At 39.6% G+C, this 144,179-nt stretch overlaps 2 protein-coding genes across 3 annotated transcripts in view; both read left to right on the top strand.

Moving 5' to 3' along the window:
• Positions 1-63,257: 63,257 nt before the first annotated feature.
• Positions 63,258-112,702, top strand: LOC113082497 (growth/differentiation factor 11-like). 2 transcript variants are annotated; one of them, XM_026254124.1, is made up of 3 exons: positions 63,258-63,988; positions 111,543-111,916; positions 112,099-112,702. In XM_026254124.1, exons 1-3 carry the CDS (start codon positions 63,571-63,573, stop codon positions 112,474-112,476), a joined length of 1,170 nt encoding a protein of 389 aa, XP_026109909.1. In that variant the 5' UTR covers positions 63,258-63,570; the 3' UTR covers positions 112,477-112,702. The 2 variants fall into 2 exon arrangements, with proteins under 2 accessions (XP_026109909.1, XP_026109908.1); XM_026254123.1 differs by having other exon boundaries at positions 112,096-112,702.
• Positions 112,703-137,337: 24,635 nt separating this feature from the next.
• Positions 137,338-144,179, top strand: part of LOC113082498 (protein timeless homolog) — a 19,935-nt gene continuing 13,093 nt past the window's right edge. Inside the window, exons 1-4 of the mRNA XM_026254126.1 lie at positions 137,338-137,534; positions 138,880-139,012; positions 139,161-139,314; positions 139,456-139,570. Of these exons, the coding sequence (XP_026109911.1) occupies positions 138,916-139,012; positions 139,161-139,314; positions 139,456-139,570 (366 nt within the window). The 5' untranslated portion in view covers positions 137,338-137,534; positions 138,880-138,915. The remainder of the gene's footprint in view (positions 137,535-138,879; positions 139,013-139,160; positions 139,315-139,455; positions 139,571-144,179) is intronic.

Here is a 144,179-nt window from a genome sequence, read left to right as displayed (position 1 = left end):
GTTTCAATTTGTGGTTTCATACACTCTGACCATCCTGCCATATCACTTACAAAAGGTTCCGCATAAAACCCTTGATTATTTCTGAACATAAAATCAATTGGTGTCTCTCCTGGTAATGATCTTGACTTTGAACCTCCCATCTTCCACTTAATAGCAGCGCAAATTGTAGTGTTTAGGCAGTGATAAGCAAGCAAATTTGCAATTCAAAATTCTTCTATACTCTTTTGCCCAACCTTAACTGTGATTCCATGTATCGTATTGTAACCTTGGGTGATTTTTCTAGGTTTTGACTTACACAAAGCTTTCGCCCTGATCGTCACTAGATCACCTTCTTTTGTTTGGGTGTTTCCTAGTTTTGGGCTCTCGCCAAACCAAGTTCGGGTCGCCCCTAAAACACCTTTCTTTTGGGTCACAATATTTCAACATGTAATAACAATTGTTAATTGATTTCCACAATATGGATTTTAATTTAATTTCAATCCCCAAATTAAATAAATTTCCGCGATGGTTAAAATACAGCAAAAGTGTAGAATTCGCCGTACGCAATACGCAACCGTGATCAAAAGTACAGTATGGCCAGTACTGCACATCCAATCACTCTACGCTAATAGTCAATTGACTACTGTTGCCAGCCTTAATTCCACTAGCAATTAGTGATTACAACTCCTTCCCGTGTCTTTACGGGGAACGCGGGATAATTTTTACATTAATCCCCTACTAGGATCCTACAGAGGGTAAGCGCTATATTTCTTTCAAGAAATATACGAAAACACTTACCCCCTTTTTTATGTAGGTCCGCCTGATTCACCGGTGCGTCTTTTTCTCTTGATCTCCTGATCTCGGGATGTTTCACTCCCTGGTTCTTAGGAGATTCCCCCCTTTCGCGGACGAGCCCCCAGCTGTAAGAATAAATTGTATATTCTTGCCTTCGAGATCGTAAATATTATTTTGATTCAGGTTGGGTTATCTCAGCAGAGAAGAGCAGGTACCCGGGAACAAAGAATGAGTCACACAAGTGGTGCAGTCCATTCTAAGCTCAACTTTATTGTACAAGGGGTGTTACTTTTATAGGGAAATGAAACAACTTAATGTCTGGCAGATATTTAGATGATCAAGCATAACACACTGCATTGAGCATCATCATGAATATAGAGTAAGGTTCAAAGGAATACATCATACTGTTATCACACCACAATGTCCTGTATCACAAGATGTGTTCACGTGTACGAGCAGAATCTCACACTGACAATCTTGAGCATTGAAGCTCTAACATTTGTTTTTGTGCATATAACTTCTAACACATTAAAAACTGTCTTAGAGCTTTGCAGAAAACATTTTATTTCATAAGACATAAGCATTTTTCCGTTTGGCAAGATTTGCACTGAACATTGAATGAAGCAGCTCTAACTCACAGAGAAACAAGCTTTTGAGCAGATTTGGGCTAGATTTCACTTCATTTGAACAGAAGCACTATTTCAGCATTACTGGACTCAGAAACCTGTAAACTGACAATATTGAGCATTGAAGCTCTAACATTAGTGTCAGGGATACGCAGGACTCAGATGCAGGTAACAGAGTTTATTAGCCCTCACTGGGCAAACAGGAAAAACAAAAGAATGGCTACTCCTCAGAGCAGAGCAAAAGAAACCTCTCAGCGGGGACCAGTCCAAGCGTCTTCTGTGACGCAACGTCAAATCACATCCACCAGAGCGTCGTTGGGGACGCAACATCAAGTCACACCAAAATCCCTGAAGGAAAGGACAGAGTGCAGAGAGGAGCTGGGGGTCAGGTCTCAGAAGATCCAACAGAAAGGTGAGGCAGGGACCGGAGGCAGAACCAGTCTAGACTGACAGGAACTGTACCAGAGGGAAAAAACACAAATCCAAAAACACGACAAGGCAGGACTAGGCAGACAGGTTGAAACAATCACACTCGAAGCACAAAACAATCACAACGGTCTGACAAAAGACAGGAGCACGAGAGGAACTAAAATAGAGGAGAGCTAATGAGGAAGGAGTGGCTACAGGTGTGACGGAACACTGGGAATTGAGGGTTATGAGTGGGAGGGGGAAGAAACACTGACAGCAAAACACATGAGCTGTCAAAACAAAACCCATGTGTTCTGAGACTAGACACACAGACAACAAGACAAAAATGTAGCAACACAGACCTAAGTCATGACAGTACCCCCCCCCCCCTCCAGCAGCGTCACCAGGCGCAACCAGGAGGGTCACAGCTCGTCGCCGGCGGAAGTCCTCAATCAGAGTCTGGTCCAGAATATCCCGAGCCAGAATCCAACTCCTCTCCTCAGGACCGTAGCCCTCCCAGTCCACTAGATACTGGAAACCCCGACCACGGCGTCTAGCATCCAAAAGCTTTCTCACAGTGTAAACAGGAGTACCATCCACTAGACGAAGGGGTGGGGGGGGGTATGGAGGAAGAGACAATGGGATTAAGGGGGGACCTAAACACAGGCTTAACCCTGGACACGTGAAAGACAGGGTGAACCCGACCAAGCGTGGGAGGAAGCTTGAGCCGCACTGCCACCGGACTCAGGACCTTGGTGATGCGACATGGCCCAATAAACCTGGGTGCCAGCTTACGAGAAGGCACCCGGAGAGGCAGGTCTTTGGTGGAAAGCCATACCTTCTGTCCGCAAACGTACTGGGGAGCCGGAGTCCGGTGACGGTCAGCCGCCAATTTGATCCGTCTGGAAGCCCGGGCCAAGGCCTCCTCAGCCCTCCTCCAGGTGCGCCGACACCTACGGACAAAGGCCAAGGCAGACGGGACCGCAGCTTCGGGTTCCTGTGCAGGGAAAAGGGGTGGTTGATAGCCAACAGAACATTGAAAAGGAGACATACCCGTAGACGCCACCGGGAGGGAATTGTGGGCATATTCAACCCACGACAACTGCTGACTCCAGGAGCTCGGACTCTGTGATGCTGGGCAGCGGAGAGCACGCTCAAGATCCTGGTTGGCTCGCTCGGCCTGCCCATTGGTCTGGGGGTGGAAACCTGAAGACAGACTCGTAGAGGCCCCGATCTGTCTACAGAACTCTCTCCAAAACCGGGAGACGAATTGTGGTCCTCTGTCGGAGACCACATCAACCGGAAGACCATGGATCCGGAAGACGTGGTCCACGACCACCTGAGCTGTCTCATTGGCGGAGGGGAGTTTGGATAAGGGGATAAAATGGGCCGCCTTGGAGAAGCGGTCCACCACCGTCAGAATAACAGTGTTACCTCTCGACGGGGGAAGGCCAGTGACGAAATCAAGGGCCAGATGTGACCATGGATGAGAGGGAATGGGTAGAGGATGTAACAGACCAACAGGAGACTGGTTAGAAGTCTTATTCTGAGCACAAACTGAGTAAGCCAACACAAACTGCCTGACATCTTGGACCATGGATGGCCACCAAAATCGCTGACGGATGGCAGCCTGCGATCTCCGAACCCCTGGATGACAGGCAACTCTGGACTCATGACCCCACCGAAGGACCTCAGGACGCAGCGCAGCTGGTACAAACAACCGACCCCCCGGACACCCCCTTGGGACCTCCCCCTCCCGCACGGCCTCCCTTACCCGTCGTTCGACATCCCAAGAAAGGGACCCCACCACCACCTCTCTGGAGAGAATGGTACTGGGGCTCACCTCCTCACCGGGATTCTCGAACAAACGAGAAAGGGCATCAGGTTTAACATTCTTTGATCCTGGCCGATACGAGAGGGAGAAATTAAACCGCCCAAAAAAAAGTGCCCAGCGGGCCTGGCGGGCATTCAACCTCTTGGCCGAACGGATATACTCCAAATTCTTGTGATCCGTCCAGACCAAGAAGGGCAACGCCGCGCCCTCCAACCAGTGGCGCCACTCCCCCAAGGCCAGCCTGACTGCCAGCAGCTCCCTGTTACCTATGTCATAGTTTCGCTCGGCTGGGCTCAGACGGTGAGAAAAGAAGTCCCCTTGGGGGACCGCTGCACTGACATTAAAAAATGTCTTACAGCATTGCAAAAACATTGTATTTCATAACGCATAAGCATCTCTCAATTTGGCAAGATTTCCACTGAATATTGAATGAAGCAGCTCTAACTCACAGAGAAACAAGCTTTTGAGCAGATTTGGGCTAGATTTCACTTCATTTGAACAGAAGCACTATTTCAACATTACTGGACTCAGAAACCTGTAAACTGACAATCTTGAGCATTTGAAGTCCTAACATAAGTTTTTGTGCATATAACTTCTAACACATTAAAAACTGTCTTACACCATTGCAGAAAACATTCTATTTCATAAGACATAAGCATCTTTCAGTTTGGCAAGATTTGCACTGAATATTCAATGAAGAAGCTTTCTCTCATAAGAAAGACGAGCTTTTGAGCAGATTTGGGCTAGATTTCACTTCATTTGAACAGAAGCACTATTTCAACATTACTGGACTCAGAAACCTGTAAACTGACAATCTTGAGCATTGAAGCTCTAACATTAGCTTTTGTGCATATAACTTCTAACACATTAAAAACTGTCTTACAGCATTGCAAAAACATTGTATTTCATAAGGCATAAGCATCTCTCAGTTCGGCAAGATTTGCACTGAATATTGAATGAAGCAGCTCTAACTTTTGTGTAATAAGTTACAGACACTATTTAATGCATCACTTTCAATCAATCAATCACCTTTATTTATATAGTGCTTTAAACAAAATAGATTGCGTCAAAGCACTGAACAACATTCATTTGGAAAACAGTGTCTCAATAATGCAAAATGATAGTTAAAGGCAGTTCATCATTGAATTCAGTTATGTCATCTCTGTTCAGTTGAAATAGTATCTGTTTTTATTTGCAATCAAGTCAATGATATCGCTGTAGATGAAGTGACCCCAACTAAGCAAGCCAGAGGCGACAGTGGCAAGGAACCGAAACTCCATCGGTGAGAGAATGGAGAAAAAAACCTTGGGAGAAACCAGGCTCAGTTGGGGGGTCAGTTCTCCTCTGACCAGACGAAAACCAATAGTTCAATTCCAGACTGCAGCAAAGTCAGATTGTGCAGAAAAATCATCTGTTTCCTGTGGTCTTGTCCTGGTGCTCCTCTGAGACAAGGTCTTTACAGGGGATCTGTATCTGGGGCTCTAGTTGTCCTGGTCTCCGCTGTCTTTCAGGGCAGTAGAGGTACTTTCTAGGTGCTGATCCACCATCTGGTCTGGATACGTACTGGATCCAGGTGACTGCAGTTACCCTCTGATCTGGACACAGACTGGATCTGGTGGCCACGGTGACCTCGGAACAAGAGAGAAACAGACAAATATTAGCGTAGATGCCATTCTTCTAATGATGTAGAAAGTAATGTGTTATGTGAAGTGTTTCCGGTTCCGGTTTACCTAATTAGTGCAGCCTAAAAATCCTTTAACGGATTTGGATATTAAAAGCATATTAGTATGTTATGTGTATGCCAGGTTAAAGAGATGGGCCAACGTTAGGTAGGTTATTCCAGAGTTTAGGCGCCAAATAGGAAAAGGATCTGCCGCCCGCAGTTGATTTTGATATTCTAGGTATTATCAAATTGCCTTCTTCTTCTTCTTTCGTGTGTCGTCATCAAATGTCCAGCTCAGTAGAACTCAGCCACATTCTCATCTCAGGTCCCACGTCGAAGAGGCCGGCCTCCGAAGGTGGTTTATACAGTGGACAGGTGGTGATTATGTGCTCAGCGGTCTGCTCTGGCTCCCCACACTCACACACTGCTCTGTCCTCCAGGCCCCACTTCCTCATCGATGCTTTGTAACGTCCCACCCCAGTTCGCAGGCGGTTTAGCAGAGTCCATTGCCGACATGGCGGATCCTCTCCTTCAAGACCGCCTCCAGGGTCAAAGATGTAACGGTGGATTCGTGAGGGTCCTGCTGACTCCCACTCCTGCTTCCAAGCTGCCGCGAGCCATGCCTCTGTAGACAGGTCCTCAGGGATGGACCTGAGCAGGTCTTGTGCCGCCTTGTTGTACGGGTGGCGGGACTTCAGTCTATGAGGAGGCAGTGCTATTGTGGTGGTATTGTGCAGGATATGCCAGTTGCATCTTTGGGCTTTCCTTGCAAGAGCGAGGGTAGCAGCCTCTCGTCCGAGGCCGGCCGGGGCAATTCCTGCTAGTGTTGGCAGATGGTAGACAGGGGTAGAATTCAGGCAGCCAGTTATAGTCCGAAGGGCGGTGTTTATGGCAGTGTCGACTTTCCTGGCATGTGGGCTTCTGCACCAGGCTGGGGCACAGTATTCAGCTGTGGAGAAGACGAGAGCTACTGTTGATATTCGAAGCACCTTGGCAGTTGCACCCCAGCTAGTACCAGCGAGACGTCGAATTATTGCCACCCTTGATGACACTTTGGCCGTCACTTCTTCAAGGTGTTGTTTGAATGTTAGAGATCTATCCAGGCGTACGCCAAGGTACCGTGGGGCTTGCTGGAACTCAAGACGCTTGTTATTAACGAATATGTCCAGTTCCCGTCTGGCCTCACTGTTGTTCAGGTGGTAAGCTGCTACAACTGTCTTGCCGATGCTGAGCTGTAAACGCCACTCACGCAGGTAGGCTGCCAAGGTGTCCATGTCCTGGTTTAGGCTGGCCTGTATCTGCTCCCATGTTTGTTGTCTCATCATAATGGCCAGGTCGTCAGCGTAACCATATTTCCGGGATGTTGTTTCCGGTAAGTCATGGATGTAGATATTGAATAACATCGGTGCAAGGACAGATCCCTGCGGAACACCATTCCTCAGCCTTCTAAGCCTGCTGTATTGACTGTCACTTGTCTTTAAGGTGAAGCTGCGGTTCGTCACCATCTCAATGATGAACTTCACCATGTGCCGGTCGGGAATGATCTTTAGTAGCTTTAGGTGGAGTCCGCGGTGCCAAACGGTATCGTAAGCGGCTGTAAGATCAAGCAGCACTACTCCAGCCTTCTGTTTTTCCTGAAAGCTGTCCTCAATGTCTTGGGTGAGCAGTGTCACCTGGTCAACCGTTGACCGACCGCGCCGGAAGCCAGCTTGTTCCCGTGGGAGTTGAGGGTCCACTATTGGCTCGATACGATTATAGATCAGCCTCTCCAGGGTTTTGAATGGAACACAGAGCAGTGAGATGGGTCGGTAGGATTTGGGGTCTTCCGCAGGCTTGTTTGGTTTTGGAAGGGCTATAACAGCAGCGCGGCACCATATCTTCGGGAGCTTGGACCTCCGAAGGCATGTCGAGTAGAATGAGCAGAGCCATACAGATGTTCTTACACTCTGGTGAGTCACAAACTCAGGGTGGATGTAATCATGGCCTGGTGCTTTCCCTTGTTTGGTCTTACTCAAGGCAGTCTGGAGTTCAGCTGTTGTAAATTCCCCTGACAAGTTGGCGTCCACACTAGCTGCTCTATACAGGGAAGTCACCTGGTGTGATATTGTGCGAGCAAAGTTCTTATCAGCATCAGGGAAACAGCTGTTCTTAAGGAGCTGGGATGCGATGGCATTTGCTGTTATTGGGCACCGGGAGGTCGATGGTGTTCTACCTGTCAGCTGGTTTATTGTCCGCCACGCCTTACGGCTGGAGTGGGTGAAGTCAATTGACTGAACTACTTCTATCCACCTTGACCTATGGGTGGCATCTAGCTTCTGCAGAAGTACCATTGCAGATTCTTCAACTTCCTCCCTGGAGCTTGCCTGCTGGTGGACATGCAGGAGGTGGCTGCATTCTCCATCCCAGCCCGGGATGTAATTTGTGTTAAAGCCACGGGGGATGGTTTTCCTTGCTGCCCCAAGGAGTACTCTGCAGTAAGCTGCATACCCAGCATCCACATCAGCGTTGTCTGGATCTGGGAGACAGAATGATGCTTTTTCTGTCTCCTCAGTGAATGACCGCCAATTTGCCTTAAGAAAGTTCCATCTCCTGACGGGTTTCCCTACAACTGGCTGCACCAGGGATGGGACCTTTATGATGGACGGTCGGTGGTGTGAGCGGGGGAATCTATCCAGGACACGTCTCTCTGGCTTTTGAGCCGTGTGCCACACAACGAAAGCCAGGTCCGGGTTGGTGTGGGTATTCCAGCGTGCTGAAAAGAAGCTTGGAGGTTCTTTGGGGTCGAACAGCAGCAACGCATTGGCACTGGAGGCCCATTGGCTTAATATCTCTCCTTTTGGTGTAGTATGGCTGTAACCCCAATCTATGTGTTGGCAGTTAAAGTCCCCTGCATAGATGGCGGGTGCAGGTGCCGGTGGAAGTGATGCCATGGTCAGCATTGATGGTGGGGGCTTGTAGACATTGACAACCGTTGTGGTCTGCACCTTAGTGGAGAGCCATTCGATACTCGAGCCTGGTGGAGATTGGCCAGTGGCTGTCCAACTAAGGTTGTTCCTCACAAAGGTTGCAAGTCCGTGCTGTTTGCTGTGGGTAGACCCAGCAAGCTGGAAACCGGGCAGCTTGAGGATGTTATCACTGTCACGGTGTGTCTCCTGGAGGAGGACGGCTGCTACTTTGTGGGAGTCAGCGAGGTGGTAGATGACTTCCATTTTGGCGGTGGTAAGGCCCTCTACATTAAGTTGGAACACCGACAGACCTTGGTACTCGATGGTCGGGATGGTCACTCGTCCTGACATGGACGCACCATGTCCCTTCGGTCTCTTGCACCTCGGTCTGCCAGCTAGATGATGACTGGTTGGCGACATTAGTTTCGCAAGCTGCTCTTGCACCATTTCTTGCTACTCACGGAGGGGGCCACGTGAAGGCTGTCGTCATCTCCTCCATCAAATTGCCTGAGTTTTGAGAACGTAGCGGACGTAGAGGAGTATAATGTAAAAGGAGCTCATTCAAATACTGAGGTGCTAAACCATTCAGGGCTTTATAAGTAATAAGCAATATTTTAAAATCTATACGATGTTTGATAGGGAGCCAGTGCAGTGTGGACAGGACCGGGCTAATATGGTCATACTTCCTGGTTCTAGTAAGAACTCTTGCTGCTGCATTTTGGACTAGCTGTAGTTTGTTTACCAAGCGTGCAGAACAACCACCCAATAAAGCATTACAATAGTCTAACCTTGAAGTCATAAATGCATGGATTAACATTTCTGCATTTGACATTGAGAGCATAGGCCGTAATTTAGATATATTTTTGAGATGGAAAAATGCAGTTTTACAAATGCTAGAAATGTGGCTTTCTAAGGAAAGATTGCGATCAAGTAGCACACCTAGGTTCCTAACTGATGACGAAGAATTGACAGAGCAACCATCAAGTCTTAGACAGTGTTCTAAGTTATTACAAGCAGAGTTTTTAGGCCCTATGATTAACACCTCTGTTTTTTCTGAATTTAGCAGAAAGAAATTACTCGTCATCCAATTTTTTATATCGACTATGCATTCCATTAGTTTTTCAAATTGGTGTGTTTCACCAGGCTGCGAGGAAATATAGAGCTGCGTTTCATCAGCATAACAGTGAAAGCTAACACCATGTTTCCTGATGATATCTCCCAAGGGTAACATATAAAGCGTGAAGAGTAGCGGCCCTAGTACTGAGCCTTGAGGTACTCCATACTGCACTTGTGATCGATATGATACATCTTCATTCACTGCTACGAACTGATGCCGGTCATATAAGTACGATTTAAACCATGCTAATGCACTTCCACTGATGCCAACAAAGTGTTCAAGTCTATGCAAAAGAATGTTGCGGTCAATTGTGTCAAACGCAGCACTAAGATCCAATAAAACTAATAGAGAGATACACCCACGATCAGATGATAAGAGCAGATAATTTGTAACTCTAAGGAGAGCAGTCTCAGTACTATGATACGGTCTAAATCCTGACTGGAAATCCTCACATATACCATTATTCTCTAAGAAGGAATATAATTGTGAGGATACCACCTTTTCTAGTATCTTGGACAGAAAAGGGAGATTCGAGATTGGTCTATAATTAACAAGTTCTCTGGGGTCAAGTTGTGGCTTTTTTATGAAAGGCTTAATAAAAGCCAGTTTGAAGGTTTTGGGGACATATCCTAATGACAATGAGGAATTAATAATAGTCAGAAGAGGACCTCTTTTTAAGCACCTCTTTTAAGCGCTTAGATGGTATAGGGTCTAACATACATGTTGTTGGTTTAGATGATTTAACAAGTTTATACAATTCTTCCTCTCCTATAGTAGAGTATGAGTGGAACTGTTCCTCAGGGGGTCTATAGTGCACTGTCTGATGTGATACTGTAGCTGACGGCTGAATGGTTGCAATTTTATCTCTAATAGTATCGATTTTAGAAGTAAAGTAGTTCATAAAGTCATTACTGTTGTGGTGTTGGGAATTGTCAACACTTGTTGAGGCTTTATTTTTCGTTTATTTAGCCACTGTATTGAATAAATACCTGGGGTTATGTTAGTTTTCTTCTAAAAGAGAAGAAAAGTAATCAGATCTAGCAGTTTTTAATGCTTTTCTATAGGATATGCTACTTTCCCGCCAAGCAATACGAAATACCTCTAGTTTTGTTTTCCTCCAGCTGCGCTCCATTTTTCGGGCTGCTCTCTTTAGAGAAAAAGAGAGCAACTGTATTTAAAGTGCTAGAAAAGAGAGAGTCCATAGTTTCTGTTACATCATCAAGTTGTTCTGAGGTTTTGGATATGCTAAGGAATTCGGATACATCAGGAAGATAACTTAAAAAGCAGTCTTTTGTGGTAGAAGTGATGGTTCTTCGATACTTGTAACAAGAAGTAGAATTAACAAATTTTGCCTATATGAAGTTTACACAGAACTAAATAATGATCTGAGATATCATCACTTGGCTGAATAATTTCAACACTATCAACATCAATTCCATGTGACAGTATTAAATCTAGAGTATGATTTCGACAATGAGTAGGTCCTGAAACATGTTGTCTAACACCAATAGAGTTCAGAATGTCTATAAATGCTGATCCCAATGCATCTTTTTCATTATCGACATGGATATTAAAATCACCAACTATTAAGACTCTATCTGCAGCCAGAACTAACTCGGATGTAAAATCACCAAACTCTTTAATAAAGTCTGTATGGTGCCATGGTGGCCTGTATACAGTAGCCAGTACAAACATAACAGGGGATTTATCATTTACATTGGTTTCTCTGGATAATGTTATATGAAGCACCATTACTTCAAACGAGTTATACTTGAAGCCTGCCCTCTGAGAAATCCTGAAAACGTTGTTATAAATTGAAGCAACTCCTCCCCCTTTGCCTTTTAGATGCGGCTCGTGTTTATAACAATAATCTTGGGGGGTGGACTCATTTAAAATAATGTAATCATCAGGTTTTAGCCAAGTTTCTGTCAAACAGAGCACATCTATATTATGATCAGTTATCATATTATGTACAAAAAGTGTTTTCGTAGAAATGGATCTGATATTCAATAAGCCATTCTTTATCATTTGTTTATCCATATTGCATTTGTTTTTTATTTGTTGAACCTCAATTAAATTGTTAACCTTAACTTGGTTTGGACGTTTTTTGTATTTTCTAGTTAAATAATAAAATACACTTACCGGTTGTGGTCCATAAACAACACATTTTCCAGACAAAGAGGTAACTGCTCCATCTTTCAAGAATAATCTTTGTGCGAATCCGGCATTAAACTGATTGAGATTGAGGAAGCTGTCCTCAGCAAAATGTGCTGCACATAGTTTTACATGTGGATTATATTTTTTAGGAACCATTAAACATAAATTGTAACCATTGATCTCTAAGTACAGCATCCCTGGGAAGGCCAAACAAAGGTGATTGGACTCCGAGATGAAAATAACAGCGTTTCGACGCCATGGCGACAAACACAAACGCAACTCTTCCTCTTCTCCGTTGGAGCTCAACAAGACCACGCCCCTTTTTTGTGTATTCCTGTGGGCGGAGGTTAGTCAAAAAACGGTTTTAGTGACATCATTACTGCAGGAAGTAGAGGGATGTAGTCCAAAAGTCTGCTTCACATGAGAAAGAGAGACAATAATTTGTTGTTTCCTTAACTGTCCTCTATGTTGTGTCACGATCATTAGCTGGAGTGCCCATGAACTTCAGTAGAGGGCACTCCACTCAGGACCATTCCACCCATCAACCACCAGAGATCACCATATCATTACTTGGACACTAGCACCTCTTATACTGTCGCACCACACCTGAACTATATCTCCCATGAGTCACTGCATCACAATCACCTTGCCACACCTGCACCTCATTCATCAGCCAATTTTCTTGCCACACCTGCACCTCATTTACACACACATATAAGCACCACAATCACTCTCACTCATTGCAAAGTCTTGTTTAGCCTTTCTGACATTTCCGAGCGTTTTTGCCCTATGTTTGTTATTCCCGTGTTTGATCTTTGGACTGTGTATTCGACTCTGATTTGACTGTTGCCTGCCCTGATCTCCACTTGTTTATGGTTTCTATTCTGGTTATCCCTGACACACCTGACGCCATTCCTGATTTCTGCCTGTCTGACTATTCTATAAATAAATACTGCATTTGGAACGCCTCTGACTTTCTTCATAACATGTTGTCTGAGGATGCGCTACGATTGTCATGGTAACTCTACTCTCTCAGATTTCAGAAAATGCAGCTGAACTACTCAGTGCAAACTCATCATATATTTAAGTAATTAAAGGAACCTGTAAAAATAAAAATTTAATATGTATAAATTATTTAATTTGTGACCCAAACTATATATAGGGTCGTCACACTCTTCCCAAGAAATAAGCTAATGCCTCCCAAATATTATTTGCATAAACATATTAACTTGTTGGTTCCTTATATCTCTCAATAAACATATACAGGGTTTGGGAGTAGCAGAATACATGTAACAGCATTACGTAATAAGGATACAAAAATCCAGTTACTGTAATCCATTACAGTTACGTAAAATAACATAGTGATCAGATTTTAGTTACATTTTGGAAAAAGGGGGAATACTTTCAGGATTACAATGGATTCATTTAAAACTAAATAAATCAGTATTTTGGCATAATAACACTATATTAAGCGTAGCATGATTAATGACTCATGTGAGTCTACAATCTCCTCAGCTGCAGATTGAATCACTGTTTCTAAACGATATGCTGCCCGCGATTACAATGGATTCATTTAAAACTAAATAAATCAGTATTTTGGCATAATAACACTATATTAAGCGTAGCATGATTAATGACTCATGTGAGTCTACAATCTCCTCAGCTGCAGATTGAATCACTGTTTCTAAACAATATGCTGTCCGCGGGCAAAAACACATTCATATCATTGAAATTCCACTACTATTTTATTTTCAGAAGAAAATGCAAACAACATGGTTGTACAGTGCACACTGTGCATTCCAGCAACGAAAACTTTCTTCATCAAAGGATTCAACATCCAACCCAAAGAAGAGTTTGCAGGTAAGACTAGCATAAATCATGTTAGCTAAAATGTAGTGTGTATTACTGTTGTAAAATTCAGTGGTTTGCATGATCGCATTTGTAGCGATGATGGAAATCTGTAGAAATTAGGAGATTAAACAATTAGCTTTTTTAGTAATTTACCTAAAATGTCCTTTCACTGTCTAGGTAATGTAGGTAAACTCCCACTGCCAATGGCCTAGTTCAGTCAGGCAAAATAAAAATAAAAATCACGGCTTTAGTCAACATGTAGAAAACTAATATATAGATTGTCTAGAATTTTTAAATGTTATGTTTTTATTTTTTTATTTTATATTTTTTATGTTTTTACTATTTTCCTGTTGAAGAAACATTTCCAGTGTCTAAAAATTCAGTTCTTACTATATTTGCTTGGGAAAAAAATTAATTTGTATTCTCTATTTTTCTGTCGAAGAAACATTTCCATTGTCTTAAAATTCTTTCTTATTATATTTTCTTGAAAATAAAACAAAATAATCTGTAGTACCAATACCATGCACTAGATGTTTGCATTGTCCTTAACATATATATTAATTCAGGGCTGTGAAATTCTTAATAAATAAAATTTTAAATTTTAATGTTACATCATTTTCATATTGTGGTACTTGGATTACATTACTGAATACTTTTATGAAGTAATTAGAAACTGTAACGGAATACATTTTTAAAGTAACCCTCCCAAGCCGGGACATATAATGGTGTAATTGTCTGGTATGGTATGAAAGGAGCAGATATGTAGAATAATGGTATGTATGTTGGTGTTGGAGAAGTGTAGTATTGGGAATAACTGCTTGCTGGCATGGCTGGTGTCCCATAAAATCCTAAAGTGTTAAATGCTGTGTGTATTTGTAATGATGGCTGACCTATATGTGAGTAGGTGAGTCTCTTTCCTGGTCTTTGATGTCTTGTAGATCTTCTGGGTTGTATTGAAGGGGGATTTTGTGTCGTTGTATGTGAGTTAGTTTAAACAAAAGGAGTGCCTCAATTTCCATGGATTCTCTCTGGAATGAGTACATCCTCATCTACAGGCAAGTATTCTTCATCCACTTGTGTTTCTACAGGTAGATAGATGTTCCTCATCTTTTTGTGTTTCTGTAAGTTGCTATTTTTGTTTGCTTTGTCTCTTTCCACTTATAGGTCCTCTGGGACTGGGAAGTGTAAGTCCTTCAGACGATCGTTGATAAGTTGGCTCACTCTCCTGACAACATACTGTAGGTTGTAAATTTTTATCTCTTTTCTGTGTACTCTCTGTTATCCTGTTATCTCTGTTAAACTGTCATTTTGCATTATTGACACACTGTTTTCCTAATGAATGTTGTTCAGTTGTTTAAAGCACTATATAAATAAAGGTGACTTGACTTGAATGGAGAAAAACAACCTTGGGAGAAACCAGGCTCAGTTGGGGGGCCAGATCTCCTCTGACCAGACAAAACCAGCAGTTCAATTCCAGGCTGCAGCAAAGTCATATTTTGCAGAAGGATCATCTGTTTCCTGTGGTCTTGTCCTGGTGGTCATCTGAGACAAGATCTTTATAGGGGATCTGTATCAGTATCTGTTCCCAATTCCAGTTTTACTAATTAATGCAGCCTAAAAATGCTTTAACGGATTTGGATATTAAAAGCATATTAGTATGATATGTGTAAGCCAGGTTAAAGAGATGGATCTTTAATCTAAATTTAAACTGCAAGAGTGTGTCTGCCTCCCGAACAATGTTAGGCCGGATATTCCAGAGTTTAGGCGGCAAATAGGAAAAGGATCTGCCACCCACAGTTGATTTTGATATTCTAGGTATTATCAAATTGCCTGAGAACACAGTTATGAGAACACAGTTTTGAGAACACAAGGGACGTGGAGGATTATAATGTAACAGGAGCTCATTCAAATACTGAGGTGCTAAACTGTTCAGGGCTTTATAAGTAATAAGCATATTTTAAAATCTATATGATAGATAGATATAGGGTGGATCATCTTGTTAATGTTGCTAATGTATGTACACAACCAGGCAAAAATCTGGAATCTTTTCTTAATGGTTTTTAAGAAAAGTCTCTTCTGCTCACCAAGGCTAAACTAATTTGATAAAAAAAAATAAAAGTAATATTGTAAAAAAAAAAAAAAATGAATAACAGTTTTATACTCTTTTTCGAATATACTTAAAAATTTATTTATTGAAATAATTATGAGGCAAAGCTGAATTTTTCAGTAACTTTACTCCAGTCTTGAGTGTCACATGACCTTTTTCATATACTGATTTGCTGTTCGGGAAACATTGCTGATTATCATCAATCAGTGCATTTACACGCACCTAATCACATTATTGCCGCTCTGACTAAGGTGTGCATCTGCTAATGATGTACATGAATGATGTGAATCAAACCTGCAGTTAGCTTACTACACTCAAAAAAAAATATTTTTGTATTGTAACAATGTGTTTCAAAAGTGTAGTTAGTAGCTATCAACCCTCACATTTTTTCTGGGGTTCTCACGTATTTGAGCTCTTTTCCCGCTGTCTTCCCATTTTAGTATTTTCCTGTAAAATATCCCATTAGCCCTTCTATCGGATCTGTCAAGTCTCTGTGTTGTTGTCCTGTTGCTACTCCTTGCCCTTCTAGCGAAACAGATGCTTTCAAAGCATCATTTGCTTACTTGAAAGCAACCTTAGCATGATGTTGGGCTTTTTAAGATAGCATGGTTGTTGTGAGAGCACGATTTCATGCCAATCTGTAACTAAAGTCACGTTAGACCTAGCTTCACAAATCGCTTAACGTTAGTTAATTCGTAAATGTTAACTTAGCTATCAGCGTGTAAGCACATCAAGTTACCAACATGCGATGTTGTCATCAAACTGCACGACATAAAGTGGAACTTAGTCATTTTCCAAAACTGCTAAGCAAATATATACAGTTTCAATACATACTAGGGCTGTGCAAAAAATCGAATGCAATTTTCATGCACCTCTCATGAGTAAAGACGCTCCTGTAATTAGAAGTATATCTCCCGCATGTGCATTCAGATCAGGGTTGCCAGGTTTTCACAACAAATCCTGCCCAGTTGCTTCTTAAAACTAGTCCAAAACTAGCCCAATTGCGTTTCCGGGAGGTTCCCCGATAAAAATTGCTTCCCGGGGTTAAAATATAAATTTTTGGGAGGGGTTTCCCTGGTAAAATTAGCATTTTAGGGGCTAAATATCACGTTATTGGGATTGCTTCCAACCGCGGACATTAAAAACAACCGCAGACTTGGCAACACTGGTTCAGGTGGAGCGGCAGTTACTACACAGAGCCGTAGTCTAACGACAACTAACACAAAATCGCTTTCAAAATCGACAAAGAATCGCCTGTGATTTTAACATCGATTTTGTGTAGATTGTCAGTGAATTACGGCTCTGTGTAGTAAATGCCAACCAGTGTTGCCAAGTCTGTGGTGGTTGTTTTTCATGTCCGCGGGTCACAGCGACCCCAATACAAATAACGTGATATTTAGCCCCTAAAATGCCAATTTTCCCAAGGCAACCCTGCTAAAAAACGTATATTTTAACCCCGGGAAGCAATGTTTTATCGGTGAACGTTCTGGAAGCGGGATTGGGCTAGTTTTGAGAAGCAACTGGGCAGGTTTTGTTGTGAAAACCTGGCAACCCTGATCTGAACACACATGCTGGAGATATATTTCTAATTACAGGAGCGTCTTTACTGATGAGATGTACATGATAATCGCATTCGATTTTTTGCACAGCCCTAAGTCATAGAGACGTCGTTGCTGATGCTGCTCTTGTTAAATTTCAGCCTCTGGATCTGATTCTGGATCATAAATAAATGCTGAATCTGAGTGTTAGCCATGGTTTGTTTTGGAAGATGTTCTTTTCCTCACGGTAATGTCAGAGCTTCCAAACGCTCTCAACGCAAAAGCCTACTGCCGCTCGTGATTCTTTAGCTCCGCCCACACGTCACGCCTCCAGGCGGTCGTGTTTTTCCAGGAAAAATTGGTACAAACTATCTTTCTCTTATAAAAATAATAAAACTAAAGACTTTTTGGAGTTATGAAGGATGCAGTACTACTCTATAGGTACTCAAGATTAACATGATATTGAGTGAAAACGAGCATTTCACCCCCCATTTAATATTCAGATGTTATGGTCTCCGTGGTCGCGCCTCCAAGCAGGAAAGAGGTGTAAAGTTAATCAATTCTCATTTTATTTTCCCCATGGCGATTATGTGTTGTGCTATTACACCCCACAATACAGCAACGGTTTCCCATGGTTGAAATAGATTTTTAATTAATCAAATTAAGACACACGGATGAGAGGGAGTATGTCTAAACACTGCGCAGTAGTCCGAGTAGCAGTAAAGGAGGCTATCAACATGGCGGCCATGCCAAGTAATGACGTCACGACGCCCAAGCCCTATAAATGTATAAAACCAGGGCCATAAGACACTAGATTAGAATTAGAAATGGCCAAATTGTCCCCTAGGATTTTAAATTCTTACTCTGCATTCAGCTGTTGTTAGGGTGACAAAAAAGTTTCAAGTGTATATTTTAGGTCTTCCTCATCTATATTTAATTTATGGCTAGACATTGTTAAAACGATTGAGATGCCAATCTAAGAGCACCGCAGCCAATCCAAGGCTTTAGATTAGTCACGCTTGTTAAGTTCACGTGCTCATGACTGAATTCACCGCGTTCACGGAGTCTTAAACAACAAATAGTGTTTTAGCAACGTAAGTACTACATTTCGCTGCTTCAGTAATTGTAAGTGGAGTTTTTGCATTTCTTTTGCTATGGTCATGGACTGACATTATGTCTGTGTAGGCAGCTAATAATGTTACCTTTCTCCAAGCGCTTGTATTTGTAAGTTAATGTTATTCTGTTTCTTGCGATTAATATATCAAGAGGAATAATCGACAATAATGATTTCTGTCATAAATAAATTGGAACCCTGACCCTGTACTAAATATTTTTTTTTTCTTTGTAGCATTTTAAACTTTTTTTTCTTTGCTGAATTGCCCATAAACAAGACCTCCGTAACTTATGTCTTCAGATAAATGCTGAATTTCATCGGATCACAACCCTTAATTTACAGTCCAAAATTCCTGTCCAAACTGGATCGGTTCTCTGATCTGCTAAAAGTGTTTAGAAAAAGAAGATTCAAGATGTGTTGGTGCCAATGTCTCAGGTTGTATTATTATTTTATTTCACTTTATATATATATATATATATATATATATATATATATATATATATATATATATATATATATATATATATATATTACTTTTTAATACAAGCTATTGATATAGTGCTCTGTAATGCATAATGGCCCAGAGATGTGTATTGGAGGGTGTCAAATGTATGAATATCAGAAACTTAAAAAAAAAAATTTTGTCTGTTTTCTTTCAGTGCCACCATGGAGACCAAGCAAGAGTGAATTCTTAAGGGACATATCATCTAGCTGAATCAAGATGAAGGTAATGGAGTATTTGTTGAGTATAGAGTTCTCTTTCTTTACAAACCGTTATCACAAGTAATACCACATTTGACCTTGCAAAAGACGTGACATGAACTGCGCCCAAAATTGTTTTTTCAATTTAATAGCAGAGACACTTTCTTATATATATATATATATATATATATATATACACGTTTGTATTTTTAAATATCAAAAGATATTCCCCATCAAGACTTTTTTATTTTAAAATATTGATTAAATTGCAAAGCTCAGATATGAATTAAATGACTGATGTTAACTTTACTTTAAACCTTTGTACTCCACACAGCCACTGGTTTAGGTTTATGTGGTATCATCCTGTTTAATAAGCACAGTTCTTAATAGTCAAGTCAATTCACCTTTATTTATATAGCACTTTACACAATACACATTGTCAAAGCAGCATAATTAAACAGGAAAATAGTTTGTCGATATTTTTTATTATTTTTTTATTAGCTAAAGTCAGTTCATTGATTATTCAGTGATGTCATCATCCAGTTCAACTCTCTTACAATAGTGTCTGTGCAATCAGTCAAGCATCCCCAACTAACCAAGGCAAAGGTGGCAGTGGCAAGGAACCAAAACTTAATTGATGACAGAAATGGAAAATAAACCTTGGGAGGAACTTTACTTAGCCTGGGCGCCAGTTCTCCTCTGGCCTGATGAAAACAGCAGTTTAATTCCAGGCTATACCTTTAACATACAAAGTAATTACATTCCGTTTGTTCAGTAATAAAGTAATTTATTTTATGCAAAGTGCTCGTTTAGGTGAATGGCATTGCATCCATGTATGTTGGTTTGAAAATAAAGTGACTAACGTATGTTCCGCACTATAAGGCGCACTTAAAAGCCTTTAATTTTCTCGACAGTGCGCCTTGTAATCCGGAGCTCCTTATATATGGATCAAGGCGCTCTGTCAAAATGTTGACATTCCCTTTAGCACAGCTCCATCTAGTGGATGCATAACGCAAACCCAGTCAAAAGTTTGACTGCAGTATTTTCTGTTCTATGCACCTTATAATCCGGTGCGCCCTATATATGAAAACAGTTCTAAAATAGGCCATTCATTGAAGGTGCGCCTTATAGTGCGGAAAATACAGTATAATGATTTTATAGATTTTATAGATTGGCTACAGCCATGCTACTTGGACTAATATACTTTTTAAACCTTACTTATCCACAGGAGTTCCATTAAACTTTTAAGGTATTCCAAAAAATTATTCTTGAGCTGGACTCGTAATTTATAATGCGTAAATTGTCTGCCAAAGCACAGGCGCAGAAAACAAACTCTTCACTTAGGTTTGCTGTGTTTGAGGATCCCTTTGTGAACGCTGTGTTTTATTTCCTTGTATGCTCATGTGTTTTTGTTGTATCTGAAATTTTGCACGATGAGCAGAGGTGATTAAGTCTCTCAATCTCATTTAATCTCATGTTTAAAAAATAAAATGTAGTTATATTCTTATATGCTCATGTTTTATTTGTATTGTCATCAGTAGTAGTTAACGTGGCATTGTTTTTTATAGTAGGCATATGAAAAAATTCAGAGTAGTTTACCTGACATAATTTTCTCTATTAGGCATGGCAAAACTTTATCTAGTAGGAATGACCAATTTTCTTTTTGCAGTCTTGAGTAAAAGAATTTAAGTTTATAAAACAAGATTACAAAAAATTGTTTCAAACTAATCCGATATTGTTTGGAAAATGTAATTAAAACTGTGGAAAAGTTTACTCAACTTAAATTCTGCTATGCCCCTTAAGTTCAACAACTTTTTTTTTTTTTTTCGAGTGTACAGTCGTTAGTTCCACTGAACTCTATTGGTAACGATGGAACTTGTGACCATAGTTGGTTTTGGGAAACGCACCCCATATTTGTCATCACTGTCACCCACTCACACATTCAGTCTGTACACCCGTTGCATCCATCACTCTGTACACCTGTGCACATACTCACTCACCGTGACAATATTAGAAATTATGGGGAAGAAAACTTTGCATTTCTGGAGAGACACATTTTTTTCTTCATGATTATTTTAGAAATACAAAGTTCAAAACATTGGAAGAAAAAAAAGGTAATCTTTTGTAAAATTACAAAAGTCTTTTCTACCACTGGTATTCAATTGTATGCATCCTTGCTATTAGTCTATCCCAAAAAAATTTAATAAAATTTGAACTGTAGTGTAGACAAAAATATTGGGCAGCACAACTGTTTTCAACACCGATAATAATCATAAAAATTTATTGATCAGTAAATCATCATATTAGAATGATTTCTGAAGATCATGTGACGCTGAAGACTGGAGTAATTAATGCTGAAAATATAGCTGTGTGTGGTAAGATGGTCGATGCAGTGGCTAACTGACAGTTAATGAAGTGGCAAAACTCCAGAAAAAGTCCATGGAAAGTCTTTTTTTTATTTTTGGGATCCACAAGTTTCAAATAAACATAGCAAAAACCAAGGCAACCTATGGAATAAATTGGCAAGTTTAACCCAGAAAAAGAAAAAAAAGAGAAACAAAACTTAAAGTTCAACTCAAGACATAACAGAAAACTAAAGAGAAGACTAAATGATTGGCTACTGTTCCAACAAACACCCGTCTCCCGTTCAAACACTTCAATCGCGCTTTTATACTCTTGGCCCCTACCTTAGTTTTCAAACGGACCAATCATAACACTCAATTGGTTAAACAGTACATTTCACCCTTTACATAGACTTTCAACCTCACAACTCACACCTAAGATGAAGTTCTCCTTTAACAAAAGGCTTCTCTCCTTAATAATTCAGCAAAGAATACATGTAAAAAACATTTTAATCCACACATGCTTAATTGTGTAACTCCTCCCCTTCAGGATGCCATAAAACTGGTTTCCTGTTCACGGGCCTCTCCTTTTTGGGCTTTCCAGGAACCGGTAAGACACAGAAACGAAGCACGTTATTATTCACACATTTTTTTTGATTCTATCTATATTGAATGCTTCACATTACCAGCAGTCACCATGGGATGTGCACCTTCCATGTTACTGCTTCTAAGTAAAACAAACAAAATAAAGATCTTGCCAAACAGATGTATGGTGTTTTCATTTGACCCATGTGTGCCACATCACATTTTCCCCCTTCTTCCCCCTCTGGATGGTCTAAATTTGGCAAATGGGACAAATAATCAGCAAGAAGATTTTTCTTACCTGGACAGTGCTCAATTGTAAATACATAGGGCTGCAGAGTCAGACACCAGCGCAGTATCCTTGAGTTACTATTCTGCATGGTTTGGATCCACTTCAGGGCACAATGATCAGCACGTAACGTGAATTCACGCCCCAGCAAGTAATACCACAGAGAGTCCACAGCCCACTTGATGGCAAGTCCTTCCTTCTCAATTGTTGAGTATTTCCGCTCTCTTTCAAAGAGTTTTCTGCTCAAATATAGAACTGGTCTCTCCTCATGAGCCTCTCCTTGGACCAGTACGGCTCCCAAGCCAACATCAGAAGCATCCACCTGTACAATAAATTTCTGAGTGAAATTAGGGCTCTGTAACAATGGTTCATTCCATAATAGATCTTTCAGGGCTTCTTCACACTCATTCGTCCAACAAAACTTAGCAGGACTCTTTTTAGTCAGATCAGTCAAAGGTGTAGCCAGTGATGCAAAGTGGGGAATAAATCAGCGGTACCAGCCGATTAAACCAAGAAAAGATCTCACTTGCTTTTTAGTTTGCGGCCGAGCAATATTTTGGATAGCCTTAAGCTTTTCCACCTGTGGTCTGATCTGACCATGTCCCAGTAAGTACCCCAAGTACCTCACTTCCGTCTGAGCCCATGAACATTAGGCGGTGTTGATGGTGAGCCCAGCTTCTTGCAGCCTCTTTAGAATGTCCACAAGATGCCGTAGATGTTATTCCCAGGATCCACTGTATATCACCACATCATCGAGGTATGCAGCTGTATACTGTTCACATCCCATAAGTACATGGTCCATCAACCTTTGGAACGTGGCTGGTGCTCCATGTAATACAAACGGCATAACAGTGTATTGATATAACCCTGAGGGAGATCGAAAGGCCGTGTAGGGCTTGCAAGAAGGATCAAGGGGCACTTGCCAATAACCTTTACACAGATCTAATGTAGTCATAAAGGATGCTTTACCCAGTCTCTCAATCAACTCGTCAATACGAGGCATCGGATTAGAATCAAAGCATGAGACATTGTTTAGTTTTCTCAAATGATTGCAAAATCTAACTCCTCCATCCTTTTTAGGGACCAGTAGTATGGGACTTGACCACTCACTTTTCGATGGTTCTATAATCCCCATTTCCAACATGGTCTCGATCTCAGTCTTTAACTGTTCCACCATCTTCTCTGGGACTCGATAGGGTTTCTGTCGTATAGAAGTAGGGCCTTTCAGGATGATGTTGTGTTTTAGGATCTCGGTCCGTCCAGGTCTTTTCTGGAAAAGAGAGGGAAAAGATTGAAGCACCTCAGTTAGTTGCTGTTGTTGTTGGTTATTCAAGCTAGAACAACATTCTGGGGCCTTCAGCAACGAACGGACTGGTTCCATATCGGGTTCATCCTCTTCCTCCATTATTGCCCTCACCAGCATCACTTGGTCTATGACATCCTCTGGACCTTTGGGATCAGACACCCTCTCCTTAAATTCTCTCAAGAGGACCTGTAGGACCTGCTTAGGCTGTTTTCTTTCGGGACACAAAATCTCATAAGTTACTGGACCCAGTTTTCAGGTCATGACCTACGGCCCTGCCATTTTGCCAACAGCTTGCTGGTACCTGTTGGTAATAATAGCAAAATTTTCTGTCCAGGTTTATAGTTCCTTCCCTGGCATGTGTATCGTACAAGTACAAGTTTTACAATAGCCTTGCACCTCTTGGTACATTTTTGGCCAATAAAATTGTTGGCTGACTCGCTCATACATTTTCTCTCTGCCCAAATGCCCTGACCAAGGGATGGTATGACCCAGAGGTAAAATCATTTGATGCAGTGCTTTAGGTACCACTAATCTAGGACTCTCTATATCAGCCAGATACAAAAGATTGTTCTTTAAAATATACAGATCCAGAAAAAGTCCATGGAAAGTTTTTATTTTTATTTTTGGGATCCACAAGTTTCAAATAAACATAGCAAAAAACCAAGGTAACCTATCCAATAAATTGGCAAGTTCAACCCAGGAAAAAAACAAAAAAACAAAAAAACAAAGAGAAACAAAACTTAAGGTACAACTCAAGCCATAACAGAAAACTAAAGAGAAGACTAAATTATTGGCTACTGTTCCAACAAACACCCGTCTCCCAGTCAAACAATCACACTTTTATACTCTTGGCCCCTCCCTTAGTTTTTAAATGGGCCAGTGATAACACTCCATTGGTTAGACAGTACATTTCACCCTTTACATAGACTTTCAACCTCACAAGTCACACCCAAGATGAAGTTATCCCTTAACAAAAGGCTTCTCTACTTAATAATTCAGCAAAGTATACATGTAAAAAACATTTTAATCCACACATCCTTAATCATGTAACTCCTCCCCTTCAGGATGCCATAAAACGTACTCGGTTACTAACGTAACCTCGGTTCCCTGAAATACGGGAACGAGTACTGCGTCGAAGACGCATATGGGAAAAACCCCTTTTTTCTCCTGCACTGAAGCCTTATTCAATCATGCAGTGAAACTGCACAGCCATTGGATCGTGCAGTGTTATTAAAACAAACCAATGGCTTGGCAGCGGTGCTGCACGAACCTATGACAGCGAAGCCTGCCAAAGCCCGCCGAAATGGGCGGGGAATCTGGCTATATATTGGCCGCTTCGCCACAGGAATTCAGGTTACTTCGACTGAAGCGACGACTGAGTTGTGCAGCCTTTTTAGCATGGCAAGGAACGCAGTACTCATTCCCGTATTTCAGGGAACCGAGGTTACGTTAGTAACCGAGTACGTTCCCTTTCAATACTTCACTCGTACTGCGTCGAAAACGCATATGGGAACCCAGTTCAATCACGCCATGCTAAGAAGGGAGGACGACCAACGCAATCACACTTGATTTGTTAAACCAAGATATGACAATAGCAACTAGGGGCAGAATAAGCTCAATGAGGTTACGTCTGGCCTAGCCTGATCATCCCGTGTTCGTATCGCCTCAGTACCCAAGGGACCGAGTGCATACGAGTAGAGTTTGAGCCTTGGGCAAGAATGGCCAAGAGCATGCAAATTAGGAACAAGAAGGTGACCTTCACACAGAAAGTACCCTAGCATGAAGTGCCGGGACGTCTAGATTGTAAAATCTAGCAAATGTGGACGGCAAGCTCCAGCCAGCCGCCTCACAAATTTCTGCGATAGTCACACCACTAGACCATGCCCAAGACGAAGACACTGCTCTCGTCGAATGGGCTCTTACTCCAATTGGGCTTTGCAGGCCCAGAGAAGAGTAGGCTAGATGGATTGCATCAACAATCCACCTTGAAAGTCTTTGCTTAGAGGCCAGTAACCCTCTGGTGCGGTTCCCAAAGCATATGCAACGCTCTATGTAGACTTTTAGAGCCCTCACTGGGCAAAGTAGATTCAGCCTTGGATCCTCCTCTGTGTTTTGTAACGCAGAGAGGGTGACCACTTGTGCTCTAAAGGGTGTGGAGGGCACCTTTGGCACATAGCTATGCCTCGGTTTCAGGACGACCCTCGAGTCGTTAGGCCCGAATTCTAGGCAATTAGGGCTTATCGGAAGTGCTTACAAATCACCCACACGCTTAAAAGACGCTAGTGCCAATAGCAGAGCGGTCTTTAGCGACAGGGCTTTAAGGCCTATGGACTGTATCGGTTCAAAGTTGTACCTTCAGGGCTCTCAGCACCGTGGGCAGGTCCCAAGAAGGGACGGTGGGAGGGCAAGGCGGATGAAGCCGTCTGGCACCTCTCATAAATCGGACGACTAAGTTGTTTCTGCCCACCAACTGGCCTGCTATAAGTGCGTGTGACGCCGCTATAGTTGCTACATAGACCTTAAGCATGGAGGGGGATCATTCCTTCTCCAAGAGCTCTTGCAAAAATGACAGTATCACTGATACGTCACAAGAGGTCGGGCTTTCACCATGGTCTGAGCACCATGTGGAGAACACAGACCATTTGGAGGCATAGAGGCGTCGTGTAGACGGAGCTCTAGCCTGTGAAATTGTGTCTAGCACACGCTCAGGGAGTCCCGCGGGCTCCCGTCGGGCGACCAAAGGTGCAGAGACCACTTCTCTGGGTGTGGATGCCAAATCGTCCCGTCTGCCTGAGAAAGGAGGTCCCGTCGCAGGGGAATGGGCCATGGGGCTGCAGTCAGCATCTGCGACAGGTCGGCTATCCAGTGCTGATTTTCCCAGAATGGGGCTACAAGCAGAACCCTGCATCTCTGGTCCCTGACCCGCCTGATTACTTGGGGAATCAGAGAGACCGGAGGAAAAGCATAAAGAAGACGGTTGGGCCAGTCCTGGGACAACGCGTCCTCGATCTTGGAAAAATATATTGGGCAATGAGAGTTGTCTTTTGAGGCAAAGAGGTCTATTTCCGCTCTGCCAAAGACCTCCCATATCTTCTGAACCATCTGTGGGTGGAGTCTCCACTCTTCTGAGGAGACTCCGCTTCTTGACAGCATATCCGCACCCTTGTTCAGCTTGCCCGGAAGATGCACTGCTCTCAGGGACCCCAAATTGCTTTGGGTCCATTCCAGCAGTTGCGACGTTAGTCTGAAGAGACGCGTCGATGACAGCCCACCTTGGTGATTTATGTAAGAGACCACCGTCATGCTGTCCGATCTGACCAGCACGTGGTGGCTCTTTAGGTCTGACAGGAAGCTCTGGCAGGCTCGTTGAACTGCAATCATCTCGAGGCAGTTGATGTGAAGCCTGCTCTCCTCTTTCGACCATTGGCCGAAAGAGGGTTTCCCTTCGCACAGCGCGCCCCAACCCTTGTTGGACGCGTCTGTGGAGATCACTTTCCTTCTGCAAACCATACCGTTCCATCCATTGCATGTTCCTCCAAGGGGTCAGGGCCGAAATACAGTCCTGACTCAACTTGATATTCAAGCGTCCGTGACGCCATGCATGAGGTGGAACACGCGGTTTCAGCCAATATTGGAGGGGGCGCATACGAAGCAGCCCAAGCTCCAGCACCAGTGATGCCGCCGCCATAAGACCCAGCAGCTTCTGGAATGTCTTTAGGGGTCGAGAAACACCTATTTTGAAAGAGGCCGCAAGTCGCTGTAGAGCCGCAGCGCGCTCCTTCACCATTGTTGCCCTCATCGTCACTGAGTCTAACACTGTTCCCAGAAACGATATCCATCTATTGGGGGACAGTGAGCTCTTGACAAAATTCACCCTGAGCCCCAGGCATTCCAGATGGCTGAGGAGCACAGTTCTGTAACCCAATGCCTCCCCCTCTGACTGAGCTAGAACTAGCCAGTCGTCGAGGTAATTGAGAATGCGGATGCCCTTCTGCCTGAGAGGGGAGAGAGCCGCATCCATGCACTTTGTGAACGTGCAAGGCGCCAGAGACAGCCCAAAGGGGAGGACCTTGTATTGGTAAGCCACGCCCTCGAAGGCAAATCTCAAGAACGGCCTGTGACGGGGGGCTATCTGGATGTGAAAGTAAGCGTCTTTCAGATCCAGCGAAAAGAACCAATCCCCTGAGCGTATTTGTGAGAGAATTTGTTTCAATGTGATCATTCTGAAGCGCCGTCTCATGAGGGCACTGTTCAAATTTCTTAAATCAAGGATGGGGCGCAGCCCGCCATCCTTCTTGGGAACTAGGAAGTAACGGCTGTAAAACCCTGAGTCGCGGTGTGCAGGGGGAACGATTTCTATAGCGTGAGCGTTCTCGTTGTGCACCGAAGTGGTGACCGCCCCACGAAAGCGTGGTGGCCGTCGGGCGAACTGAAGGGAATAGCCGTGTTTTATTACTCCCATGACCCAATCTGATACCCCGGGAATGGCTTGCCATTGTGAGGCCCGGATGGATAGAGGTTGTATTAAGTCGAGTGATTGACCGCCGTGGGGGGACATAGCACTCGTGAGTGTTGTGTGAGGAAAACTGCTCTTTTTGTGAAGGAGTGTGTTTTTTATTTTTTGCACTATAACAGCGCTTTGCTGTCTGGGTGCTAACAAGGGCCCATTGTTTGCAGCAGCAACTACTTCGTCGACATCTGGAGATGGACGGTAGAACACACGGGGCAGTTTGGAGGGTGGTCCGGCTGTGGCGAGACTTAGCCCCCTCCTCTTTCTTTCCTGTCGATCAGGATGACGGCGGCACTATCTTGGGCCGGGGTCCCATGCGCTTAGGAAACTGATACCGTCTTGTGGCCGAGCGAGAACGGTGTCGAGGCTCGGGTTTCACCGGCTGGGCTGTGGTGGTAGCAGCGGGCGCTTGCTTAGGAGGCTGACGAACAAAATAAAGACATTGCCAAACAGGTCTATGGTGTTTTAATTTGACCCATGTGTGCCACATCACACTGTGCATTATAGAAATAAATTATACTTTTAAAATATATTTGAAACTTTTGACCAGCTGTGTACATTGCTACATTTAAATGAAAACACAACTTGTAATAAACACACATTTACATTCTTTACAACTTACATTCTGGTGATTACTTCCTTCCCTCACTGCTGTCTTCTTAAGTCTTTCCTAGAACTCCTAGAACTGTTTTTAATCTTTCCCTCAAATCTACAGAAACAAACAAATCATTTTATAGACAATTTGGATAAGTCACGAATTGCAATAGTTATATAATCAAAATACTCAATTATATATATAATCGGGGGTGACGATGACCACAAATCCGATGACGTGCCAGTGGTGGTAAATTACAACTTAAAACATGTTTTCATAAAAATATGAATTGCTAATGAACTTTAGTAGTTGTATAAGGTGGCGTGAACACAGATTTTGGATAATATTTCTGTCATTGTTTGCAGACAGTAACACCATCCAAACAGTGAAACCACATAATAAATAACCGATCTACAAACATTTCTAAAGTCATGTAAAACACATTTTTTTAATTATTATTATTGGTAAGTTAATCTATTTTATATAGTCTATTGTTAATTCTACTATAGCCTATTGAAGAATGCATTCATTTAAATGAGTTGTTCATTTGCTACACATAGGCACTATATTTTTATTATTAAATATATCTCTCTTATCTCTTATTAAAATAATGCTTATGTGTCTGACTGTACACCTTAACCATAATAAACAAATCTCTAACGCTATAAAATAAGGTTCATTAGTTAACATTAACTAATGAACTGCACTTACAGTATACATCAATTGTTCATCTTTGTTCATGTTAATATCCACATTTAATAATACTTTATTAAAATGTTGTTAATATTATTAATGCACTGAACATGAACAAACAATGAAAAGCTTTATTTCTATTAACTAACATAGATTAATAAATACTGTAACAAATGTATTTCTTACTCATTGTTAGTTCATGTTAGTTAATACACTAATGTTTAATAAATTAACCTTATTGTAAAGTGTATGAATGTTGTTCTCCTGAGGCATGCTGTCGCACATCTGACAAGCCACCGTGCGCAACAGAGAACACTCGTCAACAAATTGTGCAATTGGCTTGATACTCATTTGCGCTGACACTTTTTGACTCCTCCCACTCTCGTCGGTACTTTTGCATCTGCTTACGTTTCAGTGCTGGATACGAGGGGGTGGGGTGGGGGGGCTATCTGAAGCAGCCTCAGCCATTCTTTCAAATCGACTCTCTGCCAAGAGACCCGCCCTTCTCTGACTCTGATTGGCCGTGAACCTGAAACAAACCAATCAGCGAGTATTACCCAATCAGTGACAGAATAGGACGAGTCAGAATGCCTGTGGGATGATCTGCATGAGATGCTGCATTGAAGACAACTCCGAAAATACGGGACAAACCCCGTCCCGTATTGATTCAAAACGGGACGCACTATTTTATTCTCAAATATGGGACGATTCCGTATTTTAAGGGATGGCTGGCAACCCTAATCCCAGCCCTAGTTACTATGGTCAAAACAATGACACTCTCTTCAAAAGCGCACAATAACTGAGATTTTGAGATTTAAAACCGTTTAAAGAAAAGGCTCAAAATATTGCACACATATAATACAAAACATCAATATCTCTTCCATTGTTTTTTTTTTTTACATTTCTATGAGTAATGCTACACGCTGTGACTCTGTGTTGCTGTAAGCGCATCATTCTGTGCACTGGTTGCGTTTAAGTGCTGCGCACTGTATAGGAACCATACCCTTTCGTATTATAATACATTAGTACAATGATATATTATTAAGTCTTTCTTGTTCTGTTCTTGTTCATCTACCTCATATATATATATATATATATATATATATATATATATATATATATATATATATATATATATATATATATATATATTGTGACACATGTCCCAAACTCTCGTCAGCATCGCCCTGGTAACGGAGCAGGCACACCTGCATCTGCTCGTCATGGGCTAATTGGCCACACACTAAAGTGAGCATCCGCCAGCAGCAGAGCACATGGTCTCCCGACAAGGGAAAACTGAACGCAAGCTCACCGCAATCTGCATTGCCGCTGCCCCGTGAACTGTGCTACCTGATCCCCGTGCCCAGGCTGCACAGCTCATCCCTAAGATGACGGCGCATGATGACATCGAAATATTACTCCAAATGTTCGAAACGATTGCAGCTTGGGAGGCATGACCCTGGGATGAGTGGGCGCGGATTGTGGTGCAGTTGTTGATGGGAAAGGCGCAACGGGCGTACTTTACGCTGCTGGCCGTCGGACAGCCCCAGGGATGGTCATCATAACCCTAATCTCTACTTTGATGTCTTCCAACGCATACGCGACCGTTTCCACTGGCCAGGCATGGAGGCCAAAGTCAAGTGCTTCTGTCAAGCCTGTCCCACCTGCCAATGTACGTCTCCATGCACCCCTCCCCCCAGCCCGCTGATACCACTGCCCATCTGGTGGGGTCGCTGCCGAAGTCCGCCCGGAGACATGAACACATCCTGGTCATCCTGGATTACGCCACCCGCTGCCCTGAGGCCATCCCCCTCCATAAGGCCACCACAAAAGCCATCGCCCAGGAGCTGTCCCTGCTGAGTAGTCGAGTTGGAATACCCACCAAGATACTGACTGACCAAGTCACCCCTTTATGTCCCGGATGATGGCTGACCTCTGCTAGCTCCTGAAGCTCAAACAGCTCCACACCACCGTGTACCACCCCCAAACGGATGGCTTGGTTGAAAGGTTTATACAAATGCTAAAGCAGATGTTATGTTGAGTGGCTGCCGAGGACAAGCGGGACTGGGACAAGATGTTGCCCTATGTACTCTTCAGAATCCGAGATGTACTCCAAGCATCCACCGGCTTTACCCCATTCAAGCTCCTCTTCGGCCGGCAGTCCAGTGGCCTGCTTGACGTTGCTAGAGAGGCCTGGGAACAACAGCCAGCCATCCACTGAACCATCAATCACCTTTATTTATATAGTGCTTTAAACAAAATACATTGCGCCAAAGCACTGAACAACATTCATTTGGAAAACAGTGTCTCAATAATGCAAAATGATAGTTAAAGGCAGTTCATCATTGAATTCAGTTATGTCATCTCTGTTCAGTTGAAATAGTGTCTGTTTTTATTTGCAATCAAGTCAATGATATCGCTGTAGATGAAGTGACCCCAACTAAGCAAGCCAGAGGCGACAGCGGCAAGGAACTGAAACTCCATCGGTGACAGAAAGGAGAAAAAAACCTTGGGAGAAACCAGGCTCAGTTGGGGGGCCGGTTCTCCTCTGACCAGACGAAACCAGTAGTTCAATTCCAGGCTGCAGCAAAGTCAGATTGTGCAGAAAAATCATCTGTTTCCTGTGGTCTTGTCCTGGTGCTCCTCTGAGACAAGGTCTTTACAGGGGATCTGTATCTGGGGCTCTAGTTGTCCTGGTCTCCGCTGTCTTTCAGGGCAGTAGAGGTCCTTTCTAGGTGCTGATCCACCATCTGGTCTGGATACGTACTGGATCCGGGTGACTGCAGTGACCCTCTGATCTGGACACAGACTGGATCTGGTGGCCACAGTGACCTCGGAACAAGAGAGAAACAGACAAATATTAGCGTAGATGCCATTCTTCTAATGATGTAGAAAGTACGGTGTTATGTGAAGTGTTTCCGGTTCCAGTTTGCCTAATTAATGCAGCCTAAAAATCCTTTAACGGATTTGGATATTAAAAGCATATTAGTATGTTATGTGTATGCCAGGTTAAAGAGATGGGTCTTTAATCTAGATTTAAACTGCAAGAGTGTGTCTGCCTCCCGAACAATGTTAGGTAGGTTATTCCAGAGTTTAGGCGCCAAATAGGAAAAGGATCTGCCGCCCGCAGTTGATTTTGATATTCTAGGTATTATCAAATTGCCTGAGTTTTGAGAACGTAGCGGACGTAGAGGAGTATAATGTAAAAGGAGCTCATTCAAATACTGAGGTGCTAAACCATTCAGGGCTTTATAAGTAATAAGCAATATTTTAAAATCTATACGATGTTTGATAGGGAGCCAGTGCAGTGTGGACAGGACCGGGCTAATATGGTCATACTTCCTGGTTCTAGTAAGAACTCTTGCTGCTGCATTTTGGACTAGCTGTAGTTTGTTTACCAAGCGTGCAGAACAACCACCCAATAAAGCATTACAATAGTCTAACCTTGAAGTCATAAATGCATGGATTAACATTTCTGCATTTGACATTGAGAGCATAGGCCGTAATTTAGATATATTTTTGAGATGGAAAAATGCAGTTTTACAAATGCTAGAAACGTGGCTTTCTAAGGAAAGATTGCGATCAAGTAGCACACCTAGGTTCCTAACTGATGACGAAGAATTGACAGAGCAACCATCAAGTCTTAGACAGTGTTCTAGGTTATTACAAGTAGAGTTTTTAGGCCCTATGATTAACACCTCTGTTTTTTCTGAATTTAGCAGTAAGAAATTACTCGTCATCCAATTTTTTATATCGACTATGCATTCCATTAGTTTTTCAAATTGGTGTGTTTCACCGGGCTGCGAGGAAATATAGATCTGCGTATCATCAGCATAACAGTGAAAGCTAACACCATGTTTCCTGATGATATCTCCCAAGGGTAACATATAAAGCGTGAAGAGTAGCGGCCCTAGAACTGAGCCTTGAGGTACTCCATACTGCACTTGTGATCGATATGATACATCTTCATTCACTGCTACGAACTGATGGCGGTCATATAAGTACGATTTAAACCATGCTAATGCACTTCCACTGATGCCAACAAAGTGTTCAAGTCTATGCAAAAGAATGTTGTGGTCAATTGTGTCAAACGCAGCACTAAGATCCAATAAAACTAATAGAGAGATACACCCACGATCAGATGATAAGAGCAGATCATTTGTAACTCTAAGGAGAGCAGTTTCAGTACTATGATACGGTCTAAATCCTGACTGGAAATCCTCACATATACCATTTTTCTCTAAGAAGGAATATAATTGTGAGGATACCACCTTTTCTAGTATCTTGGACAGAAAAGGGAGATTCGAGATTGGTCTATAATTAACTAGTTCTCTGGGGTCAAGTTGTGGCTTTTTTATGAGAGGCTTAATAACAGCCAGTTTGAAGGTTTTGGGGACATATCCTAATGACAATGAGGAATTAATAATAGTCAGAAGAGGACCTATGACTTCTGGAAGCACCTCTTTTAAGAGCTTAGATGGTATAGGGTCTAACATACATGTTGTAAGTTTAGATGATTTAACAAGTTTATACAATTCTTCCTCTCCTATAGTAGAGAATGAGTGGAACTGTTCCTCAGGGGGTCTATAGTGCACTGTATGATGTGATACTGTAGCTGACGGCTGAATGGTTGCAATTTTATCTCTAATAGTATCGATTTTAGAAGTAAAGTAGTTCATAAAGTCATTACTGTTGTGGTGTTGGGAAATTTCAACACTTGTTGAGGCTTTATTTTTCGTTAATTTAGCCACTGTATTGAATAAATACCTGGGGTTATGTTTGTTTTCTTCTAAAAGAGAAGAAAAGTAATCAGATCTAGCAGTTTTTAATGCTTTTCTGTAGGACATGCTACTTTCCCGCCAAGCAATACGAAATACCTCTAGTTTTGTTTTCCTCCAGCTGCGCTCCATTTTTCGGGCTGCTCCCTTTAGGGTGCGAGTATGCTCATTATACCATGGTGTCAAGTTTCTTAAGCGTAAAGGAGCAACTGTATTTAAAGTGCTAGAAAAGAGAGAGTCCATAGTTTCTGTTACATCATCAAGTTGTTCTGAGGTTTTGGATATGCTAAGGAATTCGGATACATCAGGAAGATAACTTAAAAAGCAGTCTTTTGTGGTAGAAGTGATGGTTCTTCGATACTTGTAACGAGAAGTAGAATTTAACATTTTGGCTATATGAAGTTTACACAGAACTAAATAATGATCTGAGATATCATCACTTGGCTGAATAATTTCAACACTATCAACATCAATTCCATGTGACAGTATTAAATCTAGAGTATGATTTCGACAATGAGTAGGTCCTGAAACGTGTTGTCTAACACCAATAGAGTTCAGAATGTCTATAAATGCTGATCCCAATGCATCTTTTTCATTATCGACATGGATATTAAAATCACCAACTATTAAGACTTTATCTGCAGCCAGAACTAACTCAGATGTTAAATCACCAAACTCTTTAATAAAGTCTGTATGGTGCCCTGGTGGCCTGTATACAGTAGCCAGTACAAACATAACAGGGGATTTATCATTAACATTGGTTTCTCTGGATAATGTTATATGAAGCACCATTACTTCAAACGAGTTATACTTGAAGCCTGCCCTCTGAGAAATCCTGAAAACGTTATTATAAATTGAAGCAACTCCTCCCCCTTTGCCTTTTAGACGCGGCACGTGTTTATAACAATAATCTTGGGGGGTGGACTCATTTAAAATAATGTATTCATCAGGTTTTAGCCAGGTTTCTGTCAAACAGAGCACATCTATATTATGATCAGTTATCATATTATTTACAAAAACCATGGTGGAACACATACCGGAGATGCCGGAATGGATCGACGGGGTCATGCCCATCGTTGAGAAACTGTTAAATCGCCTCGGAAGGGCCCATTTCATCTCGACCTCACCAAGGGCTACTGGCAGGTCCCCTTAACAGAGCAGGCTAGGACTGGGCGATATGGAGCAAAAAATATATCTCGATATATTTTGCTATATCTCCATACATGATATATATCTCTATCTTTACAGGGAAAATAACCCCCTAAAAACTACTGCAAAACAAATATGCCAAAATATTACATTTTTAGGGGTTTTATTTTTTCTTCATCATATCAATCAATCAATCAATCACCTTTATTTATATAGTGCTTTAAACAAAATACATTGCGTCAAAGCACTGAACAACATTCATTTGGAAAACAGTGTCTCAATAATGCAAAATGATAGTTAAAGGCAGTTCATCATTGAATTCAGTTATGTCATCTCTGTTCAGTTTAAATAGTGTCTGTTTTTATTTGCAATCAAGTCAATGATATCGCTGTAGATATGTTTTATTGTTACCTAATTCTGTATTTTAGCATGTGTGATTGTTTAATTGCATAAAACAACTCATTTAATTTATCTTTTAATTATTGAAAAATTAAGCAAACTTTACTTTTTGGTAAACAAAAGGGATTTACTATTAAAAATAAAACCTGGAGGAAATGTTGTGTGATTATTCCTTAAAAAAAATTATGTTTGTTTCATTTTAAAAGTAGTAGTAGGCTATGTACATTCTGCTGAGCAATAGTAATAGATTTCTGGCAAATACTTGTCTTTAAACTAAACCAGACTTTTATCTTGACGCGTTACCGTACCTTTACATGTGATACTACTGTCTATGATATGATTTATGGCGCTAGTTTTACTCAAATCAAACGGTCAAATGCTAATGAAGTGACTCTCAGTGAATTTCTGGAGATGTTCCTCGTGTTCACATCCTCATTTAGTGAGAAGACAGATTGTATTGGCAATCCTTATCCTATTTTACTATAGCTTTGCCATCATGCACACAGGTAGGGGTGAAGTTTGATACGCAGACACACAAAGAATTTCCAGAGATTATTGCAGTTGAGGTTTGTGGTTTATTGTAATAAGTTGTACAAACAGATGAACATACCTTTTGATTTCTTATCTTGTTTTCAGTTGTTTGCGTGTAGGCCTATGCTGTTTGATCTGTAATCCGTGCTCTGTAGCTTTGTTTGTGGCTCTGTTGTCTGTGGTCTGGTGAGAACTGTTTGTGCTCCCCCTACCTGTGGCTACCACTTCCTGTCACCTATGCACCCTTATATACAACCATGTGCATCTAATCACTGTCACCCGGTGTCTAAAATACTGCTATAAATATATCCAAACAAAAATACTGTATTATGCAAACATAAATGGCTCCAACACAGATGCTGAAATCACCACGAGCGTCACGCATGCTTCCGTGTGTTTAATGAATGAAGCCGCGCTTCTGAGCCATTCATTAACACAGACACGCAGAACATTCAGGATTCATCTCTACTTGTAATAGTTGTCTTGTTGCTGCTGCACAGACTGTCTTTTAAGCTGATGATAAATAATACATTACTGCCTGTTGGTGCCTGTTGGTGTCGCTGTTGGACAGTGTTTTCTCTACTTCCTGTTGGCCTTCTGTAGCTAATTGTAGCTCCGTGTAGCTGTTTTTATTTTAATTATTTTTTTCTCTATAATCTTTCTTACTGTCACTGTCTGTTTGTTTGTTTTTTGTTTTTTTAAGTTGTAAAATATAACTTAATTCACACCATATTTCTGATATTATCGATCAATCTTATCAGATTAACTTTGATCGTTCACTTTTCCATGAGTGCAGTACACCTGCAAAGCGGTAGCACTCGTTAGCTTGTCATTAGCGTTTTCTTTTCTCCTCTCCTCTCTCATGCTGCAGTTTTTCACAAGTTCATCATACAACCGCAGTAAGAATATTTCATCAAGCAAGGTGAGTAATGGCTTCGCCTGCTATCGTTATTTGCACCTCTTGCCACATGTACAGTTTATCTATCTCTGTCGCTGATGAAGGATTCACATGTGATAAATGCAGGGAAATAGTTAGGCTGACAGAGAAGATTTCAGAATTAGAGACACGCATCCAAACTTTAATTGAGGACAGTAAGAATGTTAGGGCTCTAGATACGGCTTTGGATGCGTCTAGCTCAGGGATTCCTGTACATTGTCCGGTTCCGGCAACAGCGACCCTGCAGCAGGGGCAACTGGGTGACGGTGAGGCAGCGTAGTCGTGGGTCAAAACACCGCTCTTCTGTTCCGATCAAAACATTAATCAGGTTCTCCCCACTCAGTGATGCACCCACTGAGAAACCTGATGAAAGTGCTGTAGTTATTGGTGATTCTATTGTACGGAACGTGAATATAGACACCAGCCACCATAGTCAAATGTTTACCGGGAGCCAGAGCGCATGAAATCTTGGCAAATTTAAAAGTGCTGGCTAATGCTAAACGTAAATACAGTAAGATTGTTATTCATGCCGGCGCTAATGATGTTCGACTTCGCCAGTCGGAGATCACTAAAAATAACTTTAAAGAGGTGTGTGAACTTGCAAGCACGATGTCAGACACTGTAATATGCTCTGGTCCCCTCCCTGCTTACCGTGGTGATGAGATGCATAGCAGATTGTCACCACTCAATGGCTGGATGTCTAAGTGGTGCCCACAGAATAACATGGGTTTCATAGACAATTGGACGAGCTTTTGGGGCAGACCTGACCTGTATAAAAGAGATGGTCTTCATCCCTCCTGGGGTGGCGCCACTCTTCTCTCTAGAAATATGGCAAATAGTCTTAGTGTTTATACTTGACTAACTGGGGCCCAGGTCAGGAAGCAGACAGACTGGCTAAACCGACCATCTGCTAGCTGCCTCCCGTCCCAGAGGTCAGTTAATTTTCAGCACATAGAGACTCTTTCACCTAGATATCACACTATAGAGACTGTGTCTGTTCCCCGAACTAGAAAATACAAAAAACGTCCAAACCAAGTTAAGGCTAACAATTTAATTGAGGTTCAACAAAAAAAAAACAAATGCAATATGGATAAACAAATGATAAAGCTTGGCTTATTGAATATCAGATCCATTTCTACGAAAACACTTTTTGTAAATAATATGATAACTGATCATAATATAGATGTGCTCTGTGTGACAGAAACTTGACTAAAACCTGATGATTACATTATTTTAAATGAGTCCATCCCCCCCCAAGATTACTGTTATAAACATGACCCATGTCTAAAAGGCAAAGAGGGAGGAGTTGCTTCAATTTATAACAACGTTTTCAGGATTTCTCAGAGGGCAGGCTTCAAGTATAACTCATTTGAAGTAATGGTGCTTCATATAACATTATCCAGAGAAACCAATATTAATGATAAATCCCCTGTTATGTTTGTACTGGCTACTGTATACAGGCCACCAGGGCACCATACAGACTTTATTAAAGAGTTTGGTGATTTTATATCCGAGTTAGTTCTGGCTGCAGATAAACTTTTAATAGTTGGTGATTTTAATATCCATGTCGATAATGAAAAAGATGCATTGGGATCAGCATTTATAGACCTTCTGTACTGTACTGTATTGGTGTTAGACAACATGTTTCAGGACCTACTCATTGTCGAAATCATACTCTAGATTTAATACTGTCACATGGAATTGATGTTGATAGTGTTGAAATTATTCAGCCAAGTGATGATATCTCAGATCATTATTTAGTTCTGTGCAAACTTCATATAGCCAAAATTGTAAATTCTACTTCTTGTTACAAGTATCGAAGAACCATCACTTCTACCACAAATGACTGCTTTTCAAGTTATCTTCCTGATGTATCCAAATTCCTTAGCATATCCAAAACCACAGAACAACTTGATGATGTAACGCTTAAGGAAGGTTAAGGAAAACAGTTTGACACCATGGTATAATGAGCATTCTCGCACCCTAAAGAGCGCAGCTGGAGGAAAACAAAACTAGAGGTATTTCGTATTGCTTGGCGGGAAAGTAGCATATCCTACAGAAAAGCATTAAAAACTGCTAGATCTGATTACTTTTCTTCTCTTTTAGAAGAAAACAAACATAACCCCAGGTATTTATTCAATACAGTGGCTAAATTAACGAAAAATAAAGCCTCAACAAGTGTTGACATTTCCCAACACCACAACAGTAATGACTTTATGAACTACTTTACTACTAAAATCGATACTATTATATAGAGATAAAATTGCAACCATTCAGCCGTCAGCTACAGTATCACATCAGACAGTGCACTATAGACCCCCTGAGGAACAGTTCCACTCATTCTCTACTATAGGAGAGGAAGAATTGTATAAACTTGTTAAATTATCTAAACCAACAACATGTATGTTAGACCCTATACCATCTAAGCTCCTAAAAGAGGTGCTTCCAGAAGTCATAGGTCCTCTTCTGACTATTATTAATTCCTCATTGTCATTAGGATATGTCCCCAAAACCTTCAAACTGGCTGTTATTAAGCCTCTCATAAAAAAAACCCACAACTTGACCCCAAAGAACTTGTTAATTATAGACCAATCTCGAATCTCCCTTTTCTGTCCAAGATACTAGAAAAGGTGGTATCCTCACAATTATATTCCTTCTTAGAGATAAATGGTATATGTGAGGATTTCCAGTCAGGATTTAGACCGTATCATAGTACTGAGGCTGCTCTCCTTAGAGTTACAAATGATCTGCTCTTATCATCTGATCGTGGGTGTATCTCTTTATTAGTTTTTTTTCTTTTTATCAAATTTTTATTTATTTTTTCCTTTAGGGAAAAACATACAGACATGCTTCACAGAAATAGAATATAAATGTATATATACATACATTTACATACACGTCTATACATAAGCATATATAATGAAGCATAATTAACATAAAAAAAAAAAATAATAATAATAAGAAAAAGAAACAAAATAAAAGAAAAATAAATAAAATCCCATGTGGAACCCACCCGCCCCTTGGATCCCGATCCTCATATCTCACTCGCAGATTAAATCTAAAGCCCACGGAGAGTGGTCTCTGACTCTTTGGCACCGTGGACTCTAGCTATTGACAACTCCAAGTAAACAATATCCAAATACATTAAAAGCCAAGCTCGAAAGCAGAGTGAGTGTGGAGGTTTCCAGCGTGTGGCAAGTAGTTTTTTAGCAGCTGTAAGTCCAGCCAACAATCCCCTTCTCTTGTCCAGTGTCAATCCCAACTTTGACAAATCATTCAAAATAAGTGTAGTAGGCGTACAAGGCAGTCTAATCTTAAACAACTTAGAGAGGTTAAAGGCAATCATCTTCCAAAATTCAGCCACTGGGGAACATTCCCAGAACATGTGAAAGTAACTGCCAATCACTTTAGCAGAACAGAAAGTACATGTAGGATCGTCAATAACCTTCATTAAATGAAGCTTTCTAGGGGTAAAATAAACCCTATGTACAAAATTATAATGAATTTGCTGGTGATCAGGGTTTCTGGATGATAAAACCATAGTGATCCACACTTTATCCCAATCAAATGTGGGTGACAAATCTGGAACATCTCTCCTCCACACTGTGTCCAACGCCAGAGGTCTATAAGCATATCGCAGCAAGAGCCAGTAGAGTCTTGATACAAAACCCCTTGTGCTCCCGACAGAGTAAAACAATTTTTGAATTGGATGTGATGTGAGCGGAGCTTGTAAGGGGGCACCGTTGCTTTTTAGAGTCGATCTCAACTGCAAATAAAAGAAAAAGGAGGTACGTGGTATACCATGCTTGATGCAAATATTTTGAAAAGTAAGTAACCCCGCCTCCCCATAAATATACCCAAGTGTACAAATGTTTTTTTTTTTCCCAATCAGGAAATCGAATATGAAAACCGCCAATCAGCAATCTCTCATTGTTAAATATTGGAAAGTGTGGGTCCCAGATAGAAAAACAACCAGCCAATTTCTCCACCCTCCTCCATACCAAAAGTAAATATGAAATCATAGGACCAAATTTCAAACGGCATTGATGAGGTGAGATTTTTGCATACAAAATATTAGTAAAAGAATATGGAGCTATCATCCGTTCCTCTAAAGTTCGCCAAGAGACTTGAGCATCAGGGTGAAACCAGGATAGGAGAGGTCTAAGTGTGAAGGCCCACTCATAGAACTTAAAATTTGGGAGAGACAGGCCACCGGCCTGCCTTTCTCGCTGCATGGTGGTGAGCTTAATACGAGGTCGTTTGCCATGCCACAGAAATTTACTTATTGCTGAGTGCAATTTGCCCCAATATTTAGGGGGTGGGGGAAGGGGGAGCATTGAGCTGACAAAATTGATTCTGGGCAGAATATTCATTTTAATTATGGCTACCCTGCCACGGAGCGAATTTGGAAGGTTAGACCACCTGTCCAGATCCGCCACCACTTTGTTAAGTGTTTTAGAAAAATTGTTTTTAATAATTGTCTGTATGGAGGAAGAGATGTCTATCCCCAGATAAGTGAAGTTATTAGTAACTGGAATAGATGCAGGGATGGGAGCATTGCTCATTGCCTGATTTAAAGGTAGTAAAGCTGATTTCTGCCAGTTAATTTTGAAGCCAGAAAGCTTGCCATAAAGATCGAAGGTAGACAAAATATGTGGGATACATTGCACTGGGTTATTTATATACAATAAAATATCATCAGCATAAAGTGAAACATGGTGGTGTGTACCTCTAATGGAAATTGGAGAGATTGTGGGAGAACTGCGGATAGCTTGTGCCAGTGGCTCAAGAGAAAGGGCGAATAACAGAGGGCTAAGAGGACTGCCTTGTCTTGATCCTCTCAAGACAGCAAATGGGGAGGAGCTAATTTTGCCCGTAAGTACTACAGCTGTTGGGTTTTTATACAGGACCTTAATCATATTAATAAACGGCAAACCAACCCCCATAACCTTTAGCACTGCCCACAGAAATGGCCACTCCAGGCGGTCAAAGGCCTTCATTGCATCTAGTGAAAGGACAGCAGCAGGGGAATTTAAATCTTGAGCATCATGTATAATGTGTAATAGTCTTCTAACATTATCTGTAGCAAGTCTAGACTTTATAAACCCAGTTTGATCACTATGTACCAGTTCTGTCATATGGCCTTGAAGCCGACGGGCCAGTAATTTTGCGTAAATCTTTAAATCTGCATTTAAAAGCGAAATAGGCCTGTAGCTGGCGCAATCAGCTGGATCCTTTCCTTTTTTAAGAAGCAGTGAAATTAATGCAGAATTAACATCCCTAGAAAATGATCCCTCTCTGACAGAATATAAAATCATATCCAGTAAAAGCGGGCCAATCTGGGGCCAAAAAGTAAGATAAAATTCGGGTGGTATTCCATCTGGACCTGGTGATCTACCTTTACGCATGTCCCTAGCAGCTGTCTCGCACTCCTGTAATGTGATTGGTTGATCTAATTTTATGGCGTCGTCATTACTGAGATGAGATAGTTTAACATCTTTCAGGAAATTATTGCAGACATTTTCCGAATTATATAACTCCTGATAGAAGGAGGCGAAAACAGCATTTACTTTCTTTGGGTCACATTGTATAGTGTTATTTTTGTCTTTAATGCAAAAGATATCAGCAAAGTGCTCATCCGTCCGAAGTTTCATTGCCAGTAAGCGACTGGGTTTTGAGGAGTTAAAATAATAAGTTTGTCTGGTTTTGTGCATGAGGAATTCTGAACGACGCCTCAGAAGAGAGTTAATCTCTTTTTTGATCAATTCCTTTTGTAGGGCTGTGTAATCATTAAAATGATGTTGCAGGGAAGCATCAAGGGACGTATATTTTAATTCTAAAGCTTCCAATTTAGCTGCACGAGCTTTGTTTTGTGTTGAGGCATATAAAGTGGTATTACTCCTTATAAAGCCTTTTACGGCCTCCCAAAGAATCCTTGGATCGAGAACAGAGCCAACATTAAAATCCAAAAATTCACTAAAATTTGTTTCAAACTGAGCTTTGAAAGACTCATCTCGCAGTAAAAAAGTATTAAGACGCCATCTGGGGGCTTTAGTGGAAAATGGGCGAACCGTGACTGAACAACATATGGGTTTGTGATCAGACCAGGTCACCGGAATGTAATGCGCATTTTGAATATTTTGAAATAAATCTTTTGAGGCAAAGATAAAATCTAGTCTCGAAAAGGATTTATGTCTCCCTGAGTAAAAAGAATAGTCTTTTAAAGAAGGGTTTAACAAACGCCAGATATCGACCATGCCCGTTTCGGATGCCCAGTGGCGCAACGCCTCAGATGCAAGATGTTGGTCTTTAGTCTCGCTGCCGCCTGTTCTGTCCATGGTGCTGTCCCACACCGCATTGAAATCAGCCCCAAGAACTAAGTGAAATCCTGTAAGATCAAGCAAGGATTTAGTTAATAGATGGAAAAAGGTACGATCAAATACATTAGGGGCATAAGCAGAAATAAGTGCAATGTTTTTCCCATCCATACAGATCTTTGCTATAGCTATCCGACCTGCATCATCTGCCCAAGAGTCAATCATATCAAATTTTAGTTTACGTTTACACAATACCATTACCCCTTTAGATTTTGTTGCTGCAGATGAAGTTGCAATAGAATGATAAAACTTATTGGCTAATCGACCCACATCTTTGCCCAATAAATGTGATTCCTGAATCATAGCAAAGTCTATATTTTTCTTACGAAAAAATTCTAGTACAGTGGTTCTTTTGTGCGGAACGTTCAGACCCCTGGCGTTGACTGAAATAAGGTTAAGAGCTGTCATATGCTAGAAGGCTTTGTGAAAAACAAAGAAAGAGAAAAAAAAGAAAGAGTTGTCCCAACAACAGCACGAGAGAGAACCGGATCCATAAAAGAGAAACACCCAAAAAAAAAAAAAAAAAAAAACGAAGAGGAAGGTGAGAAAGCTGAAACTGTCGATCCTTCCTGAAAATCCACAACTGGATAACTAACTCAGAGAACTTTCTGACCACTCAAGTGCGGCAGCGGCGCCACCCATCAGCAAACAACTGAACAGCAGTGGTGTGATTAAAAACATTACCCATATAACAGCGGTGCTATATCGTTAACGGACACGAAATCCACAGACCCCCCACCCAACATAACCTGCACACATGACTTATAACTCGGGCAGACAAAGAAAGAGAGAGAGAAAAAAAAAAAAAAAATACTGTTACCAATATGCCCAGTCTACAAATTGTGATAAAGAATACCACTGCAAAAATAATATTAAAGGCAATAAATGAATAAAGTGGGAGACATGCAGTGAAGTATATTATAGATAGTGATGCGAGACAAACATCAAAAATAGTTAATATTAATAGTAAAAAATAATAAAATAAAATAAAAACTCCAGCTTTATAAAATTCGGAATGCTAGTTTAAATGAACATCAGAGGAAAAACAGGAAAAACGGACATATATTGTATATAATCTTACCCGAATCAGTCTTAAGGTTTCAAAAGAATAAAAAATATATGTAGGCCTATATGTAACAAATAAAAATAAAATAAAAAATAAAGAACGGGGAGGAACGTTAACGTTAATGCTAACGTTAATGGCCGGGGATAAGAATGATTGTTCTGTTTAACGTTTTAGAGGTTTTTGATGCATATCAAGGCCTTCTTATGATCTTCAAAACGATGCTTAACTCCACCCGGCATTGTAAATGAAAGCACTGCAGGATAGCCGATGCCAAACGGGATTTTGGCTGAGTGAAGCAGGCGTTTACACTCCAGGAAGGAATGTCTTCGCTCCTGCGTGGCCTTCGAGAAATCTTGATAGAAGCTTATCTTGTTGTTCTGCCAACGGACATCCCCGATTTCTCTAGCGAGTTGTCTCACCCGTTCCTTCTGTTGAAACCTCAAGAAACGCACGATGAATGGCCTTGGAGGGGCACCGGGCTTGGCAGGTAGTAACGACCGGTGAGCACGCTCCAGATCTAAGCCCCCTTGAAAGTCAGCATGAAGGATTTCGGGGAGAGTGGCCTTCAAAAACGATACAGCATCTTTATCCTCCACACGTTCCGGAAACCCATAAATGCGTAGATTAACTCGCCTGTCCCGATCCTCGTATTCAGTTAGTTTGCCGTTCAATTTTTCAACCTCCGAAGCAGAAGCCGGGGGGGGCGACGCTGCGCTGCTTCTCCGCCTCCTCTAACATATCGAGACGCACCTCCGCGCTATTTATCCTGGTTAGCATGTCGGCCAGCTTACCCTCCATCGCCTCAACGGCTCTTCTCGTTTCTGTGACGTCCTTGCGAATATCTGCAAAGTGTTTAGCTTGCTCATCTGATAGTTTTTGAAGAAGCTCGTGAATTTTAGCAGTCGAGATGGACTCATCCGCATCTTCACGTGCTGGCGATACAGGTGAGGCGAAGGCAGCTTTTGAGCTAGCGGTAGCCCTAGCACTTTGCTGATGTTGAGACGCATTTTCGTTTTTCCGGGGATTTGGCATATCGAAAGTGGTTGAAGCTTATTAAGGCAACTTGCGGGGGAAAAAAACAATGCAATAAACTGCGGATGCCTATATATTCACACAAAATGTTATCTCGTGGCGCCACAGCCCTCAACCTAAGCAGCCATCTTGCTCGGCGTCATCACGTGACCCATCTATCTCTTTATTAGTTTTATTGGATCTTAGTGCTGCGTTTGACACAATTGACCACAGCATTCTTTTGCATAGACTTGAACACTTTGTTGGCATCAGTGGAAGTGCATTGGCATGGTTAAATCGTACTTATATGACCGCCATCAGTTCGTAGCAGTGAATGAAGATGTATCATATCAATCACAAGTGCAGTATGGAGTACCTCAAGGCTCAATACTAGGGCCGCTGCTCTTCACGCTTTATATGTTACCCTTGGGAGATATCATCAGGAAACATGGTGTTAGCTTTCACTGTTATGCTGATGATACTCAGCTCTATATTTCCTCGCAGCCCGGTGAAACACACCAATTTGAAAAACTAATGGAATGCATAGTCGATATAAAAAATTGGATGACGAGTAATTTCTTACTGCTAAATTCAGAAAAAAACAGAGGTGTTAATTATAGGGCCTAAAAACTCTGCTTGAAATAACCTAGAACACTGTCTAAGACTTGATGGTTGCTCTGTCAATTCTTCGTCATCAGTTAGAAACCTAGTTGTGCTACTTGATCGCAATCTTTCCTTAGAAAGCCACGTTTCAAGCATTTGTAAAACTGCATTTTTCCATCTCAAAAATATATCGAAATTACGGCCTATGCTCTCAATGTCAAATGCAGAAATGTTAATCCATGCATTAATGACTTCAAGGTTAGACTATTGTAATGCTTTATTGGGTGGTTGTTCTGCACGCTTAGTAAACAAACTACAGCTAGTCCAAAATACAGCAGCAAGAGTTCTTACTAGAACCAGGAAGTATGACCATATTAGCCCGGTCCGGTCCACACTGCACTGGCTCCCTATCAAATATCGTATAAATATTATAATGTGGGCGGCAGATCCTTTTCCTATTTTGTGCCTAAACTCTGGAATAACCTACCTAACATTGTTCGGGAGGCAGACACACTCTCGCAGTTTAAATCTAGATTAAAGACCCATCTCTTTAACCTGGCATACACATAACATACTAATATGCTTTTAATATCCAAATCCGTTAAAGGATTTTTAGGCTGCACTAATTAGGTGAACCGGAACCGGAAACACTTCACATAACACCCTATGTACTTGCTACATCATTAGAAGAATGGCATCTACGCTAATATTTGTCTGTTTCTCTCTTGTTCCGAGGTCACCGTGGCCACCAGATCCAGTCTGTATCCAGATCAGAGGGTCACTGCAGTCGCAAGGATCCAGTACATATCCAGACCAGATGGTGGATCAGCACCTAGAAAGGACCTCTACTGCCCTGAAAGACAGCGGAGACCAGGACAACTAGAGCCACAGATACAGATCCCCTGTAAAGACCTTGTCTCAGAGGACCACCAGGACAAGACCACAGGAAACAGATGATTCTTCTGCACAATCTGACTTTGCTGCAGCCTGGAATTGAACTACTGGTTTTGTATGGTCAGAGGAGAACTGGTCCCCCAACTGAGCCTGGTTTCTCCCAAGGTTTTTTTCTCCATTCTGTCACCGATGGAGTTTCGGTTCCTTGCCGCTGTCGCCTCTAGCTTGCTTAGTTGGGGTCACTTCATCTACAGCGATATCATTGACTTGATTGCAAATAAATGCACAGACACTATTTAAACTGAACAGAGATGACATAACTGCCTTTAACTATCATTTTGCATTATTGAGACACTGTTTTCCAAATGAATGTTGTTCAGTGCTTTGACGCAATGTATTTTGTTTAAGCACTATATAAATAAAGGTGATTGATTGATTGACATTTAAACTACTAGGTGGTAACAAATGAATATATTTTCTTATAAGGAACTCAATGAATCATTGACTAAACTGGTGGCAGTCAGGACCCCAAAAAAGTGAACCATTTGTTTACTTTTTGTGAAACGAGAGTAAAAAGAAAACAAACATAACCCCAGGTATTTATTCAATACAGTGGCTAAATTAACGAAAAATAAAGCCTCAACAAGTGTTGACATTTCCCAACACCACAACAGTAATGACTTTATGAACTACTTTACTTCTAAAATCGATACTATTAGAGATAAAATTGCAACCATTCAGCCGTCAGCTACAGTATCACATCAGACAGTGCACTATAGACCCCCTGAGGAACAGTTCCACTCACTCTCTACTATAGGAGAGGAAGAATTGTATAAACTTGTTAAATCTTCTAAACCAACAACATGTATGTTAGACCCTATACCATCTAAGCTCTTAAAAGAGGTGCTTCCAGAAGTCATAGGTCCTCTTCTGACTATTATTAATTCCTCATTGTCAGTAGGATATGTCCCCAAATCCTTCAAACTGGCTGTTATTAAGCCTCTCATAAAAAAAAAAACACAACTTGACCCCAGAGAACTTGTTAATTATAGACCAATCTCGAATCTCCCTTTTCTGTCCAAGATACTAGAAAAGGTGGTATCCTCATAATTATATTCTTTCTTAGAGAAAAATGGTATATGTGAGGATTTCCAGTCAGGATTTAGACCGTATCATAGTACTGAAACTGCTCTCCTTAGAGTTACAAATGATCTGCTCTTATCATCTGATCGTGGGTGTATCTCTCTATTAGTTTTATTGGATCTTAGTGCTGCGTTTGACACAATTGACTACTGTCACGGTTTACGCTGCCGGAAGAAACACGGAGCCGAGGATAAACGAAATAAGGCTTTTAATATATTCAACTCATGGAGCACAGCGATAGACACACGTAAGTTAGTGGCAAGTGAGGTCACAAGTGAGGAGTGAGGAGACCCCACAAAACAGAACTGAAAAGACAAGGCTTATGTACAAAGGATAATTGGGGAAACACAGGTGGATGGCATGACTAAATTAACACACATGAGGAAGAGAATAGACACACCTGGGAACTAATCAAACCAAATACGGAAGACAGAAACTGGGTCACAGGGGCAAAAACACTAAATGAGTCCAGGTGTGTGACAGTACTCCCCCCTCCCGGTAGGTGCATCCTCGCACCGTAGAAACAACAGAGGGAGGCATGGCTGGGAACTTGGGAGGAGGTTCCGGTGGAGGACGGACTCCCAGGAGGGGGCCAGCAGACAGGGACCACAGAAGGAGGAGCCAGGGAGGAGACGACGGAGGAAGGAGCCAGGGAGGAGACAGGAGCAGGAGGAGCCAGATGGTCCACCAGAGACCAGCCAGGACGGAGATCCAAGGTGGAGTCGACGGCGGGAGGAGCCATGGTGAAGGAAGGGTCGACGACACCAGGGGGCCGACAGGCGGAGACTGCACCGGTGGGTGAGGAGCCCAAGATGGAGCAGCACAGCCGCAGAGCCAGGGGGACGTCGAGGTTCCGGAGGGCCTAGGTGGAGCAGAAGGCTCAGGCGAACAATGCGGAGGTGGGGTCCTGGCAGACCGCTGTGGAGCCGGAGTGACCGAGGATGGAGGTGGAACCGGAGGGAAGGAGGAGCCTGACAGAGCCGGAGGGATGGAAAGACGAGGTGGAACCGGAGGAGTGGAGTCCCGAGGCGGCGGATGGTCGACGACTGACCAAGGTGGAGCCGGAGGGACGAGGGAGCCCGGTGGAGCAGGTGGGATGACAGACCACGGTGGAGACGAGGGAGCTAAGAGCCAAGGCGGAGCCGCTGGGTCGAAGGACCGAGGAGGAGTCCAGGGCTCGGAGGCTGGAGGCGGAGACAGGGCCTTAACACGCCAAGGCGGAGCTGGAGACTGGCAGTCCAGCGGCGAACCACCGCGCCCCGATGGCGCGGACTGAGGGTGAGCTGCGGGACTGACTGGCACCAGCAGGGATGACGAGGAACTGGCTGGTCTAGGAGGAGGACAGAGAGGAAGGATGGGAGGAAGGACAGGAGGATCAGGGCTGGACGGAACCAGCGGAAGTGGAGCAGAGGGACCAGCAGGTTTGGGAGGAGGCGGGAGAGGGAGGCTGGGAGGGAATACAGGAGACACAGAAGATTTAGGGCTGGGCGGAACCAGTGGTGAAACAGGAAACTCAGGGCTGGGCGGAACCAGCGGAGAGACAGAAGATTCAGGGCTGGACAGAACCAGCGGAGAAACAGAAGATTCAGGGCTGGGCGGAACCAGCGGAGACACAGAAGATTCAGAGCTGGGCGGAACCAGCGGAGAAACAGGAAACTCAGTGCTGGGCGGAACCAGCGGAGAAACAGGAAACTCAGGGCTGGGCGGAACCAGCGGAGAAACAGGAAACTCAGGGCTGGGCGGAACCAGCGGAGACACAGGAAACTCAGGGCTGGGCGGAACCAGCGGAGAAACAGAAAATTCATGGCTGGATGGAACCAGCGGAAATGGAGCAGAGGAAATGACTGGAGGAGGTAGGAGTGGGAGACTGAGAGGGTATACAGGGGAATCAGGGCTGGACGGAATCAGCGGGGAAACAGGAAAATTAGGGATTACCTCCATAGACCAGTCCATCAGATCCAGAACTTGCTCCATATGACCTTCAGAGACTGCATACAGCTCACCCTCAGTCGCAGGAGTGTGGGCAGGGCTTTCCTCCACGCCCTCGATCTCCACGAGGACTCCCACGATGCACGGTGTTGCCGGCTCACACACCTGGTCAGTCGCGCTCTCGAGATCCGGCTCCCTGTCGGTGAATGGCTCGGGCTCTGCGGCTGCGGTGGGCTCTGGCTCCGTGTGGCGGGGTGGTGGCTGGCAGGTCTCTGGGTCGGGAGTGGGACTGGCGAGATCCTCTATGGGACAGACGGTGAAAGGTGAGCCATTTCTCACCAGAGTCCACTCCACGAATGCGGCGAAATCCTCCCGAGGACCATCTTCGGGCGACAACGCTCTGCACTTGGAGTTCAGGCTGGTGTTGTAGAAGGTGCAGAGCGCGTCGTCCGGGTAGCTGGTGGCATTAGCTAATAGAAGAAACTGTCTGGTATGGTCCTCGAGAGAACGTCCTTCCTGCTTCAGCAGGAGGATGAGGAATTCGGGACGATAGAGGGGATCCATAGAAACTAAGAAAAGAAAAGACTGTGAAAAAACGAAAGCAAAACGGAGGGAAGACAAGCGGTTTTAAACTTTCTTTTTTTTTTTGGTCGGGTCTTCTGTCACGGTTTACGCTGTCGGAAGAAACACGGAGCCGAGGATAAACGAAATAAGGCTTTTAATATATTGAACTCATGGAGCACAGCGATAGACACACGTAAGTTAGTTGCAAGTGAGGTCACAAGTGAGGAGTGAGGAGACCCGACAAAACAGAACTGAAAAGACAAGGCTTATGTACAAAGGATAATTGGGGAAACACAGGTGGATGGCATGACTAAATTAACACACATGAGGAAGAGAATAGACACACCTGGGAACTAATCAAACCAAATACGGAAGACAGAAACTGGGTCACAGGGGCAAAAACACTAAATGAGTCCAGGTGTGTGACAACCACAACATTCTTTTGCATAGACTTGAACACTTTGTTGGCATCAGTGGAAGTGCATTAGCATGGTGTAAATCGTACTTATATGACTGCCATCAGTTCGTAGCAGTGAATGAAGATGTATCATATCGATCACAAGTGCAGTATGGAGTACCTCAAGGCTCAGTACTAGGGCCGCTACTCTTCACGCTTTATATGTTACCCTTGGGAGATATCATCAGGAAACTTGGTGTTAGCTTTCACTGTTATGCTGATGATACGCAGCTCTATATTTCCTCGCAGCCCGGTGAAACACACCAATTTGAAAAACTAATGGAATTCATAGTCGATATAAAAAATTGGATGACGAGTAATTTCTTACTGCTAAATTCAGAAAAAAACAGAGGTGTTAATCATAGGGCCTAAAAACTCTGCTTGTAATAACCTAGAACACTGTCTAAGACTTGATGGTTGCTCTGTCAATTCTTCGTCATCAGTTAGGAACCTACAGAGATGTATAGTAACGAAGTAGAACTACTTCACTACTGTACTTAAGTACTAAAAGGCGGTATCTGTACTTTACTAGAGTATTATTTTTTTCTCCTACTTCCACTTTTACTTCGGTACATATTTTCGCTGAGTTTAATACTTTTACTCCGATATTTTTTTTATGTGCTGCATCGTTACTCGTTACAATTATAAAAATGTTACGAATCATTCCATTACAAACCACTGCCAGAACTGTAGATGGCAGGTTTGATGAAGCTGGCACATCATTGAGCGAATCAAGCGAGACTGCGCGTGCTGACTGAACTGCTGTGAAGAGAGAGATGAACACCGAGCCGAGCCAGATAATGATTCGTTCACGAGTCAAGAACCGGTTGCATCGGTTTTCGGATGACCAGTAACGTTAGTTCTTTCTGACAGTTCGATTCAATAAACCAGTTGAAGAAAACAGTTCACCGATTCTTTTGCGCTCGATGCAATGGCGTCATTGGCGTTGACTGCACCTGGGCTCATAACATTAACACAGAATCAGTTCAGAATCAATCACCAAAAGAATCAGTTCGGTTCCAGACGCTCTGTGTGTCGGTTTGCTTCACGCTAAAACACACATGCGCAGTATCATCAGCTCATCGGTTCACGAATCGGACGCGTCTGACAGAAATGGTTCTTGACTCGTGAACGAGTCATTATCTGGCTCGGCTCGGTGTTCATCTTCAGTTCTCTCTTCACAGCAGTTCAGTCAGTGTACTGTTTGAGTAAATGAATTACTCCGGGATATTGGTTTGTTTTAACTCAGAGGGAGTGTCAGACACATTAAACAAGTTAACAGCTTAATTCATCTGTGGATTAATGCGTGTTAGAGACGCGAACTGTTTAAAACGATTCAGTTCGATTTGGTGGACTGTTTCAAAAAGATCCGGTTACATCGAATGATTCGTTCGCGAACCAGATATCACAAACTGCTTTGTTTTTAACTGTCTTACAACAGACACGGAAGAGAAGACAATGCTGAATAAAGTCGTAGTTTTTGCTATTTTTGGACCAAAATGTATTTTCGATGCTTCAAAAAATAAATGACCCTCTGAGGTCTTAAGGGTTTGAAACAACATGAGGGTAAGTTATTAATGACATCATTTTGCAAATTGGGCTAACTAACCCTAGTAACCGTTTTTTGTTTACAAGAAGTTACAGTCAAAGGAATTGTGATTGTCCTTTAGGTTAATCATTTGAAATAGTAAAAACAATATGTTCCAACTTTTGACTATTTTCTTTAATAGCTACATAACACAATACTTCTACTTTTACTTTCAGTACTTGAGTAGTAAATTTTAAAATAGACTACTTGCAATACTTAAGTACAAAAAATATTGAATACTATAGTACTTCTACTTAAGTGTGGTGCTTAAAGAGCACTTCTACTTCTACTCAAGTCACTTTTTTGATAGAGCACTTGTACTTTTACTCAAGTATGGTTCTCTAGTACTTTATACATCTCTGGGAACCTAGGTGTGCTACTTGATCGCAATCTTTCCTTAGAAAGCCACGTTTCTAGCATTTGTAAAACTGCATTTTTCCATCTCAAAAATATATCTAAATTACGGCCTATGCTCTCAATGTCAAATGCAGAAATGTTAATCCATGTATTTATGACTTCAAGGTTAGACTATTGTAATGCTTTATTGGGTGGTTGTTCTGCACGCTTGGTAAACAAACTACAGCTAGTCCAAAATGCAACAGCAAGAGTTCTTACTAGAACCAGGAAGTATGACCATATTAGCCCGGTCCTGTCCACACTGCACTGGCTCCCTATCAAACATCGTATAGATTTTAAAATATTGCTTATTACTTATAAAGCCCTGAATGGTTTAGCACCTCAGTATTTGAATGAGCTCCTTTTACATTATACTCCTCTACGTCCGCTACATTCTCAAAACAATTTGCAATTTGATAATACCTAGAATATCAAAATCAACTGCGGGCGGCAGATCCTTTTCCTATTTGGCGCCTAAACTCTGGAATAACCTACCTAACATTGTTCGGGAGGCAGACACACTCTTGGAGTTTAAATCTAGATTAAAGACCCATCTCTTTAACTTGGCATACACATAACATACTAATATGCTTTTAATATCCAAATCCGTTAAAGGATTTTTAGGCTGCATTAATTAGGTAAACCGGAACCGGAAACACTTCACACAACACCGTACTTTCTACATCATTAGAAGAATGGCATCTACGCTAATATTTGTCTGTTTCTCTCTTGTTCCGAGGTCACCGTGGCCACCAGATCCAGTCTGTGTCCAGATGAGAGGGTCACTGCAGTCGCCCGGATCCAGTACGTATCCAGACCAGATGGTGGATCAGCACCTAGAAAGGACCTCTACTGCCCTGAAAGACAGCAGAGACCAGGACAACTAGAGCCCCAGATACAGATCCCCTGTAAAGACCTTGTCTCAGAGGAGCACCAGGACAAGACCACAGGAAACAGATGATTCTTCTGCACAATCTGACTTTGCTGCAGCCTGGAATTGAACTACTGGTTTCGTCTGGTCAGAGGAGAACTGGCCCCCCAACTGAGCCTGGTTTCTCCCAAGGTTTTTTTCTCCATTCTGTCACAGATGGAGTTTCGGTTCCTTGCCGCTGTTGCCTCTGGCTTGCTTAGTTGGGGTCACTTCATCTACAGCGATATCATTGACTTGATTGCAAATAAAAACAGACACTATTTAAACTGAACAGAGATGACATAACTGAATTCAATGATGAACTGCCTTTAACTATCATTTTGCATTATTGAGACACTGTTTTCCAAATGAATGTTGTTCAGTGCTTTGACGCAATGTATTTTGTTTAAAGCACTATATAAATAAAGGTGATTGATTGATTGATTGATATTAAATTGAATTAGAAAACCTACAATAATACAAAACACTACTCCTCTTGGATGGCATCTAACATTTTATCAGTTAAAATCTATGGATAAAAGTAGATTTATAGAGCTTACCTTTTCCTTGCGGGCACGCGCACGACGCATACTTCACTCAGAAAGTGACGTGTGCTGCTAGTTTAAAGGGTTAGTTCATTGATAACAGGGGATTTAATGATAAATCCCCTGTTATGTTTGTACTGGCTACTGTATACAGGCCACCAGGGCACCATACAGACTTTATTAAAGAGTTTGGTGATTTTACATCCGAGTTAGTTCTGGCTGCAGATAAAGTCTTAATAGTTGGTGATTTTAATATCCATGTCGATAATGAAAAAGATGCATTGGGATCAGCATTTATAGACATTCTGAACTCTATTGGTGTTAGACAACACGTTTCAGGACCTACTCATTGTCGAAATCATACTCTAGATTTAATACTGTCACATGGAATTGATGTTGATAGTGTTGAAATTATTCAGCCAATTGATGATATCTCAGATCATTATTTAGTTCTGTGTAAACTTCATATAGCCAAAATTGTAAATTCTACTTCTTGTTACAAGTATCGAAGAACCATCACTTCTACCACAAAAGACTGCTTTTTAAGTTATCTTCCTGTTGTATCCGAATTCCTTAGCATATCCAAAACCTCAGAACAACTTGATGATGTAACAGAAACTATGGACTCTCTCTTTTCTAGCACTTTAAATACAGTTGCTCCTTTACGCTTAAGAAAGGTTAAGGAAAACAGTTTGACACCATGGTATAATGAGCATACTCGCACCCTAAAGAGAGCAGCCCGAAAAATGGAGCGCAGCTGGAGGAAAACAAAACTAGAGGTATTTCGTATTGCTTGGCGGGAAAGTAGCATATCCTACAGAAAAGCATTAAAAACTGCTAGATCTGATTACTTTTCTTCTCTTTTAGAAGAAAACAAACATAACCCCAGGTATTTATTCAATACAGTGGCTAAATTAACGAAAAATAAAGCCTCAACAAGTGTTGACATTTCCCAACACCACAGCAGTAATGACTTTATGAACTACTTTACTTCTAAAATCGATACTATTAGAGATAAAATTGCAACCATTCAGCCGTCAGCTACAGTTTCGCATCAGACAGTGCACTATAGACCCCCTGAGGAACAGTTCCACTCATTCTCTACTATAGGAGAGGAAGAATTGTATAAACTTGTTAAATCATCTAAACTTACAACATGTATGTTAGACCCTACACCATCTAAGCTCTTAAAAGAGGTGCTTCCAGAAGTCATAGGTCCTCTTCTGACTATTATTAATTCCTCATTGTCATTAGGATATGTCCCCAAAACCTTCAAACTGGCTGTTATTAAGCCTCTCATAAAAAAGCCACAACTTGACCCCAGAGAACTAGTTAATTATAGACCAATCTCGAATCTCCCTTTTCTGTCCAAGATACTAGAAAATGTGGTATCCTCACAATTATATTCCTTCTTAGAGAAAAATGGTATATGTGAGGATTTCCAGTCAGGATTTAGACCATATCATAGTACTGAAACTGCTCTCCTTAGAGTTACAAATGATCTGCTCTTATCATCTGATCGTGGGTGTATCTCTCTATTAGTTTTATTGGATCTTAGTGCTGCGTTTGACACAATTGACCACAACATTCTTTTGCATAGACTTGAACACTTTGTTGGCATCAGTGGAAGTGCATTAGCATGGTTTAAATCGTACTTATATGACCGCCATCAGTTCGTAGCAGTGAATGAAGATGTATCATATCGATCACAAGTGCAGTATGGAGTACCTCAAGGCTCAGTTCTAGGGCCGCTACTCTTCACGCTTTATATGTTACCCTTGGGAGATATCATCAGGAAACATGGTGTTAGCTTTCACTGTTATGCTGATGATACGCAGCTCTATATTTCCTCGCAGCCCGGTGAAACACACCAATTTGAAAAACTAATGGAATGCATAGTCGATATAAAAAATTGGATGACGAGTAATTTCTTACTGCTAAATTCAGAAAAAACAGAGGTGTTAATCATAGGGCCTAAAAACTCTACTTGTAATAACCTAGAACACTGTCTAAGACTTGATGGTTGCTCTGTCAATTCTTCGTCATCAGTTAGGAACCTAGGTGTGATACTTGATCGCAATCTTTCCTTAGAAAGCCACGTTTCTAGCATTTGTAAAACTGCATTTTTCCATCTCAAAAATATATCTAAATTACGGCCTATGCTCTCAATGTCAAATGCAGAAATGTTAATCCATGCATTTATGACTTCAAGGTTAGACTATTGTAATGCTTTATTGGGTGGTTGTTCTGCACGCTTGGTAAACAAACTACAGCTAGTCCAAAATGCAGCAGCAAGAGTTCTTACTAGAACCAGGAAGTATGACCATATTAGCCCGGTCCTGTCCACACTGCACTGGCTCCCTATCAAACATCGTATATATTTTAAAATATTGCTTATTACTTATAAAGCCCTGAATGGTTTAGCACCTCAGTATTTGAATGAGCTCCTTTTACATTATACTCCTCTACGTCCGCTACGTTCTCAAAACTCAGGCAATTTGATAATACCTAGAATATCAAAATCAACTGCGGGCGGCAGATCCTTTTCCTATTTGGCGCCTAAACTCTGGAATAACCTACCTAACATTGTTCGGGAGGCAGACACACTCTTGCAGTTTAAATCTAGATTAAAGACCCATCTCTTTAACTTGGCATACACATAACATACTAATATGCTTTTAATATCTAAATCCGTTAAAGGATTTTTAGGCTGCATTAATTAGGTAAACTGGAACCGGAACACTTCACATAACACCGTACTTTCTACATCATTAGAAGAATGGCATCTACGCTAATATTTGTCTGTTTCTCTCTTGTTCCGAGGTCACCGTGGCCACCAGATCCAGTCTGTGTCCAGATCAGAGGGTCACTGCAGTCACCCGGATCCAGTACGTATCCAGACCAGATGGTGGATCAGCACCTAGAAAGGACCTCTACATCCCTGAAAGACAGCGGAGACCAGGACAACTAGAGCCCCAGATACAGATGCCCTGTAAAGACCTTGTCTCAGAGGACCACCAGGACAAGACCACAGGAAACAGATGATTCTTCTGCACAATCTGACTTTGCTGCAGCCTGGAATTGAACTACTGGTTTCGTCTGGTCAGAGGAGAACTGGCCCCCCAACTGAGCCTGGTTTCTCCCAAGGTTTTTTTCTCCATTCTATCACCGATGGAGTTTCGGTTCCTTGCCGCTGTCGCCTCTGGCTTGCTTAGTTGGGGTCACTTCATCTACAGCGATATCATTGACTTGATTGCAAATTAAAACAGACACTATTTCAACTGAACAGAGATGACATAACTAAATTCAATGATGAACTGCCTTTAACTATCATTTTGCATTATTGAGACACTGTTTTCCAAATGAATGTTGTTCAGTGCTTTGGCGCAATGTATTTTGTTTAAAGCACTATATAAATAAAGGTGATTGATTGATTGAAAAATGAAAATTATCTCATTAATGACTTACCCTCATGTTGTTCCAAACCCGTAAGACCTCTGTTCATCTTCGGAACACAGTTTAAGATATTTTAGATTTAGTCCGAGAGCTTTCTGTCCCTCCATTGAAAGTGTGTGTACGGTATACTGTCCATGTCCAGACAGGTAATAAAAACATCTTCAAAGTAGTCCATGTCAAGTCAAGTCAAGTCACCTTTATTTACAGTATGGACCAAAAGTTTGGACAGACCTTCTCATTCAAAGAGTTTTCTTTATTTTCATGACTTCAGTGTGACTCTACAATTTTCATAGTCATGAAAATAAAGAAAACTCTTTGAATGAGAAGGTGTGTCCATACTTTTGGTCTGTACTGTATATAGCGCTTTAAACAAAATACATTGCGTCAAAGCAACTGAACTATGTTCATAAGGAAACAGTGTGTCAATAATAAAAAATGACAGGTAAAGGCCGTTCATCTTTGAACTTAAATAGTGTCTGTGCATTCATTTGCAATCAAGTCAACAATATCGCTGTAGATTAAGTAACCCCAACTAAGCAAGCCAGAGGTGACAGCGGCAAGGAGCCAAAACTCCATCGGTGACAGAATGAAGAAAAAAACCTTGGGGTAAACCAGGCTTAGTTGGGGGGCCAGTTCTCCTCTGACCAGACGAAACCAGCAGTTCAATTCCAGGCTTCCACAATGTCAGATTGTGCAGAAGAATCATCTGTTTCCTGTGGTCTTGTTCTGGTCTCCAATGTATTTCAGGGCTGTAAAGGTCCTTTCTAGGTGCCAATCCACCATCTGGTCTTGATACGTACTGGATCCGAGTGACTGCAGTGACCCTCTGATCTGGATACAGACTGTATCTACGGGGACCTTGGTATAAGAGAAAGAAATACTAATATTAGCAAAAATGCCATTCTTCTTATGATGTAGCAAGTACATTGGGTGTTATGAGAAGTGTTCCCTGTTCCAGTATAACTAATTAATGCAGCCTAAAAATCCTTTAACGGATTTGTATATTAAAGGCATATTATTGTGTTATGTGTAAGCCAGATAAAGAGATGGGTCTTTAGTCTATATTTAAACTGCAAAGAGTGTGTCTGCCTCCCAAACAATGTTAGGTATGTTATTCCAAAGTATTATAGGAAAAAGGATCTGCCGCCCGCAGTTGATTTTGATATTCTAGGTTTTATCAAATTGCCTCCTGAATTTTGAGAACCCAGCGGACATGGAGGATTATAATGGAACAGGAGCTCGTTCAAATACTGAGGTTCTAAACCATTCAGGGCTTTATAAGTAATAAGAAATATTTTAAAATCAATACAATGTTTGATAGGAAGCCAGTGCAGTGTTGACAGGACCGGGCCAATATGGTCATACTTCCTGGTTCTAGTAAGAACTTGTAACGATATATATCACAGGAAACGAGAGATCCAATTGCAGTGTGTTTATTGGGTAATCCAAAATTCAGAATCCAAACAGGCAAGAGGTCATAACCAAAAATCAGTCCAGAAGCAAACAAACAGGAAAAAAGAAACTTGAAACTAGAGGGAACGCAAGAAACCGCAAGAAACCCAGGTCCACTATAACCTGCATGTTTATATCCCTTTCGCGATATATAAACCTGATCATTCACTGATGGATTGGCAATAGGGATGAGTGTGCCATCCACCAGGCCCAAGACAGCCCTGGTGCACCTCCTGGACCTCCTGACGTGTTGCCATCAGCCGGATGCAATCCCCGGCATGGCGCAGAAGGGTGTTGGTGACCAGGGGCGCTGCACAAAATCCCCCCCCCCCCCCCCCCCTCTTGAAAAATATATATTCCAGACTTTTCAAGGGCCCTCTCTTCCTTTGAGGCCCTGGTAATCAGTACTGGTTTTACCTCCAGTCCGACGCCCCAGTTGGTGACACTGACGCACCTCCACACCGAGGTCTTGTTTTGGCTATAGTCGTCTCCCACGACCACAAAGAAACTCTCTGTAGCAGAAAAACCTTAGCGCAGCAAGCAGTTGGCATTCAGGGCTTAAAGCAAAATTCTGTCATGTTAGCCTGGCAAGTGCAGGTCTGAGAAGGTCCAGCAGCTCTATAATGAGTTGTCTTGGGAGGCACATTTTTTTTAATATAGCCATGTCAGCCAAAATGTCAAAAGGGCTTAAGTTTTGCCGAATAAAAAAATTGAGATGGACTAAGGCCCAATCCCAATACTATTTTATACCCCTTCCCATTCCCCTTAAAATATTCCCCTAAGGATTGGGACACCACTACTATGCCGCCACACATCATCATTCGTCGTCTAGCTCTAACAATACACACAAATACTGGTGTGCTGGTGTGCATTAGAGCCTTTAATCATCGTTCTGTATTAATGAGCTGCTTACTGACAAACACACATGTCGGAAATCGTGCAGCTCACAAATCCAGGAGAAAATAAACTTGTCAACACTGCCCCATGACTTTTATTAAATACAGTTTAAATACTGAATCGCTACATTATATTTTCCAGTGACGAGAGGATACAATCGCTGTTTTTACGTAAACTCACTCTAAAAAGATAAACCCACAGACGCGAATACACGCAACTTCCAATTCTCTCTCTCTCTCTCTCTCTCTCTCTCTCTCTCTCTCGAATAGGCAATATTTGAGAAAATGGTTTAGCGATTTTTAATTATTGGAGGGATTAGCCCCCATCAGTGTCTACGCCAGTTATCTCCCTGATCAGACATATGCTGTGGCACTATCGTGCAGTCTGTAATGATATGATTTTATCAAATATAAGCAATTTTTTGCAAACATTTCTTTGAGCAAAATGACCATTAATATGAACTCACAATTGAATATAACATAAAACAAATTATTACTTTTTGTTAAAATCTTTATTTATGCCAAAAAAGCTTACATTTATGTGTCTTTTTGTTTGCTGTAGCAGCCTTGTGCCGAGAAAATTTATACCCCTTCGTTTGAAGTGTGGTCCCGAAAAATCTTTGTTTGAAGGGCTATCTGGCCCTTCCACTTACCCCTACCCCTCCAACCAAAAGAGAATCAAGACAACCCTACCCCTTCATGTGAACGCGCAAAAAGGAGGGGTAGGGCAAAGGGGAAGGGCTAAGGGGTAGAATTGGGATTATTATTAAAAGCCTCTTTTAATTTATTTTAAATCTCACATCAGGGTCTTTCGCAATTATTTTTTATGTGACAACGCGTTTACGTCACCCACAAAGCGGAAGGAGACACAAGCACTGCATCCGAAATTGCATACTGCAAGGAGCCAGCAGTGTTTTGATTTGAGGGCGCGGGCAAACATAAAGAGAACGTCGTGGCGTGTGTCCATTGCAAGATAGACAGCGCATACCACAACTACGGCCCTATGATTTCCGCGATGCAGAAAACGCGGAGGGAATCGCGGAATCCAGTCATGAAAACTGAATTTACAGTTTAACGCATTGCACTTACATCAAATCACGATATGGACTAATATCTGTAAATATTAAGCCGGAACAGTCTATTTAAATATGAATCCTGCATGTTCTGTGTGTCTCTGTTAATGAATGGAGCAGAAGCGCGTCTTCCTTTATTAACACACACTGAAGCGCGCGTGACACTCATGGTGATTTCAGCATCTGCTGTCTGACTAAATAAGGAGGTGAACACATGAACAACATCTCCAGAACTGCTCTGACAGTAACTTCATGAGCATTTGACCATTTGATTCGAGTAAAACTAGCGTCACATCACATACACAGAACTGTAAAGGTACGTCAACCCATCAAAATAAAAGTCTGGTTTAGTTTAAAGAAAAGTATTTGCCAGGTATGTATTACTGTTGTTCAGCAGAATGTACATATCCTACTACTACTACTAAATCTCCCTTGTTTACCAAAAAGTTAAGTTTGCTTAATTTTCAATAATTAAAAGATTAATTAAATTAATGTTTTGTGTGTTTAATGTGCATCTCAGAAAATGCTTTATTTAAAACACCAACTGAATGGCATTTAAATGCAGTTAATTAATCTGCCAACTTTATTGTCATTGTTCACAGTACAAGTACAGACAGAGAAAAAATGGGTAATAATTAAAGTTTATTTTTGATGTGTGCATTGCATTCTATGCATTTAAAAAATAAAAATGTTTTTTTTTTTTTTAATAAAGGAAACTTAGTTGTTCATTTTAAGAGACCCAGGAGTCTTATTTTCTCTTGCATAATTAATATTGCACTTTAATTAAGATAAAACACATTTTATCTGATTACTTGATTAATCAATGTAATTTTTGGTAGAATACTCGATTAAATATCCAATCGCTACAGCCCTAGTCCACAACATAAAATCATTGTTGATCGTTTTGGGGAACCGGGCCCAGATCTGCATGATTTAAATTTCTCAATTCAATAAATATTTCTTAAGTTTAATAAAGATTGCTCTTTAGACGTTCACAGACATCAGTGCTCTAAACAGCCTTTGGAAGAACTGCAAGAGACATGTCTTATTAGCAGTTTATACACATGATACTTTGTACAGAAACAAGGTAACGCTCCAATTCAGGGTTTTCCCTCTAGAGGGCGCACAAAGGTAAACCATAAAATTGTTCATACTCCTTAACGCAGGTGCAAAATAACAAAAATGTAATGCAACAATAGATAGAGCGTTTGGACCCAGTAAGTACGCATGACTACAAGCGGACAGTGGCGCTAATGCATGGCTTGCTGTTGAGCTCTTGAATAATAATTGAAATAACAAGTTCTGTGCGTTTACCAAAAGTTATTTGTTGTCAAAACGCGGGCGGTGAAAAGGGGCATCTGCTAACAGGGGATTCTGCTTGGTCTTAAAGCCTTCGCCAAACGTCTGTTCCCACATCAAACGATGATTTGTCCAAAAGGCCGGTATAGTTCTCTCTGTTTTCATTATTAAAGCTTGATATTCGTATGCTCTCTCATATTTAGGTGAGCATAAGGAAAATCCGTGTAAAAGTAGGTGATCATATTAATGACCAATTCAAAAAGGCAACTTACTAAAGAAATGCTTAGATATTTATTTAGGCTACATAATAATTTCAGAGAAAGTGATGCCTACTATATATTCTAAAAACAAGGATCTAACCGGCAAACAGCGCTCTAACATATTGATGAAATTAGACTTTAAGTAACCTATAAGATATACAAGCTGCAATGTAAAGTTACGTCCACTTATGTCTATAGCTAACTTCCATTGTGTGGTGCGGAAGGTCAGAATATAAACAAAAAATCTCTCTCTCTCTCTCTCTCTCTCTCTCTCTCTCTCTCTCTCTCTCTCTCTCTCTCTCTCTCTCTCTCTCTCTCTCTCTCTCTAGATTTAGTGACAAACCTGTGAGCCTTTTGTTGAAATAGCCAATAGAGACGGATTACGCCACTAGGCAGCAGTGATATATAAAGGGGCTTTATAGACGCATTTCTACAGTTGAAAAAGACATGCTAAATATTTTCCGACAGTAAAGCAGTTAGCTGATAAAAGGACTTAAAACACAAACTGAAATGCAAAAAAGAACGTTCTATAAAATAATTCGATTATTCCCGTCGCTTTGCCCGTTTAAAATGGAATATGTATTCTGCTAAAACGTCTTAATTTTTTTTAGATAATTTGTTGCTCGAAAAAATATTATCAAGATCAGAACCACGGTTTCTTGCAAAGCCAAGAGGAAAATCTTTGGTACTTACCATTTAACATCATGAAAAGGTATAACTTTTTATTGTGCTTAACGGTTCTTATTTCTTTGGGACTGTCCGGAAGCGATGAGCCGAGCTTCTTTCAGGCTCCACTTAGTGAGATGTCCTCGGATGCTGGAGTCTCTCTCTTTGATCTGGAGGATGTGGACTCTCATCAGTGTTCCGCGTGCGTTTGGAGAGAACAGAGTAAAGTCTTACGGCTGGAAACAATCAAATCACAAATCCTTAGCAAACTGCGCTTAAAACAAGCGCCTAACATCAGCAGAGAGGTGGTAAATCAGCTTCTTCCCAAAGCACCTCCGCTGCAGCAGCTTCTGGACCATCACGACTTCCAGGGGGACGCATCCTCTCTAGAGGATTTCATGGACGCCGATGAGTATCACGCCACTACCGAGTCTGTCATCACAATGGCTTCAGAGCGTAAGTTACAAAACTTTTTCACATTTGTTTTGTTGTTTAAGAAGTTATGCTTAAGCTTATAGTCTAGAACACTTTACATGATCACTGCACCCTTTAAAACAGTTACACTTCTTTTAAACGTTTAGTTGAAAATTTACGTTTATTTATTAAAGTGACAATTGCATCAGGTTGATCATAAATGTCAGCACTTTAATGCTACGCACGCACACACACACACACACACCGGCTATATTTATTAGCCTACAAAAAAAAAAAAAAAAAAAAAAAAAAAAACACCTATCAGCTCTCACTACCTACTTAGATTTTGAAAGCTACTTTTACTTGGTTGCGCCCGTGCCCCTTTACGTGTAATAAATTTATAAGGGCAATGTAAATAAATATGGCAGATACCCTCCATGTTGCTTCCGAGTACATTATATTATGTTAAAAATAACTAGCAGTATTTCAGATGATTAATAGAGATTGGTATTATAAATGATGAGCATTAAAGCAGTTGCCAAAGAGCCGTCTTGCACAAGCAGTCTGTTGCCGTTAGTCTTTGCGAGAAAAAGTGTCCAACACACTATTGTTTCCCTAAAGCAGCAGCAGTGCCTTACGAGTGCACTCGCTTTTAAATGTTAAGTTTATAGGCATAGGCCGTTTTTTTTTTTTTTTTTTTTCACTTTAGTGTGGACACAAAGCCCATGGAGGAGTTTGGGTCGAGGGGAGTGTGTGACCTATTCGTTGAGAATAGCCGGGGTTCAACAACATTTACACACATAATGTATTCCGCACAAGGCAGATGAAAAGCCGAGCAAATAATCCTTTTTTTTTTTTTTTCTGACCAGAGTGAACAAAGATAGGTTTGTGTTCCCCTAACTAACCTCTGCGTTGATTGTCACACAGCCCACGTTCCCACTGGCATAATGGACGCGCTTTACATTCAAGTGGCGAATCACATAAATTATCATTTAACGGCTGCAAAGCTCATGGATGGCTTTTAAAAATGGCTTTTTTGTTTTGTTTTTGTAGATTATTGTTGTAGCGGTGCAGTATGAGAATCGCATAAAAAAGTCATTTTGACCATCACATGGTTCAATGAGTGTATTTACGTATGTATTTAACATCATTTATTTATTTATTTATTTATTTATTTATTTCTATGAAATAAAAATAAATAAATAAATTTATTAAATTAAATTTAAATCTGTCAGTGGATTATGATAAACTAGACACTATAAGTGTCCTGATGACCATTTATTTCCACACAGTTCTCATTTCTTGTTTTAAATGCTAGCAGCTGTGTTTGTGTTTGACTAAAGAGCTGTTACGGTTTAATCGCAGCTCAGTCCAGTATTAGAAGTATGTGTGTATTATAAAAAAGTACTTTTATGCTCACCCACACATGCACTAGTTCACAGCACAGTATTTAAATAATTACCTCATAAAAAATGCTAATACAGTTTCCCACGCATAATGCTTTTACAGTAGTTTCACTTATTTAATGCTAACAAACTAGATTTACTTGACTGTGTCCTGACAAGAAGTGTCACTACATCATGGGATAAAAGGTACATTTTTCATGATCGAGTTGTCTTGACTAGCCAAAACAGCATTTGATGGCTCAGTGATTATCTTAAGTTTGTTTTGTACAATATTAAAACTGTTTAGTTTGAGTTTGAATATCATTTCTGCATGACTTTTAATATGCATAATTAAAGAAACAATGGATAATTTCCCTCAGTTGTTGAAAAGAACTTCAAACTGTGAAACATTTCAAGGTGATAGAGAAGTTTCATGTAATTAGTCACATTTATGTTCTTTCTAAGATACATCCCTTTTTTAAATACTAGTTTGAGTTTATTCATTGGGCTCTCATTTAATATATTCTTTTTTTTTTTGAGCTACTGATGAATCCAAGTACATTTCAATTGGAACTACTAGATAGTCTTTTAAATTCATTTCGGCTTGACTTATGAAAGGAGAAGAATGTCTTCTAAAATGTCTTTCATTTATTTTAATCGCTTAAAATAATCAACTTATCGTATCAATGAAAAATACTTATTTTGCACTATATATAATATCAATTTTAAAGGTAAAATTGATTACAATAAAAAATAAAAAATTACTCTGTTTTTTTTTACAATGTTGTTTATTTGCAGTTTTAATTTAGTTTATCTTTACTTTTACTTTTTATTTTTTATTTTTATTATTTTCATTAATCATTGTTTTTTCATTTTCCTTCTCCCATCACTGCATCCATGATCGTCTTCCATTTTGTTCTTTATCACACAAGCAGTCAGTCCTGGCTAATAAAAGCAACTGCTTGTGACATTTAATGTAATTCCACAAAAACAAAACTGTCACTTATATCACTTACCATCTTATATTTTGGTTGTTAGATTTAAAGGTGGACATTATGTTTGGACATTGCAATGGTATGTTTTGTTCTGCCTCTGTTCTGAATTTGGCTCTGTGTGTTTACGGGCTAGAATAGAAAATCAACTATAAGAACTCATTTGTCACCAGTCTATATATGTAGACCAGACCTTCCTCCCTTGTCAGTGTGCTTTCATAACAGCCTGTGGTTTTTGTTTTTTGTCAGTAATTTGTCAGTTTACACCCTCACCTCCCTCCCACACAATGACCCACCTTACTTGACTTGTTTAACTTAACCACCAAACTGTGCTAAATGCTAGGAGAAGTCAGTTGAAATACAAAATGTAGGAACTTTATTGTTATGAGAGGTCTAATTATTTGAGATATATAATTTGACATAATTTCTCTTTTTGTTCCTCAAAAATTATACTCTGCACTGCACTCCCATAGAAACACACGTTCATCAAGTCAGAGAGGAAAAGGCCTCCTATTGACAAGAAGGGTCAGAGAGTTCACATCAATGTGATATATTGGATGAGGAGCCAATTAACCTCTTCAGGTCTTTTTCTTTGGCCGCAAAAGATAACTAGTAGATTAAACACTACTACCCCCACCTAAAATGTCAAACAGGATGGGTAGGAGATTAAACAACACTACAAGCACTGCTTCCCCCTCCTAAAATGTCTCTTTCTCTCTCACACACAAAGTCACATACACACATATACACATTCACAAGCACCAACCCACTAACCACTCCCAGCTAGAAAAAAAACCCAAAGGTCTTTTATTGTGTTGACCCTATAAAAGGGTAATTTCCTGAAGGTGCAGGAACCATAAACAGAATAGAGAATGCTAAAAAGACAAGACGGTTGTCCGACCATCTAGTGATCAATGGGAAGTGTGTGTGGGAAGTTTTTTAGTATTAATTCACTGTGTGAACACCTGTGTCTTAGACTACTCTCATTCTTTTCTGTTCATCTAAGAGAGTGAAAGAGGATTAAAATAAAGGGGGAAAGCAAACTCATGTTTTTCTGTCACGTTTTGTCAACATGAAATAAAAGTGAAGTAATTAAATAACAGAAGTGTTCTAGAAATTTTTTGGCTAATAAAATTTCAATGGAACGGAAGTCCATTATAGCCTGGGTACAATTTCACTGCTCTCTTAAGAATGCCTCTTTCTTTCTCTCGTTCTCTTTCCTCTTCCCACGGTTCAATGCTTCTCCTCCCATTCTGGATCAATTCCAGACCCAGATAAGCAGGTAGGCCTAACTGAAGTCATCACATGTAACAAATAAAATTGCATCTCAAACATATAAGTATAACACTTTATGTCAAACATGTAAATATAAGTGAACAATTTAACCTGAAAATATTAAATTTCTGTTTTGTAAGGATTTTCTATAAAGTTATATATGTACTGTTGTGAGTATAATCTCAGTTCAGTCTCTTACTGTATCTATCCCTTATTTCCCTCAGTCCGACTAATTTTGTGATCATTTCATTTCTGTTGTTTTGGGATTGTTGAGGTGAAGAATATACAGTATTTGTCTGGTAATTTGCAGCCAGCAATCATAGTCCACCAAGAGTATCCATGAATTGCAAGATATTGCAGGAAAATGTATAAATATGGAGTTAAATTAAAATAATAATAATAATAATAATAATAATAATAATAATAATAATTTAAGCTGTATCTGAAATCTACATTGGAATTGTCTCACACTTTGTCTGTCACTCAGTTTGCTTGTTTTTTTTTTTTTTTCTTGGATCAAGATCATTACTTAATTTGTAAATTAATACAAAATAGTAATGTAATCAAGTGCAAAAACCCAGCTGCCTTACCCTTATCAGCCATTATGAGCCCAGGTTACTCTAGTAAAGCAATGTTTCAATCCCTCACTCCCTTTAAGCAAAGCAAATTATGTAGAGTCAGTTTCACTAGGGTCTCAAATATTTCAAATAGGGTCTTAAATATTTCTATATGCATAATATGTATATTTTGTAATAAACACAAAATATAATGTTTCAATCTTTAAATCAATGGTTTAATATTTTTTCTTGTTTTCAATATATAATATGTATTTTGCAATGTTTCAAGAGATTTAAGTTATTTCCCTCATTACATTTCCTAATTTTAATATTTTTTTGTTCCAAATCAAAGTTTATAATGAGGTTAATCATCTCTGATTGATTTGGTTCATGGCATGTATCTCGTTCTTGTAGCTAATCTGTAAATGGCGTAAAACACAGACGCTTTAAAAAACCTTATGTAAAAAATAAAATAGGAAAAATACTTCCAGAACTAAGGCCACTAAAAAAGAGGATGGGCACTGTTACACTCTATTGTGGTGCTAGAGCTTTACAGTTTGAACGATGTGTTAGAATGTAACAGCCAGTTGTTTAGCAACAAACAACCAATCATAAACTGAACAATGCTTGCCTCATTAAATGATGAACTTTCTACACTCAAAGAAGCTTCTATATATATATATATATATATAGGGTAATTCAACAATGCTGAACATATCTGTTGAGTAATATCAACAAAATATGCGCCATCACATATGGGATATACAAAGAGAAAATTAGGAGCACGGAGGTCAGAAGATGCCCACTTTTTCATTGTCAGTCATCTCATTTTCAGTGCCAAAATGAAAAATAATGTCAGCAAACATGAATATAAATTAATTCATTTCATGAATTATTTATTTGAACAGATTGCCATTTAAAATTGGGCCACAACAATGATCTGTGAGCCAAAGGGGAACTGAAAAAAAAAAATGTTATGGATCAGATGTTTGTTTTTGGAATGGAAACTGAAATCGAGAAACACATACAAATGTGACAGCTTTAAAGTTATTTAATTGCCTTAGTATTTACATTTTCCACATGTATATGTAAATGTTATAAATGATAAATCTTTGAATCTTTGTATGGCGACATATTTGGCAACATAGTAATGTTCATAGTGAAAAGCACCGTACAGACTTAAATTGACTAGACTTGGCTAAGCCTTACCCAAAAGTGAAAAGACAGGATGGTAGGTAATGGTAAGTCTCTAAAACAAGTTTTATTGCAAAACATTTTTAGTAGGTTTAGGTAATCTTTAATTTTCATATATATATATATATATATATATATATATATATATATATATATATATATATATATATATATATATATATATATATATATATATATATTTTTTTTTTTTTTTTTTTTTTTTTTTTTGACAAATCTCAATAAATTAAGGTGCAATCCTACTGTTGCACAAAATGAGAAACTATACAATAATAATAATAATAATAATAATAATAATAATAATAATAATAAGAAGAAGAAGAAGAAGAAGAAAACAGTCTTATAATAGATGTACTAGAGAAGTATAAACAATTTCTTGACAGGTATTTTTATCATTATTTTTATTATTAATATGGCATAGTTTCTCGTTTTGTGCAACAGTAAGATTGCACTTTAATCACTGTTTCTTGATTCTGGTGGCTCCATTGTCTCCCTACATACATTCATGAGAATGATCGTAAGCAATCTCATATCTGCACTTATGTGTATATATTATTATTGTGCTTGGTTAATGTATGCAATAGACACTTTTAGTACACTTTTAGTACACTAGCTAAATACCTTCATTATTTTAGGGAGCATGCGGGACATGCTTTTGTTGAGCATAGGGGGCTGTGCTGCCTAAAATATGCTAGGAGTCTTGTGCCTGGCCCTGTCCCCCAGGAGCATTCTGAATGAGGGTGTCACTTGCGGTCTGTATCCCCCATTTTCCCAACACACACCAGTCCTCTGTCCCATGTCCTCCCCCACTTCAGCTCTCCAATCTCCTGGGATAGGGGCCAAACAAAGAAGGAGCGAGGCGGTATAGGCTGGGATGATGGGGGGTGCTCTGTGGCCCCTGTCTTATTAGAAGGGTCGTGAACGTGTCAGAATGATTAATTTGCAGAGGTGCACAGGGATACCCTTGAGCCACATTTATACAAAGTCTGAGCCCTCTAGCACACACTTTACTTGATGTGTGTTTGAAATTTGCTATTAAAAAAATAAATAAAAATAAAAATAAATATTAATAATAATAATACAAGTATAATGCATGAAAATAAAATCCATAAAATGTATAACATGTTGACCAACCTAGATCACAGATTGTTTGTTTATCAAAACAACAACAACAGGTGATACAGTTCTGAAATATTGTCTACATTTTGACATTCAGTCAATTAAACATTAAGCATATCTTTAGTATTTATGCTTTTCTTTGCAATTCCACTATTTTACATCACATATACAGTAATCCAGTGACAATCTATTTGTGCAATTGGAATAGTTTTAAATTGAACAAATACACTCCATGCATTGCCCGCAGAAGTAAACCCTGTAATTAAATGTAAATAAAAGTCTAAAATCTCTGAATTGTCTCTCCTCCATCTGTCATTCAGTTTTAGTCCCTAGAGAAGTAAATGTCATCATCTGTAATGTGTTCCCATTTTTAATGGCATATTAATTTCCATCCTGTCTTTACCATCAAACAATCTGCAACAGACATATATACCAGTAAGTATACCGTTTATGAAATATCATTGGAGCTTCAGTAGATTGGAAGGATATGTAGATATATTTAATAGATTTAATAGATGTAATAGTGATCTTTAGGGCTTAACTCTAACCCCTTGACCACTGGGGTGTGTGAGAATAATCTGAAGAGACAGGCATCATGGTATGTTTGCTATAGTCTCTGTCACTCTGTTGTCAGTTTCTTAACTTGTTGCTAAGAGCTTATAGCAAGGCCTGCGAAAAGTATAGTTTTGCAAAAAGCTGCCAGAATCATTGTTTACAACAAATAAACATGTCATTGCTTTGTGGCCTTTGGGCAAATATTCATTTTGCAGTTTATAAAGCTGGGATGTTAAATGGGCTATTTATTAAGATTTTGGAGGTGCTTGTTTTTGCCATGTCTTCAAACACCTCATCCTAGGAATACAAATGTAGTTTAGTATCTGCATAATGATCTCAGTGTGTTATCAAAGGAAAGATTTAGAAATATTTGCTTAATTTTCTGTCTAAGCTCAAAATGTAAAACTTTTCAGATGCTACTACTGAGGATAGATGGCCCCCTACCCCTGAGTAATCTTTTACAGAATGTATAAATTACTCTTGATATCATTATTATTGATATAAAAAATACATATATTGTCATTCATGAAAAAAGAACTGAATTATTACTACTTGAACAAAACACTGAATCCACAATTGTTTCTTGAGTGGTGCAGCAAAATGATTGCCCACCACTCTGAGTGTGTGTTCATTACTCACTGCTGTGTGTGTGAACTTGGATGGATTAAATGCAGAGCACAAAAATAAGAGTTTGTGACATCATACTTTGTCTACAGGTCCAGTCACCTTTAGAAATATATCACTTTTGATATGGGTTCTAGTTCAAATAAAAATATTGTTGTTTATCTTTGAAGCATTGATTTTTAGATGGATGTGGAGGCTTTTTAGGTTGTGTATAATCTGGTTTCTCTGACCCAGTTAGCTGGCTTTCCATACCTCCAATGCCACTGAGAAACCTGGGGTGGCCATGGGTGAAATTACACACACATAACAAAAACAGACATTCTGACATGGAATGCATATTTAAAAGTTGAATAACTGACTGTAGCACTAATTTTCAGAGAAACAATTAAGTAAACTTAACTATGATTTCGAAATATCTGCAAACCTATTATGGTAATTTTATGCTTTAGTACAGTAAAAAAGAAAGAAAAAGAAGAAGAAGAAAAAAATCACAAATAGCACCAGTACATTATTTATCTCTAAAAAAATTAGTAAATAGTTTTTCCTAATCTAAAGTGTTACCGAAGCAGCCAGCAGAGAAGCACTTGAGAGAACTTATTCCTAAAACTGGATACTTGTAGTGTGTAGTAAATTGTTTTGTGCATCTGGGCCATTTACTTTTTTTCTCCTTTCAATATAGCAGTATATAAGAATAGCCTGATCTTAAAAAAAAAAAAAAAAAAAAAAAACAATCGAGTGAGATGTGTTTGATAACTTTATCATTAATTTGAAACAGTACTGAATTAAGTACTGGCAATATTTGAAACATCTAATCATCCTAAAAGTTATCTGCATGAATCAAGTGTTTTAATCCAGAGTCTTCAGATTACTTTAAATCATGTATAATATCATTTTATTATAATTTTAATATATTTTATAATCATTTTAATATTTTATTTTTAATATAATTGTTATTTTTTAAATATACTTATTGTAATTTTTTTTAATTGAAAACATTTAGTAATCATTCACAGTGCAGAGTGGAGAAAGTAGGTAAACCCGTGAATTTAGTAATATTGTAGATCCGCCTTTAGCAGCACAATCTCAAACAAATGTTTCATGTTTTTATCCATTTAGAACCATCAGAGTATTTTCCTGTAAAATACTCATTTTAATTAATTATTTGATGTCCAGGCCCTGAGGCAGTAAAATAGAGCTAAACCATGATGCTCCCTCCACCATGGTTTATATTTGGTATGGAGTTGGTGTGCAGTGGCCTTTTGCTTCTAAGAAAGGCACTGTTACATATAGCAGCTTTAAATAATTAAATAATCAAAGAAAGAGAAGAAGAATGAAAAAAAAAAACTGAAAAAAAACCCACCAACATTTAAAATGTTACAATGATCAAAACAAATTTCTCACCTCTTTCAAGATTGTACTTTGTGTTTTTAGAGTGATCTTTGTGGGATGTCTTCTTTTAGGGAAAGTATCAACAGTCCATTTTTCGCAATCATAGACATGGTGATCTAAAATTGATATGTCTGGTCTTTGAATAAGATTGGCTGAGCTTCATTTGAAGCCATGGCTCAAAACTCTATAAACACACACCTGTTTTCAATGTCGACATGTTGCTTGACAACCATTCTGCTAAACATTTCTAGAGACTTACATTGCTTAGTAGAAGGGTTAATACTTGTCATCAGTTAGTTGCTATATGTTTATGTAGTAACCCAGGGTTAGCTGTTTTTGGGACAAACAAACATAAATTAAAACTGAAATACAGCCTGAACGATGACAACAATAACAAACAATCACTAGACTAGTGATCATCAGATACTTGTAACAGTTTATTTTATAGATTTTATTTTAATGCCTTCCTCTCTAGAAACCATGTCTAACAAAACAAAAACAAAACAAAATACAGCTGTATGTAAACACACCTACAGCCACTTTCTCCAAAATTGTTTTATTATTTAATTATGACATAGACACAGCAATGCATCATGTTCTAATCTAGATCATGTTTTTAGTGTGTTCCAGTACAATGTACAATATATATTTCAGACCTAGTGGAGCAATAGTAAACAATAATATAGTAAGTAATATTAAATGTATAAGGTTGTGTAAGCTTATTACTTAGACGCATATCCATATAAATAATTATTATTTATAGTTTATAGTTTTCAATGGCTAGGACCTGCAGTTCCTAAAAGGAATTAAGTTTTACTACTAGACTAAAAACAGTTAAAGGGGTCATATGATGTTGCTAAAAATACCAAATACACTAAAACTGTAATGCAATGTGTTTATGAGGTTTAAGGTTAAAAAAACACATTATTTTTCACATAATGTACATTATTGTTGCAGATTTTTACAAAGCTTATCACGCTGAAAAGCAAGGTGTTGCATAATTGGGCAGCTATCCAGTGCATTGTGATTGGAAGAATGTCCTCTTCTGGAAGGCCCTAAAAAGTATTTTTGCTTTCACAACAAAATATACAACTTCTCCACAACATGGTGTTGGCAACAGTGAGAATAAATGTTACACCGCCTTTCTTTGTGTGAACATTTGGGCGGCGTTTTGCAAATCTTCCCTAATGATGTCTTTCTTGAAAGAAAAGTTTAGTCAGTAACCAGGATTCGTGTGCTTTTATTTAAAAGGCAGAATACCTGTGTGACCCACAGTTCCATGCTCATTTACAATTGGTTAAGTTTTATCTGGAATGCATCACCTGCTAAAGTGTTTGAATTTTGCAGTCAGATGGATTGCAAGCTTGAATAAAATCTTCAATGACTCTTGAATGCTTTTCAGATGACTTCTACACATGTAATTTTGAATAGCTATCAGATCAGTGAAAACGCATGATGTGCCCATAGTGTAAACAGACCAATAGTTATTGAATAAATTTAAAATTACCTTACAGTACACTGTAAAACCGAACAGTGAAATTAATCAAATGAAATTAGTTAATTGCACTCAAATAATAACGAAAGTTAATTGGACTTAATTTAAATAAGTTCTGTTAACTCAAAAATTTGTTGTAGTGAGGTGAACTTAAAATGATTGTGTTTTATAGTTCCCAGCATGCTTTGTATCAGAAAACAAGGAAAATAAATTTAGAAATTAAGTGTTATTTTGTGTGTTTTTACACAAGATTAACATAGAGGGACATAAGTTAATACATAAAAGTTGTGTTATATTAGATTTTACAAAGGTTTATGTTATGTTGGATTTGTAGTGTTACCGTTGTGGTGAAGAGTAGAGCCTGTGGTTAGACTGAGGATGGACAGCAAAAGCCTAATTTTGAGTGTATTTCCCACATTATAGGAGTTGAAAAATAGATAAAATTATGATTTAATTACTCCCTAATTATAAGTTCAGAAATATAATTGTTTAAGATAACTCAGATAATTTAAGGCAACTGGAACTAAATTTTTTAAGTTTATGTAAACTTAAAACATTTAAAAACATCACTTAAATGTTTCTCTGTAATCTGTTACAAAATATTTTTTGAGTTCTGTGAACTTATCAGGGTTTACAGTGTATGAAAAATTTTCATATTGGAAGCTTAATGTACCTTTTTAAATAATAATAATAAAAAAATGATGTATGTATGTAAACATGGAGGGTTTCATGTTTTGCACTACAGTAAGTGCTGTAATAATTAAAAAAAATAAGTGATTCGTTTTTATACATATGCTTACATGCAAACATACTTTTAAAAACTCAACTGAACAATTCATTCTCTAAATAGTAGATTTGTCAGTTTCAAAACACTATCCATTGATGACACCTGCTGGTCAAAACTGTGTAAATGCAATGAGAACTCGGCCTAAATATGTACTAGGGCTGTATGGAGTATTGAGACATGTAATATATATATATATATATATATATATATATATATATATATATATATATATATATATATATATATATATATATATAAACAAAATAAAAACATTTATTGAAAAAGATACAAGAATCACTGTACATAGGACAATGACACCTTAGTCCCAGTTGGCACATTGGGAACACATTTAAAACACTTATCCTTGGTTAGAACCGTCATCAGCTGCTTTGTCAAATTTTCCTGACTCTTATCTACGGTCTAAAATGTCTTCCCTTTCAAGTGTGATCTTCTTCAATAAATGTCTCTATTTTTTCATATTACATGGCTGGATGCTTTCTGTACAACTATTTGTGCACCTTTAACAAACCAAACATTTTCATGAAAATGTAATTATTACTATTAAAACTGAACTTATTAATTGTATTATAAATTATAATATCAGCCCGAGATTAGTTAAAACTATATATTATGCATTAGTTTATGGATTTATGCATTGAACCATCAAAATTTTTAAATGTTTCAAAACATGCCACCTTTTTTATTTAGAGCAATTATATTAATACCTTGTATAGTTTATCACTAAACCATCCCGGTGTTAAAACATTCCAAACAATTAAAATTTTTATTAAAATCACAAGACATTTCGGTGTATATCCAAACACCTTCACCAGGAACTAACTCTGGCAAATATATCCACAAAAGTGACACAATCAACAGACCTATAGAGGTCATATAACTACTAGATTGAATGTGTGACACATGTCAGAGTAGATGGTGTTACTGCTCATGATGGTGCCGCTCCTACTCTCCAGACGGAGCACCCCGATCTCTCCTTGCAGCATCATTGCAGTGTTTCCAGCACAGCATCAAAGGCATGGGACAGGTGATGTCTCAAACCCGCTTCCCAAGGTCAAGGTCAAGTCAAGTGAATTTACCTTTATTTATACAGTGCTTTTAACAAAACGGATTGTGTCAAAGTACTTTACAGTATTAGATTGGGAAAATAGTGCGTACACTCAATTTTCAGTTCAAGGCTTTTATTATATGCATGGGGGAAAAGCTGACTTGACTGTTAGCTCAGCTTAAATACAGATCTTCAGCCAAACATATTTTGCAAATTGAAAATGATTCTGGGGAATTATATTTATTCCCTAACAATAATGTTTTTACAAATTTCCTTTCTCTCTTTATGAAAACTCCTCGCTGGTCAGTGTTTTTGTTGTTGTTGTTTTTTTTTTCTTTTTGTTTTTTTGCTAAAATAAATGCCCCTACTATTTCATTTAAACAAAAGCAGGACTTATAGCAAACCCTTCAGCTTAAAAATCAATTTCTAAGGCTATCTTAGCATTTCAGGCCAGCAAGTCCACAGGGCCTACAATTTGCCTATTTAATTTTATAAGACATTTTCTGCAAAATTTTCTCCTTATTGTATTGTTTGAACACCGTCTCTAAAGGCACTTTGCCAAATTCCCTTACTGAAGCTTTGAATAGACTTTTACTGAAAATGAACAAAAATCAAACAAAAAAAAATATTTCAGGTCATCTGTAGTTATTATGGGGTTAGATTTTACTTTGTAAGATTTGTAGGTGTTAAACGAATGAAATAAAGATATGTTTCGATATAATGGTGTATTTACATAGTTAAGTATTTGTGTGTCTTAAAGGACTTTGTGTAAGCTATTTAATTTAGGATTCTGTTAAAGAGTTTTTCTATGATCTCGGTTAGGTGTTGGACCATAATAATTGAGACACTATGTTTAACATGAAACAAGGGATGATTTATGAAATACCTGTATGCCTACTGTCATTATAGTTAATGATGAAGCATTCATAAATTGAGTTTGTATTAAATTAACAATGTTTTAATAAAATTGTATTGTCCGTTTTAAGCAGGTTTTACCCACTGCAGTGAAAAGTTGTAACAATATGCAGCTTGACCTCTCTTATGAGGGTAGGTTTGAATTCAGAAAAACAATCTGCCTAACTTTGTTAGGACTCAGTCTGTTTTATCCTTCTGAAATAATCTGACCCGTTTTCGGAAAAACTCTCTCTGATGGCACAGATGTAGCAACTATGCAAAGCCTCCTTTTCATGACAGCTGTCAACCCTTCATATACTGCTTGTCTTGCTTTCCACCAAGCTAGTGGGTCTTCTGTTCTTGAAATCAAGGTCTCTGCAAGATACCCTCTCATTTCGGCCATTGCAGTGGATGCTGGGTTTCTGATGCTGACTGCATCAGCCACTCTTTCATCAAAATCCTCCCAGATTGAAGACTGCTGTTCAGAAGGGACTGGAGGAGATGTGTGCTCAGCTTGAGTTTGCTCACCTGTACTGGACCAAACCCTTGCAGCAGCTGCACTTATGCATTTGGCTGCGTCATCTGCTGCAACAGCATCGTGAAAGTCAATTGCTGGACAATTTTTTTTTTTTTTTTGCAATCCTCTTGCCATCAAAATGTTTTAATAAAAAGACAAAATAACTTAATTAGACCAAATATGTATATGAAAAGGAAATAAGCATAAACCAGGTGGGTTGAAATATGTCAAACACTTAAAGTATTTCACCAGTGGAAGCAGTTATATGTTCAATTAATTTACACATACCTTTCAGCACTGATTTCAACAGTGAAGAGCTTCAAAATCTCACACACATCTTTGATTATGTCCCACTCTTCAAGTGTCAGGGTTGGAAGGCTGGGGTTGATCAATGCAAGTGTTGTAATGATTGCCTCCTTCTGCAGCCAAAATCTTTTCAGCATGTAATAAGTGGAGTTCCACCTTGTTATTACACCCTGCTTAAGCTTCAGCTCTTCAAGGCCCATTTGTTTTTGTGTTGCTTTTAATCACTCTCTTGCAACATTGTTTCTGTGGACATATTCAGCAACATTCTTCACTTTTGCCAGTATCCCCCGAATGGGTTTCAATTAAGTTTAAAGTGTTGGCAAAGCATGGCCAGTGCTTCCATTCAGCTTTCCGGATAGCTGCTTTTATGTTGCTGGTATTGTCAGTCACACACAAACTTTGTTTGCAATTCCCCACTCATGACAGATCTTTTTAAGTTCAGCTGCCAGTTTGTCAGCAGTATGCCTCACTGTAAATGAGAAGCAGTCCAGAAGAAATGATGAAAGTGTGAAACTTTCATCAATGAAATGACAAGTGACTGCCATAAAACTAGTAGTTTTCCTTGATGTCCAGCAATCAGTGGTCAGACACATAGCTGAAGGTTTGCTGATTTTCACCATCACCTCTTCTTTAATTTTGCTGTAGAGCTGTGGTACCAGAGTGTTAGATATGGTCTTTCGGTTTGGTAAAACGTACTGTATGATGGATCAACTGCCTTCAATAATCTAAATCCTGTGTCATTAACAATTGAAAAAGGTTGTAAATCCAGTGCAATCATTTTGACCAACTCCTCATCAACTTTGCTTTGTCTGACAGGACCAGTTGGTGTTCTCACAAAGCTTGTTATTTGACTCTGTCTTGTCCTTTGGACACTGGTGCCAGTTCTATATATGGATGCAGAATAATTAGAAGCAGTATCAGAAGAGACTGCAGCTGTAGAAGCAGTACCTGAGGCTGATGTTGATTCTGTTGACTCCTCTTGTCTCACTTGCACAAGCAATGCAGTTGGATGCTTTGTTTGCAAGTGTCTTCTATAATTTGATGTTGATCCTCCTTGGCCTGACAAAATAATGCTACAAAGCTTGCATTTTGCTTTCTGGGGTCAAGCCTCATCAAAGTGAAGCCAAATATTGCTTCTTTTTCTGGAGGTCATTTTGTGTTGATGCTCTTTGTACCTCTCAGCCTTGGTTGTTGTTTGTAACCTTTGCGATGCCTTTTGGATTGCCCTCGCTCTCACAGTTCTCAAATCTCAACCTCATTCTCGAGTAGAGTCGTTTGCATTGGTTTTCGGATCACCAGTACACTGAACTGAGAACCGCTTCTTTCGGACATGTCGGATTTGAGAACCGATGAGCTGATGATACTGCGCATGCGTAATTCAGCGAAAGCATGTTTGATATGAACTACCAAACCGAACAGTAATGTCATAGCACAGCAGCTGCAGCACCGCCCACCACAGGTGTCTGAACTCTATACCAGACAACTGATGCCATCGTGAGCGCAGTTGAAACAAGGATAATGGGCTAATCCAGCAAAACTTAAATTTACTTAATTACAAATAAACTGTAATGGGTTATACCGTACATAAGTGGAGCATAGTTTATGCACTGATGAAGACTAATTTATTGATGTCATAACTGTAAAGCATCCTAGTTTGCAGATCACTACCTGTATATGTGTTAATGCTTTAGGTACAAAAACCCAAATAGTAAGAAATTTATCAGATTATAATGATGTTTTAATTGACAGATGTTATGATCAGAAAAGGAAAAGAACCGAACTTCCCATCACTAGTTTCTTCTATTGTCCCTTAAATTATTGTCCCTTTAATTTCATTTTTGCTCAGAGTCACTTGAATATCTATTTCTGAATTTCTAAGAGCTTGCTTAGCTAGCTTATCAACCACTTTATTAGCCTCCACTCCCACATAAGCAGGAACCCACAAAAATGTTATCAAGCTTACTTATTTATTCTTAACAAACTTACAAGAATCTCATATATAATGTCTTGCCTTGATGATTTTAGTCCACTTGTAAGACTAGGTAATGGTGCGTACGAATCAGAACAGATTACAACTAAGCTTGGTTTTACCTCCTCTATCCACTGGAGGGCTACCACCACAGCAATTAATTCTGTTGCATACATTCATACATAACCGTTATTCTCTTCTTAATACTAGTTTGAAATTGTGGAATATGCAGCAGCAGTTCTACCAGAGATAGGGTCTTTAGAACCATCACTGTAAATATTTGTAACCATGACGAATAAATCTGATCCAAATACTGCTGCATAGTAATGTTCTTAGGGGTAGCTTTCTCATTTTTATTTGTATTTCTATTTGAATGAAGTACAATGGGCATAGAGAAAACCATGGTGGAATTCTGGATACTATCACAGTTGGACTAACATCACAATCAGCAATACCAGCTACTTCTGCTTCCCTTTTAGCAATCCACCCAAAGCTTTTAATGTTTTTATTTACATGATCCCAGCATTCTTCAATCAAGTCAAGTCAAGTCACCTTTATTTATATAACATTGCGTCAAAGGAAAACAGTGTGTTAATAATGCAAAATGACAGATAAAGGCAGTTCATCACAGAAAATTAAGTGATGTCATCTCTGTTCAGTTCAAATAGTGTCTGTGCATTCATTTGCAATCAAGTCAACTATATATTCTATAGATATTCATCTATACAACACTGTAGATGAAGTGACCCCAACAAAGCAAGCCAGAGGCGACAGTGGCAAGGAACCAAAACTCCATCAGTGACAGAATGGAGAAAAAAAACCTTGGGAGAAACCAGGCTCAGTTGGGGGGCCAGTTCTCCTCTGACCAGACGAAACCAGCAGTTCAATTTAAGGCTGCAGCAAAGTCAGATTGTGCAGAAGAATCATCTGTTTCCTGTGGTCGTCTGAGACGAGGTCTTTACAGGGATCTCTATCTTGGGCTCTAGTTGTCCTGGTCTCCGCTGTCTTTCAGGGCTGTAGAGGTCCTTTCTAGGTGCTGATCCACCCTCTGGTCTGGATACGTACTGGATCCGGGTGACTGCAGTAACCCTCTGATCTGGATACAGACTGGATCTGGTGGCTACGGTGACCTCGGAATTAGAGAGAAACAGACTAAGGGGGAAGTCGTGGCCTTATGGTTAGAGGGTTGGACTCCCAATCGAAGGGTTGTGAGTTCTAGTCTCGGGCTGGACAGAATTGTGGGTGGGGGTAGTGCATGAACAGCTCTCTCTCCACCTTCAATACCACGACTTAGGTGCCCTTGAGCAAGGCATCGAACCCCCAACTGCTCCCTGGGTGCCGCAGCATAAATGGCTGCCCACTGCCCACTGCTCCGGGTGTGTGCTCACAGTGTGTGTGTGTGCGTGTGCGTGTGTGTGTGTGTGTTCACTGCTCTGTGTGTGTGCGTTTCGGATGGGTTAAATGCAGAGCACAAATTCTGAGTATGGGTGACTATACTTGGCTGAATGTCACTTTACTCACTTCACTCACTCACTAATATTAGCGTAGATGCCATTCTTCTAATGATGTAGCAAGTAGATCGGGTGGTATGTGAAGTGTTCCCGGTTCCGGTTTACCTAATTAAAGGCAGCCTAAAAATCCTTTAACGGATTTGGATATTAAAAGCATATTAGTACGTTATGTGTAAGCCAAGTTAAAGAGATGGGTCTTTAATCTAGATTTAATCTGCAAGAGTGTGTCTGTCTCCCGAACAATGTTAGGTAGGATATTCCAGAGTTTAGGCTCCAAATAGGAAAAGGACCTGCCGCCCGCAGTTGATTTTGATATTCTAGGTATTATCAAATTGCCTAAGATTTTAGAATGCAGTGGATGAGGAGGATTATAATAGAACAGGAGCTCATTCAAATACTGAGATACTAAAACATTTAGGGCTTTATAAGTAATAAGCAATATTTTAAAATCTATAGGATGTTTGATAGGGAGCCAGTGCAGTGTTAACAGGACCGGGCTTATATGGTCATACTTCCTGATCTAGTAAGAACTCTTGCTGCTGTATTTTGGACTAGCTGTAATTGGTTTACTAAGCATGCAGAACAACCAACCAATAAAGCATTACAATAATCTACCTTTCAGGGTCATAAATGCATGAATTAACATTTATGCATTTGACATTGAGAGCATAGGCCGTAATTTAGATATATATTTTGAGATGGAAAAATGCAGTTTTACAAATGTTGGAAACGTGGATTTCTAAGGAAATATTGCTATTAAAAAGCACACCTAGGTTCCTAACTGATGATGAAGAATTGACAGAGTAGCCATCAAGACAGTGTTCTATGTTAATACATGCAAAGTTTTTAGGTCCTATAATTAACAGAATTCTGATTTGCTTTTGTATAAGCTTCAGAATTTAGCATTAAGAAATTACTTGTCATCCAGTTTTTTTATATTGACTATGCATTCCATTAGTTTTTTCAAATTGGTGTGTTTCACTGGGACGCGAAGAAATATAGAGCTGAGTATCATCAGCATAACAGTGAAAGCTAATCCAATTTGCTTTCCAAATCCAAAAGAATGTTGTTGTCAATTTTGTCAAAGGCAGCACTAAGATCCAATAGAACTAATAGAGAGATATAACCACGATCAGATGATAAAAGCAGGTCATTTGTAACTCTAAGGAGTGTATAAGTATAGTGTATTTGTCAAGATCTTGGTGGGGTCTTAGGATTTTTGTTGCCCTGGAGATCTTCCCTTTATCATGCCCTTTTGTTTGCTGTCTTGTGTAAGTCTGTAAGCGTTGTTTGAAGCTCTAATCTTCTCCTTGCTTTTCGAGTTTTCGAGTAACTCTAAGTAAGTCTAAATCCTGACTGGAAATCCTCACAGATAACATTTTTCTATAAGAAGGAATATAATTGTGAGGATATTACCTTTTCTAGTATCTTGGACAGAAAAGGGAGATTCAAGATCGGTCTATAATTACTAGTTATTTGGGGTCGAGTTGTGGTTTTTTGATGAGAGGCTTAATAACAGCCAGTTTGGAGGTTTTGGGGACATATCCTAATGATAATGAAGAATTAATAATAGTCAGAAGTGGATCTATGACTTCTGGAAGCACCTCTTTTAGGAGCTTAGATGGTATAGGGTCTAACATACATGTTGTTGGTTTAGATGATTTAACAAGTTTATACAATTCTTCCTCTCCTATAGTAGAGAATAAGAATATTTACTGAATAAGACTCTTTATGTTATTTTAAATTAACCCAATAATTCATTCTCATTTTATACCCAAGAAAGGTTTAAAGGAGCTTCCCCAACTTCTACCTGCATGGGTGATGTTTTAAATGCAACGCAACATATTCGTAGAGCTTGATTCTGCATTGTTTCAATCTTTTTCAGAGTAGTTTCAGATGAAAATCCATAAATAATACTTCCATAATCTAAACTTGGTCTGATTAATGTACAATTATTTATTTTCAAAGACAATCTATAAGCTCCCCATTCTACCCCAGATAAACATCTTAAAATATTTAATCCAGTTTTAAATTTATTGATCAGCTTTTAGCATGAGTTACAAATGTCAATCTAGATTCCATCCATACATCAATATATTTAACTACTGAGACTTGCTCCAGCTCCTGGTTGTACAACTTTAACTTAATCTCTGGTACCTTTTTCCCTTTTGTAAAACAAATAACTTGCATTTTAGCCACAGATAATATGAAACTCCAATTATTTGCCCATACCTCCACACTATCTACAGCTTTTTGTAATCTTTGGGACACGCATGCACCTCTTTTCCATATTGCTTCGTCTTCTGTAAATAATGTCCTTCCAATGTCACTCTTAAAATGACTAAAAATATCATTAATCATAATATTAATAAATACTGGGCCACATACACTTCCTTTGTGAAGTTCCATTATCCATCATGTAAGCCTCAGAAGACTCTGGAAGGAAATCCATAATCTAGTTGTATAACATTCCTCCAATTCCCATGCATTTAAGTTTTGATGATGCTAAGAAGAAGTGGGGAATGATGGGATTTGTTGTCTTCTGCCCAACCGCTGGCGGCCATCAACCAGACGGAAAGTTAAAATCGTGGATCAGACGCGATCAGACTATGGATCAGGTGCGTCCTTCCGCGGATACGAATCAAAACAACTCCCCTGTCGAGTAAAACACAAGCGAGATCGGCATCTCTTTATAGTTGAAGTTTGTCATGAAGCTATTTCCGCATTTTCCCACAACACTGTTGTCATGTGGTTTCAACGTCAGTAAAGGCGGTAACAAAGGGTAACTAACACCACCGTGTCACTGTTTAGAATGGGAATTTTCTCATGATTTACAAGTAGTTGAAAACATTAGCGATATTGTTTGTAATCAGCTGGAAAAACAATATAAAACTAGCTTAGTAGTTTTTTTATATTATACTGCAAATATCTTACAAATTGTACCTTTTACTTTGAAACAGATCCTTGTGCAAATATGCCCCAAGGACAGGTTTCTGTCTGTCAATTTGAAAGATGCTTTCTTTGCCCTCGTCACAGAGTGTTCTTCAGATTGACATTCAAGGAGTGGCCTATCAGTACACAGGCCTACCATTTAGACTGTCCCTGATCCCCTTACACTTTTACAAAGTGCACAGATGTACATCTGGCTGGTACTAGCTGGATCAGAATGAGAACTCACGGGTCAGGGTCAGGTGTCCTTTTTGGGAACAGTTATAGACACAAAGACCTGTTCATGTCTTGGTCTGATTGGACAACATGACTGTGGTAGCCTATATTAATCAACAAGTTGGGCTCAGATCACGTTCCCTTTACAGTATGACTCAGCTTCTCCTGTTTTGGGCACAGAGAAAACAATCTCGTCTCAATACGAGAGGTTCATGTGTCGGGTTAACTGAACCAGGCAGTGGATATGTTGTCTATAGGCAATGTTGCTCCAGGGGAATGGAGTCTACATCCTCAGTCAGTTCAGAATATTTGGACAATCTTTGGATAAGGCAGACGTGGACCTCTTTGCCTCCATATACAAATGCCACTAGGCAATTCAGGGAAATGAAAAACTCTCTCCTCCCAATTTTGTTCCCAGAGATGATCCAGCTGCTATCTGCAGCCCACATGGTCAATACCAGCGATGAGAGACCTTCTTGTCTGGCCCCTCTATGGGATTGTGAGACATGAGAGTCACTACCAACATTTTTGAGGCTATACCTCCATCTATAAGACGTCTTTATGCCCTTAAGTGGTCAGTCTTCAGTGACTGGTGTTATGCGTGAAGACAGGACCCGAATTCTTGTGACTTGTCCCACATGTTATTCTTCCTTCCCGGAGTTGTTGGATAGGGGCTGCACCCACTCCACACTAGTCTATGTCATAGCCATCACGGACAATAAGCTGAAACCACTTGGTTGTTAAGTTCCTCAGAGGTCCTCGGAGATTGAACCCTCCTTGCCCAAAGACTGCTGTCTATAGTCCTACGGGCACTCAGGGGTCTTCCCTTTGAACCCCTTCAAACAGGTGGCTTATGGATCATGTTGCTCAAAACCGTTCTACTTTTGGCCTTAGCATCGGTCAAGCGGGTGGGTGACTTGTAAGGGGCTGTCTGTCAGTGTTTCCTGTCTTGAGTTTGTACCCAAAAATTGTAAAATCATTCTTCAACGTTGCAGCAGTTACGAACCTAAGGTGCTCTCAACTCCATTCTGAGCCCAGGTGATTTCCATGTTAGCCCTCCCTGTGTTGTATGGCGAGCTGAATGCCAGTTTATTGTGCCCTGTTCGGCAACTCAGAGTTTACGTTCAGCACTCTAACTTGTTCAGACAAATGAAGCAGTTCTCTCTTTGTGTGCTTTGGAGGCCTCTCTAAAGGGCTGGTTGTTACAAAGTGTGGAGAGTGGGGTGGGGCAGAGAGCCGTAGGAATGGAACGAGGTCAGCGGAGTGATTCCCACAGAAGAGATTGGAAGGATACAAAAGAGGAGCTATGACAGTGAAGGAAGAGAGAGGACCAGGCCTGGATTTTATCTTGTGTTTGGTTTTTGTTTGTGCACGGCAATCGATTTGAATGGCCGGTTACTGCCTCATTCTTCCCATGATTATGAAGTTTGTACTGTGTTACACAAAGTAAAGACTATCTGAATACTAGATGCTATAGCCCTGGATTACACCTCAGCTAGCTTGCAATGCCCTATAGGTGTCAGGGACCATTCCACCAGAGAAATGGCTTCCTCCTGGGCATGGTCCAGTGAGATCTCTATCATAGAGATTTGTGCAGCTGCCGGTAGTCGGTCGCCATCTACCTTAATTCGATTTTTATCAGTTGGACAATCTTTTCCTGCAAGCCGCTGATCTTATCTGATTAATAGCTACCCATTTCACTCCTCATGTGGAAGGGCTATCTATGTCAAGTAGACCGCATCCAGTAATACCATGCTATGAGCAGATGCAGAACTATGGCTGCTTCTACGAGCTCAACCCAGGAACACTCAGCAAGGTACAGCTAAAGGAGAGACCCAAGTATATTCTGAGTTACCTTTCAAAAGAGAACGCCCTGGAAAATATCATCAAGAAACGCTCTGGTTACTAACGTAGAGTCGGTTCCTTGAGATACGGTAAAGAGTGTTGCATAACTAGCCGTGCTGCATGCGAATTGATGTCTTCAACTGAGTGATTTTTAATGAGATGACACTCTTATAAAGGTGAGAAGCCCACCCATTTTGCCAGGCTAGAGTGCCATTGGTTTGTGCAGCTGCACAAATGTGAACAAATCATTTTTCCCCATAGTCATCTAGACTACACAATGCTCGTTCCCTTGTGTCAGGGAACCAATGTTACATTAGTAAACAGTCTTTGATGGTATCTCTCAAGGATAACGTATAGCGTGAAAAGTAATAGTCTTTGGACTGAGCCTTGTGGTACTAAAAAGCACAAGTGCTGAAGGAGAGTTATGTGAAGTAGATGCAATTCCTATGTATCCATCACGAAACTGGCAGTATTTATGAGGCTCTGACTTGTTTTGTTTTTTGTTTTTTTAGCCCGTTCGTCTTCTGTCAGAGGAGATTGTCTTCTTTTAAGAAGCCACCTGTCCATTTTATTGCAAACTTACTTTAATTCACACATAGACACTACTCCTGATGCCAGATATGGTTCCCAATAAATAACTCTAATAAATTGAAATGCATTTAAAATTTATGACTTCATTTTTAATGCATCTTTGTGTAGTCCTAATTTCATTTTAAAATACAATAATCTATTTTCATCATTTATTCCTAAATGTCAGTTTCTGTCTTGAGACAGATTAATTATGAATCATGTAACAGAAGCTCTTAACCTCATTTGCACAAAACAGTAATATTAATAGAGACACACAGGGAAATACAAACACGGATCTTTCAACAAATGCAAAACTACAATAATGTTGTTAAATTATACAGACACAGCTATAAATAAGGTCACTAAATAAAGTGAATCTCTGTGTCAAAGGAATGTCTCCTCTGATAGTCGCAAACCTTATCAGATCATAAAGAGCTGTTCTAAACATGAGGAGAATGTAAATATTGCACATTTAAGCTTGTGTTTAAATCCCAACTGTTGCAAATAGTCATTGACTTCTCTTATAAAACAGCCAAAAAAAATAAAATAAAATAAAATGATGTAAACTCCAAAAATAGTTAAGTTCAAAAGTATTGTTGAGTGTTAAACAAGATTAGCTGATAGGGTAACAATTAATTAAATTATAAGCTGTCTCCTCTAAAAAGTTGTTTGTTCAGTGTAGTGAAGCCTCTTCTTCACTGAAATCCATCAAAAGCAAATTGTGCACCATGGCCTTTGAAAGATACAAAGACAAACACTTATAAAACTCACTTGAATTTAAATAAAATATATCATAAATAAGGTTATTAGTAAAAATATATATAATTGTTAGAAAAACAATATAAAAAAAATTATATTATTACTATAATTCAAAGGTTACGCAGTAGGCCAATTCCAGGTCCTTGTGAGATAATTTTATTTTAAATTGATGAATAAAATCATTTAAAATAAATACCCTTCTCTGTATCAGCTTTATATTCTCACCTTTATTTATATAGCACTTTTTACAATACAGATAGCGTCAAAGCAACTGTACAGTATCAAACATGAAAATAGTGTGTCAATGCAAAAAGATAATAGAAAACATAACATTTTCAGTTAAAGACAGTTCATCATTGAATTCAGTGATGTCAGTGTAGTGCTCAGCTCAGTTTAAATGGTATCTGTGAAATCAAGTCAACGATATCGCTGGAAATGAAGTGTCATCAACATAAGCCAGGGTTATGGCATCCACAATCCAGTGGGCCATCCTCTGCTTAGAGACGGCACTCCCCTTCTGCTGGCCTCCATAACAGACAAAGTGCTGGTCTGAGGTCCTGAAGCTTTGTGTCCGGTCTATGTAGCACCTTAATGCTCGGATGGGACAAAGCAAAGCCAGGGCTGGGTCTGCCTCCTCCAGGGGAATCTTTGACCGAAAATGCATGCAGGTCCCCTACCCTCTTGATGGAGGCCAGTGCAAGCAGGAGCTTCTTTCAATGAAAGAAACTTTAGCTCAACTGAATGCAAAAGCTTGAATGGGCCCTGCTGTAGTGATTTAAGCACTAGAGACAGTTCCCAAGAGGGTATACAGGGGGACCGGGATGAATTTAACCTCCTGGCCCCTCTAAGAAACCTGACGATGAGGTCATGGTTACCCAAAGACTTCCCATTCAAGGGGTCATGGTAAGCAGCAATAGCAGCAACCTGGACTTTTAGGATGGAGGGAGACAGCCTTCGCTCCAGCCCTTGCTGCAGAAAGGACAGCACGACCGCAATTGGACATCTTCAGGGGTCTTCTCGGTGAGAAGAACATCACTCGATGAACAGGTTCCATTTCAAGGCATAAGCGTGTCTCGTAGACAGTGCTCTTGCCGAAGTGATGGTGTTCGCTACCTCTTGGGGTAGGTCACCTAGAACCTCCACGTCCCATCCAGGGACCAGACATGGAGTTTCCAAAGGTCTGGACGCGGGTGCCAAATGGTGCCCCATCTCTGAGTCAGTAGATCCTTCGTCAGAGGAATTGGCCAAGGAGGAGTTACAACAAGCAACGAGAGCGCAGACCACCTTGTCGGTTGATGTACACAGCAGTCGCAGTGTTGTACATTCGGACCAGCACATGCTTGCCTTCTTTTAGAGAAATTTGCTCTTTAGGAAATGCTCTTTTAGTCCTGAGGTGCACAGGGGAATTGGCCGCTTTCAACACGACAGGGTTAGTGAAGCCTGAAGTGTGCAATCCACTCGACAAAGGAAAGACCGTCGTTGAAGCACCGTCTCGCCAACACACAAAGCTTCCGAGAGCATGCTGAACTCGTAGTTCACAACAGACACAGTTGAGCAGAGCGATACTAAGGCTCCGCTCCTAAGCGAAAAGCTTGAATGCATTGCACCTGCTGCCTTCTTATACTCACGCAGTGATCAGCGGCAGCTGGATGCAATAATTGCATGCCAATGTGCATTTGCTCGTTTAGTTTACACTCGAAGTAGATTGGTCTATCGAAGCGATATCCCATTATATATTTTTTATATAATGGGATATCATATATATATATATATATATATTTTTTTATATCAGTATTAAACGTCTTATGTTTAAAATCAGAACAGTATTAATGCATTTGTAACTGCAGGTTAAATGACCTGCATTAAACAGGGTGTAAATGCATCTACATGTCACTTTTAATGCAGCTTCTGTGTTTTCTCTCTGCATTGCAAAGATACATTTGGCAATACTGATTTGATTTGCTTGGTAACAGAACAAATGGCTTATTATTCTAATTGACTGATTTGATTTAAGAATTTTACTGAAAAGATGATTCACAATTTTCTTTTTTTTTTAAAGAGCATTATAAAGGTAAAAATGTCCATAAAAGGTAAAAACAAATCTATGTAAACTTATTGGAAAAAAATAATTTCAATCAGTAATGTAAACTGATCACCACACAGAATATGCAGTGTTAAGTAGGTTATTCCAGACTTTGTGTGCTAAATAGGTAATGGATCTTCCACCTGCAGCTGATTTTGATATTCTAGGTATTATCAAATTGCCAGAGTTTTGAGAGTACAGTAGATGTGGAGGACTATAAAATGATAAGAGTACTAAGGTTCTAAACCATTCAGGGCTTTGTAGGTCATTAGCAGGATATTAAAATCTATACAATGTTTAATAGGTTGCCAGTTCAGTGTTGACAGAACTGGGCTAATATGGTCATACTTCCTGGTTCTAGCAAGGACTCTAGTTGTTGCATTGTGTAGCAGCTGGAGTTTGTTTATTAAGCATGCAGAACAACCATCCAATAAAGCATTACTTACCTAAGTAAGGCATTAATTACCGTTTCTGCATTTGACATTGAGAGTATAGGTTGCTGTTTAGATATATTTTTGAGATGGAAAATGCAGTTTTACAAATGCTAGAAATGTGGCTTTCAAAGTAAAGATTCCTTTGAAGGTTGAAAGTTCCTAACTGATGATTAAAATTGACAAGCAGCCATCAAGTGTAAGACAGTGTTCTAGTTTATAATATGTGGAGGTTTTAGCTCTGATAATTAATAGGGATGCAACGATACCATTTTTCCTGAACAGAGCACTTATTCGCATACTATGCACAGAATGATGAGCTTAAAACAACACAGAGAACAAGAACCGAGAATTACCGGTGGATATGGCTCAGTTTTTTCGAGAGGGACTTAACCTTTTTGCGCTCGTCGGCGGCAGATGAGAAAGAGCTTTGGGAGGATGATATTATATCTTTAAAATTTTCTGATACTGAGGTTAGTACTCTGGTGGGTTATTACCCAAGAAAAGCAGGAGATATTTGAGGATGTTGAAGAAGCTGAGGCTGATTATCTCAATCCTCCTGTCTTCCTTATTCATTATCTGCAGGAGGGCCACTTCTTCTTGAGAGTAACCAGGTCTCTCATCCAAACTTGTTTCCAAAACATTGTCCAAAATGTTCGACTTGAAAATGCTTGTCCGTACAGGTTTGTGATCTCCACCCAAGCAAATGTTTACAATAATCACCCATCCCAGAGCTAGCTTCTGAGTAAAAGGTGCATTTAGAGGCCCATTGCATTTGTCAAAAACTTTGTGTGGTGAAATAACATCCCTACCAATAGAAGCAGGATCTTGGCATCAGGATCAACATCTGGAATGTCGAATGCCTTGGAGGTGAGAATGATTACAAGCAGCTCCAGGTCTAGGAATCTCATTGCGATTGTCCAGCAGCATGTTACATTCGATAAGTGTTTGTAGCTTTAGGCGTGACTTGCTATCCACAGATTGGACAATTAAGTTGTATGCTATCTTGAATACAGGACTGATCTTGCTACATGAGTGACTTTCAAATTCACTCCCACAGACTTGCGTACATGTAGACATGGCTGTAGGTAAAACTATATGCACTCCCCGCCATTGACGGAAACAAGCTCTGTGGTGATTGCCCAAGGCACAGTACCAGGATGAAGAGCTGTAGTGTGTGAGTTGGGGTTACATTCTGCACAAAGGTTCTCGGCTTTACATATTTTTGCCTGACATATAGATTCATAGGTGGATGCGCAACATCAGTAACATATCATATTCCTCTTCAAATCGGCCTTACGCTCCTCCAAAGGCATTTCTCTGAAAGCTCTGCATTTTTTAAGCACATGAGGTTTCTTGTGGATTGGACATTCTTTATTTGGGTCGTGAATGTTTGTTCCTGCAGTTGGATGTTCCTGCAGCAGTGCTGACCACTTCGGTCTGGATGACTGAGTTTGCTTCTCTCTTACTCTGCTTGTCCTGAAACCTTATCTTTGTGGGTACAAACCCGGGTTGCACTAAATATTTAAAGCTTTGGTAGTTGCACATTTTTGATTCCCTGCTAATGAAGGCGACAAATGCCAAGAATGGTGGAAACGATACAGAATGCTCTTTGCCCCTTGCAGTGTCAAGGTACAGTAGGCCTGGGATATAGCCTTCATCCTTTGCAGCCTCTATCTCTAGGAGAAGATCCTGAAGTTCTCTCAAGAGGTATGGGTCTTTGTTTGAGATTCTCGGAAAATGCTCAAGTCTGTCGAGTAGCGCCTTTTCCAGGGCTTCAGGGGAGCCGTAGCACTCGTCCAGTCTTTCCCATACTTTGCCCAATCCTTCAGAGGGTCTGTTATTATACACTGGTCTCAGACATTTTTCATATTTAATGGTATCCTAGCCATTTGATCAACAAGTAAAACTTTTCGCTAGCAGACAGGTTCAAACCATCAATAGCATTGTTAAATGAAGATTTTCATCCCCAATAGTTGCCTGGCTTGTCAATAAAATTTCTGAGGCCGCCAGTGAGCAAATCACATCGTGGTAGGAACCTGGCTATATTAGTCATACTGCCAACTTGAGCATTTTATCCTGTACTTTGATGTGTCAGTAATGCTCCAAATGAACATTTCCACATAGGAATGCTTTGAGAAAGTTGGGGAACATCTTTATGTTTGTCTGGGTAGATGGACGTACTCTGTGTCCATACACTGGCCTGGTGCTTGTTTTGGTGGCTTATATGGGACAGTTGTTACTAGAGTAAAATTGTGCTCTATGTTGCTAAGTGGACTTGAATTTGCCTTTGGGATTATTTGGTGTTTTACATTTCCTTTCTTAACTTTCATTTAAATTTCCATTTTTGCAAATTCTGCTCTTGTATGAGCTGCTTCAGCTTTAGCTCGAGCATTGAGAGCGGCTATACTGGCAGATGATTTAACTGAACCTTCTTGGAGTAATGCGATTTCTTGCACATAGACTGTGCTTTTTCTCCCTTCTTCAAACATTAATGAATAAGCTGAAGCTGATGCTTTTTCACTGTTCTGCCCTCATTGTTAGACTCAGACAAAGCTATGCAGATAGATAAACTCCTTGACAATTGACAGGGGTGATGTCCTTTTATTTGCGTATCTTTCAATTACCGACAGAGTGAAAAAGCAATGCTTTCTGTAAGACAACAAAGAAGGATGAATGTAGATCACATCAGAAGTGAATTCTGCTTGTCAGCATACTTCAACATATGCTGCATTTCTCAATCTCATGCTAGTAATGGTTAAACATAACACTCTTAACAAATACAACATCTCCAAATGGACAGGAGAGGAAACTACTCCAGGAAACTACTTCAGCACAATCAGGATGATGTAGCGTGATTGTGTTTTTGAGAAAACAATGTTTATGCGTGGTTAGTGAAAAACAAACAAAAAAGTCACTGAAATAAAGCCATAAAACACATACAGAATATTTTTTCAAAAGACTTTTGAGAACTGTATGTGGTAGACTAGAGTTTTTGCTACAAAATGATGTAAAAAAAAATGTTCACTCGTTTACAGAAAACAATATATTGATTTAACATTTGTAAAACATGTTTGTGATAGAATGCCCTCATGCGAAGGAGTGACAATGGCCATGAATATTTACTGATTCACATCTGAGAGACAAAAGACCTCCCATAATCGGCTATATGAATGTGATTGAGGCAGGTATAAGAAAGAGTGTGAGGAGAGTAAAATATTGTGAGTTTTTGATTATAATGTGTATTATATTTAAAACACAGTATAATAAAATAAATAAATAAATAAATAAATAAAATACATGTTATTTCAGTGACATATACAATATATTCAAACACTAATACTGTTCAATTAACATTAATATAAAAATCCCTGTCACATTACAGATGGTATTTAAATAGTAAATACGATATTCAATCATTTAAATATCATGTACATACAGAAATATTTAAACATTAAACAACTGTATTCAGTCCATTATTTTTATTTTTTTTGTCCTCTGTCCTGAGTAAGATATTTTGCGTCAAATGTGTGTACAAGTCAAGACAAAATAATAGAGGAGTTTTGTCAGAAGCTACATAATATACTTATATGTTTCCCAAAAGACAAAATTAGTACAAATTTACCTTGATCTTTAATTTCAAAAAGTTTATATGCATTGTGTTTCCTTCTGCAACCACAGTGAATGTTTGAACCCCCTCAGTAGAAATTGTGTGGTTTGTGGGGTGCCTAAACACTACTGTCATCAGTGTGAAAAGATGGATCTCAAAATCATACAGTCATTGCTGAAAAGGGGTCAAATATGCAACACAGACTACAGGGCTCTATCACACACATACACACACAAAAAAAGAACATTTACTTTTTAGATATGTTTTCAAAGGTAATACAGCATGATGTACAAATTAATTCTTTAAATTAATTTGACTGTATCTTCGGACCTTATATCGTCGATTAGATGGAAAAAGTAAAAATTCATTATACAACAAAATATTGCCGATGAGTTCAGTGAAATTCTGTATAAAATCCTTAGTGCAGTGCGGAGGACGGTAAATCACCACTAGACATACAGGACCATTCCAGTCCAAGTGAAGAAACTGAGCTTCAAAGCTGGAAAAGGCAGTACCAGGGACCAATCGACAGCGTGCAGAGAGAGAGTTCTTTAAAATTGTTACTATGCCCTCCCGCGTCCACTCGGACGAGGAGAGTTAAAAATAGCCAGATCATCAGCATACATCAAATGGTTAATGAGACTATCACCTATTAAACATCCAGTCTTACAATTATTCAACTCCACAGAAAAACCATCCATGTACAGGTTAAAAAGAAGAGGTGACAATATCCCCCCTTGCCGAACCCCATTCGTCATAAAAAACGGTTCCGATACGTTCTTACCCCATTGAACTTTTAAGGTTTGATGTATATACCAAAAATATAATATTCTTATCAAGTATGGGGGAACCCCTCTTTCTTGCAATTTTATAAATAACTTAGTATGATTAATTCGATCAAACGCCTTAGATGCATCTAAAAAGCACAAAATAAACTGTTGAATTATGTAGATTATACTTACTAACTACTTCCTTTAATAAATATATGCATAAATCAGTGCTATGCTTACTTTTAAAACCAAACTGATTATCCATGGTTGTTAGATACTCTTTAAGCCTATCCATAAGGATTCGCTCAAATACTTTAGAAATCACAATTGCCAGTGCAATTGGCCTATAGTTTTCTGTACCAGTTATTTTACCTGTTTTATCTTTAATTAACGGTACCAGTAAAACTGACATCATGGAATCAGGTAACACACCATGGACTAAAAATCCTGTAAAGCATAAAGCAAGTAACACTGAGATCCTTGGACTAGCATGCTTCAAATGTTCAGAAGTTATGCGATGTGGACCACAAGCTTTATTCTCAGCCAGTTTCTCAATTGTGTACTTGACCTCATCAATTGTAATTCGCCACATGACCAACTTTAAATTCTTTCCTCTCAACACAATTAAAAATATCTCCATAATATTTTCTCCATAAATTAACAATATTCCCCGCCCCAACAACCCCATCAATACTAGTTGGAAGTGGTATTTTACTATTATTGATAGTCTTGACTTCTTTCCAAAATTCATATACATTATTTTGCTGAAAGTTCTTGGCCATTGAGTTTGCCCTTATGGACATCTCGTTCCTTTTTATATACCGTACAGCATATTTAAATTTAGCATTTGCCAACTTCTTTTCCTCAAATTCTGGGCCATACCTAGCCTTACCCATTAAGACCCAGTTTTTAAATGCTGCTCTGGCCCTCAAATGCAGTTTATAGACATATTCATTGCATCCAGCCCTTAAAGAGCAAGTAAGATGAAAATTCTAAGCTTCCTATCACTGTTTATAAGTCCTGTACAACACGTTTAAATCCATCCAAGGTTAAAAAACATTGTCATTTTGTCAAAATATCATTTTAAAAATACCTAAATTCTCAGAGATGCCCAAACGGTTCGCGCGAAGCTGTTCAAAAGATTCAGTTTCCTTAAACCCCACCTTTCGGTAGCATACTGTGTTCTGATTGGTCAACTGACATAGTTTTGATTGGTTGTTCCCAACACAACTTTACAGTAAACAATGCGTTAGCATCTTTTTGGGGGTGAATTATGTCTCATTCCTGTCATCACGAAGCAAACAGTAAAATGAAAAACTTGAACAGTCTCGCTGCTCTTTCTTCTGTGTGGACTTCTGTATGGGGTGGTGTTGGCGCAGTGGATAAGTCTCATGACTTTGGTGTGAGAGACCCGGGTTCGAATCCACTGTTAGACACCTATGTGTCCCTGAGCAAGACACTTAACCCCTAGTTGCTCCAGAGGCGTGTGACCTCTGACATATATATAGCAATTGTAAGACGCTTTGGATAAAAGCGTCAGCTAAATGAATAAATGTAAATGTATTCAAGCCGCACGCTTAAGTTTGAATCTGAATAGCGCGTTCAGCGCGGGGGCGTGGTCACATTAGAAGGGAGACTTGAAAAGCGGACATCACGTTGTTTTCATATGAATTACTTTATCAAAGAACAGCACTTGTTTAGTTTTAAAGTAGACATGTCAAGCTTTCTATAGATATCTCTCTCATGTCTCTTCATTGAGTATTCATGGAGTTATACTTCATTTTAATGACGTGTTTGTAAATGAAGATCAGCGCAGACAAAGGCTGCAGACAGCACACCTTGTTTGTTATCTTTATTTTATAAGTGCAAAAAGTTATGTCTGTATCCAAAAAAAAGTAGACCCTTTACAGATTCGATTGATGTATTGCTCTTATCTGTTAAAACTGAAAGTGTAATTTAAGTTCTTTTCGGGGTTATCAGGGGAAAATGACTCCTAGCGCATATCCGCGTTAATCGACTCCAGAAGGTTAACATATAGTGCTAGCATGACATACTGATAAGATGCTCGGGAGAAAACAAACACATAACATCATAATCATTCTTACAGGTTGTGATTCGGAGATGCTTGTTGCTCCAAATAAAGTTGGTAATGAACCCTCTTTTATGGCCAAACGCTTTGAAAATCCCGTCTTGAACTCACCGAGATTAGAAAAGCAGTCATCAGTGAAATGTTGTGAACACAACAAAAGGGATTTGTTGTACTGCTCCGGTATTGTGGTAAAAAATAATTTTATCCATTGGTTCTTCTGATCTTCATTCTTTGGGAGTGAAAATAAAACAAACTTGCCTTTACAATTAAAAACAAACTGTCTCCTCGACATGATGCTATCACACCAACCAGTTCCCCCTCAAGGGAACTTCGAACTGCGTCCTCTGAAGGGACACTATGGGGGAACACCTCGTCGTGACCCGTGTCTGAAGCATACTTTGAAAAAACGCCAACTCGTTGGCCGCGACAGCGTCTGACGTCACTACCGGCGCGACTATAAATAAGCGTCCGGAGAGCACGTCATTTATCTTCTTCGTCTTCATTTGACTGTTTTGTTTGAAGTGTGCGTCTGAGAAACGACCACGGTAAGAGCGATCTTTACTTTTGTTATCATGGCTTCCACTAGCAAGGCGTTTAGACAGTGCGTGCATCCGTGTCAGCGTTATTTGACACCGGATGACACACACAGTCTTTGCGTTTTTTGTTTGGGCGAAGAGCACGCGCGCGATGTCCTTGAGGGGGCGATCTGCGTGCACTGTGAGCGTTTTTCCATGAAAAAGCTCCGCTCTCGTTTGTCTCTCTTTTTCGAGGAAAGAGGGACAGCCATCTGTCTCCCGCGGCTCAGGACCCGCCGCTGTTGAGGCACGGAGGAGAATGAGCTCGTGGGGATCACAGGTGGACCTCGTTGAAGAGTTTAGAGAGGGACTTTCCCTTTCTCGCTCTTCGGCGGCGGACGAGAATGAACTTCAGGAGGAAGACGTGTTATCATTAACCCTTTCTGATACTGAAGTTAGTGCTCTGCTGGGTTCTACCCAGGAAGAGCAGGAGATGTCTGAGGTTGGCGAAGAAGCTGAGGCTGAGCCTTCTCAATCCTCCTGCCCTGCGTATGAGGAGTTGTTAGAGGTTATGGATCGTGCCACAGCAAAGTTAAATTTGCCATGGAAACGTACAAGCAAAATAACGCCGCGAGGTCGCCTTGATGAGCGTTATTTATCTGACCATAGCCCTCCAGCCCAGATGAGGCCTTCCATTCTTGCCTGATTTACATGCGGAAATCAAGAAAGAATGGAGGAGGCCATTTTCTTCTCGCATCCATCGGTTTCAGCATACGAGTTATGCTAACATCGAGGGCATGCGCGAAAATGGCTATGAGAAGATGCCCCCTGTAGAAGAGACGCTGGCTAGCTATCTCTCTGTGGGGGAAACATCCTCTCTTAAATCTCCCTCTTTGCCATCTAAGCCCCTCCAGGATACATCCCGCTTAAATGGCAAAGCATACGCAGCAGCGGGTCAGGCTGTGGCTTCATTGCACACTATGGCGGTGCTTCAGGCCTATCAGGCTGACCTGCTGAGGGACCTGGATAAAGGCGAGGGCCTTTCAGCTGATCAGGTGGCCGAGCTGCGCCGCACCACAGACCTCTCTCTCCGTGCTACCAAGCAGGCCGCCTCCGCCATGGGTAGGTCTATGGCTGCCATGGTAGTAACGGAGAGACATCTGTGGGTGAACCTGGCAGACATCGGGAAGAAAGAAAGGGGCTTTCTTCTCGATGCTCCGGTCTCGCCTTCTGAGCTTTTCGGTACCTCCGTCGAGATGGTGGTCGAAAAGTTCAGGGAGGCAAGGGCGCGCTCAGCTGCTTTTAAAAACCTTCATTCCACGAAGGTCCAGGTCCGAGCCCGAACAACATAGGGGTCCTGGCCCGTCTCGTTCTGAGGATCAAAGACGGGCGCAGAAGGCTAGTGTCGCGACTCGCGCTCCTCCCCCGCCTATGGGCAGGGGCAAGAGGAATCGTGGGTCGCGAGGAGGTAAGCAGGACCTGAGGGATGTGATTCAGACGAGGCAGCGTTCTCGTCCGAATCAGAGCGATACCTAGAGAAAATGCTTTTTATGTTTAACTTCTGCTCTTTTCCTCCCTTGCCTGAATTCCCCTGCGACCACCAGCTCTCCACCTGATCGAGGTTAGGTGGGGGAGAATTTCTCTCATAACAGTCTCATATGCTGGACCTATGATGTTTTTGGTTGGTTCTATGTTCATAGTAACCACCTTACTGATGGTCTGGACTATAAGGAAGCGCCCTGTGAGCAGGGTCCCACTACAGGAGGATGGGTGAGTATGTAACCCTTTTTCTGTATATACTTATGAGTTGAATTGCTGGTGGTCATATGTCTACTAACTTTCTAAGTGAGTCTCTTTTACAGTGCTCAGTTATGGCATCTACTAACACCCGTCAGCACCGTCCTTCCGGCCTCGTGCTCTGGTATTAGGCGGCCGAGATCACGGGCTTCTGTGGGAGCCTCGCTGATCATCAGAACTGGCACGGCTCTGCAGGAGATTTCATGAATGTTGGCCAGGTCACCCTGAGGGGCCTCCTGACCGCTTATATACACTGTCACATCCAGTTGGAAGGGAGGAGGTGGTAGTTACAGAATTCTTCCTGTTTTTTACTGCCTCAGGTGATGCTCCCCTCGTCCAAAGAGGTTTGTAAGTTTGGAGCTTGCCTCTCCCGTGTGGCTCAGATCTCTGCGATGCTTAGGAACCTGTAGGTACGCACGCTACATTCTGTGTACTTCTTAAAGTGGTAAGTGTGCACGCAAGTCTCTGCACATTTTTCTGAAATCCTGTATGGTAAGGGTTACGCGCTCAGCTTCGTTCCCTTTTTCGAGATGTTTAGACTTTGGTTCCTTTGGCTCCTTTCAGCCGGAGTGCATTTTTGTTTACACTCAAGCATTGCTTCCCTCATCAAGGGATATTTGGGCGGTTCTCGCAGTAGTTTTAACAACGGGCCCCTTTTTCCCAGAAAAGGGTTACGTGTTAGTACGCTACTCTGAATTCAGAGTTCCTCTCATTTGACGGTGTTCTCTGTTTTTTCCCCTTCAGAGTGCCACGGGAACCCCTCCCTAGAACAGTATTTTAAAATCCATACTATGGTAAGTGTGCACGTGTATTCTTTGCGCACTTTCTGAAATCCACTCTGTGGTAAGTTCGCACGCTAAGGCTCTGCGTTCTTTCTAAAAATCCTTTATGGTAAGGGCTTCGCGCGGTTGCTTCGTGCCCTTTCTTGAGTTGGTGTAAAGCCCCGTTCATCTTGGGCGCCACTCCATTCAGGTATCCTTGAATACCTATCTAGCAGGGTTTTGCTACCAGGGTTCTGTTGAGACAGCTCCTTCGGAAAATTTTGCAAGAGCAAACGGTAGCCCCTGTGTGACAGGCAAGACTTTGTATAATACTGGTTTCTTAGCCGTATCCCTTTAAAGGAATCCTTCCTATTCCAAGCCTTTAAGCTCTACCCCGGGTCGAGGCCCTGATCAATTAAATTGGGTATGTAGCTTAGGCCTTTGGCCGTAAGGGATAGTGTCACAGACAGCTGTCTAAACGTCCTAGGGGCAACTCCCATAGAAATGGTAGAGTTGGTACTTAGTGTTCGCCATGGTCTGGCCTGCGCTCCCCTCAGCATGGCGGCGTGGGTATACTGTTCCCCATAGTGTCCCTTCAGAGGACGCAGTTCGAAGTTCCCTTGAGGGGGAACGTCTCAGGTTACGAATGTAACCATGGTTCCCTGAGAGGGAACGAGACACTGCGTCCTCTAGATCCCTTGCCATGCTTCGGACGCAAGCTTCACGAAGAAGATAAATGACGTGCTCTCCGGTCGCTTATTTATAGTCGCGCCGGTAGTGACGTCAGACGCTGTCGCGGCCAACGAGTTGGCGTTTTTTCAAAGTATGCTTCAGACACGGGTCACGACGAGGTGTTCCCCCATAGTGTCCCTTCAGAGGACGCAGTGTCTCGTTCCCTCTCAGGGAACCATGGTTACATTCGTAACCTGAGACGTTTTGTGTGGGGGGTGGGGCAGGTCAGAGTTTTGTTTCTCCCAAGACGGTAGGCAGAGATTATTATGCAAAGTGTTCCAGTGACGTACATGGAGATGGGCAAATGATTTGAAATCTATAACGACTCGTTTCAGCGATTCAGAGTTGACTCCTTACTTTAGAAGCCAATAACTTTATAAATCGTGTACTTTTTGGTTTAATTACTTTGCACATTGTTTACACTGATGGACAGCTACATCATACACTGTAATACAGGTAATTTTTGAATTTTTGTCCCATCTGTGTGGCTCTTTAAATTATAATTTTTAACCCTTTTTTGACAAAAAAGGTCTACTAGCATTATCCAAACAATCCATCATTTCATCATACATCAGACATCATACAGAGATCATACTTATGCTTAGGATTCTTACAATCTGTGTTATCACACATAATTGTCTCAGTTGGCACTTCCACATTACTCAACCTCTTCTCTGTCATTAGTTTATATCCCAGAAGATCATTTACTGTGAGTCTTGCCCAATCTAATCTTCCATTTTGTTCCAAATTTTCACAAATAGTCATCCCAGGTAAACTTTCAATATTTAACATAACTGAGATTGGTATGTGATCTGTTGAGGCCAGGTCATGCAATATTTCAACTTTGTCTAAGGAATCATGTGCATCTGCTGTACATATACAATAGTCCAGCCAAGATGTTGTATTCCATGCCTCACTGATATATGTATAGCTGTCTGCAGGCAATAATATTTGGTTGGAAAAAGACAACTTACTATCTTGACAAAACCTAATTAGCTGTTGGCCAAACAACGACTTATTATCAGAGATATCAGCATTAATATCCCCCAATATAAATATACTTGTACATGAACTTTCCTTATAAATGCGCTTATGAAAGCAAGCCTATTCATATATTCATCTTCATTATGACTACATTCATATGGATTATACACGTTCAGGATTACAAAGACCTTCTTATTATGCTCCACTTTGATTGCTATACACCAGTCTACCTCTAATCTAATTACACTAATCAGAGGATCGTATTTCTTATGCCAGAGTATGGCCACACCCCCTGGTATCCTGCCACGCAATATTCATTTCATATCACAATGCTTTTGTATCATTTAGTAGACTTGAATAGTGCTAACCAGAAAAAAATACATTTTAAGAGAACATTAAAAAAATCACAGAAGAGAAGGCCCGGTCACCCATAGAGCATAAACGAGTTACAGGAATAGTTAAAAAGCCAGAATCCGATGAACGAAGATTACGCATTGGGGTGTAGACAGTTAAAAGTTCAGAAATTCTGGAAATAAACCATGCAGGGCCTTGTAGGTAAGCATAAGAATTTTAAAATCAATGTGAAAGTCAGTGCAAGGACTCCAAGGCTGGAGAGATGTGCTCACCTGTCCTGAAACTTGTCAGGACTCTGGCAGCTGCGTTTTGAACGAAATCTACCTAAAGTAGATTTCGATATAGTAAAATATAATTTATTGCTGTGATCAAAGCTGAATTTTCAGCATCATTAATCCAGTGTTACATAATCTTTCAGAAATCGTTCTAATATGCTGATTTGCTGCTCAAAAAAACATTTATAATTATTATGAAAAATGTGCTGAAAAATGTGATACCATTCGGTTTTGGGTTAGATTAAAAAATATAAATTAATAGTTTTTCTTCAAGAAGGTTAAATTAAATTGATTTAAATGCCAGTATTTACACATATTACAAAGTGCTTAAATTTAAAACAAATGCTGTTCTTTGATAACGATTCAAATGAAGCATCATTAAAGGTCCCGTTTTTCGCCCTTTTTTGAAGCTTTGATTGTGTTCACAGTGTGCAATATAACATGTGTAAATGTTTCGTGTGTAAAAAAAACACAGTATTTTTCACACAATTTACCTATCTGTATACCACTGTTTTCACTGTCACAAAAATGGGCTGATGTCTTCCTTGTTTTATAAAGTCCCTCCTTCAGAAATACGTAACGAGTTCTGATTAGGCCAATGGTTCCTGTATTGTGATTCGACACCAGCTTAGAGCAGGCTGCCCTCCTGGTAACGTAATTGGACTAGTTTTGAGAAGCAAGTGGGCAGGAGCATGTACAGCATTGCCCTTTGTGTAGTAAGTTACAGACACTGTTAAATGCACCAACTTGTGGTCACTTGTGGTCCATAAACAACGCCTTCTCCAGACAAAGAGGGAACTGCTCCATCTTTCAAGAATAATCTTTTTGCGAATCCGGCATTAAACTGATTGAAATTGAGGAAGTTGTCCTCAGCAAGCTGTCCTCAGCAAAATGTGCAGCACATAGTTTTACATGTGGATAATTAATTAGCTTTGCTCCTTAGCTTTTGCTATTAGTCATTCCTGCTTTTAGCTTTTAGCGTTGTTTTTTAAGTCATCACTGTAAGCGTTCTTTGAGCACGGATCCAGCATGCGTCGTCCTGCACACCTGCTGCTACTTAGCCACAATGAGAAGAAACACCACCTAGTCTCATCAAACTTTACTTCTGTTCTTTTACTTTAGTTTCTTTTCTTTTCCGTTTGAGAGTTTCGTGTTCTGAGTTAAGTTTTAACTTCAACCAGCCCTCACAACTCCGCATCGTCAGCCAGCGCCCAACCACTGGCTTCCCAAGACATAACTTCAGCGACTACTGAACTTCCAGCCAATCTTTAATTTTAACCTCATTAATGAACTCAATTTGAGGGTTAATTAAGTGATTGATGGCTGTTCATGTCTATGCAATTTCACGTATTGCTGTAAACTTGGGATTCCACATTTCCATTCTCTTAAACTCATCCTTTGCTAACTTTCTATCTTCCTGCAACTTGTCTGAATGTGTGTGTGCGTGCGTTTATGTGTTAGATTAGTTTATATGTCTTCGATTTATCTAATAAAGCCTTATTCATATTGAAAAGAGAAGTATCTTGTGTTTTCTGCTTACAAGTTAATGTCTTAAACAGCCGATCTTGTTACTGTGCTAATTAATAGTGTTTTCATTATATTTTGGATGTTGATGTTGATTTGATGTTAAATGGCTCGTTCAGTGAATCACAGGGTATCTCAATGATCAGCCGTGAAAATGTGATTCTGTTCAAATTACCTTTAAAATCTTAAATATTCCCTTTGAGCTAAATTGACCTGTTTCCCTTACACTGTTAAGAAATGCAAGCTCTTTACAACAACATTAAATAAAATGAAATTGTTTATAAGCAGAACTCGGATTGCTTTCATAGGCTATTGAATGAATAAAATCCTTCCTCTCCCATTGAAATTCACTCCCTGGACTCTTCTAACAAAACAGATGTGTATTTCTAGTTTGAAATAGGATAATCATAACAGGGCAAACTTGAATTGTTGCAGCCATTAACACATCAGGTACAAAGTTGTCCCTTTGAGGGCACTGCTCCAGGGACAAGCTGTTGTACCCTTAAAGGTCCTTTTTTTTCTGACAGTGTATTAACAACAATGTAATCTGATCTCATTGCTTTTGTACCTGTCTGTGATTACTGTTGAATCATCATTATTCAGAGCTTTATGTATTGTTTTACTCTATCACAACTCCAAATATATATATATGTGTGTGTGTGTGTGTGTGTGTGTGTGTGTGTGTGTGTGTGTGTGTGGACATGTGTGTGTGTGTGTGTGTGTGCGTGTGTGTGTGTGTGTGTGTGTGTGTGTATACATTAAGAATGTCCGGTGGTCGTTCTTAATGATTTACTGACAGATCCATTCAAAAGAAACGTCTGGTCACTTCAGGAATGAAGCAAGTGATTACTCACACGATACTTTGTGAATGGCTCATTTAACAATTTACTCACTCGATTCGTTCAAAACACAAATATTTTTTAGGAACGAAACAAGCTGATTTTAACATTAAAAATGAATAAAGGGCTGACAAGAACAGACTGCAGATGTCGTCATGTTAATGAATATAACAACATTCTACATCGCAAAGATTGCTGAAAAGAATGAAAACCATTCATCCAGAAGGTGGACAAAAAAGAAACTAAATATATACATACTATATTGAAAGTTATTATTTTAAAATGCAGTGTTTAAGCTGCTAATTCTAAAATTCTTTTCAGTCCCTCTCTCTAGATATCGTCAATAATATAAAATACATTACTGTAATGTTAAACAGGACATTGTCAAAAATGAAGATACATTATTTAAGGTAAAGAAGTTCCATTAACCTTTGTGTACTCTGCAAAAGATATGGGATGTGTCTGAAGATGCTTGATGAGATTCCTGGTGTTTCCCCCTTAAGCTTGAATTCTCTTTAGGCATTCACGGCAGATTGGTTTTCCGTCATTAGGCTTTCCAGTCTCATCAGGTGAAAATCCAAAGTAATTCCATATTTCACTATGTGAGTTGCTCTTTTTCAAGAAATTGTCGCGGTCAAACGTTGTATTTAAATGCACTGTATTCACAGGAACATACCATTGCAAATTAAAATGAAATGAACTGAATCAGATGCTTGTCAGAAAAAAAAAAACACAACACCATGTATGGTATTAAGGAGCGAATACTACACATTTTTTGGCACGTAAATGGCACCACAGAAGGACAACAGGAAGATAAAACGACAATATTGTTTATTTGCAACACAAGTGTTCGAACATTTTAGCAACTGTCCCACAAGCCACATACAACAGTATTTATGGTAGAACCACAATGACGATACTACCATTTTAAAAAAAAAATACAATGGCACCGCTATTACCTATTACCTGCAACCCTAGTGCGTAGTGGTTCTTGAAGCACTAACTCCAGCTGCAGTCCACTCTTTGTGAATTTTCCCCACATTTTTGAATGGGTTTTGTTTCACAATCCTCTCCAGGGTGCAGTTATCCCTATTACTTGTACACTTTTTTCTACCACATATTTTCCTTCCCTTCACCTCTGTTATTAATGTGCTTGGACACAGAGCTCCTGTGAACAGCCAGCCTCTTTTGCAATGACCTTTTGTGTCTTGCCCTCCTTGTGCAATGTGTCAATGGTCATCTTTTGGACAACTGTCTAGTCAGCAGTTTTCCCCATGATTGTGTAGCCTACAGAATTAGACTGAGAGACCATTTAAAGGCCTTTGCAGGTGTTTTAAGTTAATTAGCTGATTAGAGTGTGGCACCAGGTGTCTTCAATATTGAACCTTTTCACGATATTCAAATTTTCTGAGATACTGAATTTGGGATTTTCCTTAGTTGTCAGTTATAATCATCAAAATTAAAAGATATAAACATTTAAATATATCAATCTGTGTGTAATGAATGATTATAATATACAAGTTTCACTTTTTGAATGGCATTAGTGGAATTGTAGCACCTGTAAATTGTAGCAAAACCTCTCCCTTCCCCTTTTGGACGCAGCTTTTTTATAACGGTAATTTTTAAGGAGTAGACTCATTTAAAAGAGTGCATCTACCCCCTCCCAACTAGTATTTCCAAGGTTTATTACAGGGTATATAACAGGGTTTCAGGCGTATCACACAAAACTTTGTCTACTTGCCAAGACACTGAAAATGATAAATTGTGAAAAGATTTTCCATGTTGAGGGATTAATAAGAAAATTAAGTGCATTGTTTGATTTATTTTAAATTTTAATTATTTCTCATCTTATCTCCACCAGCTGCAGTGGTAGAAAGAGTACTGCAAATTTTTATTTAAGTACAAGTACTGTTATATTGCTGAAATAATTACCAATTACAAGTAAAAGTACTGGTGCCAAAACAGTACTTAAGTAAATGTACAAAGTACTCTTCTCCAAAACTACTCAGAGTAGTAGTTACTACTTACTTTTTAGTGAATTTATTACCAAAAAGAAATATATATATATATATATATATATATATATATATATATATATATATATATATATATATATATATATATATACATATATATATTGAATAAAGGGCAGGGTTTTATTGTGGGGCACCTCCATCTCCAGTCTTGCTCATAGCAGATTCACGGTTAGATAGGAGTGGTTAAGAATATCTGCTTATTACATCTGATATCATGCTTCACTGCTTCTGAGTCCTAAAAATCCGCTACATGCCCACCAACACTCCCCTCCCCCCCAATAAAAAAGAAACTGTGCTACTATACACTCACAATGTCATGAAAAACTGAAAAAAAAGAGATGAAATGAGTAGAGGCTTGGACCTGGAAACAGCAGTCCTTCACTTGTAATGATACATCTTCTGATGCAACGCTAGGGCACATCATCAGTGATGTTCCTGATCTCATTGGGTGTTTCAGGTCTTTTGAAACCTCATGACCCAGCTGAGTTTGATCAGGCTTCAGCTTGTGCCCTAGCAGCATCTAACCACGGATCCGCTCTTTTAATCCAGAGCCATTTCGAAGCCTTCTCTGCAGCCTCTGTGCTATTGCTGATAGCCCTTCTCCTTCTCTCTCCTGTGATGCCGAGTGCAGTATAGGCCCCGTAGAGGGAATTCCCCGCGAAGCCTCTGCACTCCACCTCCACAGGTAAGCAGCTTGCCTTCCATCCTTGGTTGTGGCAGTCGTTGACGAGGCCATCATATTTTCCCTCTTCCTTTCATAGGCTTACTCCATTTGGTCTTCCCATGGCACAGTGCGATTCAACATGCCCAGGTTCTTTGTTGCCTCGGATACCAAGACAATGTCAGGTCTCAGGGTGGTCTTAACAATATGCTAGGGGAATCTGAGCTGTCTGCCCAAGGCAACTTTCAGCTGCCAATCCTGTGCAATGTTCAGAATCCCTGCTGTTATCCTGGAAGATCTTTATGGCCTCTCTCCGGCCCTGTTGAAGCTAATGGTTTGCTTGGAAGGCTTTGACCTCCGACAGCTAATGATGCTAACCTGGCTGCTCTCTGCAATTGTTTCCAGCACCTGGTCATGCCACCAGTGATATCGGCCTTCCCCCAAAGTTCTTGGGCAGCAGCTCAAGATTAACTCGAGGGTTCCCTTTCTCTGGCACAGGGCACATGCTGGAGTATCGACCAGACCCCAGGTGTGCAGGTTGGACTGGCTGGGGAGTACTAAGACTGCTCTCCTTGGAGTTAAAAATGACCTGCTCTTATCATCTGATCGTGGTTGTATTGGATCTTAGTGCTGCATTTGACACTATTGACCACAACATTCTTTTCCATAGACTTGAACACTTTGTTGGTATTAATGGAAGTGCATTAGCATGGTTTAAATCATACGTATATGATCGCCATCAATTCATAGCAGTGAATGAAGAGGTATCATATCGATCACAAGTGCAGTATGGAGTACCTCAAGGCTCAGTTCTAGGGCTGCTACTCTTCACGCTTTAAATGTTATCCTTGGGAGATATAATCAGGTAACATGGTGTTAGCTTTCACTGTTATGCTGATGATACTCAGCTCTATATTTCTTTGCGGCCCAGTGAAACACACCAATTTAAACTAATGGAATGCATAGTCGATATAAAAAACTGGATGATGAGTAATTTCTTACTGCTAAATTAAAAAAAAAAACAGTGTTAATTATATGACTTAAAAAACTCTACATGTATTATCATAGAACACTGTCTAAGACTTGATGTCTGCTCTGTAAATTCTTTGTCATCAGTTAAAAACCTAGGTGTGCTATTTGATAGTAATCTTTCCTTAGAAACACAAGTTTCCATCATTTGTAAAACTTCATATTTCCATTTCAAAAATATATCCAAATTATGGCCTATTGTCCCAGTGTCTGGTCTGTGTTTCCCTGGGTGTCCACTAGTGGTCTCACGTCCCCATAGTCACCCCACTGCAAGCACTACATTTCCCACTAGCCTTTGCACACCTGTTAATGCACTCAGCTGTCTCCACTTTCTTCGTTTTCACCTGTCCATATAAACCAGCCTGTCTCTATCTGTTTGATGGGGTCATCCAGTGGCAACACAATGATATTACAGCTAATAAATTGTGCAAAATGTTTATCTTAACAGTCAATTTACAAATAATGCATTCAGATTTGTAGAACCCACAATGTGATGAATCTCCACAAGATTTTTTTACTATGACAAACAATATGAATGCGACAAGAAACTGGTGTCTAAAAAGAATATACAAATTGGCTAGAAACGGCCCTGATTGTAATCCTGTTGTAATGTTTTGTATTTTGAGAGGAAATCATGGTACTAAACAATATTCATCTCTTAATTATGAACCCTTATTTATAAGTAAAATAATGCACATATTTGAAAAAAAAAAGTTTTATTCTGTTTTAATTTTATACATTATGTGTAAGACACATTATACAGATCAAATCTAAACAATATCAAAGTCCTTTTTTCCGCCATCTTGGCAACGCCTCCTGGCAGCTATTTCGGACTAACAAGACCAGGCTCCTATCTGAAAGAATGGACAGAGAGCAGGGCCGGAGTGGGACTCATTTTCAGCCCTGGATTTTCATGCCTTATACCGGCCCACTGGGTTATTTAGATTTTTTTGTACTGGTCTTTTCAATGCCGCATTTAAAAAAATTAAATAAAAAATGCCGCTTTTGCACTTTCTGTTATACTTTTTTTTTCTATTATCTTTTGCTCACATATCTCAAACGATGACTTGTTGCTTTTTTTGAGCAAGGTGCCGCTTTCAGGGAAGTCACAAGCCAATTAACAATTGTGATTCTTTATCTTATTCTTTAAGAAAATAATGTTTATTCTTGTATTATTGTTTATTCTTTAAGAAAATAATGGACAGAATAAGGCATGTTCCTAATATTTGTACTGTATACCATAATGTAGGCCTAAGTCTGCCTTGCAGTTAAAAAGCTATCCGAAATAAAAATATTTTTTTTTTGCTTAACCTATTTATGTTACTATTCTAAAAAGAATTTTAATGTAAAAAAAAAAATGTCATCAGCCTGAGTAAATTGTACTATCATAGAATTGTGACATAATTTAGGTTAAAATACTGTGAAATTAAAACTGGCATGAACTAAAATATTATTGCAACTTTAGCCTTTGGATAAATGATAATGCAATTTTTTTTTCAATTAAAGAAAACATAGAGATTGTGGACTGCTTGCTTGGATTTGTACTTCAATAATGACGTCCAAGTTTAAGAATAGCCTACGCTAGAAGGATTTTATTTTATTTATTTATTATTTTGTAGACCTAATGCATTTTCCCCCTCTCTGTTTAACAGCATTAACTAACAATGAAAGACGTCTTCCCTCAAATAGAGTAAATGTTTTCCTGCCATGCCGGGAATACTCCCGGTGCTCCCGATTAGCCAATCCGGGCCTGGCAGAGAGTCAGAACTGCACTTTCACTGGTCACTGGGACATAAAAACTGCATGTATAGAAACAGCAGTAAAATATGATGAAAATCGCTGAAAAAGTTTGATGACTTTGCCCCAAAATAAGGTTTAAAACTGCTTTTTCCCCACAGGTTATACTTTTACTATGCATGCGCAAGGGTTCACAACACCAACTTCATTTTGAAGTTGTACCAAGCACTTAAACAAATGCTCAATGTCATTTGTTTTATCAGTGTACAGTACAATATTTTTAATAATTATTTTTTTATTTACTCTTCTATGTGGATTACATCTCATCTAGCACACACCACGACTCGCTGTCGCCAAACCATCTCCGCTGTCGCAAAACCTCAATTGTGATCATGCGTCAGTGGAACGAGACGATACGCTTAAATGTTTCCCAGCTTGACTGTTAAAAGCAGATGATTGGCTTTCCAGCGGGAGGGGCTGGACATGTGTATACAAGTGCCATCTTTGCCGTTACGGGTTTTCCTTATATAGTTATATTGAGGATTTAGGAAGTGGCATGTCTCTTATATATCTCTTACAATATTCACCTCTTAATTCTGCACCATTTATTTAATGTAAAATAATACATATATTAGAAATACTTTTATTCTGATTTCATTTTATACATTATTTGTAAGACACATAATGTATAAAATGAATTGTGCAAGGTTTGTTTTTTTGTTTTTTGTCACTGATAGCATAACCAGTAGCCACTATAACATGCATTACCATGTTGTCAGAGGTAATTACTTTAATTTTGGCATTTTTTTGGGTTATGTTTGAATGTATATAGAGAATATCAAAGAGTCTGGTAACTAACTGGTGAGCATTCTCCAACTGAGACTTTGATCTCTCTCTGTCTGTCTCTTTAAGTTTTGTGGCTGAATTATTTATTTAATCAAATGTAGTTATAATTATTTATTTTATTTTTCCTAATTTCCTATTGAGGTCATTTTATACCACTATAGAATAGTGGTATAAATAGAATAAAATTATGACCTTTTTTTTGGACTGTTTATTATTTTCCAGTCATATTATTTATTTATTTATTTATTTGTTCGTTTTTTTATTTAATTATTTGTATGTTGAAATTGCAAGTACGATCACTGGTACCAAGTTCCATACCATTCCAATAAAATGTAAACATTTTGGTCACCAGCATCTGAAGACTAGAAAAGGTTAAAGGCATGTGTCCACCACACATTGTTTTCCTGAAGCTTCTTACATCTATATTTCAGTTTTATATTTATATTGTTTTGCTTATATCATACTGTCATACTATTTAACCATTTTAAATGCAATTTCAGTGTATAATAGCATTTTTTTTTTCTCCTTCAGCTGAACCTCTGGTGCAGGTGGATGGGAAACCCAGCTGTTGTTTCTTCAAGTTCAGTCCAAAACTGATGTTTACCAAGGTCCTGAAAGCCCAGCTGTGGGTTTATCTGCAGCCACTACAGCAAACTTCCACTGTTTACCTGCAGATCCTTCGCCTTAAACCTATCACTGAGCAAGGAAGCAGACACATCCGTATCCGGTCACTCAAAATAGAGCTCAGTTCGCAAGCGGGTCATTGGCAGAGCATTGATTTCAAACATGTGCTGCAGAACTGGTTCAAGCAGCCACACACAAACTGGGGCATTGATATAAATGCCTATGATGAGAGTGGCAATGACCTGGCTGTGACGTCTCTGCGGCCTGGAGAGGAAGGACTGGTAAGGACCCTTAGATCTGTTAGACCAAAAAAAATGCTATACCGGAAACAATAATCATTGTACTACTAAAACATATTTAAAATTTTTAGCTTTATGTCAGTTGAGGTGCATTTGAGACTGATGTTTATAGAGGGTACTTGACCCATCTCTGTATGTCTTCTTCCTCCCGTAATCTCCAGCAGCCATTCCTGGAGGTCAAGGTTCTTGAAACAACCAAGCGCTCACGGAGAAATCTGGGTCTTGACTGTGATGAGCATTCCACAGAATCCCGCTGTTGTCGCTACCCGCTCACAGTGGACTTTGAAGCTTTTGGCTGGGATTGGATCATTGCACCCAAACGTTACAAGGCAAACTACTGTTCAGGCCAGTGTGAGTACATGTTCATGCAGAAGTACCCACATACTCATCTGGTTCAGCATGCCAATCCTAGAGGCTCGGCTGGGCCATGCTGCACACCCACAAAGATGTCGCCGATAAACATGCTGTACTTCAATGATAAACAGCAGATAATCCATGGCAAAATCCCTGGAATGGTGGTGGACCGATGTGGCTGTTCATAGAATTATGTGTTTTGGTTGAGCTAAGGGGAAGTGATGGAAGGAGGGTGTTAGTGATGCAAGTCTCTGCAATTTCCTTATATTTTCTTTACATTCCTTGGAAAGAATACTACATAATGTACATAGATCAAAAACACATATATTGTTTCTTTCATAAATCCTAGTAAAACACTTAGGTCCAGGATCCTAATAAATCCTAATTTCTCACTTTACTATTTGAATTTGAATTGTAGTTTTACCAAATATTTGGTTTATAATATATATATATATATATATATATATATATATATATATATATATATATATATATATATATATATATATATATATATATATATATATATATATATATGTATGTATGTATATATATATATATGCACACACACACAACAAGACATGGTTTCTTTTTTCTTTTCTTTTTCTTTTTTTTTTTTTTTTTTTTTTGAGGCATTGCACTGGGTATTTCTCAGATTCAGGTCGAAAATCTCACTCTACATCAAATATATTTCTCACTCTACATCAAATATATTTCTCATTGTCTGTGATTTTGTTGCTTTATGCAGTATTACACATTCAAAGAAAACTAAAAAAAATATTGATGCTGGAAACTTCACTGGAAAAGAGTTTCAGAATGGAAGATGTATATATAACACTATAAAAAACACTTGTGGAGTTTTAGTGTTTATCTGTCATTTAGGAATGTATACTATTAGTATATATTTTTTAATTATTATTTGCATATACATCTTTCAGTTGTGAGAAAGATTTTGACATTGAGTCCAAAGTGTTTAAGCCAGCATACTAAGACTTATTCTAGGTTCCATACATGCATTTCATTGTACTTTAAAGCTAATATTATGCATTAAAGAAATCATGGCAGGAGACAAATGAACCCCGCACCCTCCACTAAAGCTGCTTCCATTATGTTGCAACATTCCAAATAGTCTAGGCACCCTTTCATGACTTCTTTGATCCTCTTTTTACTCATGAAAATGACAAAGGAAAAGAAAGGAAGACATTTTCATTCTACAACTTTTAGGCAGAAAAGGAACATAACCAATTATTTTAGACACAGGAATTTATGATGTAGTACTGTTCATGTGTTTCAGCATCTGTGATCGACAAAATCATCATAACAAAAAAATAAATGACAAAAATAAATTATTTATTGAAAAATAAAGTGAAAAGAGTGCCTCTCTCTCACACACACACACAGTAAATTAATTGTAATTTGTGTAAAAATAATGTATCCTATGAACTTTAATTTTACGTGTTATTTTCAGAAATGTCTTTGCTTACATAAACTACCAATAAATCAGTGTCAAGGTAAACCAAAATAAAACATGTTCATGGCTATATGCAATTGTACTGAATCCAAAAGAGTTTTTAGCTGAACTGAATACAGTAATATATAGGTCACTATGTTTGCACATGTATTTACATGAATAAAAAGAACAGATGTCACAGTGGATCACAACAGTACCATATCCTTTGTAAAAAAGACACTTGTCTGCAATTCAGAGAAAATTTATTTCATTTAACTTAACTAGTTGTATTTAATCAAACACCATTCCCTGTCCTTTTCCAAACTTAAATGATACAGTAAACTTTGGGAGTGCTGAAAAAGCAAAGGATGGAGAGGGGGAGTTGTGCAGTAGAATATATATTTTTTTCTATTCATCAAATATGTCCCTTTGTTGAAAACAAAAGCACTATAATGTTGGATAAAAGAGGAGCCTTCTTATACTAAATCCAAGTAACACACACACACACACACACAGACACACATATATAAAATCACAAAAGACAAAAAGGATGGCAGTGGGATGGTGCTGAAGGGTATAAACGATTATTATGGGCACTCTATACCAACAACAAATTTTGCACTATGGGAAGTAAATAGCAAGAGGAATTTTTATTTCCATTTCTATTTGACCTTTTCAAGCACAATAATGTGCAGATGGATTTTAATAGCTAAATGATGTCTAATGAATTTACAGAAGGTATAGTCCATCCACCATATCTGTCTTTATGCCTTTGAAAACCTTCTGATGAAGCAGAAACCGGTTGTTGGCCCAATCTAAATCATATCACATCAAAAAATTTAAAACTGGCCGATGCCTGAAGTTTTAAATGGTTGTTTTGCAATTCTATCAAATCCACAAACCTGAACTCTATAAAGCCTTAACATTCTAGATAGCATCTGATTTGAAAGTCAAGTTTTGGCAAGTATAGTTTGTGGCTTGTAAAAAGTGGCTGTGCACCATGAGAATGCAGAATATAAAGGACTGGAAATACTAAGATTAACTAGCAATGAACATAAGGTTTACAGCAGAAACAAAGTTATATGGGCCAAAATAAATTAACTCTATTGAAAACTAAATCAGTCACAATATAAGTAAAAGCTACCTCATCAACAGTTTGAAACCTTGCTATGAAATAAAAATTGACAAATTTTTATAAATCCTAAATTTTTATGGTCAAAATACAAATGCATGTAATTGCATCATAGAAGTTTTATTATTGCCATTTCAGTTCTGTCATTTTTTGTAGAACATTATTACTTGAATGATTTACAAGTCTTCTAAAATGCCACAGGGTCTCTATATCAAGGTCCTTTAAGGACAGAAAAAATGGAAAGTATGATTTGCAGATCATAAGTCATCAACCTGTTAAGTTGTACAGTTCAAAACTTCTGCATAATGTAATGTTCTCAATGTTTTGTCATACAATATGTGGAGAAATAATAATTGTGATTTGTAAATGTGAAAAAAAATCCAAATGAAAACATTCTACATTTTATAGTGTTGACAGATTTTCTGCTTTGAAGATTTACCTACTTTTTTTAGTCATGTTCAGCCACTCTTGTTATGTAGAGAAATTATGAAGTAGTTTGGTTTTCATCCAAATAAGAAAACCTCATCATTCCTGTCCTTTTTTTAATGCTTTGTACAATAAATACTTTATTTAGAATACAAAATGACTGCCCCTTTCTTAATACACTGTTTTGACTGACTATGTCAATAAAAGTTGTTTCAGATAGTTTTTGTTTTTGTTTAGTTTTTTTTTTTTTTTTTTTTTTTGTTCAAGTGGAGCTTGCATGGTCTTGCTATAAATTGTTCTGCTACATCGTGACAGGCAGACATAACTGCTGGACCATTGTAGCATTGAATGCAAGTGGTCAGTATTGCATTTATGTAATGCCTGTTTGATCATTTTCAAGAGCGATCTGGCATCTAATCGACTGGCTGGAGTAAAATTAAGGAGTTCCTATAATGGAAAGCCACTGTGCAAATAACGTGTTGCCACAGACACCTGCTTTTTTGCTGACATTCCTTAATTGACTATTAAGTCTATTCAACTATCATCAAAAAATTATGTCCTATTTAATGTCGTGGTGTGTGTATTTTGCATTTTGGGGATTGTCAAGTGTTTTGTTTTAATTTTATTTTTTTTATTTGTATTTTTTCAACAAATTTACCAATAAGATGCAAAAGCTCAATAAAGTTGCCTTTGGCAGAATTCTCCTTTTTCATGTGACTTCTTTGTGCAATTGTCAGGCAGACAATTCAGCAATTGTTTGCATGTATTTCCTATTTCCTATTACAACTTTTATTCACTCAAGGGCCATCCATTTTGTTTTGTGTGTAGACATCTTTCATGCCCATTAGGCACTCTCTTTTTGTGATGTGATTTTGTGATTTGAGAGATGTCTTCACACAAAACAAAATATTCTAGCCAATTTTAGTCCTTGTACCACTTTGCAGTTAAAAAGTTGTACATGTACCAGGATATTGCCATAATATTTCCTTAGGAGAGCAAGTACTGTTGGCTGACATATACTGTATAAGGACAGTCAAATGTGTTGTTGGTGAGGGGGCTGAAAGCTGTGCCACTCAGTTTATTACAAATAGTTACTGCCATTTGTTCTGCCCAGGGGATAACAAAGAGCAGATCTTCCTTTCAATCTGTAATTTCAGATTCCAGCAGCTGTTGACTTGTGTTATTGCCCTCCTCTGAGCTTTTCAAAGATGTATCTGAAGTTTAATGCTCTTTGCTTGTTATTAGCTATGCTCCATTGTGATTGCTGTTGATGACTAATATGCGCCATCCCTGAGCACAGCCTAAATTACTCCTCCCCCATCAAGGCCATTGTTTGTAGGCACATTAAAGGTACAATTTTTAAGATATTTGCAGTAAAATATCCAAAAACCACTAGACTAGTGTTCTATATTTTGTCCAGCTGATTACTAACAATATCTCTAATGTTTTGAACTACTTGTAAATCATGAGAAAATTCCAATTCTAAATAGTGACACGGGACAGCGCAGTCGCCTGTCAGCGACGTTACATGTCATGGACAAATGCGGAAGTAGTGTCTAGCATCCAGCAAACCACTAGCTTGCTTCAAGCAGTTCCTTATTTACCTCTTCTTGCACATTTTATGGTGGATTGTGTTACTTATTTATGGAACCGTCTGCCACTGGTTCTGTCGACAAGGACAGCTCCCGTAAACGTAAGCGTATGGGCCAACCAAACGACACAAGAATAGTTTTGGACAAAAGGGGGGAAAGAGCGAGGATCAATATCGGTGTTGTATTTAAAAAATCCGTAGTAAACATTACTCAGGTCTAATTCAGTATAATAAAATTATGACATCAAACACAACATTTATAAAACTTGACCTCATCCATTAAATCAATGATTTATCTGTCCATCTGACTGATGGTCGTCAGCGGTTGGTTAGACAACAAATCCCATCATTCCACACTCCTTCTTAGCGCCATCAAACCACGTGATTGTTATTGTTTTGGCAGTGCGTCCTCTAGTGGCAGGTCCTACAACCTGTACCTTTTAAATATACACATTTTAATCATTCATAACCATTCATTCACAGACATTCATAAAATAACATAAAATAAAATAAAAAAATATTAATTAATTAATTCATTCATTCATTCATTCAATCAATCAATCAATCATTCATTCATTCATTCATTCATTCATTCATTCCTTGGAGATGCTGTTCCGGTGCTATTCTCCCCCTTCCGATTGTAATGGTCCTGAATAGTAATCTGACCAATTATGGAGTCTCTAGGACCAACTCTACAGCACCACCACCGATTCAAAAATATACTTTTCATTTGGTTATAACTTTGGAACACTATGTCCTAGAAAACAAAGTTAATCTGTAAATCCTTATTAATCTACTCATGCTGATTACATTCAGTATTACATCCTTCAAATTTGGCCCACTTCTCACCAAAACGGGCCTCATTGACCGCAAACAAATGATTGAACAGAATATCTTTACCTCTGTTCAAAAGTTTTGATAAAACATGTTGACCCAAATTTGGATGAGAGGCTGTACATCAGCAACACTTAGGTCTTGGCCTGCCTTATCAGCAGTATGATCTGAGGATACATGTCAAATTTGGGAACGGCACCATAAACAGGTAATGAGAACTGAAAAATGGAGCAAAATTCTGTATAATTTATCATCAATATGAAAAACAATATAGCAAAAAAGTTTCAAAACTGTGCCATTTAGCAGTGTGCCAAAATATTGAAAGCACATATAGGCACATAATTTCCATAATGACCAATGAAATCTTCCAAAAGCAGCAAAAATGAGTGTTACGGTCACAAACAAGCAGAGACAATAAAATTCAGGTGTGCACAATCTAATAACAACACTGGTGCAAAATGGTTCAAGGCAAGGCATCCCAGTGCTGGGACCTGTTCTTCACTAACTCAGTTAGCTGGATTTAATAATGGACGATTTGGCATGATCTTGGATTGGTTGGTTTTTCAAAGCTCATCCCGGAGTTGCTGTCATAGCATCAGGGGCCCATTGCACAAAAGTAGAATTAAGACATCCAGGATAAATGACTGAGCTGAGCTCAATGAAGCCAAAACAAATGCGTCCAGGCTTAATTGGCTGCACAAAGACCAAGCCAGGATGAGCAGACACTGATTCATCAAGCCAGGTGAAACCAATCCTAGATAGGTGCGCGCTCATGGCTCACTCAAATATACCAGCCACCGATCACAGATTCACTGATTCACCATGGCAACTAGAGCAGCGTACTTTTCCTCGTCTGAGAGACACTGAAAACGTGTGGCAAAGTATTGCACCTCCTGAATGCGTAAGTAGTGCACAATTACACACTCACCGCTCCGCTGAAACATCACAATTACAATCCAAATAGTTAATTCACATCTTCAAAAATGTAGTTGTACTATGATAATGTAATGGTTGAATATTTTACTGGAATGGACTGCAGATATGAGTGAAATTGTGTGAAGTAACTCCATCACACTGTATAAGGCTTTGATAAATTATTATCAAAGCCTTACAGTATTCCTACAGTAGCTCACTAATATGGTTTAATCTTAGCCGTTGTACTCTGCTTCTTTTGTTGTCCACCAATTTTTCTGTGTGTTCTCCTGCTTTTATTAATGTAAAGCTGCTTTGAAACAATTGTGAAAATTTATGAAAATAATAATAATAACCACTTTTTACATCATGGCTGTGTCAAAAATATCACTGTGTATGAGGTAGTAATGATGAGATTTTGTGTTGACATGAATTCTCTGGTGTGTTGCTGGGAGATGGCTGCCAGTCTTTTCTCCTGACACCTTTCACAGACCCCCAGGAAGCACAGCAGGCCTACAACCATGCCCATGCCAGGACTAGGGCCAGAGTTGAAATGACCTTTGTCCTCCTGAAGACACGCTTTCTCTACCTTCACAAATCAAGGGTCAGCCCTGTGAGGACCTGTGACATTACAGTGGCTTGTGATGTTCTCCACAATGTGGCCTTCCTGAGGATGGAGAGGGCCCCCAGATTTGGATTGCCACCAGCCACCAGCCATGGACTGGGACAGTCCGGCAATCTTCCCTCCTCCTGAGGGACCAATATGTGTTGAATTAGTTTAGTTAGTATGTGTGCTTTAAATTTTGGTCCAATATGACCTGCGGTGGCAGAGGAATTTGGGTTTTTTGAAAATCATAACGCTTTCACAATCCATTTCTTCGGGTTTGTAAACTCATGGATTTGTGGCCCCACCCCCACCGGCAGTTCAAACATGCCACCGGTTTAGGCGTGGGATGCAGTTTATTGTGTTTATTAAACATAATTTTTTATAGTAGCCTATGACACCATGATCTGCACTCACAAAATAAACTTATATAATAGCATTATAAAATACAAACAATATCTGCAACTTATAAAATAGCGTTTACTTTACATTAATCACCAATAGGATAAGAAACTGCCGCCTGTGTTTTATAGCCAGAAATAAACACTAAAAAGAAGAATAGAAAATTCCCTAAATTTTTTCTTTAAAAAACAATAGTTTTGAGAGAAGAAGGTAAAAAGCAATACAAAATAAATAATGTACCAGTTATGTTGTCATTCCTTTGCTCTCTAACTAAATGCAATGTTAAAATAGGCCTAGTTATTTGAAGGGGTCATATGATGTTGCTAAAAAGAACATTATTTTGTGTATTTGGTGTATGTGTTCATGTGGTTTAGGTTAAAAAAATAATAATTATTGTTTCTCCTCTATGTCTCGCCTTTCTGAAATGTGTTATTTTTTACAAAGCTCTTATAAAGCTGCAATGTCTTTCGCTTTTACACCATGTGACGAAGACGTGCTCTCCTCAGCAGCCTCCGATTCTGAGGGTTTTTTGGGTGAAGTGTGCAGTTCTCTCCCTCCAAGCAGATAGGAGAAATGTACCTCCCCATCTTACAGTTTATGTGGCTATGCCGGCAGTAGAAGAAATTCTCTTGGCACATCTCACACCTAACTATGCTCTATCTTAGAAGTCACACACCCAGTTGCCATCCAAGCTGTGTAGAATAGGCTCTATGCACATGTATGTCCGCGTTCGACGCAAGGCTGCTCTTTTGTTTCCGGTTGGAGAGGTTTGAAGCGGAGGAAACGCGATTATGGCAGAGTCATCGAATTTTACTCAGGGTTTGCTGGAGTTGCCCAAATTTACAATCAATGATGTGCGAAGAATTGTAAGGATGTGCAGTACAACGCCACAGAGCAAACTTGAGAAAGGTTTCAAGTTTATGGGCCCTATTTTAACGATCTGAAACGCAAGTGTCAAAGCGCGAAGCGCAAGTAACTTTGTGGGCGGGTCTCGGCGCTGTTGCTATTTTCCCGGCGGGATAAATGGCTCTTGCGCCCGGCGCAAATCTAAAATGGGTTGGTCTGAAGTAGCTTCATTATTCATAGGTGTGGTTTGGGCGTAACGTGAAATAAACCAATCAGAGCGTCATCCAACATTCCCTTTAAAAGCAGGTGCGCAAGTTCCATTATGGATTGCTATTATTATGGCGTATTTACCAGGCGCACGCCAGGAGCGGTTCACAGCCGAGGAGACTGATGTTCTTGTAAGAGCAATGAAAGACAGAGAAGGTGTGTTGTATGGGGATGGGAGAAACCCACCCAAAATAGCGTCGGTTAAACAGGCGTGGGAGGAAATAGCCACAATTGTTTCATCGATTTTTTTTTTCCTGGTTCTTGACGGACAAACCAATTTGTCAGATGTCCTTATATACATATATGACCTCAAACAGGTCTGATCCTTAATTACTACAATTAGCCTGAATAATTTGTAAGCTAGATTTATGCCTATTTTTTCACATCTTCGTGGCACACCACAATGATTTCCGTCATCTCATGTGTTAATATTTTTTTTAAGCGTAACAATTTATGATTTGCAAAAATAACTGTTGCATCTGTGTAGATTACATGAGCAAAGTGTATGCGCGTTGTGCACGCTATACATTATGGTCAAGCATGCGCCCTTAAAATAGCATAATAAACAATGCGCAACGCGCCACTGACTTTAGACTAGGTTTTTTCTGGTCAGTGGCGCAATTGTTTAATGGAACAGCAAAATAGCACCAGGGATCGTTTGCGCCGGAACACGCCTCCTTTTTTGCGCTGAACCGCCCAGGGAGCGCAAGTTCATTCACTAGTTTAGCGACGTGCTTCTGTGGAGGGAAAAGCGCGCTTTGCGCAGGTGCAAAATAGGAATGACACATGCGTCGGTGTACAAAGTCAATTGCGCTGGGTGCAAGATAGGGCCCTATGTGTCTTTTTATCTCTGCAATTATGAAGGTAAATTCTGCTAGCCTGAACCGCCTGAAATGAACGGCTAATAGCTAGTATTTTTTACGATCCGTCCAGCAGCAGGTTAGTCATGTTAGTATAACTGTTTGACATTTAATGTGTTTGTAATTTTGTCTGAAAGTGTCAGGTAAAAGCAGGGCCACAAATGAGATCTCAGTTAAAGCTCACTGCTACCGCTCTGAGGAAAGCAGACTCCACACCAGCTGAGAGTAGGAGTAGTTCAAGCTTAAAAGTGATGTTCAAAGTTCAATTGGACATGTTCAGTCCAGTTCAGTTTTTACTTTTCCAGTGTTACCACTGTTTAGCTTGTATAACCACAGCTGTTATCTTAGCTAGTATGGATGATTATTATACAAAATAAGAATAAAAAATGTAATGCAGTTCTACCAACGACAGATGAATAGCACTGCATTATCACTGCAAATGATAGATGAAACAGTGCTAATGGAGATACACTACGACAAAGTTGGTTTAATAATCGCACATTCAGACTTTTTGTCAATAGCTTTCCAACTGTTGATGCAAAAGAGTTAATATCATTGACAATTATTGATTCCCTGATAATGTTATTCCAGATCTTCACTATTATAAGCCCTACAGTGGTGAGCTGCCAGACCAATCAACACTCGACCCTAAAGCTGTCTATGCTGACTTCAAACCAGGATCTCTTCCCCTTATCTGCACAATGAATCTCTCACCTGAAAAGACACTCGTGGAGTCAATTTTCGGTAAGGTACATGCTGGCAGTATCCTATCATATCAGCATCCACCACCTACACCTGATGGTTTTATCACCCATTAGGATGCACCCCATTCCCAAAAGTGCCACCAGAGGGCTACCAGATAAAGCCAACAGACTGTACATATGTGCCAATGAAGCAACCAGATGTCAAAGTGCAGGACCTAAGTGGCATTCACTGAGGAAAGAGAGGGTGACTGCTTCAAATTTTAGGGAGGTTAGCCATGTTAGAGGTCCAAGTGCTGCAGAAAACCTAGCTGAGACGATCATCCGAGGGACACGGCAAACAACACACATGAAGAGGGGACTGGATATGGAGGCAGGTGCCTTAAAGGACTATGCAACTCTCTGAACTTAAGGAAATGTGGACTGGTGATTCATCCAGATGCACCTTGGCTGGGTGCGTCACCTGATGGGCTGGTATTTGACCCGCTTGAGAGACCATAATTCTGCTTGGTTGAGATAAAATGCCCAAATGCACTAAGCAACGTTGACTGCAGGTACCTCAGAGTTGATCATGGAACATATAAATTAAAGGAAAGCATGCTTATTATTGGCAAGTGCAGGGGTAATTGCTTATGACGGGTATGGAATGGTGTGACTTTGTTGTCTGTGCCCATGATGACATGTTTGTGCAGCTCATTTACAGAGACACTTCTTTGTTAAGCTCCCTGAAACAGAGGTGTGATATGTTTTTCTTTTTTACTTATCTCCCAAAATACCTCTCTATGCACAAGTAACTAAAGAGGCACAGTGCTGAGGAAATTAACTGATACATGATTTTACAAACGTGATTTTATTTTGTCTTGTCATCAAAATGTAATTAAAATGTTTCACAATTCTATATTTGTTGACAATTTAATTTCAAATTATTTACAGTGAATAAGGACTCAATCTAAAGTTAAAACCAAAATGATTATTTCATGTGATTATACAGTAATAAAAAACATTGGACCCACTTTATATTAAGTGGCCTTACTATGTACTTACATTTTAATTTATAATTAGTACAATGTACTTATTGTGTACATACATGTTTTTACATTGTACTTATATTTAAAAAAACGACATGTAATTACATCTGTATTTAATTTCTGTAATTACATTTATAATTACACTGTTGGCCCATACTTTACACCTTAACACACCCTTAAACTTACTCATACCTCCAACCCTCTCCCTAACCTTACCCCTATCCCACCTCAATAGCAGCAAAAGTGTTTTACAATACAATATGAACACAATAAGTACATTGTACTTATTTTTTTATGTAAGTACATAGTAGTTAAGGCCACTTAATATAAAGTGGGACCGAAACATTTTTGCCCATCTAATTCTGCTTCTTCAGCATTAGCAATTGCCCAGGCTTTAAAACTGCAGTAGGTAACTTTTGTAAAAATATATTGTTTACATATTTGTTAAACCTGTCATTATGTCCTGACAGTAGAATATGAGACAGATAATCTGTGAAAAAATCAAGCTCCTCTGGCTCCTCCCAGTGGTCCTATTGCCATTTGCAGAAATTCATCCGCTCCCGGTAAGAAACAACCAATCAGAGCTGCGGTCCGTAACTTTGTTTGTGTTCAAAATGTAGAAAAATGTTAATAATAAGCGAGTAAACCATTAATCCATTTTCCAAACCGTGTTTTTAGCTTGTCCTGAATCACTAGGGTGCACCTATAATAAGTGTTTATATTCGGACTACTTTAGATAGCTTCGGGGGTACCGCGGCGTAACCCAGTACCTTTGTGATTCTTCATAGACATAAACAGAGAGAAGTATTCCGGCTACGATATTCTTCCGCAAGACGCAAGCAGTTCTGTTTATTAACCGCTAAAGCGTCAAAAGTTACCTACCGCAGCTTTAACTAAGGGCCCGTTTTGGTAGTTAACCAAGAGGCAGGCTACTGTGTACAGTTGATTGATGCTTCCTGTGAGAGAAAGAGGTATTGCTGTACTGAATATCTTGTGCTCCTTCGCCCTTCGAATGAGGCGCTCAACATGGACTCTGAGTCTTGCAATAGACTGTGTCCTCTGACCTCTGGCCCAGACAGTTGTGCTCTCTTTGACAGGAAGGTAGGTATGTGGACTTTGCAGGGAACACAGTCTTCCACAAGGAAACCCTTATCCACCATTACAGCCATTGTTGGTTTTAGATGAGACACAATACCAGACTGCTTCAGAATCTCTCTATCACTCTCACTCTCACCATCCCAATCAACCCTTTGAAAGTGCAGTGAGATTTGTAGTTGGAGAAAACCTCGCTCTGAAGGAGAAGAGAGTGTGGTGTTTGGCAGCGCAGTTCAGACCAATCTAAAATCACTTGTGTATCTGAGTAAGATGGAAAAACATCTGGCACGTGAGCTTTGACAGTCTCCTCATCCATCCAAATGCCAACAGCTCCAAGCACAGTGTAGAGAAAGTTAGCCCATGTGTTGATAATTCGGCTTACAGTTGATTGGTGGATTCTGAATCTGTGGGCCAGATCCTTCTGCACCAGACCCAATGACAGTGACAGATATGTCATGACCAGAAAAAACTAAAAAAAATGGGTTGAAGAGACTGTGAAAAGAAGAAAATATTTTATTACTATTACACAAACACCATTGCTGGCACAGAAAGTTTTATTGTAAAACGAAAAGATATCTTAATCATATTAAATGTTTCAGAATACATGTACCATTGCATTGACAGCATGAGGGACCTCATCTGTCCTGGCTGCAGTCCCTGCTCTTGTCACGCACACAATCTTGCCTGTTGCTGGCTCTATCTGCCTCCAAAAGGGGATTGGCAAGCGCAATTTGCACAAGTGCTTACTATTGGTCAATGCTGCAGTGCATTTCTGGTCAGGTGAAATTATTATGTGAATGAATGTTCATGGAACTTCTAAGTCAGCTTACCTTGTGTAAAACCTAATGTCATCATCGGAGGCAGCAAACCGCTCCAAACAGAACTTGGTGCTGATGGTTATCTCCTCAATTAGTTTTTGCAGCCTCGCTATTTGATCTTCATTGTGGTCCACGGACAAATCCAGGGCAGCAGGATCAGCACTGGAGCAGTAGTCGTGGTCTGAATATTCCACACCCATAGAGGGGGCTTTGGTATGCAGTGTGTCTGTGTTTGGTCGCTCTACCCTTTCCCAAACTCCGGTCCTTGGGTCTGGAAAACAGAAGTTGTTCCAATGAAAAAGCAACGGGACAGTTCCATTCTTCAGATGTCTGCGGCCGGCCAGGTCTGGACTTTGGAAGTGTCAGCTACACACTCTTGTCTGATTTGTAACTGTAAAATGGTCTGTCTCTAAAGAAAAGGACAAATCTTTTTGATGACCCGATTTCTCAGAATGAGATGATTGAATATATTTTAATTATTAACCTGTATAAAACAATTGAATCACAATACAGCACTGTAAACCATCATTTTTTACAACCCCATGACAATCACAATAACTAGATTGTGATTGAATTTGTGATAGAATTTGTCCTGATAATATTCTATTTAATTACTGAACATTTTCTTTTTAAAAATACAAATGACAAGTCTTGACCTCTAGCATTCACTACCTGAAAAAGGGCTACATCACAGTCCCCCCAAAACAGGCCTTACATAAATAGAAACAGTCAAAAATTAGTGTGTGCTGATGTGTTAAATTTTAGTAAATTTTGCAAAGCTTTCTGATAAGAAACACCATGAGGGGATTCAGGCTGATGCTTTTTCTTTGCACCCTCTTTGCTTAATTGCATTTGATCTGTGACTGAGGCATTTGATGGCACCAGGGTTGATTCTCGGAATGAACCTGCGAGCACAAGAGAGAGAGAAAACTTTCAGTAACACTTTCCATGAACCCCATATTTATAATACATTATAAATATAAAGTTATTCTTAAAGCATTAAAATGAATGCATAATGCATTATAAAACACTTATGATATGTTGTGTCATCTCATGAATAATCATAACAACAATTAAATATATGAATACTTTTTGTATTTGTGGTCATAACTTTTAACACACAAAGAATATATTAAATCTATTACATTCACTTATATATAAGGTTACATTTTATTTTGATGGTCCCCTTATAGTCTGTTAACTATAAGCAACTTTGCAACTATATGTTAACTAACTCTCATTAGAGTATTAGTAGGATTAGGTTAAGGCTAGGGTAGGTAGAATGATGATGTACTTGCAAAAGTCAGTTTGTCTGATCATCAGAACAATCAAACTGATATTACAATAAAATTTGTTAAAAACAAATGTGTCATCTCCGTTCAGTTTAAATAGTGTCTGTGCATTATCATTTACAAGTCAATGATATCGCTGTAGATGAAGTGACCCCAACTAAGCAAGCCAGAGGCGACAGCAGCAAGGAACCGAAACTCCATCGGTGACAGAATGGAGAAAAAAACCTTGGAAGAAACCAGGCTCAGTTGGGGGGCCAGTTCTCCTCTGACCAGACGAAACCAGTAGTTCAATTCCAGGCTGCAGCAAAGGCAGATTGTGCAGAAGAATCATCTGTTTCCTGTGGTCTTGTCCTGGTGGTCCTCTGAGACGAGGTTTTTACAGGGGATCTGTATCTGGGGCTCTAGTTGTCCTGGTCTCCGCTGTCTTTCAGGGCTGTAGAGGTCCTTTCTAGGTGCTGATCCACCATCTGGTCTGGATACGTACTGGATCCGGGCGACTGCAGTGACCCTCTGATCTGGATACAGACTGGATCTGGTGGCCACGGTGACCTCGGAACAAGAGAGAAACAGACTAATATTAGCGTAGATGCCATTCTTCTAATGATGTAGCAAGTACATAGGGTGTTATGTGAAGTGTTTCCGGTTCCGGTTCACCTAATTAGTGCAGCCTAAAAATCCTTTTGGATTTGGATATTAAAAGCATATTAGTATGTTATGTGTATGCCAGGTTAAAGAGATGGGTCTTTAATCTAGATTTAAATTGCTAGAGTGTGTCTGCCTCCCGAACAATGTTAGGTAGGTCATTCCAGAGTTTAGGCGCCAAATAGGAAAAGGACCTGCCGCCCGCAATTGATTTTGAAATTCTAGGTATTATCAAATTGAGTTTTGAGAACGTAGCGGACGTAGAGGAGTATAATGTAAAAGGAGCTCATTCAAATACTGAGGTGCTAAACAATTCAGGGCTTTGTAAGTAATAAGCAGTATTTTAAAATCTATACGATGTTGTCAGGGATCTGCAAGAAATGGGACCCAAATGCAGAATGAGCAGACAAGGGTATTTTATTAACAAGACGAAGACTGGAACAGCTGGGGAATTTGCAGTGAAACAGTTCAAACAGATGGGCTGGGCAGACAACAATACAGGCAGGAGGGATGACCACTGAGACAGTCCAAGATGACCACAGGCCCAAGCACAGAGTAGGCAGCTCCAGAGGAAGGGCCAGGTAGACACAGGAAACTCGTAGCTTCAAGTGAAACTGCAACGTCACCAGACTAGTCGCCAGGTAGAGACTCACAAGACCAGAGACTTGACACGTGAGAGAGGTGAGCTGCTTCCAGGCAGTGGGGTACAGTGGTCAGGAAATCTGAGTGGGGCCAAGACAGGACAATACACAAAAACAAGACTCAAAACGACACAGACAATTGAAGACAAAATTAGAACAAAGCAAAAGAAAACCAAAACTATAATCCAAGAGTAAGAACAAAACTCAATCCAAAACTGGAATCACTTAAGCAAGAATAAATGAAAGTTTAAATCGAATGAGAAAAAAACTAGATTAGAATACACAAAAAGAATTCCTTTTCTTTTAAACTAGACAAAGCTAAAGACCAAAAAGGATATAAACAACTAGATAAGAGATCAAAATAATTATCAAGCTCAAAGGGATAAATTCTAGGCTAAGAGATGGGTAAACACCAAAACAAACCAGCAGAGACACAAGGAAAGAAACCCCAATATATAGGAAAGTACACATGAGGATCAGGTGAAAACAATCAAGCAGACAAGGGCTAAACAAGGGGGCGTGACCAGGGGTAACAAGGAGGTGGGACAAGGGGAGCACGTGGCAGACACAAACAAAGACAGAACCATGTGCTTAGACACAAAACAAACAGAGAAACATGGAACAGAGACAAGATGGACAGGGCTGTCAGGGCAGGATCCTGACAGATGTTTGATAGGGAGCCAGTGCAGCGATAACAGGACCAGGCTAATATGGTCATAATTCCTGGTTCTAGTAAGAACTCTTGCTGCTGCATTTTGGACTAGCTGTAGTTTGTTTACTAAGCGTGCAGAGCAACCACCCAATAAAGCATTACAATAATCTAACCTTGAAGTCATAAATGCATGGATTAACATTTCTGCATTTGACATTGAGAGCATAGGCCGTAATTTAGATATATTTTTGAGATGGAAAAATTCAGTTTTACAAATGCTAGAAACGTGGCTTTCTAAGGAAAGATTGCGATCAAATAGCACACCTAGGTTCTTAACTGATGACGAAGAATTGACAGAGCAACCATCAAGTCTTAGACAGTGTTCTAGGTTATTATGAGCAGAGTGTTTAGGTCCTATGATTAACACCTCTGTTTTTTCTGAATTTAGCAGTAAGAAATTACTCGTCATCCAATTTTTTATATCGACTATGCATTCCATTAGTTTTTCAAATTGGTGTGTTTCACCGGGCCGCGAAGAAATATAGAGCTGAGTATCATTAGCATAACAGTGAAAGCTAACACCATGTTTCCTAATGATATCTCCCAAGGGTAACATATAAAGCGTGAAGAGTAGCGGCCCTAGTACTGAGCCTTGAGGTACTCCATACTGCACTTGTGATCGATATGATACATCGTCATTCACTACTACGAACTGATGGCGGTCATATAAGTACGATTTAAACCATGCTAATGCACTTCCACTGATGCCAACAAAGTGTTCAAGTCTATGCAAAAGAATGCTGTGGTCAATTGTGTCAAACGCAGCACTAAGATCCAATAAAACTAATAGAGAGATACACCCACGATCAGATGATAAGAGCAGATCATTTGTAACTCTAAGGAGAGCAGTCTCAGTACTATGATACGGTCTAAATCCTGACTGGAAATCCTCACATATACCATTTTTCTCTAAGAAGGAATATAATTGTGAGGATACCACCTTTTCTAGTATCTTGGACAGAAAATGGAGATTCGAGATTGTCCTATAATTAACTAGTTCTTTGGGGTCAAGTTGTGTTTTTTTTATGAGAGGCTTAATAACAGCCAGTTTTAAAGTTTTGGTGACATATCCTAATGACATTGAGGAATTAATAATAGTCAAAAGAGGATCTATGACTTCTGGAAGCACCTCTTTTAGGAGCTTAGATGGTATAGGGTCTAACATACATGTTGTTGGTTTAGATGATTTAACAAGTTTATACAATTCTTCCTCTCCTATAGTAGAGAATGAGTGATACTGTAGCTGACGGCTGAATGGACGAAATGTTATCTTTAATAGTATCGATTTTAGAAGTAAAGTAGTTCATAAAGTCATTACTGCTGTGGTTTTGGGAAATGTCAACACTTGTTGAGGCTTTATTTTTCGTTAATTTAGCCACTGTATTGAATAAATACCTGGGGTTATGTTTGTTTTCTTCTAAAAGAGAAGACAAGTAATCATTTCTAGCAGTTTTTAATGCTTTTATGTAGGATATGTTACTTTCCCGCCAAGCAATACGAAATACCTCTAGTTTTGTTTTCCTCCAGCTGCACTCCATTTTTCGGGCTGCTCTCTTTAGGGTGCAAGTATGCTCATTTTACCATGGTGTCAAACTGTTTTCCTTAACCTTCCTTAAGCGTAAAGGAGCAACTGTATTTAAAGTGCTAGAAAAGAGAGAGTCCATAGTTTCTGTTACATCATCAAGTTGTTCTGAGGTTTTGGATATGCTAAGGAATTTGGATACATCAGGAAGATAACTTAAAAAGCAGTCTTTTGTGGTAGAAGTGATGGTTCTTCGATACTTGTAACAAGAAGTAGAATTTACAATTTTGGCTATACGAAGTTTGCACAGAACTAAATAATGATCTGAGATATCATCACTTGGCTGAATAATTTCAATACTATCAACATCAATTCCATGTGACAGTATTAAATCTAGAGTATGATTTCGACAATGAGTAGGTCCTGCAACATGTTGTCTAACACCAATAGAGTTCAGAATGTCTATAAATGCTGATCCCAATGCATCTTTTTCATTATTGACATGGATATTAAAATCACCAACTATTAAAAGTTTATCTGCAGCCAGAACTAACTCGGATGTAAAATCACCAAACTCTTTAATAAAGTCTGTATGGTGGCCTGGTGGCCTGTATACAGTAGCCAGTACAAACAAAACAGGGGATTTATCATTAACATTTGTTTCTCTGGATAATGTTATATGTAGCACCATTACTTCAAACGAGTTATACTTGAAGCCTGCCCTCTGAGAAATCCTGAAAACGCTGTTATAAATTGAAGCAACACCTCCACCTTTGCCTTTTAGACGTGGCAAGATATGTGACTTATAATACATTATAGGCTAACTATGAGAAATCTAATCCATTGTTACTTAAGTGGATGCAGCAATTGCATTGTGTTTTTTAAATCATCATACTCTTAAAAGCTATAACCACAAATAAATAAATATTATAATACATAAAAAAATTCTTATGAATATTAATTTGATGATACAAAATATTGTTGTGATTATTAATATTATTATTATTATTATTATAATGCATTGCGCATTCATTATAATTGCTTAGGAATATCCTTATAATGTATTATAAATATAGGCTTCATAGAGAGTATTACCAAACATTCAACCCAGATTAAAGAATTTGCCCCAACTGTCTTTGAGATTATTAAATACTTTGAAAAACAAGACCAGGATCCAACTGCGGATGAAAGAATAAAACTATTTTTAACTCTGAGGACTAATCAGGCGGATAACAAAACCGCCAGCACTCTGTCAGGAAGAACAGCGGGGAAGCTTCACTGCATCAGCCAGACAGCGGCGAGGAAAGGTGACGAGCCTGTCGTGGAAAACACAGGGTCAATGCCGAGACAGAGGTGAGTCGAGTCGGCTGCTTAGTTGATACAGGCTTCAGCAAGAGAGAGAGACAAACCAGAAAAAATCCCCGGAGTCCTAGAAGTGCCAGGCAGACAAAAAGAGCACAAAAAACAGGAACACCAGACCGACTAGACAGGGGGGAAAATCAAAGTGAATGGAGAGGTATCATATCGTTCACAAGTGCAGTATGGAGTACCTCAAGGCTCAGTACTAGGGCCGCTACTCTTCACGCTCTATATGTTACCCTTGGGAGATATCATCAGGAAACATGGTGTTAGCTTTCACTGTTATGCTGATGATACTCAGCTCTATATTTCTTCATGGCCTGGTGAATCACACCAATTAAAAAAAAAACTAATGGAATGCATAGTCGATATAAAAAACTGGATGACGAGTAATTTCTTACTGCTAAATTCTGAAAAAACAGATATGTTAATTTTAGGACCTAAAAATTCTGCTTATAATAACCTAGAACACTGTCTAAGAATTGATGGTTGCTCTGTCAATTCTTCGTCATCAGTTAGGAACCTAGGTGTGCTATTTAATCGCAATCTTTCCTTAGAAAGCCCCGTTTCTAGCATTTGTAAAACTGCAGTTTTCCATCTCAAAAATATATCTAAATTATGGCCTATGCTGTCAATGTCAGTTGCAGAAATTGTAATCCATGCATTTATGACCTCAAGGTTAGATTATTGTAATGCTTTTTTGGGTGGTTGTTCTCTGTGCTTAGTAAATAAACTACAGCTAGTCCAAAATGCAGCAGCAAGAGTTCTTACTAGAACCAGGAAGTATGACCATATTAGCCTGGTCCTGTCAACACTGCACTGGCTCCCTATTAAACATCGTATAGATTTTAAAATACTGCTTATTACTTATAACGCCCTGAACGTTTTAGCACCTCAGTATTTGAATGAGCTCCTGTTACATTATAATCATCCACGTCTGCTGCATTCTCAAAACTCAATATTGATAATACCTACAATATCAAAATCAACTGCGGGTGGCCGATCCTTTTCCTATTTGCCGCCTAAACTCTGGAATAACCTACCTAACATTAGGTGCATTTACATGGACACTTTTTGCTTCCATCGGATTGAATTCATACTGATTGACGAATCCGAACGTAGTGTTTACATGAACGCTGAAAACTTTAAACATGATGAAGATGGTCAAATTTGTCTTATTTTGTTGAAATATATTTTTTTTCCATTTAGTTCTGCCCTTCGTAAGCAACAGAAGATACTTGTATGTTTCCCGGTACAAAAATTTAGTACAACATACCTTGATCTTCAAATTCCAAAAGTTTTCACCCCCCAGCTCTTAATGCATCTTGTTTCCTCCCAATGCCACAGGAGAGCACAGACCCACACTGCACTAGAGCACTTTCAAGACAGGACATCGAGCACCGAACTCCCAAGCAACCCAGCTGCTGCCCAGGATGACCACCCATGATGACGTGACGATGTACCTTCAGATGTTTGAGACCGTTGATACGAGGGAGGCCTGGCCCAAAGAAAATTCAGCCCACATCATTGCATCCCTGCTTACAGGAGAGGCCTCCTCGGAGCCCAAAATACCATACAGCGCCTTCGTGACCGTTTCCACCGGCCAGGCCTCAAGGCTGAGGTCCGTCGATTCTGCCAGGCCTGTCCAACGTGCCAGCGGACGTCGCCTCGAACCCCTCTCCCCAGCCCGATAATACCGCTACCCATCATGGAGGTGCCCTTTGAGTGGATTGGGATGGATTTGTTCGGGCCGCTGCCGAAGTCCGCCCGGGAGCACGAACACATCCTGGTCATCGTGGACTATGCCACCCGGTACCCTGAGGCTATCCCCCTCCGGAAGGCAACAACCAAGGCCATAGCCCAGGAGCTCTTCCTCCTCTTTAGCCAGGTTGGCATCCCGTCACAGATCCTGACTGACCGGATGATGGCGGATGTTTGCAACTTATTGAAGGTACAACACCACGGTGTACCACCCCCAGACCGACGGGCTCTCTGAGCGTTTTAATCAAACCTTGAAGCAGATGCTGCGCCGAGTGGCAGCCGAAGACAAAAGGGACTGGGACCAGATGCTCGCCTACGTGCTCTTCGGCATTCGGGAAATCCCTCAGGCCTCCACTGGCTTCACTCCCTTCAAACTGCTCTTCGGCCAACAGCCCCGCGGACTGCTCGATGTGGCCCAAGAGGCCTGGGAACAACAACCGGCGGTACATTGAGCATGTGCGTGAGATGAGGGAATGGATTTATAGAGTGATGCCCATTGTCCGGGAACATATGGTGAGAGCACAACCAGCGCAGCAACGGCATTAAAACCGGGCGGCCCAACCACGGGAGTTCCAGCGGGGAGACCACGTCCTGGTCCTTGTGCCCACAGCTGCCTGCAAGTTCCTGGCTGCCTGGCAAGGCCCTTATACAGTCACGGAAAAAGTCGGCCCCGTTACGTACCATGTGCGGCAGCCCGGTAGAAAAAGAGAGGATCAGCTATATCACATTAATCTGCTGAAGCGTTGGGTGGGGACCGTGCCCCAGCTCTCTACCTATGCCAGCTCCACTCCCATAATTGTCGATATGGATCCCCAACTTTCCGCCGCCCAGAAGTTGGAGCTGCAGCACCTGGTCTGTCAGTTTCTGGATGTGTTCTCCCCCCAGACTGGGTGGACCCACGTACTGGAGCACGATGTCCGCACACCACAGGGAACCATCGTCTGGCAGCGGCCCTCTTGTGTCCCAGAGGCTCAGCGACATGCAATCAAGGAGGAGGTACAGGAGATGCTGAGGTTAGGGGTGATCGAACCATCTCACAGCCCATGGTCCAGCCCCATCGTCATGGTCCCGAAGCCCAATGGCTCCCTCTGCTTCTGTAACGACTTCCGCCGCCTGAATGAGGTCTCCGAGTTTGATTGATCCCATGCCCTCTGTCAATGAGCTGCTGGACCTGTTGAGAAGGGCACGGTTCATATCCACTCTCGACCTCACTAAGGGCTACTGGCAAGTCCCACTGACGAAACAGGTGAAACCTAAGACAGCCTTCTCCACCCCAAGCGGCCACTGGCAGTACCGGGTCCTTCCCTTCCGCCTCCATGGGGCCCCAGCCACCTTCCAACGGGTCATGGATGTCCTCCTTCTGCCGCACCAGGTCTATGCGGCGGCTTACCTTGATGACATCGTGATCCACTCAGAGACCTGGGAGGACCATCTGTAGCGGCTGCGGAGGGTGCTCACGGAGCTGCGCAGGGCCGGCTTGACCGCCAACCCCTGGAAGTGTCATCTGGCCCTAGCCGAAACCAAGTATTTGGGATGTCAGGTGGGCCTGATCCGACCTCAGGAGAAGAAGGTGGCAGCTATCCTCTCTGCGCCGCGGCCCACCTCCAAAAAACAGGTACGGGCCTTTTTGGCCTGACCGGGAAGGGGCAGTCGGAGAAAGTTGAGTGGAACCCCGGAACAGAAGCCACATTTCTCAAGATCAAGGCTGCCCTGACGACGGAACCGGTCCTCCGTACCCCCGACTTTAACCGCCCCTTCTTGCTGCCAAGACGGTGGGTAACACCCGGTGATGTTCATCACCGAAAGCTGAACCCAGCAGAACAGCGGTACGCCACCCGTGGGCCATCAAGTGGGCAGTCCTGGAGCTCAGTTATTACCTCCTCGGCCGCCACTTCACCCTCCTCACGGACCAGGTGCTCCAGGACTTTAACTTCACCCTACAACATCGGGCGGGGACGGCCAACGCCAACACCGACAGACTCTCCTGCCTGTAGTCAGCTTTCGCAGGTCTGTCAGGCTCCACTCCACACCCTCCCCTGACCTCCCCACTGTTCCAGAGATATAGGACAACACTTGGGGGGAGGGGAGTGTGACACGTGTCCCGAGCGCTCATCAGCGTCGCCCTGGCAACGGCGCAGACACACCTGCACCTACTCATCACGGGCTGAGCGGCCACACCTGCGTGTCATCAGCCACTGCACATATAAACCCCGCAAGCGGGCACAGAGGTGAGAGATGTCTCCACGAGAATCGGCTAACATTGTTGTTTCCTAGACAGAAGCGTGTGACCGCCAGCCCCAACACCACAGGAGAGCATGGACCCACACTGCACTAGAGCACTTTCAAGACAGGACGCCGAGCACCCAACACCCAAACCACCTCACAGCACCACCAGTTCTCTCACGGATACATTTAATAAATCCACCCTTTGGGGAACTTACCCTCCCTCTTGTGTCGTGTCCTACTTCACCCCGCCACAATATACATATGTATATATATATATATATATATATATATATATATATATATATATATATATATATATATATATATATAAACAATAAAAACATACAAAACAAACATTCTTCAAACATTTCAGGGGGTTGCAAGGAAAAATACGTCTTAAAGGAAAGAGATTCTGCATGTGATTGATTATCTTTGGATAAGTGTTTTAAAGCAGTTTAAAGAGGGTGTACTGTTATTCTTACTTGTGTCTATTTTTGTTATATATATATATATATATATATATATATATATATATATATATATTATAATTGTTTTTTTTAAATAATGTTTATTACAAACTCTTGTGGAGACAACAGCATAAGAAAAACAGGCAAGGCATCAACAAAATGCAGATTTGACAATGAATACAAAAATAAAATGAATAAAAATAAATAAAATAAGGAATTGTTCTCAAAATAAATAATAAGAAACTTCTACAGTTTGTTTAGAATATATTACAAGGTCCAAGGAGGATGATAACATATGGAATTCATTTTTAAAAACAGTTTACATTTGTCAATTGTTTTTTCCATTTATATTTGTGAATGTGGTATTTACCCACAATGATGATAAGGTTAATCAAAAGTGAAAGATCCCTCGTCAGTTTAGAATTATAAATAAGAATATATTCTATTGTAAATTGTTCAAGTTCACAAATTTTATTATTTAACCAGCTATGAACATCTGGTTATCCTACTAACTAAGCAAAGGAAGAATAAATGCTCTGTTCATTCTGGGTTTTCATGACAAAAGTCACAAGGGTCTACTTCAAAACCAAATCTGCCCCTCAGTGTCTCTGCAGATGGATATTAGTTGTTAAGAATTTTAAATTGCATTTCTTTTACTTTGGGTGCAAACGGTCATTTTCAATGTTCAATGTTTCAATGTTTGATTATCTAATATTTTAAGTTTTATCTTCCTATCTTAATCATGATATAACTATATATCCTTTGAAAGTTTTATTTAAATATCTGTTGTCACATTTTTTGTCTAATTCTCCTATCGTTACGTTTGGAAGTTTGATTATATTTCTCCAATCTGCAGCTTTCAAAAGCCACCTTCTTCTTCTTCTGACTTTTTATGGCGGATGGCAAACCAACTTTTGGTACATTTACCGCCAACAACTGGACTGGTGCAGCCATAGATATACATAATAAAGGCCTTTATTATGTATTTCTCCAAAATGAGACGCAGAATGAATCTTTATTTATCATGCAGTTTTTTTAATTGAAATGTTGCAGAATGTTTTAATTTAATGATAGCTACATAAACTGCAAAACATATATATTATCAAACCCACATGACCTGCTCTTTAAATAGAAAGTTGACTTTTCAAGACAACTTAAGTAAGAACAAAAAAAGCAATGAAGCTATGAAGCTTTTTGTTACTTAAAATTGTTGTAATTTTTTACCCATGGCATGAATTGTTTCACTTTAAATATTGTTATGAATGTTTATTTGTTTTTGTACTTGTTGCGAGTTGTATTGTATAAATATTTGTATAATTTTTGAATAAAAAAACTGTGCAAGTGAAGTGCATAAAAAAAAAAACCGACAGGATTGCAGCCATGAAACATGAAACCTATGGATAAAGCCGAGGCTCCTTTAAGTACGTATGGTGCCATGGTCTGGCGTCATTTCCGTTTTGAGGAGCGCGCCTTTCTACGATGTTCGCTTAGATGCTTTGTCGCACTTAATCATGACAACTTTTGGAAGATTCAGTTGATTTCAGATTATTTATGACTACTGATAAACGATTGACTACGTGCGGATATATTAAAAACACTCTTTTTAGTGTTACAGATTTATAGATTGGTGATCGTAGGAAGATCTGACACATGGTCTGGTATGTATGAGTGTCCTTGATAACTAACGTAACGTTAGATATTTTAACATAAAACAGTGATAAGTTATGCTGTAGCGTACTTTTATGCATTAATTGTTTATTAATATTACATGTTGAGCAAATATTGCTTAACTACAGGAGAAAATCTGATGTAAAATTTTGTGTGCATTTAGATAAACATCTATCACTAACTTAACATTAAAGATCTTATACCAATATAGCTTCCAAGGCCGTTTTTTTGTGTGTTTCAGGAAGTGTTTATTGTGGCAGCAGCTGCAAACATGCATACTCAAATCGGATGAAGCGATACAGTGGTCCCCTAATTTATTAAGACATTTAAGTCACAGTTAAATTGTCATGAATGTTACTAAATGACTTACTGTTTGTTTGATGTCACTTAATTTAATTTAGTTATCCAATTCAGTGACATTCAGACAGTTTTGAATGTGATTTAAGAGTCTGCAGTACTTCTTGTTGCCACTATGTAGTGATGATCGTAGTTATGAATCACTGCTATAGTGTGTGAAAACATCTCTCTAAAAATGGGTCTACACCGTTTTTATACAGTCTATAGTCTACACACAGGGATTTGTACAGTTACATAAGTAGTAATTTGTACTGCATGTGTTACTTGACTCATGGGATGACATAGTATGACTGAAGTAAATTTAATTTACAGGCAATGTACAAATATTGTGTTCTTTGCTGAGTAGTTTTTGCATGTCATTAAATGGAAGGATTTTTCTCCTCCAGTCATGGTGTGTGATATCACAATTACATATTTTACAGATTTAGTATGGTTATCAGTTGCAGGTCAATGGAAGGCATTTGTCTTTTTTAAATACAGAATAGTAGTTAAATAATTTAATTATTACATCAGGTTGCATTATATTAACTCTTAATATTGATCTGTACTTATAACTACATTTTACATAAATTGTCTCTTTTAAAGACCTTTGCAAAATGTAAATTTTAGTTTTTTAGTGCAAAGCAGCCATAACAATTAAAGACCAGCAAGATTTTATGTTTTGATTTGTGATTGCCCCTGTTGTAACTGCCCCCTGTGGGATAAAAAAAAAAAAAAAAAAAAAAAAAACCCTTTTGCCATTTACTTTTTATTCTGAGTAGAAAAAAAGATAATGGCTGGTCTCAATAGGGTTATTGCCCTTATACAAAAAAAAAAAAAAAAAAAAAAAACATTACTAGTAAAATGAAATTCTGATTTTCTAGAATTGTTACAACTGTCAAATCAGAAATAAATTCAAATCAAACTTGAGCTGAGCTGTATCTGTCCTGTCATGACATTAACAAAAGTCTTTTTTGTATCTTTATCATTTATTTTTAGATTTGGACCACATTTTCTCTCAGATTGGACCGCTGTATGGACTTGTTCATGATGAACTGTGAGTTATTGGCAACATGCAGTGCACTGGGTTATCTGGAAGGAGATGTTTACCACAAAGAACCGGACTGCCTTGGTAATGCTTAAACGTTTAAGTCAAACCTGCTTTACAGCAGGAATATCAGGAAAATATTTTATGCATTTTGTCTTCTAAATTATGTATTTTGAATATGATAATTGTATCCTATGACACACTCATCATGTTTGTGATTTATTTATTATAGAGAGTGTGAAGGACCTGATTCGATACTTGAGACATGAGGATGACACAAGAGACATCAGACAGCAGCTGGGAGCTGGACAGATACTTCAGAATGACCTATTACCCATCATCACCCAGCACACGCAGGACAAACTGCTCTTTGATGCCTGTATCAGGTGTTTAAGCTCATTGTTTTTTGATAAAATATTTCTGTATAAAATCTGTAAAATAGCTGCTATTCTAATAACAAATTATTACAACTATCAAGTTATGTAATGATCATGTTATAACACATAACTGTTTCAAATGCTTCTCAGGCTAATGGTTAACCTGACCCAGCCAGCACTGCTCTGCTTTGGAAAAGTTCCTGATGATCCAGCATTCCGACATCACTTCCTCCAAGTGATGTCATACCTTCAGGCCTATAAAGAGGTATAGAATCCCATTCACACAAAGGACAATAACTATATTAGCTTCTACACCAATGGTTCTCAAACTTTTATGGTAATTTCCCCATTTAAACCTTTGAAAAAAAAAATTTTTTTTTTTTTATTGTGCACCATGTCGACTATTAGTTTCAGTCCTACTGTTGAAGGTGAGTTGCAAGTTCACAATAGCATCTTTTGTGGGTGCACCCCATACTTGTCTACACCAAGGCACCAAAATGTTTTGGTTATTATAAGCAAGCAAAAAATCATTTTGAAATTGATTCCAGCAATATTGTTCCTCTGGGCCATTATTATTATAGTTGTGGTATGGACTACTTACTGCTATTCTTTTCAGTTTATCTGCTATTCTTATCTTAAATTACTATAATAATTTTTTAAAACAATATCTTTGTTATAGTTATCCTTTGTATGAACAGGCCTTAACACATGAAAGCCTGAGGATATGCTCAATGCTAAGATGTTGCTAAAAATAACCTTTTTTGTTGAATTTGGTGTAATGAAATATTTATGCGGTTTAAGGTAAAAAAGACATAAAAAAACACACAAAAAACATTATTTTCCACATACTGTAAATTATTGTTTCTCCTCTATGTCTTGCCTCTCTGAAACGGTGCATCTTTTTAAAAAGCTCATAGGTCTGAAATGCGAGGTGTGCTCTGATTGGTCAGCTATCCAGTGCGTTGTCATTGGCTGGATACCTCAAGTGTTTGATGGAAATGTTATGCCCCTTGCCATACTGTGATGACGTGTCCCGATCAGACATCTGCACCACAAGAGAAAAACAATAAAACCCATTACAAACGAGCCATTTGTTACATCCGGTGGGGACTTAATTACGGATTATAGTTTTGCATGGCGCCGCGTAAACATATAACCATGTCTGCATTTGTGATTGGAGAAATGGCAAACAAGCTCTATACATTGCTCAGAATTCGCATTTGAATCATCAGTTGCAAATTCTTTAAATATAAACAAGATACTTAGGGACTGTGAATCAGAACAGCCGGCATTGTAGTCTACTCTTCCACACTGTAAAAAATATTACATGCTATCTGCTTTAAAAAATTATGGTAACAATATTACACGTATTATATTTAAGTAGATCTTAAGGTTGTTTTTTTTTGTGAAATTTACACAAATTAAGTAAAAATTCCTAAATTATTTAGTCTATGGCACAATAAATTTAATATAATTAGGGAAATGTGCTCATTTATTTTAAGTTTATTCTCAAAAGTCTGTGATTTTAAATGAGATCTGTTTGTATTTTGTACATTTACAAGACTGTATACAGCCAATCAGCTCAAATAGGAAAATACTTGAGAAATACTGGAAAGTACTGCACTAGCACTAGCAAGGCTACTGCTCATTAAACAATGTTTAATGCCTTAGAAGAGTAGTATCCATAACTACAAGCTCTACTCTTCTGCACAGTGGTAATGATTGCACTGTGCAATGGAAACTTCAATGTAAGAGAAACTCTTACAAATGTCAAATGTAACTGAACATTAAACATTAATAGATGCCTCCCTTCACTCAAAAACATTTAATTTCAAAATTTACTCTCCATATCCAGCCATATGCAAAGCATGCTGGGAACTAACAATCACCTATAAAATAAAACTGCAAAATTGAGCTAATTCACTTAAATTAAATAGGCAGCCTTCTTTCCTTAATTATTTTAGTTTAATCAGTTCCCCAATTCAAGCACCAAAACTGCTTAAGTCTCCTAAAACAAACTGAGGAAAACGCATCTCTTGGTTTTATTAGTAAAAAGTCCTCATTATTTTCTATACAACACTGAATCACTATTTCTTTAATGAAATCCACACATTATTTTTAATTATCACCTTAATTTTTTTGATGAAAATTACAAGACCCATGATTAATTTTTTACAGTGCAGGATCAGGAAACGGATCAGGAAATAAAATGCATTACACACATCTGAATATTTGGGTTGAACTGTTCTGGAACAGTGTTGTAAATACAACTTTATCACTGATTTCTAGTCGTCTACTCTTTTTAAAGACCAAATTAAGTAGTTTCGAAACAGCGTCACACACAGCGGGCTTGAGTGTGTGGCAGCAGACTAGAGAATGGGGCAGCCGGCACATTCGACAAAAGGAGCAGCCTGCAGTCACTGGGAAAGTACATCAACTTTGCGCTGTGGATTCCCGGATTGGCTTTCACCGTGGACAAAGCATCCAGCCTGGAGTCAACACATGTGGTTACCACAAGCTCCTTCATTGAATCTGCCAGCCGTGCTGTTCTCAAGCCTGCCACCCTTCACTCTAGCCTGCTGTGTGTGATGCTGTGTTTCATCGATAAAGCAAAAGTACTTCATTTGTCTTTCCAAAAGAAACCTGTTTCCGCCACAGAATAAAAAATAAATCTAAGTAATTGCGACTTTTTATCTCACAATTCTGACTTTATCGCGCAATTCTAGCTTATCAGAATTGTGAGTTATAAAGTCATAGTTGTGAGATAAAAACTCACAATTTTTACTTTTTGAGATAAAAATTTGCAGTTACCTTGCAATCGTTTTATTTTTATTTACTGGTGAAAACGGGCTTCCATAGTAAAGGGAGCACATGTTGCAAGATAAGATACTTGTCAGTGAGCTCAGGATCTGTTAAGCGGAAAATAAGAATGAAAAATTTTGCATTCAACCTGTGATAAGACTTTTTCATTTACTGTTCCCTCCTGGTGGAATGACCTGTCCAGCTCAATCATGCTTAATCATTTTCAAGAAACGGCTGAAAATACATATTTCATCTTCATTTGACCATCTAATCTAGAACTCTTTATTCTATTTATATTCTAACAACTTGTTTTATTTAAAAGGAAAATAGCCTTTAACTAGGGATGCATGATATATCGTCCACCATATCGATATCAGCCGATAAATGTAAATTTTTCTGTTATCGTTTTGGAACCAAGAGAATTTGGCTGAGATCAACGGATCCACACAACTAGCAGTTAAGTTCACTTGTGTATTTACAGTCTTTTGTGCAATTGTACATTGTAATAGTTTATATTATGCATATAAATCAGATTGTTGTGCCTATAGAGGATTAATAGCTCATCAGTTTACTGCTGATCATCTTTAGCTCCGCGCACGCAGCTCAAACAGAAGCTTACAACATTAACTGATTGAGATTGTCATATATATAACATTAAAATGAGAACACTATTATAATAAAACGTTATGAATTATTTCGGTTTGGTTTCCGTGTTTCAGCGCGTTGTTGCGGGAAGAGCCAAGAGCGCATCTACAACAGAAGTTAAACATTCAGATTAGCACTTAACTTAGTTTGAGTTCACGTGTGCATTTATTTTTGTATGTATATAATAGGGCTGCACAATTAATCTTATTTTAAACTTTATAACGATATCCACCTTTCTCGATTAATTAAAAATAATCGTCACTATATTGGCTGGCTCGTTATTTATCCTGAAACGTTGTTTTTAATTTGCCAAGTCTTCAATAGCGTTCATGCTTGTGGTTGCCAGATGTTAAGAGCTTTAAGCCTCAACGGAGCTTTTCTCCTTTAAAGATACACTTTCTGCCCTATGTTTTATTTAATTTGTGCAATCTGGTAACCCTGTGTGCGCTCACTGATGGTGGAACAAGCACTGATGATGAAAACATGCGAGTTTAGCGAAATCTCCACAGTGATATTCTGCTTACATTAAAGTGTCATATAGCCAGTGTGTGCTTTTTCGCAAGCTATTTGTTTAGCAGTATAGAATAATCGTTATTAAAGGGGGGAGTGAAATGCTATTTCATGCATACTGAGTTTCTTACACTGTTAAAGAGTTGGATTCCCATGCTAAACATGGACAAAGTTTCAAAAATTAAGTTGTATGTTTGAAGGAGTATTTCTGTTCCAAAAATACTACTTACCGCATGCGGTGAGTTTGTCACAAGTTTCGGAAAGTTTTTTACGAGTATGGCTCTGTGTGACGTTAGATGGAGCGGAATTTCCTTATAAGGGTCCTGAGGGCACGTCTGCCGGAAGAGCGTGCGCTCCCGTATAGCACAGCACTGAGAGCACAACAGACTTCACTGATCTGAACGAGAGCGTCGCGGAATGTCACAAAAGGAGTGTGTTTTTGGTTGCCAGGGCAAGACAACCCTGCAAAGATTACCAAAAGAAAAACAGCATTAAGGGACCAGTGGATGGAGTTTATTTTTACAGAGCATCAACGGAGCAGTGCGAGTGTTTTTGTTTGTTCCCTGCATTTCGAAGATGCTTGTTTTACAAACAAGGTCCAGTTTGACGCCGGATTTGCACATCGTTTATTTCTTAAGGATAATGCAGTCCCAACGAAAAAGGGTCACGATCGTGTGTTGGAACTGCATGCGGTGAGTAAAACTGCTTCAAATATCTCTGTGTTGTTAACTCAGCTATTAGCGTGTAAGCACATCAAGTAAACAACATGCGATGTTGTCATCAAACTGCACTTTCCACATGTACAGCTTAAAAAAAAAAAGACGACAAAGTGGAACTTAGTCATTTTCCACATCGCCCTCACTATCAGATCTTGGAAAAGCTGACAGTGAAATGATTTGTGCGCTGAACGGAATGGA

Source organism: Carassius auratus, unplaced genomic scaffold (genome assembly GCF_003368295.1).
Source record: "Carassius auratus strain Wakin unplaced genomic scaffold, ASM336829v1 scaf_tig00036359, whole genome shotgun sequence".
Lineage (NCBI taxonomy): Eukaryota > Metazoa > Chordata > Actinopteri > Cypriniformes > Cyprinidae > Carassius > Carassius auratus.
Note: the sequence above shows the minus strand (reverse complement) of the source record. Positions and strands in the feature narration are given on the sequence as shown.

What these genes read in the sequence shown, in the direction of transcription:
- LOC113082497 (XM_026254123.1), top strand. Translation starts at nt 63,571, where the DNA reads ATGAAAAGGTATAACTTTTTATTGTGCTTAACGGTTCTTATTTCTTTG. An exon ending in CATCACAATGGCTTCAGAGC is followed by an intron (nt 63,989 to 111,542) that starts GTAAGTTACAAA and finishes TTTCTCCTTCAG; the next exon opens with CTGAACCTCTGGTGCAGGTG. An exon ending in GGCCTGGAGAGGAAGGACTG is followed by an intron (nt 111,917 to 112,095) that starts GTAAGGACCCTT and finishes CGTAATCTCCAG; the next exon opens with CAGCCATTCCTGGAGGTCAA.